The 143,247-nt window shown below is 38.8% G+C and overlaps 3 protein-coding genes across 6 annotated transcripts in view; 2 read left to right on the forward strand and 1 right to left on the reverse strand.

Moving 5' to 3' along the window:
• Positions 1 to 57,311: 57,311 nt before the first annotated feature.
• On the forward strand, positions 57,312 to 81,556 carry n4bp1 (nedd4 binding protein 1). The gene is made up of 7 exons (XM_079825389.1): positions 57,312 to 57,876; positions 63,748 to 65,279; positions 75,375 to 75,505; positions 75,623 to 75,719; positions 79,265 to 79,372; positions 79,932 to 80,033; positions 80,116 to 81,556. Exons 1-7 carry the CDS (start codon positions 57,568 to 57,570, stop codon positions 80,420 to 80,422), a joined length of 2,586 nt encoding a protein of 861 aa, XP_079681515.1. The 5' UTR covers positions 57,312 to 57,567; the 3' UTR covers positions 80,423 to 81,556.
• A 4,613-nt stretch (positions 81,557 to 86,169) lies between these two features.
• On the forward strand, positions 86,170 to 121,409 carry siah1 (siah E3 ubiquitin protein ligase 1). Of its 4 annotated transcripts, none has more exons than XM_079825732.1 (4): positions 86,345 to 86,505; positions 110,097 to 110,153; positions 113,862 to 114,107; positions 119,239 to 121,409. In XM_079825732.1, exons 3-4 carry the CDS (start codon positions 113,906 to 113,908, stop codon positions 120,087 to 120,089), a joined length of 1,053 nt encoding a protein of 350 aa, XP_079681858.1. In that variant the 5' UTR covers positions 86,345 to 86,505; positions 110,097 to 110,153; positions 113,862 to 113,905; the 3' UTR covers positions 120,090 to 121,409. The 4 variants fall into 4 exon arrangements, with proteins under 4 accessions (XP_079681860.1, XP_079681858.1, XP_079681859.1 ...); XM_079825731.1 differs by lacking the exon at positions 86,345 to 86,505 and adding an exon at positions 106,096 to 106,858; XM_079825734.1 differs by lacking the exon at positions 113,862 to 114,107 and having other exon boundaries at positions 86,170 to 86,505.
• Positions 121,410 to 123,387: 1,978 nt separating this feature from the next.
• Positions 123,388 to 143,247, reverse strand: part of lonp2 (lon peptidase 2, peroxisomal) — a 30,297-nt gene continuing 10,437 nt past the window's right edge. The window contains exons 8-15 of the mRNA XM_079825192.1: positions 140,960 to 141,101; positions 137,440 to 137,590; positions 137,117 to 137,243; positions 135,788 to 135,915; positions 131,163 to 131,281; positions 125,487 to 125,694; positions 124,762 to 124,946; positions 123,388 to 124,680 (exon numbers count right to left, since the gene is read on the reverse strand). Coding sequence (XP_079681318.1) covers positions 124,459 to 124,680; positions 124,762 to 124,946; positions 125,487 to 125,694; positions 131,163 to 131,281; positions 135,788 to 135,915; positions 137,117 to 137,243; positions 137,440 to 137,590; positions 140,960 to 141,101 — 1,282 coding nt within the window. The 3' untranslated portion in view covers positions 123,388 to 124,458. The remainder of the gene's footprint in view (positions 124,681 to 124,761; positions 124,947 to 125,486; positions 125,695 to 131,162; positions 131,282 to 135,787; positions 135,916 to 137,116; positions 137,244 to 137,439; positions 137,591 to 140,959; positions 141,102 to 143,247) is intronic.

The following is a 143,247-nucleotide window of genomic DNA, read 5'->3' on the forward strand; positions in this document are numbered from 1 at the left end:
AAAATCAACAATGTCGCCAAAGATGTGTGTTTTTGGTTGTCATGGCAAGACAATCATGTTTTTCAGGAGCAGCAACGGAGTTGTGCTAATGTTTGTTTGTTCCCTGAATTTTGGCGACGATAATTTATAAACAAGGTACAGTTCGAACCCGGATTTGTAGCTCGTCTAATGCTGAAAGATGGAGCGATCCCAGCAATTAAGGTTCACGGTTGTGTGTTGGTAGCAGGCGGTGAATAAAAATGCTTCAAATGTCTTTGTGTTGTTTGCTATCGATTCCATTGTTTTTCTATGTAAACATGCATAGCTCAACGCAATAGCTGCGCGCGCTCGTCCTTCTTTAGCTCCACCCGAACGATACGCCCCCAGCCGCTCTGCTTTTTCCGGAAAGACTCGGTACAGCGTATCTTTCTTTTATAAATATAATAAAACTAAAGACTTTTCGGAGAAATGAAAGATGTAATACTACTCTATAGGTACTCAAGATTGACATGAGATTGACTGAAAATGAGTGTTTCACCCCCCCTTTAACGATCTGTCCCTCATGGACAACGTGACTCCGCCACGTTTGTTTTTCTGCTACTAACCGACTAATAAAATGTTTGGTCTACTAAGCCTCTTCAAGTCGTCGATTAACGATTAGTCGAATATGAGAGGATAGCCCTGTTTAAAACAATCGAATAAAGAGGGGTGTTAAATTGCAGAGCTTGTGTAAACATCCACGTCACTATGATCAGATGATTTCTTACTGTTTTCTCATTGCTGTTATTTTTGTTGTGTGTTTATTTTATTGAAAGGAAAGCGCAGAGTACATATTTACATATTCATCCAAACACCGCTGTCAGCAGCATCAGGATGTTAGCTAACAGTATTTGGCCTAACGTTTTTCGCACTTCTTTCGCCAAAGCGAACATTTTCATTGGTTGCTGTTGTGACACTCGTGAACAGCACTGAACAAGTGGCCAGTACAACTTGAATATTGTTAACTTCGGTAGAACACAGGAATTGTAATTGGCTGCTTTTTCTGCAGAAAGCTGATCTCTAGTGATGTAGAATTTTTTTTTTTATCGATCATTTGTTGGTAAATAGTGAGAGACCTGGCGAAGAGCCTTTTGTCAAAGAGCCAGGTGTGGCTCGTGAGCCAAAGTGTATTAGCCTATGTATGTCACATTTATTGTTTGTTGATTAATGTTGCTTATTTGAGGAACATTGGATTACATTGCTGTCTCTAAAAAGACTGAAAGGTTTTATTAACTCTTTCGCCGCCATTAGACAGAAATTTTCGTCATTTGTGAAAACGCTTCCCTGCCATTGACGGAATTTTCCAGCTTTCCGTGTTTTCACTGTTATATGGTAGGGGGCGCTATTAAACATTTTCTGAAAGAGTACTGAATCTCCTAATAAAAACATGCGAAGAAGCAGCAGAAACAAACAATATCATAAGGAAGCAGATGCATATGTAAAATTACGCGATCATCAACATTAAACAGCATATAAATCAAAACGGTTACTGAATGACCCAGGACGAGGACTGACGCTGTTAGGGATGTTGATGGACTCGATCTACTCCATCTATGTTTGGTTCATCATTCTGAATCCGATCTGGATGTAGTCCAGGGCCGAATCCGAAATCGCCCCCATACTCTCAAATAGGGCATTATCTAAGGGGACAGCCATTTGTAGTGGTGTCTGAAACCATAGTGGATGTTATTGAGTGCACTCATTCAATCACACATTGCACTGCAATAACGAGTGACCAGCCGATGTACACACAACGGCTGTCCGAATTCACTCACTCGTTTTCATTCACTCCTTCAAGTGAACTGTATTCGTGAACTAACGTAGGGAATAGTGAATGAAGGTTTTTCGGATTCAGCCTATGACAAAAACACAGCATTTTCTCTGCCTTTTGCTCAAAATGTTGCTTTTTTATTAAACTTACCCGCATTCAAGTGTTGATTAAAAAAAAAGAATGCTTGAAGCTAGAATAAACGGTTGTTTTATTGTTGTTCTTTAAAAGCAGAGGGTCTGTTCTTTCTTTTGATATATTGCATGTCCAGATATTCATACAACAAAATATTCTGGGGGCTATGCAATTTTTGTGAAAATGATCAAAAACGCTGGAAACACACCTTTTGCAAGAATAATATAAAATATATTTTTAATTGAAAATATCTCATCATATGACAATAGAGTTGCCCTCCCCCCAAATATTTATTCCGTAAAAGTTGAAAAATAATTATTAATGTAACTGTTAAGGAACTGTTTTGTTCTTAATTACTCCCATCCCTACTGAACAGGCACTGTTTTTGATGGATAGTTCCTGCTGGGTAAGTGTAAAATGCAATGTTTCTGTTGGTTTTCAGGTGTCAGTGGTGTACTCGTAGGGCTGGACAGAGAAAGGTCAGCGCCTCCCTGTGTCCCCTACGTCCTGTCTGCTTGCTGACAGTGAGGGCACGGCCCATTCTGACCCCTGGCTCTCGCTCCCCTGAGGTAGCTAACTTCATTTCTGCACAATTGAGTTAGAGCCCAGATTATCCCTGCATATTCAGCAGCCCTCCCTGTTTCATCTTCCACCTACACAAAACAAAAGTGAACACACACACACACACACTATTTCAGATACATATTCATGTTTACCAACCTTGAAACAATGCCGTATACACAGTTTTTTTATGTAGACAATATTTGGGACAGATCTTACATTTATACTACGTATTTGACATGACAGCTGTCAAATGTACAGATTTTCCATGTGTTTTTAATAAATCAGCTTTACCAGAGTTGTGCAATGCACCATAAATCACTTATTGTCTTGATGCAGACAATTTTACTGGATCTCTCCCGTCTTTCGCCCTCCGTCGTCGTTTTGTGTGTGCGCAGGGAGCGCAATGCCTCGTCTTGCCTTGACTCTTATGAAAGCTTTATTGGATTCCACCATCCCCGAAGGGAAAACGCTTTAAATGTCTTTGCAATTATACCTCTAATAACAGTGCTGTGCACTTGGGCCAAGCCAACGATAAGGAACTGCAAGTTAGTCAGTCAATAGAGGGGCTATTAATCTCTGTCACCTGCCTGTCAAGATGAGTCGGCAACAACAGAGGCGTCTCTTGACCTATGTATGTGTCCTGGCACCGTTGAGGAACTCAGTCAGAGCATCAGTCTTTATCAGAGAGGGTGGTGTTTGTCTATGGACCAGAGGAAAGAAATTTATACGCTCTCACGGGACTTGCTTTAGGCTGAAGCCTTCAGAGAGTGAGATGAGGAGAGATGGTCGTGAATGCAGAAGATTATTAGTCCCCACCGTTTGTAATTTGCTTTGGCCTTATATGCTCACCGGCGTGACATCTTTTCTCAACATCGCTCCCATATTGTTAAGACGTGCCCTGAAGCAGTTATTCACTATATAATATGCAAATTAGGATATCCATTTTCTACAACAATTTTTAAAGAATGTGGCATCATATACTCAGCATCATGTAATTCCAAACCTGTATGACTGCATTTCTTCTGTGAAACACAAAAGGAGATGTTTTGAAGAATATTTTTTATTTTATTTATTTGTGGTGAACTGACCTAAATGTATCACTAGACTATGGAAATCTGGGCTGTCACCATTGAAATACAAAACTGCAAATTACTTGTGAAGAAATATTTTTACATCAAGATAACTGATATTTAAGTTTATTGGCTTTTAGTATGAATATGTTTGTCTGTAACTATTAATCTGTAAACTAGTGTGCTCCAAACAATGTCAAAATCACATTTAGAAGATTAGAGCATTCAAAACTTACAGTCTCTCACTTTACCAATAGGGATCAATGATTTTGATGACATCACGCTGCACTTCAGCATCTCATCAGATTTTTTTGTCCAATCAAATGCTCTCTAGAATCTAAAGCGTCCCGCCCCCATTATAAATAGACGCTGAAGCTGCAGCTGAAATGTTCTCACATTTACTATTTTCTACATAGTGAATGGCACATAGTGCACTATATAGGGGATAGAGAACGATTCGGACAGTGTAAATATGCTTTCCATTGGGGTGGATGAAGTCTGGTTTCACGCGAACTGGAACAGTCTGCTCTGGTCCAAAGACATGTTTTTGGACACGAGTTTGTGCAGACCAGAAAATGTATCGGAGTGCTATCATTTTAAAGCGTTATGGAGGAGATTAGGAGGAAACTGCGGCTTTACAGAGTTCAATGGCTCTGGCCGAGCTGTGATATAAACAAACCCCTATTGGCTATTTTAAAAAGAAAACCTTCTTACAGTTGACTGCCTCCATCCAATCAACAACCATTAGATAGAACCAAGTCCCTGCAATACATTTTGTTCTATTTCACTCATTTCATTTCACTCATAATACTGAAGAAATGATCTGTCGCTACTTCCATTTAATCACGACTATAAGAGCAAACTTGTTTGTGTTTTGAACAATATTTTCACGTATTAGGCTAGCTTTAACTAATTTGTAATAAATAAGATATCTAATCTAGTGTATATATGAATTATTAATTGAAAAACGTAACAATCTGACGCTGTTTTTATTGCATACACATATTCAAACCTGTGTCAAGTATTGACCTCAACTATGGGGCCCTGTTTACACCTGGCATTAAGATGTGTTTTGGTCGATCGGATCACAAGTAGATGAAGGAGACACGACACGTTCCCTTTTACACCTGATGTTTTAATCCGTCTCCTTTGCCCACTTTCAACCACTTCTGTCCTGATTTCTGCAGATCTTTCATTGTAATGAACGAAATAAGCTTGCGTAGTTTACATATGAACACAAAAGTGTGTGTTAGAAATCAGGAATTTTGAGAGAACATTGTGCTTGGTACATTTTTGTCTTCAAACCAAACTAATGTCTTAAAGCGACAAAGTTTAAATCATGTATGGCTAGCGCGTTTCCCATAATGTTTACACATTAAGTCAGTAAGCGGAAAGTTTAGTGGCTGTTTAGTGAACTAGTGAACAACACATTGAACCACACAAGCGTTTACACCACGAGAGTAATCCGGTCGAATGCGGTTTTGACCTTTTTAGCCCCCGTTTACATCTGTATTAAACAAAATGCATCTTACTACCATGTGTAAACAGGGCCTAAGACTACTTTCATACTGTCAGTCCAAATCCAATGATTTATCTTAGGGCTGCACAATATATCGAAATATTGCAAATGTACATATCGCAATATGCATATCGCAAGGGCACGCAATATCTGAATGATTTTAATATGCTATTTCAACATTGTGAAAATTGTACGTTTTATGTCGACGCATATATCAGAGAATAGACTGGGCACACGACTGTTACTTATGACTTGCTTGACGTTAAAAAGAGTTATTAAACACAATAACTTGCTAAAAACAACTCATTGCAGTCTCACGCTGTCTGACACACACACCGAAACGTGCGGCACAAGTCTTTCTTTTTTCCGTGTCTTGTTACATATTCAAACTGTCAAATACACACATAGTTGTGTCAAAATGGCTGTCTTGACGAGTATTCATGTAAACACAGTCGGTTATGCTTTAAGTGAACAATATCATTTGGGGAAAGAAACCGAATGTGTGTCAATAGGATAAGTGCATTAGGTCTTAAAGTGACAGCCTGCTAATACACTAAACCTGCCGTTGTCTGTCAAACAACAAAAGAACAAGAGAAAATCACTCAGTGCTCTTGACTGAATTACCTTTGTAGCTTTATTATGTATCAGTGTATATTTAATTAATGTGAAGACTACTGTTTTTAGTTCTTATTTTTAATAACAAAGATAAATTAAAATAACAAAAATAATTGTCCACCCCTAGTTCAGGTGCTTTTGTTTACCTGGATGTTCTTGATGTTCCTAATGTTTTAGGTTGATGTAACTATATATTACCAAGTTAAAGAGTTTTTGGTATTTAAAGAGCACCTATCATGGCATTTAAAATGTTCCAAATATTGTTTTAGAAGTCCCCAACAACAGTTTTGCATGCATGCAATGACAAAAAAGACTTTAGTTTTCTTATAATATGCATTTATTTTTACCTGTTTTGACAGCGATTCTCAAATGATTCCTTTAGTGATTCACTTTTCAAAACCCCGCCTTTACGTGACGCTAATCTGCGGTGATTGGTCCGATGACCCAGTCAGTTGTGATTGGTATAGTCTGTGCAGATATTTTCGGAAACGGAACGCCCATCAAAGTCTTATAGTGACAGTAATTTGTTAATATGTGTCAGGAGTTATGAATATGAAAACCGCGTCGGTACTGTTTGATTGTAATATGAGCCTCAGCTGATCTCATTCATAAAAAAACTCCTCTATTCTCCTCACGAAGACTCGCGACAAATCAACATCCCTCAGGGCTTTTAGTTCAAAAGTGTGCAGATGAGGAGACATATTGATAGATTCTCATATGTCTGTGTCAAATTTCTAAACAGAGGAGTATTTTTTTATTCAATACTTCCTCAAAATGCGCAGATATAGCCTAATCATGAGCGATTGAGTCTCTTATGTGTTGTTTTCAATTCATACTGGCAGCCGGAGGGCGCTCTGTGCACATGTAGTCTATGTACAGACAGACGAAGAAGATAGGCTACCATGTGCCATAATAGAAGTCCATAATAAAAGCTTCCTGAGATCGCGAAACATACATTTGACGACTAATAAACACTCAATCGCGACGATGTATAGTTTGTCTTCAAGCCACTTAGTCTTCAAATGCTCATCCTTGGGCAGATGAAAAAAGTTTGCTTTTGAGTCACACTTCAGAACACAGGGTCTCGTCGCCATGATGTTTTCTAGTTTTCACTGGCGTCTTGGAGCGCAATAAGTGGGCGTATCGTATTCAAATAACTTGACAAGTTGACGTCATCTAGTCAGAGAAAAAGCTTCGGTCTTCTAACGATTCTTAAAAATGACTCAGAGTCGACTCTTACTTTTGAAAGAAAATAACTATATATACGGTGCACTGTCATATTTCAAACTATGCAGGATGTTTTTGTTCACTTAGATCTATGTTACACACTACATGAAAGGTAAATTTCAAAATTCCATGATAGGTGCTCTTTAAATATTGGCATTACATTAGTTTGTTTACATTTATGTTAAATTTTATTGTCAGATTTGTGACATAAATTTTTGCTAAAACACTGCTGGTCACTTTCAGAAGTTGTAGCGATGCTTTCTTTTCCCAGAAAGGATGTGAAACTCATAAATAGTATCATTCTCAGTCTAAATGTTTTTTTTAAATATATATAATTTGAATAGATTTTACACACTTAAAGCAGTATCGTATTGCATATCGAATATCACATTATTTAACAAGGATATTGCATGGGTCATTCTTATATTCGGTGCCATTTCAGCTTGGTAACTTTCTATTAAAAAATTAAAACATTTCTATGATTTTATAATTTTATCTGAAGAATGGCTTGTTACACTACAGTAAAAATATATTGGTTCAGCTCAGGATATTATTGTTTAATAATTTTGACCAAATGGACTTCACACATGCAAAGGCCAAATGTCCACCCTGTTACCGGACATTCTCATCTCAATTAATACATGTTTTAAATGCATAATTATTGTAATATTTACATATTCTAAGAGCAAAAATGTCCCTCACTCTACCCTGCAAATGTTTTAACAAAGTGTTCATAAACAAGCATTATTTTGAGAAAAGTTGTTTTTTTTAAGGCACAATGGTAATTTCAACATGTATTTTAATTCTAAAATAAATACTTAATTGGAATTTTGTCCCCATCTTAAATAATTTAATTTTGCCATTTAATTTTCTACAAGTAACCACAAAGATATGCATAACATTAGGTAACAGAGTGGATAGAGGGGGAACAGGGTGGACAGGAGATAAAAGAGTGGAAATCACGGCACTGAACAGGACATCGCACCACAAATCAACTAATTTACCCCTTTTTTATTCCTTATTTTTAATTAATTAATCCTGGGTACATATTATTGTGTTCTATGGTAAAGAGGGATTCAATTTTTAAGATGAGCCTTTGAATACAATTATTAGCCCATTTTTACTCAAAATATACCACATTATGTCATGGGGACTCAAATGGCACCGAATGCTAGGAATGACCTGCATATCCAGGGCTCTACGCTAACATTTTTCTTGAGGAGCACTTGTGCTCCTAATTTAAAAAAATTAGGAGCACAGTCCAAAATATAGGAGCACTTTCTGATCAATAACACGTATTCCAATTATAACTTTCCCAGGATAATCTTTGTCCCTTTAAATTAATGTCCAGGGGCATTTTTACCATTATAAGAGCAATGTTTTCTAATCTAATTAAATGTATGCATCATCTTTTGGCAATTTCTTCAATTAAAATAGAAATTTTGTTTTTAAAATGTTAATTTAAACAATAAATTCAGTTAGAGCAATAAGACACAACCAGACTGTTACCAATCAAATTAAATCAGCATCAAAAGATCAATCTTTGGACTGTAGAAGTGCCACAGCAGCTCTATCTGAAGTGCTGTTTAGACACATTTACATAGATTTAATGCAGCTCATGGGTGAATAATGTTGTATGAATGTTTTAAATATAACTTTTTGAATTTAGAAATAGGCTATGTACAAGTTAAACTGAAACTTAGTTAAAAGCTTTATATTTTAAATAAAAAGTCATGCAAAGTATAAATGAAAATAAAACCGCCAGTAGGTGGCGTCAAGTCTTATGTGCGAGTCGTTCATTCAATCGTTCAAACGCAGATTCATTCGAATCAAACCGCTTGGAGTTGCGCAACAGGTCTGGTGTAGTTTCCCGAAATAGACAGTATTGTGCCTAACACGTTGTTAATTAATATCAACTTGTCTATTGGACTTTAGTACAAGATCAGTATCACATTTGCAATCATGCCAATACTCGGAGCAATAGCAGTCCGTAACTTTTGGCGCACTGGCGCTAATAAACAGAACTGCACGCGTCTCGCGGAAGAACACTGCAGCCGGATCTACTTCTCTCTGTTTGTGTCTATGGCGAGTCACACAAGGACTGTGCTCCTCCGCAGCGCTGCGACCCAAACTGGAATTGAATAGTCAGAATATAAACACTTATTATATGTGTACCGTAGTGATTCAGGTTAAGATAAAAACACGGTTTGGTAAATGGATTCATGATGTACTCACTCATATGCATCTAGTCATTTGTATGGACTGCAGCTGATACAGATTAAATCAAGCACTCATACAGGGGCGTTTTAAAATGATTTTTTATTAATTCATTTTTGCCCCAAGCCCCTGTTAATTTCCGACCTGGTTTATGATAATCCAAATGTAGTATTTCTAGTTAATTTTGGTTGCAAAGAAACATCAACCCGAGGCGTCTGGTAAACGCGCATGGCTGCGTTACACACGTTTCACCTGGTAAACAATCTGTGAAGTGTAGTCCGTCGCACACGTTTTTTGCTCATGCTCTGCTGACAAAAGGCATGAAAAGCAGTTGATTGCAGCACGAAACGCAACAGTTGCTCAGTCAGTCAGTGTTGATGCACTTTGGCAGTTGTATTTTTTATTCCGATTGTATTATACATCTATTCATGAGAATCGATCGGGTCACTCGCACCGGTGCGCCTAAATATTTTTTCACAGTCGCACGCAGTCATTTTCAGGCCCAAATTGGGCGCTATGTAGAGCCCTGATATCGCATTTTTCTCATATCGCACAGCCCTAATTTATCTGGTCTAAAATTATCTGGCCTCTTTTATGAAATACGAGCAGATTGAATTTTTGTGTAAATCGTTTGTAAAGCCATTCTGACCAATTTTCGGATTCACGAAAATTTTGGAATTTTGGAAATGTTAGTTGGTACGAAAGAAATTGACACCTGCTCCAAAGAACAAAGCACAAAGAACGTTTGTGTAAAACAATTGAACGTTCTGTGTTCTAATTTAGACAAACATAATAATAATGTACCATAATAATATTTCACAATATTTTTTTTTTTAACTGTTCAACTTTAATAATAGTAATTAGTAAAAGTAATAAGAAGTGCTCGTCACTGTCACTTTTTACCCAGCCGTCCAATCACAGTGGAGGAGTGGCGGGAAAAATACTACACTGACCCTCCTACTTGTACAATGACTGAACAACAATGGAGAAGTTAATATTAATACTGGATTTTTATATTCAGTAATAGTCTAGTTCGATACTAGCGACACATTACTGACATGGATATTCTGTATTATGTAACCAAAGTATCTCAGCTGGAAAAACGCAGAGCGTGCAAAGCTCGTTCAAGCGCCACCAGCTGGCCATTTTCACACAAGATAATTGAATATTTATTGCTAGGCATATGGCCAGTTGGTCTCTTTAGAATGTATGCAATACACTGGAGCCAAACCTGAGAAGGAAGTCCAGAAGATTCCACAGCGTTCCTGGACATGTATTTTGTGTAGTTGTAACGGGGCGGGGATTATGCTAATTATGAATGTCCAAGTGCGCCCTATTTTCGAATGTTTGGAATTCATTAATATACACACGTTTAATTACCGAATCCGTGGAATGCGAAGCGTTTGCGAATCCGGAGGAGAGTTTTTGCCAAAGTCCATTTTACGCGCAAATTACTCTGAATGAGTAAGAGTATTTACGAAAGTTTCATGAATAAGGCCCATTGACTGTCCACATTGTGTATCACATCTTTTCAGATGTCTGTCCATGCCGCTCTTTCGTTTTCCGGAATATCTGCATTGTTTTCTATGGCAATGATGTTGCGTAGGTAGGTAGGCCTATACAAGGCCCGGCCTATACCTATGCGAGAGGTCCCGGGTTCAAATCCCGGGCGAGCCCTTACCTTTGGGGGCAGTCATGGCCTAATGGTTAGAGAGTCGGACTCGTAACCCGAAGGTTGCGGGTTCGAGTCTCTGGTCCGGCAGGAATTGTCGGTGGGGGGAGTGAATAACTCCTCCACCCTCAATACCACGAATGAGGCTGCCCACTGCTCTGTGTGTGTGTGTTCACTACTGTGTGTGTGCACTTGGATGGGTTAAATGCAGAGCATAAATTCCAAGTATGGGTCACCATACTTGGCCACACGTCACTTTACTCACTCACTCACACCAGAAACAACAACCACGACATAGGAGTTTACAATACAGATGTTGTCTTATTTACAACATGACAATGTGTTGGACATGCTGGACTATTGCGTTTTCTGAGGTAGCGGCAGAAACGTAGGAGGCTGGTATGCGTGGGTTTATTCTGTGCTGTCATCTCCGGCATTTTCAAAGCATGTCTCCGTAATATTGTCATTTTCTGCTCATCCAGCTCTTTGCAACAACACAACCTTGTTTCTGCAGCAACTTTCAGCAATTTTCCTATAACAACGTCTGACTTTTACGTGGCGTGAGAAAGTCACATAAACCACATGAAATCCTATAAGAGCACTCAGACTGAAACGGATTTCCAGAAATATAAGAATGTAGCTCGAAACGGAATTCCTGTTCACACTTTCTAAATCTGATTGGATTTCAATTGAATATGCAGAAAAATCGGACAGTCTGAACAAGGCTTGAGTGACACCAAAGAACTATTTCTCACAGTCTCATAATTGAATGCATTGTGGCAAGTTTAAATATGTATCAGATATTTTTTTTCCTTCCTCCTCCCATCTTCTTCTGTCCATTCCTCTGATGGGCTCCTACTTTCTTGTTGCCATTTCTCATTCCTGGATCAAACACTCATCATGGCCAACTCTTGTTCTTTCCCCTCTCCCATCTTTCTGTGACCTTCCTTGCCTTCTCTCACTGTTTGATGAGGGGAAAGAGATTTGAAATTGCCCCCCGCTGCCTCGGTTCTCTTAAATGTCCGGGTCACGCAGGCTCCAAAAGACACTTCCTAAGCCATATAGGAGAAAGAACTGAAGGAAAAACAAAATGGAAGCAATCGAAAAGAGAGAGAGGGGGCGGGAAAGCATGGTGTTGATGATTGCTGCCGCAGTTTACATAATGAAATATGTGACCTGGAAGGTCTCTATGTATGGAAATCCTTTTGAGATATTTGTTGTGATCTTTACAGATTTTATAAAGGTCACCTGGTGTTGTGAGAGCAAGCTGAAAGGGAGCTCGCTGTGTTAGTGCTGATCATAATGCCAGGGCACACTGTGACCCCTGAAAACAAACAGACTGTTGAAATGTAAGATACAGGATGAAAGTGAGAGAGATACAGAGAGAAGTGAAAAATTCAGCAGGTACGCCAAAGAGGAAGCACTGCAAGGTATAACACAGCGTTCCATCCAAGACATTCCACCTTTCTCCATTCATTTTTAATATGCCATATATCTCTGCTACACTGGAACATGACATCTACCCTGAAGTGTGGGAGACTTTCATCAGGGATTCTGTGTGTGTGTCTGTCTTGGTAATAGAAATGGATATAGAGGTCTGTGAGCAGCAATACCTTTTGAATGTGTATTTATGTCGGTGAGGGTAAAGATTTGCATGTGCGTATCGAATGAAAGATTAAGAACGAAAGCATAGTGCTTTAAGACAGGATGTAAGATGTCTTGCTCGCACACACACTTAACACACCCCTTCCATCATCTGTGCTGTAAAAGTTAAATGCCTTGGGCCGTCCCTGCTCGACTCTAAACGCTGTTGAACGCCATTGTTTGACTGCCGCTGTAAAAACAGAGTGCCTCACTCGTTCTTCCACTTATCACTTCATCCCTCCATCTCATCCCTCCACTCGATACCTCGTAAATCTGCTCTCTTCGTGCGTTTGCTCCCCTTCCACTTCATAAATATCCTTATCATATTCATTTATTCCTCCATATTCTGTATCAATGGGAGCTTTACAGCTTTATTTTCTTTCTTCCTTTTCTATATGCACTTTTATCCTTTTTTTACCCCGTGATTATTTATTTTTTGTCTTTCCATACCTTAACCCCTCTCATTTATTTTTTCCTGTTTTATTTATTTTGCAGCGAGTGCTTTATCACATTTGGGAATGCAAGCTTAAAGAGATGTGAATTTATGTAAATGTATGGCTGAAAAATGAGTATTCACCTTCTCGCAAAGTACAAAGAACAGCATTGACTCTGTATAATATTTTCCCGTTGTTATGAATCAGCAGAATAATTAAGAATGATTTGTGGACTGAGCAAAACTTTTTTCTTTTCTAGTGGTTAAATAAATCGTAAGACTTCACCTAGACCCCAGCAGTCTGGCTGATTAGACTCCTGTGTAATTTCGCCCAGTTGCGGTTTGTAATCATACCACAGGTAGTTGCCAGCACTTATTTGCACAATTGCCACTTCTGAAAATTAGTCCGTACAACTATGTTTTTCTCTATAAGACTGTGCCTGCATATCAAGAAAATATGCATTTATTTATGTTTGTAAGGGTCATTGTGGAATGTTACATGCCTATTTATACACGTTTTCTGGAAAATATTAAAAACTTTAAAATATATAGGCCTGTATATATTAATATGAAAATACTTGACAGTGAAATGAGTGTCGTTGCCTCCCTGAAGGACCTTCTGTCACGTTACAGTGCTGACAGTGATGATGCAGACTGCAGTACACTACCCAACAGAGGTCAGAGGTCATGCAAGAGGGGTCACTGTGATTGACAGATGGATATGTCTCTGCAGCACAGGTCAGGATGCATAGTGTGGCATTACAGCGGGTCAAATGATGCAGCACTTGGCTGACACAGCAGGTATGATTTTTACTTACTCTGTGATGCTCTTGTCCAACCCGCTGCTGAATAACATAAGCTGTATTCCCTGAACAGGGTCCTGAGCAGAGGATATCTGTAGAAGTTTACAACAAAAAATATATATATGTATGACGCGTGCCTTTACATGCACATGAACTTGAATGACATCCCATTCTTAAGCCATAGGGTTTAATATGGAGTTGGCCCACCCTTTGCAGCTATAACAGCTTCAACTCTTCTGGGAAGGCTTTCCTCAAGGTTTAGGAGTGTGTTTATGGGAATTCTTCTTGAAGCGCATTTGTGAGGTCAGGCACTGATGTTGGAATGAGAAGGCCTGGCTCAGTCTTCGCTCTAATTCATCCCAAAGGTGTTCTATTGGATTGAGGTCAGGACTCTGTGCAGGCCAGTCAAGTTCCTCCACACCAAACTCGCTCATCCATGTCTTTATGGACCTTGCTTTGTGCACTGGGGGGCAGTCATGTTGGAACAGGAAGGGGCCATCCCCAAACTGTTCCCACAAAGTTGGGAGCATGAAATTGTCCAAAATGTCTTAGTATGCTGAAGCATTAAGAGTTATTTTCACTGGAACTAAGGGGCCAGCCCCAGCCCCTGGAAAAAAAACACACACGCTATAATCCTCCCTCCACCTAACTTTACACTTGGCACAATGCAGTCAGGCAAGTCCCATTCTCCTGGCAACCGCCAAACCCAGACTCGTCCATCGGATTGCCAGACAGAGAAGAGTGATTCGTCGCTCCAGAGAACACGTCTCCACTGCTCTAGAGTCCAGTGGCGGCATGCTTTACACCACTCTGTTTTCGGTACTGATTAAGACACTTTAAGACACAAAGCCACTTGTCACCAACAGTACGTACTGTCTCTCATAGACTCTAGTACTCTGAGGAGTGTTCATTCCACTTATGCATTTAATTCTATACTTTGAGTCAGCAGGGACACGAGAGGACAGAGTGATGCCTGCCACACCAATCTTTTCAATATTCATCAACAGCTTGGCAGTGCTTTTAACTGTATCTGCATATTCACGTGGAATTGTGGGAGATGTTGTCCTCTGGGGCTCGGACGGGGTGCCGCATCTGCTTTGCTCTTGAGAAGTCATTGAGCGAGTCGAAGAGGAGTCCAGGCAGATGGAATCTTCTTTGCGTTATCTTAAACTGCTCAGCTCCACAGCATTAAGCATCCTCTCTGTTTAATGAGCGTCTGCACAGCGAGGAGAAACGCGTCGACGCTCTCCTCGCCTGTCATTAACGTGCCGACAGAGGGGACACGGGACGGGCTGAAATGGAGAAATAATAGGCAATTTAGCGATGCGTGGAGAGAAGAGGGGGATGAGAGGGAGGGCGGGGTCATCCCTCGTTCTGTTTTTAGGGGATCCTTTCCTGTCATCCCTGCAGAGCCGCGGGCGGATAATGAGGAGTCGGCTGCTGCATAAATAGGCTTAAAATAGAAAGAAGGAATAAATAACTTTAATAGAACAGAATCGGTGATGGGAGGAGAGGGACGAGGTAGGCGGCCCTTGTTCTCTGTCCATCTCACCACAAGCCCTGTCCTGCCTCTGTCCTTTTTTCCAATCTCATCCATAGAAGGACAACCACTGGACAAGGCACTGACTGAATATTCAAAAAAAGTTTGGTTTGGTTATATATGTGGTCTTTCTTGACTTGCTATGTAAAGTTCACACTAGGGGCTCAGTAACTAGTTAGTAGATGTGTCTTAATTTGGTTTCACCATTTGTTCTTAAATTAAGTTGCGATAGAAGTATTTTCTTCTCTATTGTGATGTGTGTGTATATACGAGTGAAACGGCTTATCATGCAAGAAAAAATGTAGGACAGGACTTGATTTTGTCCATCAAGAGCTGATTGGATGGTTGTGGTTTGCTATTGTGATGTCATGTGAGTGACAGGTTGTCCCTCCCTCGCGCCAGTAAACGCATCATCAGAGAATAGAAGAGATGTCGCTGCAAGAGGGAAAGGGAAGTTATTTTGATTAAAGATTACAAGGGCACATTCATTTACTATATTTTTGATTAAATAAATCCATCCTTTTGTGCCTTTTTTAAAAAAAAAATTGTGCCTTTTTTTAAAAAATAATTTTGTGTACAGATAAATCATTTAGAATAAATACTGTAATATTCCATAAAAAAATAAGAATTGTCGCTTTTGATTTCATGGTGACTTAGGTAACGGGTCATAAGATCTCTGTAAATAAAGGTGTATTTACCTTTATGATTCAAGCATCTCTTGCATTCACTGAAATTCAACACATAAACTAAAAAGGCTATTTCCATGTGTAAAGAGAAAAAAATTAAATAGTGTACCTGTCAAAAGTTTGGAAACATTAAAAAGTTGTATTGTTTTTGAAAAAAAAGGCACAAAAGGATGGATTTATTTAATCAAAAATATAGTAAAATTAAAAAAATTAAATATTTTTTTTCTATTTTAATACATTTAAAAATGTAATTTATTCCTTTGAGGGCAAAGCTAAATTTCTAGCATCATTACTCCAGTCTTCAGTGTCACATGATCCTTCAGAAATCATTCTAATATGTTGATTTGCTGCTTAAGAAAAAAAATTGTATTATTATTATCAATGTTAAAAACTTTGATAATAAAAAGCTTAATATTTTTTGTGGAAACCACGATACCATTCAAACATTTGTGGTAAGATAAAAAAAGGATGCTCTTTTGATCAAAGATGCATTAAATTGATAAAAGATGCTTTAATAAATTTAATAAATACATTTAATGCATCCAAATAAATGCTGTTCATTGAACTTTCTATTCATCAAAGAATCCTTAAAAAGGTATAACTTTTCAACAGTGATAATAATAATAAGAATTAGTATACACTCAAAACAAATGGTGCTATTTGGCACACTGTAAAAAAATCAGGTCTCCAATTGAAAGTTTCTAGTGACCGATCACATCTAAATTTTTTAGGTGGCCAAATTGAATTAATGTGAATTAAATTGCATCAATTCACAGAAATTCAATTTGGCAAACTGAAAAATTTAGATGTGATCGGTCACTAGAAAATTTTCAATTGGAGACCTGATTTTTTTTTACAGTGCACTAAAAGTGGTTATTTGGCCTGTAATCATAGGGGAACCACTTTAAGCGCTGTATATCACCAAATCAGCGGTTCTTTGGGATGACTGAGGTGCTGTATAGCACCGCTACCATATACAGAACCTGTTAATATATGGTGCTTTATAGCATCAAAAGTGGTTTCCCTATGTTAACGAGCCAATAACCACTTTTTTTACCATTTTTTTAGAGTGTAAGTAATCAGAATGATTTCTGAAGGATCACGTGACAGTAATTAAGTAATGACTGCTGAAAATTCAGCTTTGCCAACACATGAATAAATTACATTTTAAAATATATTCAAATAGAAAACAGTTCTTTTAATTTGTAATAAAATCGAGCAATATTAACAATATTTAGCAATAAAAAATTATATTTAAAATGAATGCTGTGTTTTAAACGTTCTAAAGAATCCTGAAAATGTATCATGGTTTTCACCAAAATATTAAGCAGCACAACTGTTTTCAACATATTTTTCTTGAACACTAAATCAGGATATTAGAATGATTTCTGAAGGATCATGTGACACTGAAGACCGGAGTAAATTTAGCTTTGCCATCACTGGAATAAATTACATTTTAAAATATATATGAAAATGGAAGACAGTTATTTTAATTTGTAATATTTCACAATTTTACTGTTTGATTGTATTTTTAATAAAATAATCCTGCCTTGGTGAGATTTTCTTTCAAAAACATTACAAAATCTTACTGACTCAAATAGTGGCGTACAATTTTTTTTAATTATTTAATTTTTTTCCAGAGAAGAGAGAAAGAGCTGACATTGTTGGAGGCTCCATCTGGCCCCTGGTGAAAGGAAATCAGAAGAAAAGTGACTGCCGGTTAACAGCTGTATGTCTGTTTCTAAATTTGAAAGATTCTTAGTAAAAAGCTCTGTTAAAATGTGTGAACGTACTCTTAACAGCCAACACCTATCTTTTCCAGGTGTTTGAACTCAAACAATAACTGGCTCTTGATTGTGTTGTCTGAGATGCGATGAGATGTGATAATGAATATGTTTGACAGGTGGGAACGGCAAGATGGTGGGAGTTTGAAACAGTCTAAACTTAAATACATTTTCAGAGATAGAAGTTTTGTTTTAGCTCTCCTCACCTGTGGCTTAGCCTCGTCTGAACTGTTACCTCGCGAGAACGTCAGACAATTAGTAACTTGTGTTTATGTGTGCGATATAAATCAACAGGCTACGGTGCACAGCTGTGAGAGAAGGATAACTGGGTTTTATTTCCAACTTGGTGACTCTGATGTGTGGCAGTGGAAGGGAGGGTAAGAGGAAATCGGTGTAATTATTCTCCGCGTGCAAGGCAGCCAGCTGGGGACCCCTTCAACAACATAGGCTAATTTATATCTGCATGGCACTTTCCCGGTTTCTGACAGAGGCCTTCTCTGCTCTCCAGGCTCTCCTGTCCGTACTTCAGGGAGTCCTAGTGCAGCTAGCACACTGCTTATAAACTCCCTCCAATCTCTCGCTACTCTGCGGCACTGCTCTGTGAAGGAGCAAGTCATTATGGGAACAGGCGGAAGGCGCAGATTGAGTGAGTCACTCTTGGTTCAAATGAACTATTGCCGCATGAGACGGAAGTTTTTAATCATTGACTTTTAAATGAGAGGTTACACTGGGTTTTTTGGTTTGGCATAGGCCGATTTTTTTGCTTTTCAGTACTTCAGAAATCATTCAGCTATTCAACTGTTCATTTCATGAGACATAAACTTGAACTCTGTTTTAAAACGGATGCATTAGCACATAGCATCAGCATTATCTTTTGATACACTCTTGAAAATAAATGTCCCAAAAGGTATTTTTGTAGCGATGCCATTTCAGTGAACAGTTCTTAGCGTAAAGAACAATTTAATAATCTAAAGAACATTTTCCACTGTAAAGAACCTTTTGGTTCAATGGCTGAATTAATAGAATTATATTTTTGCAGTAAAATCGAGTCGATTGTATATTTTTGCATTAAAGCCAAACTTTTCACCTCTTGAAGCTTATTCAAAACAATTTTGCTGAGCTTTTATTATGCCGCAGACTCCGCTTCATGGAGCGCTGTTTTATCATATTAGATACATTTGAGTGTGTTGAAAGTTATGTTATAATGCCACTGTGCGTTCGCTCGGCGGCTACTATGAGACACTTGTTGCACACTGCAGTAAGCTAGATCGATATTAAGCATGGTAAAACATGGTACTCGCAGTAAATCAAGAAAATTAGATTTAAACAATAAGACTAATAAGAGTGTTGAGCTATATAACAATGATTCGTTTTCTGTCGATGAATTAATCCAAACAGTTGCTCACCTGTCTAATAAAACACACAATCTTTGATGTTTCCATGGTTTCTATAAAATAAAAACGGAAATCGAGGGTAACGCGGGCGGGTATGATGTCATTGATAGGCGACGCATGTCCTGGTTAAAATTGCTTATTTCTCTGGATTTACACATTCTTGGAAACATTTGGGATAATGTAAGTACACAGGTCAACAAAATATATAACATTGTTCTAGTGGTTTTTGGATATTTAAATTTTGTTGTGCCTTTAAATTAGCCTGGCTCCGCCCTCCTACGTACTTCCGCACAGTTTTCATTTTCCTTCAGCACTCCGTCTGGGACTGCGGTATATTCTTAGGTTTTCCCCGAACAAATTTTAACCGGTCCAATCAGCGAAGAGAGGGTGTGGCTGAGAACGATGACGTTGATGTCGTGCGCTAGTTTGAGTTGTAGTTCAGTAATGGCAGCGGAGAAAGATGCGAGCGACGCCATCCATTACGTTGTGGCACCGCTGCCGAATATCCAGAAGTTAAAGCCGGAGCAAGAACAATCTTTGCTGAGTTTTGTTGGTGGCCAAGATGTTGTGGCCCTCCTCCCCACAGGGTTTGATTTTCCAGCTCGCTCCATTAGTGGTGAAGGAGTTGGCTGAAGCCCTATTCGGATGGTAATTGTTTCTCGTGGGGTCGTAAGGTATTGTCATCATTTACAGTGGTGACCGTCTCCCACCACAAAGGTTGTGTGTAATTTAATTGCTGTCCGAATCCACATCTCTGAGTTTTTTTAGAATATATCACTTCAAAAATCACTGTTTATAGCCTTTTTGGCCACTGCAGAGCACTGTACGGTTGCGCTTCGCTGTAATTTGGATGCATTTCTAGACTTGTATTTCTTAGTATTTACAAGAGCAATATATTTCATCACGCTCAAAAAATAAAAAGAAGAAAAGCACGTAAACATTTGAATTTGGCCGTTATTTACGGGCAGCATGTATTCTTATCATACCAAGCATTTGACATTTTATTTACAGAATACGGACCCCGATCACAAAACTCTCCCCTCCACTGTGAATAAATCACAATCCGAATGCACAAGTTTTAGGTTTTATCACTGAGGTGGCTTGCACAATTTGCATTGTTATTTTTCGGACTTCCATGTGAGAAACAGAGGCGAACGGCGCATGACATACGTCACAACCAAACGTTAGTGATTGGTTATGGCAGATCCAGAGTGGCTCTGGGCAGATCCAAAAGTTTTAAACTTCAGCAGAGTACCCGCCTTCAAGGAAGTAAACGCTTGTCAATGGAGAGTTGCCAGACTCACTGTACAAATGAAATGTACGAGAGTCTGGTAAGACCAGGCTACCTTTAAATCACCATGAAGTCAAAATTGACAAAAAAAAATTCTTACGGAAGATTGCAGCTTTTGTTATTAATTATTTATCTGTGCACATCATTATTTAAAAAAATAAAATGTACCATTGAAATCTTTCATCAAAATAACTTCCCCTCCCTCTTGCAACATCATCTGTTCTCTGATGATGCGTTTACCGGTGTGAGGGCAGGCTAATGCTAATCTGTCACTCACATGAGATTGACCAATAGCAAACCACAACGGTGCAATGATCAAATCAATTCCCAATGGACAAAATCAAGTTCCACCCAATATTTCTTCTTTTTTCGAGAAGCCATTTCACTTGGATATGTCACAACAGGGAAGAAAAAATTATTGCAAATTGTGTTTCATGCCGACTTTAATGCGTTTTGCCAAATAATTATATCGTAACATGTAGCTGCGAGTTGTAAAATGTTATTATATTCTACTATTGTAAGTTCAAAATGGCATGAGTATAAAGTACGGATGTGAACATGCTGAGAATATTGTCGTCTCTATGTGGATTCTGAGCACGGTTTCATATTTTCTTTCCATGTGTATAGCAGCTGTTGATTTGATCTTCCCTTTCAGCAGCTAATTAGAGTCTTTTAGTTCCTGTGAGAAAAGGTCACTTTCTCCCTCTGCACAGATGCATTAACAAGCCAAGTATTAATACACTCACCTCCATGTACAGGTCAGACTGGAGCAGACAGCTCCTTCAGTTTAAAACAGCCTTTTCCCTCCGGCCTCTCCCCCCAATTTAACTCTCAATTAAACCGTCTTTACGCTTTTGAAGTTACAAAATGGTGGTGTGTGTGTGTGTGTGTGTGTGTGTGTGTGTGTGTGTGTATAAGAGTGGAATTGTACATTTGTGTCCTTCAGACGCTATTTACACCTGTCTTTTTGACCAATTTTGATGGATTTTTTTCTCTGATTTCACAACTTAATACATCACTCACTAAGTCACTGCTTTATGTCACTGGTGACAACACACACACATGCACACAAAAAAATGTAAAAGAAAGTCTTCCTTCAGATCTCATTGCGTCTTTGTCCTCCATCAGAACTCGCTACTTTCTCCACTCCTGACAGCTCAATTACAATCCTGAGCAACAGTGAAACTGCTTAACCAGCCTACCACTGTCCTAAACACACACACACTCACAGTTCACATAACATTCACATGTTATCTTCTCTGTTCATTCAGTTCATGCAAGCACCCACACAATTACGCAAAGGGCTGTGCTATAAGGTTGTTGTTTTTCGACTGCTCTGGCTCATGCTGTTTTCGTCTTCCCAGCAGTATTGATTTGTCTTTTGTTTGTCTGTAGCAAGTACCTATTCTTGTCACAGAGACACTTAGGTGAACATCCCTTTAATTGCTTGCCATCTATTCTGAAATAAACACTGCCCCAGGGTCCTGTCGCCTTTGCATGGTGAGATTTAGTATGAACAGTGTGTATGTGAAGTTTTAGCTCAAAATACCCCACAGATCATGTTTTATAGCCTGTTAAAAGTGCCACTTTTTGGGGTAAGCAAAAACAACGTTTTTGTGTATGTCCCTTTAAATGCAACTGAGCTGGTTCCCCTGCCTGTTCCTTCAAGAAGAGGGCGGAGCTTCAAACGCTCGTACAACAATAACAACAGAACATGTCAGAAACTATCTGTGTTCAGTTCGAACTTCGAACCGGACTCGGACAATAATGCCTACAGAGCCCAACATTGTCCGTCTGCAATACCGGAGGCTGCACTTTCAGGACCGCATTTCTAGGACCGCATTTCTAGGACCCTATTTTTTTGTGACAGCGCCACCTACCGAATCGGAGAACCACAATCCCAGGAACGCATTTCTAGGACCATAGTTTTGGAGATCCGAAACAAGTGCCACCAAGGCAGTATTTTAACCACGCATTTCTAGGACCCTAGTTTTGGAGATCCGAAACAAGTGCCGCCAAGGCAGTATTTTAACCCTTTTATTCGTTTTTTTTTTTTTAAAGGTTTATTACACCCAAATACTGCTTTCTTTATTGCAATTAAATCTGGTTTCTAGGAATGTTGAGTAATTATTGGGTCCAAGTTGCATAATTTAATAACTCATCAAGTAAAATAAACAAGGAATGGTATAGCCTTTTCAGTCACTCACATTTTCAAGTACAGAGGGAATAAACAAGGATGACTCTGGGGGTCGATTTAAGATTGTGTATATTTTATAAAATAATATATTGCAACAGTTGAATTTGAACACACACAAAAACAAATTTGTTCATGACGTGAACCACATAGGAAGAACTTCATGGACAACGTCTTCACTGACTCCTAAGAGAGAGAAAGATAGAGAAGTTAATGAAATGAGGAACATTGAGTTGTTTAATTTCAAATTTAAATGTTTCAAATCTTAATCACCACAGAGCACACATATTATATACAATACAAAATTATATCAATCTTCATACCAAATAATGTTCATTAGCCTACTGTTATTGCATACTGTTCAAAGATTAGCGAATAGAGAAAGATGCAAGAAATCTGAATAGAAATAACATGTTATTTCTACAATAATATGACTTTTCCTGTCCCTTAAATATTTAAAGCACACATTGTGATGAATGCAGCAGCACTACCTACCAACTGGATGCTCTGCCTTCTTTTCAACAAATTCATTTTATATAAATAAATAGACATAAATTAGGGCTATGTCTTGGACTTGACTAATTAATTCATCTTTTGTCATACTTCTGCCTGCCCTGAGCTGTGTCCTTGAAAGCACTTCATAGAGTACAGTACACAATACATGACACAATCTAACACATGGTATTTTAACAGTCAATTATTATGATGGCCTCTGTTATCCCTGACTATAAAACGTCATATGTCTCAATCAGCATTATAAAACCATGCCAAAAAGTGTTATGCCAATATTGTGTGGTAACGTTAAACATGCTGACTGTGAGCACGTGACAGCTAAAACATTACGATTATTTTAATTTACTTAAAATGAAGAAAAAAACAATGAGTAACTAACAAGCTTTCACAATGAACGTAATACAGTTGTCTTAAGACACAATTGTGCTGTCACTAAGTCAACACAAGCTTTCATGAAAGTTTAGTTAAATGAACATGCTAACAATTCATTTACAGCACCATGTAATATCCGTATGATAGCTATTAGGGGTGTAACGATTCGTTTTAACAACGATTCGATTCGTATCACGATTTGAGGTTGTCGATACGATTCAAGGACGATATTGGTTCATTTAGAACGATACGATCCGAAACGATTCAGTGACTTGAAATCGATTCAGTAACTTTTTAGCCAAAAATTGTGTGACTGAAATAAATATCTGGAGACTGGTCAGTGCAGGTGAAGTTTCCTAGATTCCTGTTGTTTCTTGTAAGGGAATCCGGTATATCAATTAATTATGGATATAAACAAACAAGTAAACAACAATTAATGGCAAATGCATTCAAATTTTATTTGAATAAAGTGCAACCAACAGTTTAGGTTGAATTAAAAGGAAGTTAACCTTTTCTGCTCTCAATTTCAATTTTCAATACATTTTCAATAAAAGCACAGTAAGTGCAACCAACATTTCAACAGTAGGTTAACCTGCTACTTCTGCTTTTGTTTTCCAACATAAAAATATTACAATATTAGTATAAAAAATAAAGTGCAACTAACTACTCTTCAGGTTTAATTAATAGTAGGTTTACCTGCTATTTTTGCTGTTGTTTTACAACATTAAAATAATACAAATACAATATTAATATCAAAAATAAAGTGCAACTAACTTCTCTTCAGGTTTAATTAACTGGCTGAACCTGCTACTACTCTCAGTTTAATAAACAAACAATATTTAACAAAGATAAAATGTAACCAACTACTCTTCAATGACTCTATAGATTTCTTTTTAAAAAATATCAACATGATCTGACCGCAGAACACTTCTCTGTGCGTTCACTATGTCGCCAGCAGTACAAAAACTCGCTCTGCTGGCACACTGGTGTCAGGAATTCACAGGTAACATTTAGCAAGGGTTGAAAGTACAGGTAAAACGTTACTAACTTAGCTCTTTCTCCTGGTGGCTTGATAATTTCTCGCTCGTTGGCTTCTTCTCTGTCATCCGCCATGCTATGTTTTGTTTTCTTAGCGCTGCTGCTGGTGCGTGCGTTGCGATGATGTCACAGATAGGTAGACTTAATCGAGTAACGTTTAACGGCTTTATCATTAAAATTGCTAAGAAAAAATATCCATATAAAGTCTGACGTGCTTAAATCCAATGCGTTATTTCCCATGATCGATACAATCGATTGATTACCTTTTAAAACGATGTTAGATCGATATATGTCGTCCGGAAGGCCATCTTGCCGAGCACAGATCGATATAGTTAGATCATAGGAAAATAAATCGATACATCGATGTAGTAGATGAATCGTTACACCCCTAATAGCTATGCATTCAAGACTATTTAGCAAATCATGATCACTGCGGCTACGTTAACTTTCCAATGAAATGCATCACAATTGTTTTTAATGTTAAAATAAAAACTGATTCACATGTGATACTCACACTCTGATCGTCATCCATCTTTGCTGGTCCTCTAGTTCGCTAGGTGGCGTTGTCAATAAAAACCTAGGGTCCTAGAAATGCGGTCCTAGGACTGCATTCCTCAAAATGCAGCCTCCGGTTGTGCAGGCAGATGCTACTCACAGAGCCAGAGAAAATATGCTGCATGGAGATAGAACAGGTATAGGTTAGTTTAATTAACTTCTTTAAGATCTCGCTTTTATCCACTATTAATACAAGCATGTTGTAGCGGACCCTGTCCGAATATTGGCCAAAACTTTACTGATGAGTTTTATGAAGTTTATTGTTCAGCACACAAAAGATGAAGTGTTTGTTTTAACTCCAGAAAATCACTGTAGCTGAATAAAACTGTACAAGAAGTGCGCATTAAAGGTCCCATGAAATTTCACTTCATGAGGTTTTTAACATTCATATGAGTTCCCCTGTATATGGTCCCCAAGTGGCTATAAATTTCGATAGTGTAAACGAAGCCCTGGGTGTCCTGCTGGGTGTCCTCTTGGGTGTCCTGAGAAAATGAGAGCTCAGACGAGCCAATCTGGAATCTTCCCTGTATGCCGTCATACAGGGAACGGTTACCGCCCCTTCCTCTGGTTTGCCAGCCCAGAGAATTTGGAGAAAATGGATTCAGTTTATTTTAGTCGCTATGTCAGCACAGGCTTTACAAACAGACTTTTACTATATGTATTCGACAGCACGAACAGTGAGTACCAGTGTTCATTAATGCCTGATCTGTGATCAGTGATTTCTGATGTGTAGCTTTATTCAAGTTCACACAGACTTTTTTTCTAAATCATTTATTACTGTTCATGCATCAGTGAATCAAGCCAGTGACTAAACGATCAACTTCACGTCGTTTCTGCATGAAACAAATCTGTTATTTAAATTTTGATTAGACGCTAGATTAGCTATCAAAGAACATTCTCTTTATAATGTTCAAAGCTGTCAATCACACGTCGCGAGTGTATCTGCACACTTGCCCAAACTGCCATTATAACGAATGACGCTGTTATGCTGCACAACGAAGCTCTTACTGTATTCATGTCGATGTTGTGTTTGCTGTTAGTTGTGGTGAAAGCATTTTGTGAGAAAACGCGTTGCAATGTACAATATAACTTCCTCTGCAATCTTTCTCCAGCTCTCCGTCTCTCTGGTCCACGAGTACCCAGTCCGTCTCTCTCTGGCAGTGCTTGCAGACCTCGCTTAACCACGCCCCCTCCACCACATAATCTAATACTCATTTCAAATGCAAAGATGTCAGCCAATCACAAGAGTGGGCGTTTACACTGCAGTCTCACAGCATGATATCAGGATAGACATTTTATGATGTAAAAATCATACTAACAATATAAGTACACCACAGGAAACATTATAAAATAATTTTAAAAATCCATGCCATGGGACCTTTAGTATTATCCATAAACCCTCTCTCTCCCTTGCATTATCATCAGCATACACAGCTAATTACATAAAAACAATCCTCACAACTAACAGTAAACAAATATATACAGTCCATATGCATTTAGGGGGTGCTTAGTAAACTGGTTAAACTTTATATCCGTAAAACAACAATTATAAAGTGCGCGTTAACCCTTTCATTACTGCCGTGACCAGTATCGCTCATCACTATTCGCTTCAGCAAATAGTCGGATCACAAATAGTTGGTACTGATCCATCCTTGAGCTTTAACTTTTTAGCAAAACCTGCCTTGAATTGTCCCTCATTCAGGCAATGCACCTACATAGCTTACAAGACATTGTTGTTGCTATAGCTGCTCGAGCGTGGAGAAAATGGCGGACAGTGACAACTGGCTGAGGGAGGAAACTATGCTAATACGGAACAGTCTGTCAGCACCGTGGGTGGAAACGTGCAGATTAAGGGGCGGTAATATTATACTAGATCCCCTTCCTATGTCAGAAGGGGAGAGAAATCTGAGAGGCTCGTTTTTTCACATGCTTGTAGAAAAAGGCTTAACAAAACAAAGTTACTGGGTTGTCCTTTTTCACGTTTTCTGGGTTTTTAGATGCACCGGGGACCTGGATATAGCACTTAAACACTGAAAAAGTCTGATTTTCATGATATGTCCCCTTTAAGTTTATACAATATATGCATTGGTTACTTAATTACTAGTTCTAAATACATTATATGTGTGAGTGAAAGTATAGACAATACATTAGAGTTACTTTTCAGTGACTTTAGGTGGTGACCTCACACTCATAGAAAAATGTTAATCTTGGTTCTTTACAGGACCCTGGTGTTCTTGACTCCATTGTACAGAACCCCATATGCCAAAAAAAGTTCTATATAAGGCAAAATATCTTCAATGATTGCATATTTTAATGTTTAATGGTTATTTCAAGGGTTTCTCGTAATAAAGTATGTTTACGAGCTGTTTAATTCATAGATGCCGTTTTATTACTCAACAGGTTAGTAAGGTATATTATTGAAAAGATAAATTGCCATATGTAGCTCTCAAACAGAGTTTATTTGAAAAGTTTATATATTGTAAAGGGTTGTTTCATCATGGTGCTTGTAGTGCTGTGCTGCAATTTACAGCGACCTGACGCTTCTTTGTCAACGCCGAAATGAATCTGCAGTAGTCAGTTGGTACAAGTAAGAGCTTTGTAAGTTGTTTACATTCATTAGTTTTGTAATGTTATGTGCTTTGAGACATAAGGTAATTTAACGCCATCTCTCATCTTGTGACACTGTGCTGTGTGCATTCATGTGTTTTGGAGGAGGTGTGGCTTTGGAGACGCTCTGAAAGAAGGGTGGGATCTTATGCGTTTTACAGCTAGCTTGCTATTGCTAGCCTCTCCGAAAGTTAGAGTGACATGTGAAGGCCAAGTATGGTAACCCATACTCGGAATTTGACCTCTGCATTTAACCCATCCAAGTTAGTGCACACACATTAGGAGTAGTGAGTAGTGAACACATACACACTGCAAACCGTGGACACACACACCCGGAGCAGTTGGCAGCCATTTATGCTGTGGCGCCTGGGGGTTAGGTGCCTTGCTCAAGGGCACCTGTCATTTCCTGCCGGTATTGAGAATTGAATCTGCAACCTTCCAGTCTGACTGTCTAACCATTAGGCCACGACTGAAATTACCTACCCTACCATTATTAAGTCTAATAATGAATGTTTTATGAGCAGTAGGATAATCACTCTCTCTCTTTCTCTCTCTCTTTTTTTAGTTATGAGAGAGAACCATATTCATCTGCGCAGTCACGAAGAGCCAAAGCACAACCAAAACAATGTTTTTCCGCAAAATTCATGCAAAATTCTAACTTTTTTGGGGGCTGACTAAAATGTAAGTTGCTCAGTTTTAACTTTTTACTAGGGCTGGGCAAATTAACGCGTTAACGCGGGCGATTAATTTTTTTAGCTTAACGCATTAAAAATATTTAACGTAAATAACGCAGCATCCGTTTTTTATATCCATTGTTGCCTAGCATTACATGATAACGCTCCTATTCATGTAAATGCTTCCAAGCGCGACAAGACACAAGAGAACGCGCTGTATGTCAATGTCCTGTCTGTGTGGCTGCGTCTCATGTCAGCTAATCGTTGGACACTCTGACCAGTGTTGCCAACTCTGCGGTTTTCCCGCGGAATTGGGCTACTTCAACGCTGTTGACGCAGATTGAAGCGACCCCAATTATGTGATATTTTTCCCCGGTAATGCGAATTTTAGCAGGCAATCCTGCAAAAAAGACACATATTTTACCCCCCAAATTCGATTTTTACCGGAGGCTAGTTATGAGTAGCAATTGGGCAGGATTTGTTGTGAAAACCTGGCAACCCTGACTCTGACACACACACTCGACGCACAGACAGACTCACGCCAGTCTCCTGCTCACATCGAGTTCTCTTTTGCTCTTGAACAAACAATAACAACAACACAGAGAATTTTGAGGAGTCTTAAATTAGTTAAATAACGTCTTAAATGAACTTAAAGAGTTGTGAGGAAATGAGATTCGCGGGACAGCGCGTGAGATCCGCGTCATGTTCGTCAGAGGCCGTTCTTGAAGTGACAGGAGCACTGATGATGCCTGTCATTAATGTTCATCAAAGAACAACGGGAACAGAAAATTGTAGCTTTAATGATGATTAATCTATATTTCATGTATTATTTATGCAGTTAAAAAAGGTGTTTGAAAACTATAAAATTTCTCTATGTCTAACAGGGAAGGCCACAGGTAAAAATAACATTTATTATAATGGGTTTATGTAAAGATTGTTTTAAGTTCACTTAAATTAAAAGTAGTTTTTTTAAAGCCTAATAAATGTTGAAATTGGTAGCTTTCAGTAAAACTGTAATATAACGGCATTAATGTTTCATAGAGACTTTAATATCAATGATACTGGCCTTCATTCATAAAAAGATGCCATTACAACACATATTTAAAATATATTGTCTTTAAATTGTTTCTACATTAATTTGGAGAGTAACTGAAATTATTACAATATCAAAATATTCAAAGCTTAAAATATTAAAAACTTTCGATTAATCGCGATTAATTACAGAAAAAAATATGATTAATTCGTTAAAAAAAATTAATCGATTCCCAGCACTACTTTTTACATTTATGCAAACTATATGTTATATTAATAACAAACAAATAAATATTTAAAACGGAGAGGGTTTTTACTTGCCCATGCTGTTCACTGGTGAAAAAGTCACTCTCTATATATTGAATATATCCTGTATAATATATTTCCTCATGTGGAAAAGGATTATTGAATATTTCCTTGTGTTTCCTCACGTGGAAAAAGATTTGCTGGCATTGCTGTTATTATTTCATTCTCACCAGCACCAGGATCTTTACACCTTTTGTAAGAGTTTTAGATGGAGTGAATCAGGTGGAATGACATCAGCGGCAAAGTAAATCCGAACCATTTGAGCTGCAGCGAGGAAAATCTTTAAAACAAACATGGTAACTGCCAACAGACAGAGAGAGTGATTGAATGAGAATGATGGAAAAGAGGTATGAAAAGAGATAAAGAGTGAGGGGTGGATCAAAAGAAAGACATGGATGAGAAATTAAATGAGATGAAAGGATCTGCTCTGAGGTGTAACAAAGAGAACAGTTGGACATTTTTGAGAGAGTTTGATCCCGTTTGCCGACATCTGGTGTTTCAATAATATATGTTTAATATTTAAAAGCTGTAAATATCATTCTAGACGTCTGAGGGAAGCATAAAGTGAGATTCATTGTACAGAAGAACCTGTTTCTCTACAAGCACATTGAAAAACTTCATTTGAAAAGACTGCATAATTTGCCATCCCTCCATCCCACAGCCTCCTCCACCCGATGCAGGTGCAAGCGGCATATTTCTCTCATCTGAGTCTTTCTCTTTAGTTGATTTCTGAAGAAAGCCTTGTTATACATGTTATTCCTTAAACGGTGGTATTAGAGCACACACACACACTAATACAGCAACCGAATAATTCAAACTTCGGATATCCTTGATGTATCAATCTCTTGGGGGCTTGAGAATATGCATTATATAATAGCCCTGCTGCCTTCCCCCAAATCTCCCTAGGTGCCTGGTTGTGGGTAACATCATTAATGTAGGAGCTGATGGAACAGATAAATGAAGTGGTTAATCTCTGTCAGGTTATTGTTGTACCCCCCACATAGCCTGCCACCTCCTCAAAACCAGCACACCCATGCATAAATGCTGAATATTCTAATTTTACTCTCAGTGCTGAGGACTTACGATAGGTTATGTAGAGGCATTATTGTTTTCTTTTTATCAGAGCCACATAGAACCAGGAAGCAGTTATTATATTCAACTAAACAATAAGCAAAATTATAAAAAAAAATCTGCTAGTTGCCAATAGGGCTTTTTTCAAAAGAATTCTTAATAAATGTTTGAACTTACACCGATCAGGCATAACATTATGAGGTGAAGTGAATAACGCTGATTATCTAAGAATTTTTGAGCAAGTTTGACAAGGTCCAAATTGTGACGGCTAGATAACTGGGTCAGAGCATCTCCAAAACGGCAGCTCCTGTGTGGTGTTTAGTATCTGCAGTGGTCAGTATCTATCAAAAGTGGTCCAAGGAAGAATCAGTGGTGAACCGGCGACAGGGTCATGGAAGGCTCATTGATGCACGTTGGGAGCAAAGGCTGGCCCACGTGGTCCGATCAAACAGACGAGCTACTGTAGCTCAAATTGCTCAAGAAGTTAATGCTGGTTCTGATAGAAAGGTATTAGAATACACAGTGCATCACAGTTTTTTGGCATATGAGGCTGCATAGCTGCAGACCAGTCAGGGTGCCCATGCTGACCCCTGTCCACTGCCGAAAGTGCCAACAGTGGGCACCTGAGCATCAGAACTGGACCGTGGAGCAATGGAAGAAGGTGGCCTGGTCTGATGAATCACATCAGCGGAGGTAGTGTGATGCTTTGGGCAAAGTTCTGATGGGAAACCTTGGGTCATGCCACCCATGTGGATGTTACTTTGACCCGTACCACTTACCTAAGCATTGTTGCAGACCATGTACACCATTTCATGGCAACAGTATTCCCTGGTGGCTGTGGCCTCTTTCAGCAGGATAATGCGCCCTGCCACAAAGCAAAAATGGTTCAGGAATGGTTTGAGGTTGACTGGCCTCCAAATTCCCCAGATCTCAATCCAATCGAGCATCTGTGGGATGTGCTGAACAAACAGGTCCGATCCATGGAGGCCCCACCCCGCAACTTACAGGACTTAAAGTATCTGCTGCTGACATCTTGGTGCCAGATACCACAGCACACCTTCAGGGGTCCATGCCTCGATGGGTCAGGCCTGTTTTGGCAGCAAAAGGGGGACCAACACAATATTAGGAATATATCATTTTAGGTTATAATGTTATGATTGGTGTACACGCTAAAAAAAAAAGGTTCCATATGGCACCAAAAATGGCTCTTGGCTCGTAATCATAGGGGAATCTTTTTTTAGTGCTATATAGCTATATAACATATTTTGGTGCTTCAGTGGTTCTTCAGTGGTTCTTCAGAGGTGCTATGTAGCACCTTAGTCGAAGAACCACTGAAGCATCAAAATTGGTGCTATATAGCACTTAAAAAGGTTGCCCTATGATTACGAGCCAAGAACCATTTTGGTGCCATATAGAACCTTTTTCTATATGTTCAGCTGCCTTTTATAAACTTTTGGTGATAGCTCTTTCACCATATGAAATCAGCATGACCTTACCATCACTGAAACTGTTTCTCCATGTTGAATTCCACAGGGCACAATATAACCTCAATAGCCTCATATTATTGCAAGCTTCCATTAAGTGTTAATAGGTGGTCAATAATCAGTCAGTTAAGTTAACTGCGCGTGGATGTGCAAGCGTATTTGTTTTCATAGATTATTAATTTCCATCAGTACAGAATTGCACACCTGTGTGCCATAAATATCTCTCTCACACACACTTTGTTCACCCAGGTAAGAATGATCTGTGCACCCCTGTTTATCCCTGAGCGCTCAAAGCTGAGAGAGGTCTATTTTTGTTGATTGCTGGGGGGAGAAAGCAGACTGTGTCCAGCCAATCAAAGCCCTCCACGCTTTCTGCCCGCCATGTTGAGGAGTTAAATGTCATGAATTCTTAATGCTTAATGAGCCCATCAACCCTTGAGTAAAAGTCCTCTGTAGTGCTTCTGCTAATTGGCTCCAGTGACTGCTCTCCCATGCTGAGCTGGACCCTGAGAAGAGGAGGAAATAACAGAAGGAAAAACAGGCGAGAGGGTCTGTTTTGGGAAGGGGTTCTGACTCTGAGATGAGTGGGTCGGTTAGGTCGAGTGGTCTGGAACGACTGTTCATGGTTTGAGTGACACAAATACGCGTGCAAATTCCCCTACCACTCTACTGCTCTTATCAGCTTACAGAGTATGGCACTTAAAGGTAGGCTAGGCAATGTTTTTCATAAACACTTTTTGTTATACTTCACATCCTGAAAGCAATTAATAATAGAAGTGGACTAAATATTTAAAAAATGTACATGTATCTTCTGACGTTTGTCGAGTCATTACATTTGGTCCGAATGCAACAAGACGTCAGTCACTGAGCATCGCAAACAAACAGCAGCCGCCTTTTACAGTTCCTCCCGAACCAAAACAACAAGCTTGTGCTGCATTCACACCATAACTTCCATAATTAAGAGATGGCAACCTGTGAGGTTCTACTTTTTTGACGTTCTACGGTTCTTGTCTTTAGACTGGGATTTACGTGTTTCTTTGGCAACACTATCAATGCCAAAACGAATTTGCAGCAATCAGGTGGTACAAGTCAGTGCTCTCTAATACGTTTAGGTTCATTATTGTAATGTTGTGTGCTTTGAGACTTGAGGTAATTTAACACTGTCCCAAGACGCTTTACAGACTCTACTCTGACTGTGGACGATTGTGTATTTTGGAGGAGCTCTAAAGGAAGGGTAGGATTTCAAAGCGAGCTTGCTATTGCTAGCCTCTCCGAAATAGCCAACTCTGCCTTTAATTGGGGGATGTTGTTATTTTGCCTTGTATTGGAGAGTATTGAGTATCTTTTTTATTTTACTGATACAGAATGATGCAGATGCATTCATACTTCTGTGGAACGTAAAAGACTATTTTCAAGAATATTCCTTTACTTTTATTGTAAAAATATGGACAAAAATGACAATCAATCTGTCTTGCCAACACTACAGAAAGATGAACATGCTTGATTAGGGGAGAGTGGGGCATGACCTAACACTTTTTGACTTTCTCAGTTTGTGTAAATCCACTTGAGGTTCAAAGTATTTACGTCTAGTACAATTATGTTTTTGTTTTTTTTGTTTCATACTTTTTTCTTCATTTACCCCGAAAGAATGGAAGTGAAATGTGGGGCATGTTCTAACTTGAAGGGCACATTGTAACATAACCATATGACCAGTGTTGGGAAAGTTACTTTGGAAAATAATTCATTACAATACTGCGTTACTCCCTTAAAAAGTAACTAATTGAGTTACTAAAAAAATGAATAATTAAAAAAAACTAATTGAGTTACTTTTTAAGAAAAGTAATGCGTTACATTACTTTTGCGTTACTTTTTCTGGGCTGGGCTTGTTTTTTTGAGTTTTTTTTATAACAAAAAAGTAATATTTTTGTGCAAATGTAAAGATCTCTTCGCACCAAAATTGAAATAATAAAGCCCAATTTATACTTCTGCGTCGAGTGTACGCCGTAGCTACGTCGTAGGCTGTGTGTTGCACACGTAACCTATGAAGTACCCTGACGCGCACCTCTCCAAAAATGTAACAACGCGTCAATTCTACGTGGACCGCAAGCACTGTGATTGGTCTGCCAGAACCCCTCCCTCAGGTCAATAAATAAAAAATCTGCGATAGGAATGTGTGTGTCTGTGTGTGTCCGGAAATGGGATGATAGTTTCATCCATACATCTGCTAACACAATATGTTGTCAATAAATACATAGATCCACTGTGATTGTGTGTGAGCTCTTGATGGTCTAGTGGAAGAATTTTTGTTGAGCGTGCCAGTGGTTCTGGGTTCTAATCCACCATTACATATTTTATTTATTTTCTCATTAAAACCAAAAATGTTAATCAGTGATTGTATATCAAGAACAGGGACACATTAGGGTGCATTTCGTGAATAAAGTCTCCGTAACAGCAATCGATTGAATCGCTTGTTTGTGCACAAGACACCGATACTGAAAAAAGCGGCCATGACTAGAGATGTTTAATTTGTATTAGATACAACAACTAAAGCTGCAAGCACGGTCGCTGCTACTCCGACAATGTACACAACAAGCTGCTTCTTCTTAGGCTTTTCTTGATACTGTGGGTTACACCATCAACATGCCCGTGGGACACTGCCTTCTAGCGGTCTGCATGTGTAATTGCACATTGACGTGGACAAAAACGCAGAAGTATAAATGAAAACCAACGCGTAACTTGAGGCGTAGAGGATACGGCGTAGGTCCGACGCAGAAGTATAAATCAATAAAGCAATAAAAATGTGAATCCACGCTGGTACAGTAGAGGGCGCAGCTCAAACTAACTTTTCAGCTGTGCTGCCATTCTGGACAATGGAAGAATAGGACGCAGGAGAAAAAAGTTTAATACTTCACCAAAAAAAAAAAAAAAGTAATTTTTGCTCATGGTTTAACTGATTCATCGAAAGTTAGCAGCAAAACATTGGTCAATAAAGGTAGATTAAATGCATACAAATATTTGTTATATTTAAAGGGGTGATGAAATGAGAAATCAGCTTTCCCTTGAGCTTTTGATATATAAAAAGTCATGGTTATATGAGAATATCCTGTAAGTTTCAGAGCTGAAAACTTCCTTGTTAGTCAAAGAAAAGCTTTTATTGACACCAGGCCCAGCAAACGCTCGATCTCAGAATGTGCCAGGCTATGACGTCAGCATTTAGTGAAGCACCGTCTCAAAAGAAGAAGAACAACGCCTGATTCTGTAGCCCCGCCCACCGACTCATGCCACTAACATAACACAGGCCTACATGGAGCTAAACCGGATAGAATTTTTAAACACACCGCACAAGCTTCATTCGGATTCCTATATTTTGAATGCATGCATGAACTTTATTTTTAATGAATATCCAGCGGGGAAGACATTGCATGTCTGTTCTTTAATTTCACCGGATTCGTTTGTAAAAAAGAGACTGGATTTGCAGACAGGATGAGATTAACCACACTCATGTGAGTAAAAAAAAATTTTTTAATATGTGATAGTATTGCATTGTTGATTATGTGTACGTGTCTAACTGAACATACCTTAGCACGCTGTCACAGGCTGAAGAATCCTTTATTTGTGGTGTTGTTGGTTCATTGCGAATTGGGATCAGACTCAGACATGTATGGGCTAGGGCTCTGAAAACGCCCTACGTCCCGGGGCTATGTGTTTTCCAGACGGACTACCAAAACGTAAGCCCGGCCTGCCAAATGCTATCTTAAATAGTGAAATAACATTAATTTATTGATGTGCGTTCACTCTCTTGACTTGATATTTGAAGGAAAAATACAATCGTGGAAGTTTTGATCATGCAGTCTGCACCGTACTTGGCGTGTGTGTGTGATTCATGGTCTGCGCTTATATACACCGATTGGCCAGGCCAAGTAATACAAAAAAACATTCCAATCAATCGCGGGTGGATGAGAGATAAATCATTGTGTTTGTTTGATAAATATATTTTGCGAGCCCTGTGGGATGAATAATTTCGTTTGCCGTTTCTCAAAGGTTTTGAAAAAAAATCCTTGTGTAGCCTACTCACAGGGGAGCTGAAGCTCATTAAATATGCAAAACTGTTATCCAATCCTAGCCGTGGGCATTTACTTCCAAGTCTTCAGTGCAGCACGCCCATAGAAACCCAGTGTTTCTTGAGAGAGCCTCAAAACCAGGGCAGAAAATAGCCTATTACTTATTCATTATAATGTTTATGAATGTAAAAACCACGTGAACATCATAAGTTGACCTCAGACAACAGTATAAAAAAATTAAAAAGCCAGTTCATGACCCCTTTCATTTTTTATTAGTGGATGTTTGCATAGTATTCTGATTTTGCATTTGACTAATTCGATTCATTTTGAGAAATACTGAATCTTTATTGTGCAAGTGAGATGAATAAATGCTCACATTTAGTCTAGATAGAACTACAATAACAATCATGTTTACACACAACACCTCGACAGGAGAGCTATCAGTCAAATAAATGTGAAAAAGTAACTCGGATATTTTGTTGTAAATTTAAAAGTAATGCGTTACTTTACCAGTTACTTGAAAAAGTAATCTGATTACATAACAAGTTACATGTAATGCGTTACCCCCCAGCATATGACATCTAACAATGTTATCTGTCTCTGAAAAAAATATACAAAACAAACTAAAATATTTTGTCAATAAAATACAATTATTAACTTTTTTATATAAAATAATGGCATTTTTTAATAATAATAAAAAAACACATTTTTGAGTTTGACACCAACACCGCAAAACACAGCGATACAGCTCAAAACATAATAATAATTAATCATTTCTTAACATTGACTATCAGTCTTTATTCTACAGTAGAATTCATAAAAATTGTAATTATATCGCTAACATAACAGAATATAGCATAGTTCTAATAGAGGCACATTGTAACGCAGTGTTACAACATGCTCCACCTGCGCAACTGGGATTTTAAACCCGGCTAGTGTCTTCTGTTGTTAGATCAGCATTAAAGAACCATCGAAACGGCTAAATAACAGATTGGAAATTAAAATAATAGCAGATTTGTCGCATTTTATATAGTCAAGTCAAGTCAACTTTATTTATATAGCGCTTTTAACAATGTAGATTGTTTCAAAGCAGCTTTACAGTGTTAAACAGGAAAATAATGCAGCATAATTTTATTCAGCTGTATAGCCATTCTGGAAAAATTTCAAGTATCATACAGTGACAGTGTGGGCTTTAGATCAATAATTTGATCAGTAATTTAGTTTAAATGGTTAATTTAGTTTATTATTTAGATGTATTTCGATGTTTAGTTGAAAAATTTAGTGTCCCCAACTGAGCACGCCAAGCCAGAGGCAACAGTGGCAAGGAAACCAAAACCCCATTAGGTGACCTAATGGAGAAAAATAAACCTTGGGAGAAACCAGGCTCAGTCGGGGTGCCAGTTCTCCTCTGGCCAATTAACAAACAGCGTATTATTATTATTATTCTGGCAGTTTTACAGCTCGGAGGTCATAATAGATCAGAATATTCGAGGGACCGGGGGCAACATGCTGGAGACGGGTTTATTGAGGATGATGTTGATTAAATAATTATTAAAGTGCAATATTCGAATGATCGGAGGCAACACGCTGGAGACGGGTTTATTGAGATGCCGTGTCGATGAGGCAGTTTCAGGGGGAGTCTAATCACGGTCTCCCAGACACTTCGGGGTCCTGTGTTGGTCTTCTCTGGGCGCAGGTCCACCATCTGATCTGGATACGGCCCGGATCCAGCTGACTGCAGTAAACCTCGGGATAAAACAGAGAGACTAACATTAGCGTAGATGCCATTCTTCTGATGATGTAACGAGTACATCAGGTGTTATGGGAAGTGTTCCCGGTTCCGGCTGACCTAGTTAATGCAGCCTAACAATCATTTCATTGAAAAAGTGTTTTATGTGTATGCCACAGTAAAGAGATGTGTTTTTAGTCTAGATTTAAACTGACAGAGTGTGTCTGCTTCCCGAACAATGTTAGGAAGACTGTTCCAGAGTTTAGGTGCTAAATAGGAAAACGATCGACCGCCTGCAGTTGATTTGGATATTCTCGGTATGATCAACTGGCCAGAATTTTGAGACCGCAGTAGACGTGATGGAGTATAATATGTTAAGAGCTCGCTCAAGTATTGGGGAGCTAAACCATTTAGTGCTTTGTAAGTAATAAGTAAGATTTTAAAATTTATGCGATGTTTAATAGGCAGCCAGTGCAGTGTTGACAGAACTGGGCTAATATGGTCATACTTCCTGGTTCTAGTAAGAACTCGAGCTGCTGCGTTTTGGACCAGCTGGAGTTTATTTATTAAGCGAGCAGGGCAACCACCCAGTAGAGCATTACAATAATCTAACCTTGAGGTCATGAACGCATGAACTAACTGTTCAGCATTTTGCATTGAGAGCATGTGCCGTAATTTAGATATATTTTTAAGATGGTAGAAAGCAGTTTTATAGATGCTAGAAACGTGGCTTTCAAACGAAAGATTGGTATCAAAGAGCACACCCAGGTTCCTCACTGACGACGAGGACTTGACAGAACAGCCATCAAGTGTTAGACAGTATTCTAGGTTACTACTTGTGGAGCTTTTTTGTCCAATAATTAAAAATTCTGTTTTTTCTGAATTGAGTTGCAGGAAATTACCAGTCATCCAATGTTTTATATCAGCTATGCATTCCGTTAATCTTGTGAATTGGTAAGTTTCTTTAGGGCGTGAAGAAATATAGAGCTGAGTATCGTCAGCATAACAATGAAAACTAACGCCATGCTTCCTAATGATATCTCCCAGTGGTAGCATGTACAGGGTGAAGAGTAGCGGTCCTAGCACTGAGCCTTGCGGTACTCCATACTGAACTTGCGATCGGTGTGACATATCTTCATTTACTACTACAAACTGATAACGGTCGCATAGGTATGATTTAAACCATATAAACACTAAAAACATGATGGAAAAATACATTTCAGTAAGAAATGTACTTTTGCTATGGTTAAATAAATGTTCAGTGATATCTTCCAAAGATTTTGCCTCATTTTTTTCCTCTATACAGTGTTGAGATGGCAAGATGACTAGTAAACTAGTTTTAAGTTTTGTCATTCTGGCATGTGTGGAAAACTTTAAACCATGTGTGTTACCTTTCACCCCTATTCTATCAGAAGAAAAACAGCAATGCAGTGAAAAATAGCTTGTTAAACTAAAAGCTATCGTTTTGATAACCTAGAGCTGTAGGCTACGTCGCTGCGTTTACAGCAGTTCATCGCCAATACTGTTTTTTTCAGTAAGCAATCGCTCTCTCAGTGCTTAACTCAAAGCCTGTCATGTGAAGTGGTATGATATCCATAAATGAACATGCTTTAGTTCCGTTTGGTAATTCATTTTCATTTATTCCGTCCACCTGCGGTTCACAGAGGGGTGTCACTCTGGAGCAGCGTCAGCTTTAAAAATGCCATCTACAATATGAAAAGCTGCTGGGTGGGGTTAACATATCAGACGGCCGAAAACAAGTGGATAAATGTGAAATACAATGAGCGGGTGGGAGTTTGGAGAAGAGGGATGGAGTGAAAAATAAAAAGGGGAGGGTGGGGTGGCGTGTTAGAATAGGTAACATGAGGACTTTTACTTCTCATTCCGGCGACTCCCCTGCACGCTCATTGACAAGTGCGCACCGTCGCCGCCTCCCCTGCCGTCCGTGGCCAGCTTCCCCTAACCACTGCAATTGGCGTGAGCAGCGAGCAGGCACACACCGTCCTCCCCTCCCCTCCCTCACCTGTGAGCGCTGTGCCATTCCCAGCAACGCTACCAATTACCTTCCAGCTCAGCTGCCAGATCTAAATCTGTGGCTGAGGAGAACAGGCATGTCTGCTGATTCAGCCCCTGCAGAGCCTTTACTCCCTGAGCACAGGATGCAGAGTGGGCCGCCACTGGTGGATGTCTGACTCCCTCAAGAGTGAGGATACCGTCCCAAAGCCTAACCTTCCCACGTCACTCTAACACTCCTTCTAACACTTTGCTACTCCGTGAATATCGATCGGATCGAGATAATCATGTTGTGGCGGCTAGATTCACAGTTTTACCTAATATTTTATTGCTCCGTGCAGCTTCATTCTCAACTGTTTTTGGTTGAGGTATGTTGCTATATTTGCTTTATTCCCATGTTAGAACAGTGTAAAGATGTTGTGTTTGGGGGCTAATGTAGAGCCACACCTCATCAGGTGAAATCGAGGTGTAAGAATGTTTATCCCGCTTCGCTTTCTGCGATCTGCATTAGTGTGCTGCAATTCATTTTTCACCTAAATGTCTTTGATAAAGTTTAACAGACCCTCACATAAGTTCAGCTCATTTTGGGGTGTTCTGAAGATCTTATAACGACTTCTTAGTTATTCATAAAGCACATTTGAAAACAACAAATGTGCTGTACAATCAAGAAAATGCAATAAATACAAAATTAAATTAAAATATGGTAACATTATACAACATACACATTAAATCCCTTTACATTTCAACATCAAAGGCAATGAAAAAAATGTATTTAACCTAGAGTTCAATAAGTACACAGATGATCTCACAAAGCTTGATCTAATTTTTAAAAAATGTCAGCAAAAGATGTGAGATTTCTACAATATAACTTGTGGGTCACAAGAAAAAACAAAACAAAATGCTAAATGTTAATAATAAAATGCAACTAATAATTATGCATAGTTGTTTAGAAAAGCAAAATAAATAGCCTTGTCAACTTTTAAAAGGAGGAGACAACATTTGCGATGTGTTTTGTTACTGATGCAGTATTTTAGCTTAAACTTATCTGTCACTTGTTAATATGGATAAACCTAATGCAATATTTTCAGAGAGATTGTTCAGTCTTTTAGGCTGGTATCAGATCTACTGTTATTACATTTACAAAATGTTTCGTTTTCCTACTCGGCCTGTCGTGTTAAAAATGAAAATTAGCCCATAATTTACTCACCCTCAAGTCACCCTAGTTGTATATGACTTTCTTCTTTCAGACGAATAAAATCTGAGTTGTATTACAAAAGTCCAGGCTAATCCAAGCATTAGAATTGGATTAATAGTTGCTCTGTTTTTGAAGTCCATTAAAAGTGCATCTGCCCATCAAATAACATGCTCCAAGCGGCTCTGGGGTGTTAATAAAGGCCTTCTGAAGCAAATCTATGCGTTTGTGTAAGAAAAATATTCATATTTATACCTTTATCAAGTAAACTTTCGACCGACCGCCTTCCCTGTTCAATTTATGGAAAAATTGTTGAAAGTTCCCCTGCCGATCGAAAGACTAACGCGACCAGGTCCGCTCGTCATGACGTCACGTACGCATCTTGAGTTTCACTTTCAACATTCAACACTTTTCCATGGAATGCGGTCGGCCGAAAGTTTACTTGATAAAGTTATAAATATGAATATTTTTCTTACACAAACAATTCGCTTCAGAAGGCCTTATTAAAACCGCGGAGCCACGTTGAGCACGTTATTTGATGGACAGATGCACTTTTTATGGACTTCAAAAACAGAGCAACTATGAATCATTGTTCTAATGCTTGGATTAGCCTGGACTTTTGTAATATAACTCAGATTTTATTCGTCTGAAAGAAGAATGTCATAAACACCGATGACTTGGGGGATGAGTAAATTATGGGCTAATTTTCATTTTTGGGTGAACTATCCCTTTAATACATTTCCATACTGGAGAACCCATTGGGCCTAATGAATGTAAATTTGGTACCGTGTTGGGTCGCCACTCGATGTCCATTGTAAAATCTGAGTTTGAAGCAAGACCAACTGAAGCAAAAGTAGTTGAAGCAGAACCAGTGTGAGTGTGATATGAATGTCAAATGAAACAAAAAAACATGTAGCTCCACTGCAATTGGTACTTATAGTTTCACTCCAATAAGCGTTTACCAGGCATAGTGTGACAATTTACTTTTTATCAACAGGCATCCATGTTGGAGGAACCAACCTAGTACAATTTCTCTAGAATCTTATGAGCCTGTTCTTGTACGGGATGCCGAGGACCGCCTGAAAGACCCTATTTGTCTCGCTAATCTTACTCGAAATAACATTTGCATTCAGCCAGCTGCCTGTAATAAAGGCTGGCAGTTATGAGGCCTCATTCCATGCATTACCATTAATCACAATTAAATAGAGCTTAGTGCTTGTCACATGAATATTTACAGTTTGGCCGGGGCCATCTCGCACTGTAAATTCATAAATCATTTGGCCAGATTATGGAATTTATGGCTGTTTTATTATTCATGATCTGCCTTTTATGTGGTGTTATATTTATTTCCCTCTCCACCGGACGGGCACGTTGAGCTGGGTTTAGTGGGCTGTCCATCACACCTGTCACACACACATCTGGGCTGCCAAAGTCACAACACACTTCTCTGGTCACTCTCTTGTTTTAACTCTTGTACGTCAGTTTTCTGTACACCACTGCATGTCGGAGAAACAAATTCGATTTTTCTGCCATAGAATGTGAGCGTGTGAGTGTGTTTGGCCGCCTCCTAAAATAATCTTATCAGTCTACTGCTGTTTCATGTTCTCGAGAGCTCCCTTCGGAGGTCGGGCCCAAAATGCTTGGAGGATTCACACAGCTCCAGTTGGACATGTGACATGGCATCACTTCCCCACTAGCTTTCCCTTTATATTCAACAAAAAGCAGCAGGTGGCTTTGCCATGTATTCCTATAAGAGAGACTGTGAAGTCACCACCCACCTCCTTCTTTTCTCACTCACAATGGGACTGAGAAAGGAAGTGGAAGATCACAATAAAAGATTCTGAGGGAAAAGAGTGAAAACTGCTAATTGAAAACCACTAATTTTTGTCTGCTCTCATTTTTTATACTCACCTTTATTCTTGGAGTAGCTGACATACTTTACCTGTTAACTGCCAATCCCCTTTTTGAGCATATGAGAAACTGAAATAATTGTAATACACGAATGCTTTGGAATACAGACCAATGGTTGGACTCTTTTTAAAGAAGACAGATTATTGAAAGTGTAAAAAAGTTATACAAGTTTAAAGCTGTAGTCCATAACTTTTTTTTGTTACATGATACAAAATCATTTGGAGCAAGTATAACCAGCCAGTGTCTTGTTACATTAGCCCAATTCATAACGGTAAGCTTGTAATAATGTGTGTGATTGTAGTGGTACTGGTGGATTTCCATGGGTTAGGTCATTACGTCACGTCTGTATACATAAAGGAGGAGTCCGGATAGTAGTGTATCGCATGTGAGGATGCTGCAGGTGGCGGATCATTTATAGCCTTTATAATTAAATGTATCATTTTGATGGCGGATTGTAGTCGAGAAAGTTCCAAAAGACAATCACCAGTGACAACTGGAGATTCACCCATAGTCAAAAGCAAAAAAGCACGGTTTGATGTGATGTGAGCTAAGCGATCATTAGATTTAAACCGTTGGTAGCGCAAATTATTGTAATGGTTTTTTTTTCCTCAGCTGGTGAGAACAAAAGTGGCAGACATGTTATGTACTAGATGAAAATTTGCTGGGAAAATTCTTATTTTGGTCATACTTCCAAGATAGTAGAGTCTTCCAAGTAGAGTCTGTGATTCCTAAGTACAGTATCCACACCAGTTTGGTGAATGAATGAACAGCCACACATACTCCTCAAAACATTAGATTCATCCGCGCCGATGCACAACTACGGTGGCCCAGTAGTGCACAACACAACGCAATATAAAAAGCAAAACATAAGATCACAATACAACGAAAACAAGCCACAACACAATGAAAAAGCCACAACACAACGAAATCAAGCCACAACACAACGGAAATGCTCTAGAGCTTAGATCGGGCTCAAAAAATCAAGCCCGAGCCTGTGCATGTTGTGTCCGAGCCCGGCCCGGCACATTAACTGTAATTATGAGTCCGAGCCCGATTTAAACCCGACCATTTTTTAATACATGGGCGTTCTGAAAATAAGCCTGTAATGAGCGAAGCGGACGAGTGTGACGCTCAGCTCAATAATCCGCTCTATGCAGGCGCGCGCTCATGAACCGTTCACTGGTAAAACAACTCTAGCTCAGACTTGACATGCATCTGTACTGTACCCTACAATAGGCCTACTTGTTGTAGCCTTTAAACAATGTATTTTGTTTAATATTTATGTTTAAATATTATAATGTTATTTTTAAATTTCATCTGATTATGAAAAGTGCAAAGATGCGAGTGGGTCAGAAATGATTTCGGTGGTTATTATATTTTGTTTAATATTAAGTTTTGTTTTGTATGAAGCCCTTCTTTAAAATGAATTTCGTTTTGTATAAATTGTATCTTAATTTTCGTCAGCCAATTGCTTGGTTTTAATAAATAACAAGCAAATAGAGTAATAGCAGATTATAAGGGTGAAATGAAGTCGCACGAGCGATCACATGCATTGCACATGAGCTGGAGTTTGTTTCATAAATAAACGAAACTCAGAAGGCTATTTGCCTCAGACATGAGAAATATGTGTATAGAAAGCTTGAAATGTCTACTTTTCTTTAACTTCTAGTTAAGAAAAGAAATAGACTAGTTAAGCAATGCGCAGTGTTAACGTGAGCAGCTCATGATTGGCGTCTCGGAGTGAATGCTGCGCTTCATCATTGCGTGTGCTGTGAGTTTAACAAGCATTTTTAGACTAATCCTGACTTGTGCAACTTTGTACACATTTGTTTCTTAGTTGTAGTATTACTTTGCTAAAAAAATATATTATTTCTGATTATGGCATAGCTTTCTGCCCACCCAATTAGGCTAATAAAGTAATGATTACAAAAAACACAAACGATCAAGGGCCCGGTCCCAGGATAGTGCCAGGAAATCTCAGTCGGTTCGGGCCAAGTTCGGGCTCGGGCTCGGGTTCAGGCTCGGGCAGGCAATCTAAACTCTAAAATGCTCCCAACCACTCGTGGGCACTCGGAGCGCGGTAAAGTTGCCATTGTTCTAAAGAATTGGCAATCTTACAAAGATATCAATACCACAATTAGTTTTAACAGTATGTAGGCTAACCATTGTTTATCGACATGAAATATTAATTCAAAATCACCTACATGCATTATAGCTGCATATTTATGCTCGAGAATGCTTTGACCAGATACCATGACGCCTAAGGGAACATCTACCAATTCCATCAAGTGGTTGAAACGTATAATTCGTATTAATTAAAATTACTTTTAACATTTAAAAACAGACATGTTAAAATTCCACAGCTTGATTGTATTGGTAAAACTGACTTAGTAATGCACAACACAACATTGGAATTTGAACATTTAAAAACTAAATTTAATTCATACAAATTATAGGTTTCAACTTGGTGGAATTGGCAGACGTTCTCTTAGCGCCGTGGCGGCGGATCAAAGCATTCTCGAGTATAAATATGCAGCTATATTGCACGTAGGTGATTTTGAATTGATATTTCATGTCGATATACAATTGCACACTTAAAACTTGTAGTGTTTAAATATTTGTAAGACTGGCGAATCTATAGAACAATGCAAGGAAAACTAACTTTACAGCACTCCGAGAGGCCCCTAGTGATCGGGAGCATTTCCGTTGTGTTGTGGATTTTTCGTTGTGTTGTGGCTTTTTCGTTGTGTTGTGCCTTTATTTCGTTGTGTTGTGGCTTGATTCCGTTATGTTGTGGCTTTATTTCTTTGTGTTGTGGCTTTTTCGTTGTGTTGTGGCTTAATTTCGTTGTGTTGTGGATTTATTTCGTTGTGTTGTGAACTTATGTATGCTTTTTATATTGCGTTGTGTTGTGCACTACTGGGCCACCGTACACAACCCACATAAAGATGATAATTCCGCAAATAACTGCAATTGTATGTTTTCAAACAGAGATGGCGACAAAGAGGCAAAACTTACGGACTGCAGCTTTAAGTCTAACCAAGTTGTGTTGATATCACAAACATTAAGGTTCCTGTGCTGAGATTTTCTTTCAGGCCTATATCAAAATCAGCCTCCAGGTGACACCCACACTCTACTGAGATGTTTTTTTTTTTTTTTTTTTTGCATTCTGTCACAATATCACTTCTATCCAGGGTTGCCAGGTCTGTGCAGCAAAACTAGCCCACTGGCCAATCAAAAATAGCCCTGGGTGATTCTCTCTGTCGAGGGTTGGATCAGTGGGAAAACCGCAGACTTGGAAACACTGCTTCTAGCCATGTGGCCAAATACAGAACCTTGAGTCTCAGACCTTTCCAACAATATGTATTTTGTTAGAAAAAGATTTAATTCTAAAATAACACAGTCAAATCTAAAACCTGAAAGGAGCCTGCTAAAAATGTTTTAGAATACCGCTTCTGTGGTATGGCAATGTGCAGTTTCAAAACGGTTTTCACAGGATGAATGATACTTACTTTATGATGGTTTCTAAAATCTGTCATATAGGGGGAAAAGGCAATAAATGCTACCGGGACAGGTTAAGACAGAGATTTGCCTGAGTTTGATTCCCGTGATTAACAGCTGATTCAGCCGTTGACCTGTGCTGTGCACAGCTGTGGCCTGAGCCCAGCCAATCAGAGCTTAAGTGGACCATGTGTTCAGGGTCAAGACAGACCGGGCCCAGCGGCCGAGAGGCCACCAGCTGCCTTTAGCTTGAGAGCCAGCCAGAGAGACAGCCTGCACTGTGTCCTTAATGAATGCCCTATAGCAGGTAACGCCTAGCTTACAATAGTCAATTTACAATCTTGCTGAACAAATCGTTCGCTTTTTCTTCATTATAAATTACTGTTTCGTTTTCTGTATGCAAATGAGGAAAATTTTGGAAAGAAGATTTGGCAAATGCATTAGTCCTGTTTTGTTATTGTGTACGCACAGATGTGATTCATAATGTGCATAAGAAGGGGTATGAGAGGAGTATGAGTGTGTTTGTGTTCAGGAACCAACTGACTGGCAAAAAACATAGCAGCATTAAGTAATATTTAGCACACAAACTGATCTGTGCCTTCTTCTTGAGTAGTAGTTTTGCCAATATTTCAGCTTTTGTGTATGTGGAGGAAAGACAGCATGGTATCGCAGATATTACAGTCACTTCCATCTCCCATTGGATGGACACACTTTCCTTTTCCTGTACTGTTTAACACTACATCTCTTCTCGGTGAACTTTAATAAAAACTGTATTCCCCTGATCTGTGCGTCTGGACTCCAAATAATGAAACATATCGATCTGTGAATTGCATCTCGCTCAATACACACATTGCAGCTGGAAGGGAATCAAGCCAGACGTGGTCCAAAATGCAGGTGGAGAGACAGAGAGAGAGAGAGTGCACCATCTAGTGGTTTTAAAACAAACACTCATGACAAATAATAAGTACAAAAATACGCATTGACCCTTCAAAAAGACTGTGAAGTTGGATAGATCTTGTTGTTGTTGTTGTTGGTAATTCAGCAAGCAGTAGCGCTTCTTCCTCCCGCCAGTTCGGTTTTCTTTTGGAATCCATGGTGGCTGATTATATCATAAAATCTAGGCTATATATAGGCAGGTCAGTTAACAGCCTACCAGTTTAAAAATGTTAATTAAGACATGGTGGAAGACGTGTTTATCTTTCATTTCAAATGTGTATATTATAATTTATTGTCTTGAAAATTCTTAATAGTCAAATGTGTGTTGAATGTAAACTCCTCTTAGGAATTTCACCATTCAATGTGAATTTATCTGAGAATATTCTTAAATAAGGAAATCTATTCAGTTCATGCCTATGACATCATCCAAAATCCCGTTTGTGGCACAGCAAAGTGCCGTGAAGCAACTTTAAGACTGACACTTAAGATTTAGTCCTACACTTCACTTAAAGTATGATTTAAGATGCTTGATAACTAACTTTTAAGTGCAGCTTTGAGCCAAGAATTTTTTTAAGTCAATTCTTAGCAGTGTTCTTGTGAGTAATTCTCAAATGCTTGATAAATACGGGCCCTGATCTCTGGCATCAACAAGGCATTTCCACCCATAGAACTGCCACTAACTGAAGATTTTTTCTTTTTTGGTCCATTCTCTTTAACCTTATGGTTGTGCTTGAAAGTCCCACTCGATCAATAGTTTCCTATAATACTCAGACCAGCCCGCCTGGCACCAACAACCATGCCGTGTTCACTTAAGTTTGAACTTCAGCAGATTGTATTGACCATGTCTACATGCCTAATTACATTGATTTTCTGCCATTTCTTTGGTTGATTAGATATTTGTGTTAACGTACAGTTGAACAGGTGTACCTAATAAAGTGGCTGGTGAGAGTATAATGAACATTATGCCACAAATGCTGATAAAGGTTCATTTGTATTTAATATTAATTTAATGCTTATGTTCCAAAATGGATGTGATGCTGGTCTAACTCTAATATGTGTCAGGTTTCATTTCGATTTTCTTTTAAGATTTATACAGAATTTTACTTTGCTGATAAAAAATGTATAGTTGAAATGTACCTTTATAGATATACATCATATGTGATTATTAAAAAGATGGAAAGAAAAGTGAAAGACAGGAGGAGGAGTCCCAGACAGCAACACAGTGTCGGCACAGATCGGGCCCACATCTGGTACCTGGATCTGGGCTGGCATGTTGCTGTCTGGGACTCCTCCTCCTGTCTTTCACTTTTCTTTCCATGACGAGTGCAGTGTTGGGGAGTAACTAGTTGCATTTAACGGCATTACGTAATTTAATTACAAGATCAGTGTAACTGGATACTGAGAAAAAATGTGTAATTAAATTACAGTTACTTATGAAAATGTTAATGATTACTAAGGGGGTTTCATCTGAATATTTTCTGTAAAAATGTAGGATGTGTTGAAAAATATTAATTTGTTGCTTTGCCTGTTTTTGATATGCACAATGCTTCCTGCCATTTAAAGGCCATTCAGTAAAGCGATGCTATTCTGATGCTTTTGATTGGCTCTCTTGTTTGAATTTGCACCACATCTTCCAATTATATCAATCCACATTGCCACTGAAAGCTTTAGGCTACAACTTGGCTGCGTCCGAAAACCTAGGCAGCTGACTCATTACCTCACTGCCTTATCAGACAATGACTTTTGTGCATGAAGGCACCTCACGTAACAAATTTTGGACAGACTTCTTAGGCAGTCTAACCGTTTAATGATCTATTGAAAAATAGAGAGAGCTTTGGTTAGAACTAAACAAATATTTAATTACTACATTAGTAATGTCTCGCTAGAAATTACATCAGAAGTGGAAAATGTTGCAATCTTTTTTCCTTAGCTAAACTGTCACAGAATGGAAAGCAGAGGATTGTGGGATATCAAAGGCCATCTATCAGATGAAGGTATCTCAGGAGACAGGAAGTGAAGCTAACATTAGATTCGGACGTGCTTTGATGCCTTCCTACCTTGAAATGTGTCCTCCGAAGGCAGCATTTTCCAGGTTTCGGACGCAGCCTGAGAAGTGCCGCCATGGCGAGTGATAAAAATGTGTTCCAGAGCTGGAAATTTTAAAATCATTTCATCCAGAAATCAGAAAAGGGAGCAAGTATAACCGTTCAGTGCAAAATATGTTTGCCAACTATTAAAATGCTATTGACATCGAAGGTTTCAATGTCGAACCTGAGGAAGTATCTGCAGTCATGCCATAAATAAAGTAGGAAAGGCATTGCTATACTCCCGCCTGCTACACCATACTAATGTGTATTCAAGACGTAGTTTAGCTCATGCTTGGTAGTAGTTTATTTAACAATGTTAATCTCCATTCATAACAAATTAGCTAGTCTGCTAGCTTGCTAAAGACATCTTTACCGCAGGGTTACCAACTCTCAAGCATTTGACATGAGACAAACGCTTGCAGGCTCTGTCTCGCGGTCTCACTCTGCCCAAGTAAATCTCACACCAAATTGCCAAACCTGCTTTTGATGTGAAACAGTATAAGCTTTTACATTTTTTAAAGTTTTAATATGAAATCCAAACAATAAATACCGTTTTGGCACACTTAATGTGGCATAATAGTTAAAGTCCTCATGAAATCAAAATCTATCTTATTTACTTTGTTAGCACACATTACTGGTCTCAGGGTGAACAATTAATCCGTGCAAGTTAATACACAGAAAAAAATTGTTTGCCGTGGTAATTTTTTATCAAAATCTGAAAAGTAACTTCCGGTCTGGAATGGCGTTCCCTTTCCGATGACGGCAGTTTGACGGTTTGTCAAGCGGCAACCTCCCGCAGTTTCTCTTGAAGCCAATACGGAAGTGACTTAAACTGCAATTCATTGACTGGCCGCTAGGGACAGGCTCCAGAAGGGAGCAGAATCTCATTGAGCTCCATGTTAAAATGCCCAACTTTACAGCAGATTAAAACATGTTTACAGCCTGGTACAAATTGTGGTTTTGGTCTATATATATAATTTTGTCCTTCATGACAACTGTGAGGGGGGTGATTTTTTTTTTATAACACATTCGTTTACATAATATAAAGCCTTAAAGTTCTGCATATTTAAGGGCGTGGCCACTTTGAGTGACAGGTGGATTGCCGTTTGTCTGCTGTCTGTTAGTCATCACGTCACCTCAGCTCCGCCCACGTCCCCGCCTTTTGCCCATTTTCTGTTATCCGAGAGTGATGTGCGGTGACACACTGCCAAGATGGCAACAGCCAGCTCGACCCTACTTTATGCTTTAAAACTGCTCTCCAGTACCCTATGTGTGACGTCACGGACGCTATGTCCATATTTTCTTACAGTCTATGGTTTGAATATCCTTAACCACTCCCCTCCATCCGTTAGTCTGCTATGAGCGAGAGATGGAGAGGAGGAGCGCTGAAGTAAAACCCTGCTCTCTAAACCTGTTCACTGGGACTTTAAAACCATGCCGTTGAGTTTTAACGCGCAGTCACGTGGTTCATGTAGCTCTCAATAGTTCCACACAAACCAGCGCTGCGTCAAAACATTTGAATGGCTTAAGCGGATAGACAACAGCTTCACTATACAGGAATTTGCAGCTATTTTTGGTACAGCATAGTGTGCATTGATTATTACGTCAACCACATTTACAGTATCATTTTATTATGGATAGTGATGGAGAGAAAACATTGTTTTTTAATGTTATTAATTTTAATGTTTTTCCTGTATTTAGCCCTCAGGTATTCTATACTCATTGGTGGACAAATGTGACCATACACCTTAACTATTTTTCAAATTAAATAAATGTTCTATATTTTAGTTCAATAATATATATTGAATATTTTGAGGAGATCTTTTGGTACAAAATACTATTTGTGCAAAATCATGGTCCATTAATGACCACTTAAAAAAAAAAAAAAAAAAAAAAAAAAAAAATATATATATATATATATATATATATATATATATATATATATATATATATATATATATATATATATATATATATATATATATATATATATATATATATATATATATATATATATATATATATATATATATATATATATATATATATATATATATGGTGAATTCAGGGTGATTGGGACACTTTTTGCCATTGAGATGACTTGGAAAAAGTGTCCCAATCACTCTGAATTCACCCTATATATATATATATATATATATATATATATATATATATATATATATATATATATATATATATATATATATATATATATATATTATGCCATTACCCCCTATAGGTGCTTGTATGGCTCTTTAATAAATAAATATACATGTAGGCCTATTTAGTCTAGTTGCTCAAAAAAGTATTGCAGATCATAACTGCTTACTTATTTTTAGGTTTCGCATTTGAATGCATATTTAGACATGATCAAACACTAGATTTCTTTAAATTTTAAATTTTAAAACATTAAAAACTTACATCCTAATATTTTTAATGATACTTATATAAGCACACACAAGTCAATATTAATGAATACGAGCAAATATAATTTAACCCAAGAAAAGTTTAAAATTGTGCTAAAAAGGCAAATTTATTTTTCCTTATATGTACAATAGTCTTTATACATGAATTGATACTGATCAAGATCAAAATCGATATTTGTGCCAATCATCAAATGTAATCAGTTACATTACTTTAATAAAGTAATTGAAATAGTTTACACTACTAATTACACTACTAATTACATTTTAAATAGGGTAATCTGTAACCCATTTCCAGTGATGGGAATAACGGCGTTACAGATAAACGGCGTTACTAACGGAATTATTTTTTTCAGTAACGAGTAATCAAACGAATTACTGTTCCTCCCGTTACAACGCCGTTAGCGTTACTGAGGGAAAAAAAGCGGCGTTAGTCGCGTTACTATAATTGAGCTCACTGAAGCGCTTTTCATCCGAACAGGCTCTCTGTCAGTCGGACCTGCAACGTGTGTGTGTGTGTGTGTGCGCGCGCGCACCAGCCATGCGTGTTGGGGGTGGGTGCGGTGGTGCACATAACTGATGATGATTGGTGGGTGGGAGACAAGGTTGAAGTTGATAGGTTGAGTTCACACCTATTTTTTTTCACGGTCTATGGTTCTCACACACACACACACACACACACACCAATGACGCACACACATATGCACATTCAGCGATGGTCCAACGACTTCAAAGGTAGCTTTCGCAAACTGGAAGTATAAGCGCTAATTTTCCCTCGTTGAGGTGAAAGGTAAGAATATTTATGTAACATGCAACTTATGCCCAGGAGGAAAGAGTCTCTCCACGCCGGTGGCAAGTGATTCTGAAGCGCCTCACATCATCATATGCCACAAAATTAGTGGCTAAAAACCCAGGTGATAACGTGAGCTCCACTACCAAAGGAAAGTATAATACTGATAATATTTACACAATATTTACACTATAGTAGGCCTACTGATAATATTTACAATAATGCATTGAATTTGATTGGTGTCTCTTACATTGTCCCACAGCAACATTACAATAGTGTACATTAATGTACAATGTTTTATAATAATAATTTATTCTATTTAGTGTCCAATTCATTCATTTAACATATCTAATATTGGGGGCATCCAAGTTATTTGACATATTTTAACGTTTGAAAGAAAAAAAAAAAAAAGTAACGCAGTAATTACTTTCCCTGGTAATTAGTTACTTTTATAATGATGTAACTCAGTTACTAACTCAGTTACTATTTGTAAGAAGTAACTAGTAACTATAACTAATTACTTTTTTAAAGTAACGTGCCCAACACTGCCCATTTCCAAAGTAACCTTCGCAACATTGCATGTGTGGGTGTGCTCACACGAGCTCACATAACTGCATGTGTGTCTGAATGTGAGCACTCTTTTGTGCTGTCTGAATATTTGTCATCTCTCGTCTCTAGAGAGAGTGCTCTGCCATGGCCCTCAGTGGATAACAGACTGTTGTTGTGAATTGGCTGTATAGCTACTGCCTCTGCTTGTGTAGCAAACTCATGGCCTTGCACTCTTACAACAGTCTACTTTTATTCTAGTTCCTCTTCAGCCCCTCCCTCCTCTGCACAGATGCAGTGCCCACACACTCTCTGTCCTTGAGAGCTTGAAAGGAAAAAGTACTTCTTTTGATGCACAAGTTTTAGTTGTACCCTGAAACTCAGGTGTTCAAGTTTTATGCCAGTTCTGTGGATGAGTGTGCTGTCATTTATGTAAATGCAGAGATTAAGTAAATGTAGGTGGGATCACACAGTAACTTTCAAGATTTCACTCAAATGTTTTATTTAGATATTAAATATTGCAATTTTGAGTTACTGGCAACTGACAAAAAGTCACAAACAACAATGGACCCCAGTGATTTTTATTATATGGACAAAAGAACTGATATATACCGGTCATATTTCTTCAGTGGAAAATAAATTACGTTTTTTGAGGAAAACATTTCAGGATTTCTCTCCACACAATGGACTTCAACGGCAACCAAAATGTTGAAGGTCCAAATCAATGCAGTTTCAAAGCGCTTCAAAGGGCTTCGGAGGCTCTGCACAATCCCAGCTGAGGAATAGGGTCTTATCTAGCGAAACCATCACTTTTTTTTTTTTAAGTACATTTATATACTTTTTAATCTAAATTGCCCATCTTGCGCTGCTCCGCGACGTGCCAGGGATTACATGATCACGTTGGAAAGGTCACGCTAGTCGGAGACAGAAGTACCGCCCCCGTGTTTACACAGCATTTGTGCAAAGACTAATACAAATGTCCTTTAGCAAAAAAAGTTTAAACAACGATGTCTGACGTTTTTGAAGTTGGAGATGGAGTTTTTTTTTTGTAAAGGGCGTTTGTATTCGTCTTCGCACATTCACTTGGGGTGATACTTCCACTTACGTCTAGTGTGACCTTTCTGCCATGCTTGCAAATGGCCGATGGTTTCGCTAGATAAGAGCCTATTCCTCAGCTGGGATTGTGCAGAGCCACTGAAGCCCTTTGAAACGGCATTGATTTGGACCTTCAACAATTTGGTTGCCATTGAGGTCCATTGTGTGGAATGTTTTCCTCATAAACTTAATTTCTTTTCGACTGAAGAAAGAAAGACACGAACATCTTGGATGAGATGGGGGTGAGTAAATTATCAGGAAATTTTCATTTTAAAGTGATCGAATCCTTTAACACGCATGGATTGCAAATCGGAAGTCACCGACCAACAGTCAACAGCTCAGACGATTCGCAGCACCACAACGGTAACTTAAACTCAAAGAAATCAATATTAATACCAGCGGGTACCGTACACCATAAACTAGATTGTGTGCACTCCAACCAGCCAATGATGTACCACCACTCAAAATAAATATCTAAATGAGAAGTAGTGTCCGAGTCTTATTATCAAATAAACATGAAATGAATACAGAAATCATTAAGTGGGAAAACCGAAATACTATATGTATGTGTGTGTGTGTGTGTGTGCAACATTACCGCTCACTGATGTGTGGCTGCATCGTGGGCCATCACAGTAAGAATTTGAGCGAGTTCGACAAGGACCAAATAGTGATGGCTAGACGACTGGATCAGAGCATCTCCAAAACTGCAGCTGTTGTTCCCGGTCTGCAGTGGTCAGTATCTATCAAATGTGGTCGTAGGAAGGAACAGTGGTGAACCGGCGACAGGGTCATGGGCGACCAAGGCTCATTGATGCACGTGGGGAGCAAAGGCTGGCCCTTGTGGTCCGTGAGAAGAAGAAAAAAATGACAACATTTATAATTATGACAAAAAGTCAAAATAATGACACTTTTCAATCTCATAATTTTGACATTTTATCTCATAATTGTGACTTGTGTCATATTTATGACTATCTCGCAATTATGATTTACTATCTGACAATACTTTTATGTCACGCTTTTGGTTAAAAATATCACACTACATCCTAATTATGACAAATACATTTTTGTCATAATTGACTTATTTTGACTTTTTTATGTCATAAGTATGACTTTAATATAATTTTAGATTTATATGTGATTTAGTATCTCATATGTTTATGTAATACTTATGATTTATCAAAGCATGTTTTTTGGATGGCTTCTATATGAGTATATAATTTTGTGTGAACTAACCCTTTAATAATTAGTAAGCATTTGTTTAGCATTGATTCTACTGGACTTTCTATCAGACAGGATGTTTAAACAGATGTGAGCAGTAACTCATAGGGTCTGGTCCACCTTTCTAACATCCAGTAGGCCTCTTCAAGGTCATGTGTTTTCTATCCACTGACACACTGTCTACAAAAACATAATATTTGCAGCATATCAACATTTCCCAGGAATGAAGAGAGATTAGAATAAGGGCCCAGAACATCACTTCATCTTCTCAAGGCCACAAGCCCATCAGGTCTTTTGAGGGATGAAGATATTGCAGCTGCTTGTTATGAGAAGCAAGGAAAAGCAGGGAGGCAAAGAACAACTAATGAAACACAGGTGTTAAGTATTTGCTAAAGGCAAAAATCATATACTACAGTAACGAAAAATATTTTTGAATCACATAAGTTGGTAGTTAATGAATTTTTAATTATGATAAATAAGACTGTGGATGGAATAATTATAAGGGTGAACTCATTTTTTCAGTTCTCTTATTTAATGATAAAATAATTATTGAATTACTATTTTATTATTTAATTAGGAAATTAAATATATGCGTATATGCATGTATGTATATTTGTATATATATACACAAATCGGGCTCCAAATAATGGAAAGGGAACTATTTTTATCACATGCATAATGTAATAACAAATCTATAAACTATATTTATAAATAGCGTGTGTGTGTGTACACATACAATTTGATATATGGGTAGTTGACAAATAAGCAGTAAAAAAAAAAAAAAATCGTAAAAAAACACCACTTTTGAAGAAAAAAATTTATATTGTTATGTAGTGTGAGGTCTGATATTTGAGGAAAATATAAGGGGCTATGGGGTGACACAGCAACCATTAAGAATAGAGAGGTGTCACACCAAAGGACAACAAAACTTCCAAAAAAAGTTAAATATTTGAACAATTCTGAGACAAAATCTTACCATGTGCACATGTCATGGGCTTCACAGGAACATGACCTTGAATGGGGTCCTGCAAATGATTAAACTTGTCAGTGGAATTGCCCAATTTAAAATCAGGATATGGTGTCACCGGAGGACATGGTTTTCAATGACAAAATGTATCAAGTTCCTACACTTTTAGAAATATATGGATGGATAAAAAATATTATTGTAATTTACTAAAATGCACTTGTAAAATTATGCCTTGAGGTATTTATTAACATTTTTATGCTTTTCTTTTTACTTTATTTGTATATATTGTTAGAATTTATAATTATAGAATGTATATGTATCTATAATTTATTGAACCATGCTTGAGATAGTAACACCATAGGACAATTTTGAGATTTGGCTCAAAAATAAAAATCTAAAGACAAAGCCGTTTTTATATGAATAGGTCCATGTAAGACAAAGAAATGTTTAACCACTTACTGCATTTTAAATGATGAAAATGCCATGTCAACAACACATATACAATAAAAAAAGCTTAATTCATACAGTTCTACAGTAGCCTAGTAACAATAACTCTAGGATGGTATTTTTGCATAAACTATGGTTACAACATTCAACAGACTCTTATCTGCAATCAGAGCAATGACATATCAGCAACGTCGTCGTCTGCTGATGACGTGCGCGGGGTTTTCCGGGTGCGACGGCTTGAGATGTTAGGCTAGCAGGCTAACCGAGAGTAACGTCAAAACACAGTTACTACAGCGCTGTTGACAAACGTCAAGAGGCAGCGAGTGGAAAGCTAACATGAAAGGGGTAAATGATTCGTTTTACAAATAGTGGTTTTGAAAGTGAAGTCGCCGTGGTCAACATAGATTGATATAGCTGAAAATAAAATGTCAACAACGCGGCCTCTCCTCGGGATGAAGCGAATCACCGAGGTAAGCTGCATTGAGCCGCCGGGAGGCAGGCAGTCCCCGACCGCCATTAGAACGCAGTCAGAGCCGCTCACCGTAGACGAGTTCACGGTACACGAGGACAAGCAAGCCGAGCTCAGATGCAGCAAACCGAAGGTCGAACAAGTTTTCCAAGTGACATTCACGATTATTGGGCTCTTGGATCACACTGGAGCCCACGGAAGTAAGACTTCCAGACAGATCTGGCTCCAGCTGAAGGGGAAAAAGGAGGATGTGTTTAAAGCGAAGGTAAATTAAGTGAAGATGTTTATAGTATACTTTTTTGCTGCTTGTTTGTATGTCTTTTTTTGACTGTCAAAAGGGAAATTGATTATCTTAAACTTGTTTTGAGGCAAAGTTGCAACGGAATAGCTGGAGGAAGCTGATGGCAGACTGAACTCAGCTGCGTCTGACAACAACATGTTGGTTTTTATTTTAAATTTAAACCACGACTAATGGTATCTCTTGTGTGCCCCCTTAAATATTATTTGTCTATATTGAACCTACTTAAATAATGTTAATTTTCAGACAACTTGGCATGTAAATAAAGTTATACAACAGTTCAAAGAGGACTGATATTCAGTCTATTAAGTTCAGTCTTTTAGTCTTTACATTGCTTGGTGAGACGCAATGCTTGATTCTTTGGCTTTACTGAATCCATTTTTCCTTTGCGGAGATGATAAACCATGACTAGTTGGCCAGTTTTTGTCTGAAACATAATTTAATTGATATTATTGACTTTATAGCTCTGATGTATAAAAGTAATATCACATTCACAATCATGAAGTATCATTGATTGAACATCAGCAAGACTGTGATTCATACCTGTGAATCACACGGGCCAAATCCCAGCTGTGTTGATTCAACAGCACCATTGTAAGTGAAAATGCTTGAATAACTCATCACAGTTGTACTTGATTATGTAATTTGGATTTAACTGTCGCCAAACCACATAGATCCAAAATGACCAATGCAAATGGATCAGTGTATTTCATAATGTCTTAGCAGACAGAAAACTATTTAATAAGCTTTCACATACATTTATAGATGATCCAATCCTGTAAAATTTTCACACAGATTTTTCCCGTTAATGTAGTGTCAAAAAAAAAAGAGTTAGCAAGACAGCAACGAAAGACGTGTTTTTCACTGAGCCCATGTGGCGTCATCACCTAGTTCTGACATGCCATTGTTTGCAATTCTAGTCCGATCTAACAAGGAAATTATAACCACCAGTGCCAGTAAACCTGGAATATCCTTATTGTAAAGCCATGAAACGGAAACCACTCAGTGGATTTGTGTTTCACCACCATGTCCACTTCCTCTTTGTATAAACATTTTGATTTATATGTAATACTTTTTCTCAGGTGTAAATATAATAACAGCCGACCACAAAACTTAAATCACATTCACATGCAAAAAAGCTCTTGTCTCCACATATCAGTGACTTTTGAATATCTCTTCCTGTTTGAATTAAAACCCGGTATCTGCTTCTCATCCAAACTGTGTCATGAATGTTCTCATGGGTCTTTGACAGATCTGTTTGCTTAGTCAGGACAAGATGGGAGGCCCCCAGTGTATTTCACTTTCGGTTTTAGTTACTACTAAGTGTAGTGGCTTTTAACCTAGTGTCATTACTGGTACTGTAAGATGAGTATTTCTTTTACCGTAACTTGCTCACTCAGATCAAAGAAACAAAAAGTTCAGCAGAGATGTGGCAGAATGGTCCACCCCAAGGGGTTCCTGTGTTGTTGTTTTTTCTTCTTTCAACTTATGCTCTTCAACTGGTAGTTATATGCTACACAGGCCCACTTACTTCCCACTTACTGAAAGCCACACAATCATGTCAATATGATGACTATTAAGTTAAGAAATACCAAAGAAGCCCAGATATACTCATTATTTGAACCACATTAGTGCCTTAATATAGCACTTTTAGGGCTGCATGATTTGGGGAAATATCTGATTGCATTTTTTTTCAGATAAAAATTGCACTTATTTGTGATTTATATATCAAATGACTTTAAAGTAGTAGTAATAATAATACTAAAAATCAATATATGAAAAACAGTTACTATGGCTATTCAGTGTTTCCCCTAGGTTTACAGCTTTTTTTGGGGGGGGGGGGGGTGTTACGGATACATGGTGTTGCCATAGACAATAAATTAATTAATTTGGTAAATAAATATAAACAACATTTATTTATACATCACACAACTATTTACAACACAACAGAGGTTGGCTTTGCTTGAGTTGTTGCTCTGGATTTTGTTGCTTTTAAGAAAAAAAAACTAATTTTTGCCTTTTTAGGTTCGTCACCTTCTCCATTGCATTTTTACATTTTTACCATTAAAGTTACTACACGCAAATCCGTGTCTTTTTTTTGTTGTTGTTTTTTTGGGGGGGAATATATTTCAGGGCTCAATGCTAAGGATTTTTTTTCGGGGGTTCAAATTTTTACTTGCCCTGTCAGAATTTTCACTGACCCCACCACAAAAAAAAACGACAAATAAAATAAAATAGGCCTAGTATTGTTTTTGAGCCATATAAGCTTAATAAATAAGGTTATGACTCTAAAAACTAATATCCTAACTCATATATTTTTTTTATATTGTTAAAGACCATCAGTAATAAAATAAGAACAAATAATCAAATTATGAGCAAATGCACAAATAAATACAGCAGAACAAACATATACAAATTAAATAAACTGTTATTTTCATGTAGGTCTAAACTAGATTGTCAGGTACAAAAATAGTAATCAAATGTAAAATATCACTGCATAGTCTGCATAAAATGATATGCCACTGCATATAAATACAGATTAACCCTTATTAAAAGTTATTCAGTCAAGAGCAGTGAGTGATTTTTTTTTTTTTGTCTTTTGATATCTCAATATTTATATAGCCAATGACGATATTTTCCGGCTTTCCATGTGTGTTCAAGGTTATACGGTAGGGGGCACTGTAGCGCATTTCCTGCACGAGAACAGAACATAGTTGCCAAGTCCGCGTATAACACGCGACTTTGGGCTTCTTTTTTTGCAAGTCGCGTTAAGAAATCACGAGTCGCGGGTTGCGGTTTTTTGGGCTTATTTAAAAAATGTGGTTGCTTGTTAGGAAAATATAATAAGCAACTTCGTTTCTTTACATTTATGGTCGCTGTTTTGTCCAATACATTGACTGACACTGTCTTCTCACAGCTAATAGGCATTCAGTGCAACGATACAAGTGCTGTAATAATCCGTCCTCAAATATCCCGCTTCCTTCTCCCCTTCATTGAAGAAAAATTCAATGCAATTTGCAATTTGATGATTTTTGTAAAATCACATCTGTTTTTGCTTTTCACACTCTGAGAGGTTTCAGTTTCATATGTTGCTCATTTATTGATAAAAAAAATAATTAATTAAATAATATAATAATATTGGGCTTGTTTTGGGCTTGTTTTTGAAGCTGCGGTTGCTTATTTGTCTCGCGAGAGTTGGCAACACTGGAACAGAATCTCCTGATCAAAACAGCCGAAGAAGAAGGAACGTGCGCTATCATAAGCAGATGCATTATGTAAAATAACGCGATCATCACCATTAAACAGCATATAAATCACAACTGCCTAATGTTATTGAATGAAATGTCAACCCAGGACGAGTTATAGGACTGTCAAGCTTTGGGGTGTTGATGGACTCGATCTACAACATCTGTTTTGTTCATCGTTCGGACGTAACGTTAGTCTTTTACAAAAACGTGATTTTTTTCAGCTTTATGCTCAAAATGTTGCTTTTTCATGAAACTTGCAACATTCAAGTGTTGATTAAAAAAATAATATATGAAGCTGGAATAAAACAGTGGGTCTGTTCTTTCTTTTGATATATTGCATGTTTAGATATTCTGTGGACCATTAAAACTTGTGAAAATAAGCATAAATGCTGGCGGTGACTGGCAAATTTCATGTTTACGTTCATTTAAAAGACCTAACCGACTATGTTTACGATGATACTAAACAAGACAGTCATTTTGATATAATTTTGTGTGAATATTCGCGCGCTGTGAGACGCGTGGCCGTGCGTGTGTGTGTGTGTGTTGTTGCCCTTCGCGAGTATCAAACTGAGAGACACTTTCTCGTCTATGAGCGCTTGAATATTTAAATTGCCAAGGCTTAAAAATGCGCAAATGATCAGTTTCCGTGAAGATGCAGCTCTGGGAGTGTCTTTCACGCTGGCACTTATTGTCGACCGTTATGACAAATATTTTTTGTCATTCATTCAGGGGGGGCGGGGGGTCGTTTTGGGAGGGCGGGGCGCCCCCCCAAAACAATGGTAGGGGAAACACTGCTATTTCATTGAAAAATTAAAATTATGAACTTATTTTACAATTCAACAGTACTAATATTTGTCTTAATCTCTTATTTTTCTAACGTTAAACCATTTAACTTTTATTGGTGGAAAACCACAGGAGGAAAGTTTCACGTTTGTTGGCAAGGTTTATAGGTGCATATCATTAAAAATATGCTGAAATAATTGGCAGGTAATGTGTGCAGTATCACCGCACTTGAGAGATGGAGATCGCGTGAAGCAGCACTGAAAACACTATATATATATATATATATATATATATATATATATATATATATATATATATATATATATATATATATATATATATATATATATATATATATATATATATATATATATATATATATATATATATATATATATATATATATATATATATATATATATATATATATATATATATATATATATATATATATATATATATATATATATATATATATATATATATATATTTTTTTTTTTTTTTTTTTTTAAGCCTTTGAGATTTGATAATCACACTAAAATTTATAATAATATTTTAGCATTATTCACATATGCTCAGTTTTGGCACGTTGTGGTATGCAAAACAGTAGATCTGTGTTTTAGCCAGTAACAGTCTAAATTTGGGTGCAGTGTCATGCTTGGATATGTATTCACACTTTCTTCAATATGATAATCATGGTTGGGTTGGGTAACCTTTTTTCAGTACTTTAGGGATACATCAATAACTCTAAAGAACTGTAAGTCATTTATAGAAATGTCATTAACATTATGCCAGAGCTGCCTTGCTCTCTGTCTGCCATTGTCTGTAATATAAAACCAGTAAAAAGTAGGCTACTAGCTACTTAATTAATTGAATTCATAAAAACAACCATATTTTTTTTTTCTTTTTAATTCAATTTCTATGAAAAGATTTCCCACAAATTCTGTGTTGTGTGTTTTCTGGTAATCAAATGAAGCCATAAAACATTGTTATCTTTTAACTTAATTAAACAAACTTTTTTTGTCAAACAAAGTGCTGCTCAACTGAGCTTTATACTGTTAAAATTAAAACATGAAAGATCATTTTTTATTTATTACTTAAAAAATAAAGTTTTGATAATTTATTACTATTATATTATATTAGTGTTAGTATTAGTATTACACTGAGACGCATCTAAATTCTACTGTACAACAGTAATATATTTGTCAAGTTAAACCAAACTTTTATTTTGACGGGTTGCCGTGAATACCTTTGAGTTTCTGTGTGTTTATGACATGACGGTAGTTTTTCTCAAATGAAACTGTAAAATGCTGATGAAGTGACTCTCAGAGCACCTCTGGATATGACGGTCATGGATTCATGACCTCGTGTGTGTGTGTGAGGTAAATTAAGCTGCGTCAGCGCCATTCATTCACATTAATTCGTATTTATATAGTCTTTTTGCTGTTTAATATTCACAGACACTAGTCTATATCACCAGATGTGTTCTCAGGTACCGAAATTTGGTACCGATTGATTAAATGTGAATCTGTACTCGGTAATCTGACGTAACCAAACCCTAATGATAATGGACATGTGGAATCTCCCTAGAATGATGATGTAGTTCTTGGTCATTTGGTCCCTCAAGGCAAATCATATGTGCATACTGGTTTAAAGTAAAGAAACCAGTTTGACTGGTTTTGCTTCTGAGAGTATTAATTCTAGAGCATTATGCTTGTGTTATGTCACCCTACTGCTTGTAGAAGTGAAGTTTGAATCTTTTGCAATGTATGTGTTGTAATCCTGTTTTGCTGGGATTGTTTTGCAGGAGTATGTGAAAGGCCTGTGTGACCCAGAACTTCAAAAAGAAGAATGGTACCCAGTGGACATGCACTGCATTTTCGCTGGGGCTCGTGGACTCTTTTTGGACCGGCTGCTTAGAGACACAAGTGCAGAGGTCCAAGTTCTGGAGCCGGGCCGTCTGAAGTTGAGCGGGTCCGCGGAGGCCGTTGTCATGGCTCAAAGTCGCGTTCAACAGTTTGTTGCACTCTTTCAGGAGAAGCGAAGCTTGCCAGCTGACAGGGAACCCTTGGTTAAACGCAATTTTAAGACTTTTGTGGAGGACAGGGCTGATAAATATGCCATGGAGCTGCTGTTGCTGCCCAGTGCCCTCAAAGAGGAACTTTTGGGCTTGGCTCAAAGCCCCACGCAGCCTATAGTTATCATAGACCTTGAGCAGGACCGCTCTCAGACCAACACACCCGTAACTGATCTCTCCAACCGTATCCTGGACGCCACTTTTGAGGACAAAACCTTAGGTCCTGTGACCACTCCTGACATTATGCCTGGTCTCAACGGACGTTGCAACAAGCGGCGGTCCTCAGAAAGCGAGCAGAGGGACACTAAGCGGCAATACTCGCTGGAAAGGAGAGAAGAGGAGCAGTGGGAAGAACGGCAGCGAGAACCGAGCCAAAATTGTGCTGTTATGCCTGCAAAGGGGACACTGGCTGCTAGTGAAGCGTCAAATGAAAGTGAGGCGGTGAGTCCTGAGACTAACCTACGCTGTCTTGTAAACTTCTTCCGAACCATGGGCTACCAGCAGGAGGTGGTGGAACGGGTGGTACGGGAGACGGGGCAGACGGAGGACACATTTTTACTGCTGGAACGAATTGTGGAGGAGACCCAGAAGACCCAGAGCACACAAGGAGCCCAGAGCACCTCTTGCACATCCAACATAAACATAAACATAAACGCCTCCTCTACATTGACTTCCACCAGGCTCAAAGAGAAGGAACGGGTGCAGATGCGAGCTCTCGCAGAGATCAAGTGCAATGAAAACATTAGACCTCCTAGTACTAATGGCATTGGTCAGAAGAACCAGACAAGCTGCATACCAATGGCCTCGGCCACTCTTAAAAGAAACAATGGTGCACAGAACGACATATGTGAAGTGATCATCATCGATGACGATGATAACAACGACTTCACAGAGATAGAGAGGAAGCCCAGAATGGCTGCACTTGATTTGAAGTCAGAGTCCCGGTTTGATTACTTACCCCGCGGTAGCTCTCAAACAATGGTTCCTGTGCGGATGGAAAGTGTGACCAATCTCCGCAGCTCCTCTCAAGGCCCTCCTATCCGGACCACCGACACACGACCAGGTTGCTCTTACCAGACGCTCCCTGGAAGGGCACCTTTACCTCGCCCTGAGGCGCACAGCACCTCTAAACCTGCACCTCTCACCGGCATGTCTCGTTTTCAGCAGTCCCTGAGAACCCCCTACCGACTAGTCCTACAGAACGAACCCGGCTGCCCAGATCTGCGACACATCATCATCGATGGCAGCAATGTGGCAATGGCGTAAGTCTTTATCAAATTTTATAATTTCAATTTTTTGATGTAGGTCAGTGGTATTCAAATGGCGGACGCAGTCCGGTTCCAGACACTGATTTGGTTCCATCCGCACTGTGGGACATAATTACACCATTTTAACGTTTCTAAAAGTAAGCAGTAGAGCCCGACCGATAAAGGATTTTTAAGGCCGATACCGATACAAATATTTGGTGATTTAAAAATCTGATATTCCGATATATCGGGCGATATTATTTATATATATATATATATATATATATATATATATATATATATAACAGAAATGCGTAAAAGAACTTTCCCTTACATTTCCCTTACAGTTATTTGTAGTTATTCATGAATCTCTAAAATAATATGATAATGCAGTTTAAAAATAAACTTGTTTGTTTTATTGTCACAACAGAACAGAGGAACATACAAATATATTCAAATTCTGATAAATAAAATTTACTAAAAATACAAACTTAAGATGTGAAACTTAAAGTCATTTGGATGAAAACACCATAACAAAAACAAAACAAAAAATCAAATATACCAGTATTAATAGACGTGGTAAGCTTCATAAATATAACTTTGGGAAAGACTGGAAGTTCAGTTAAGTTCTGATAAATAACAACAGCAAAATATATAGTATATAAGCCATTATGTGACTCGTTAATACTGCAACGCACTTTCGTTCACTCGTGTGCCTAACTTACAATGTAGGGACTGGAACTACAAATATACTTATATAAATACTGTAATCATTACTTTATTTAGGCAGAAAAGTTTGTTGTGATTCCCAAGCGCATTAATGTTAGCGGTCTTTCACTAATAGCCATGGCATTAGCTAGCTTTGTGGTTAGCTAAAGTCTATGATGAGACATAATTTAGAAATGGACAACGTCATACTGCTAAATATTGTAAAACATACCTTTTCAAGATAAGGGGCAGGGGAGAGATGATACGTCTCATGCTGTCAAACTGTCACGCTATAACTTACTAGCTAATTCCGTTTCCCTCTTGGCTTAACGTTACATGTAACAGCAAAACTGGACTTGGCAGTCACGAATTTTGTCATGCTTATTTGAGTTAAGAGAACTGATGGGGTTGTTCTTTTAAATGTTATTCAAGCAATGTACATGTCTCGTGCCAGCTTACAATGCACTTCACGGATGATCTCATTTGTGTTGTGAAATGTGAATGTTCACGACCGGCAGCATGACTCATCTGGATCAGCCAGAGCCAGCACTTTGTAGAGTGCCATCTGGTGGACAAACTATGAAACGCCAACACTCATAATGTGGTTGAGCGGTGTTTCGTCCGTTTTTTTTATTTTTTTGTATATATATTCATTTATCGGCCATCATAAATGCCGATACCGATAGTTTGGAAAATGCCTAATATCGGCCCGCCGATATATCGGTCGGGCTCTAGTAAGCAGCGCATCAAGACAACAGATGTTCACACCACAAGCGTTCAGGGTTGTTTACGACTGATCTTTCGGCGCTACATACTCCAAACGCGGCTTATTCAAGCCCTTTCCGCTTTGTGTTGCTTCTCCCTCCTGCTAAAGCACCACATTAAGAGTTGCAGCAAAAAACTTACTTTTGCAAAAACACTGCAGAAAACGATGCAGCAAATACAATTATTTTTTATCTGACATACAGATGACTCTGACCGTTTAACTAAGTCAGGTTTGTGACAAGTTAATGTGTGGCGCCTTTTAGATGTTTTTTTCCCCCCATACATTTAGCATTATTAATCAGCATATTAAAAGCATTTCATAACAAACAATGGAAAATGATTTTGAGATGGCTAGGGAAGAAAAAAAACTTTGAAATTACTAGTTAACTTTTTGTGCTCATGATGAGAGTTTTGATTATAAGAGTGAGTATGTTGTTTGTTTTTAGTAGTTTATTACGTTGAGCAAAATATAAAGATGATCCATACTTTTCTTAAGAGGTAAACGCTGCACCACTATTATGTTTTCTCAGTCCCAAGGCCTTCTATGTGCCATGCATGTAGGTGTCTAAATGTGTAAAATAATAATAATAATAGCCTGATAAAAAATGTATATCCAGTTGGAAGAAATAAATATTGATAAAAATTCATAGACATAACTGCTTTGGGTCTCAAGGCCCAAGATTCTCATCTTTGATGAGTATTTTGAGCATTTAGGATTTTTCCTTTTTATAAAGTACTACGGCTGCCTTGATGGAAATGTACAACTGTTCCAAAAAATTGTTGTCCGGACCTCCTCTGGAAAGGAAATATAGAGACCGTACCTCTTGGAACTTTATTGAATACCCCTGATGTAGGTGAAAGAATATTTCAACCAATAATAATTCTGTGTGCGTTTAAGCAGGGCTCGACATTAACGCTTGTCCGGGACAAGTGGAATTTTACTTGCCCAACCGGACAAGTAGCCTGATTAAAAGTAAATTACACAAAAAAAAATATCTAGGGAATCACCAAAATGCAAGAATGATTCTGCATTCGTTTAGTGTAAGTGGTGATTCGATAGTGGATAATAATATATAATAGGCGTGATAAACGAGAAAAAATTAAATGATTCTGTACGCAATTGTATAGTCCTTCAACCAATCAGACCACAAGAGGCGTGATCAACGCGGCAACGACCCAACGCTTCTCTATCCGTCATCGTGTTAAACCCGCCAATAGCGCCAGGTGGATAAGCCAGTCTGTGATTGCTTCCCGCAAAAGTGTAACAGAAGCAGTAGAAATGAATGTACAGGTTTCCAGACTGAGTTGCAGGGCGAAATCAAATCGCCGGCAGATCTGGCTGGGTCTACCCAGTCTAATCCATTGTAGGAGTTAGCGTTAAAAATTTACTGAGTTACTGTCAATCTCGAAAAATTACCAAAAAGCACCATAAATATAGCCTAAGCAATTTTTATGTGCTATATTCCCTGTCTTCTGAAAGCACACACGTTTAATTGAGGGAAAGACCTGTTCTTTGTACAGTGCTATTGTATGCCTTGTTGAAGACTTGGAATACAGCATTGTATGGACAACTTTTGGTGCTTTTTTTTTTTTTTTTTTTTTTTTGGAACTTGACAGATCCCGGTCACTGCTGCTTTCATTGTTTGGAAAGGAACAGTGTGAACATTCTTTAAAATTTATCCTGTTGTGTTCCTTGGGAGAATGAAAATCATGAGAGTGAGTAAATGACAGAATCTAAGGTGACCTTACTTAACTTAAGACTTACTCAAACTACATGATGCATTCAGTATTTCAAGTTCAGCATAGGGATGGGTCGCGATTTTCGAATATTCGATTAGTTATTTAATTATAGAATATCGAATAGTATGTGCGATTATCGTCCAAAAAAAATCCCCATGTTGTCGGTGCTGATGTGGTGCTGACGCGTTCATGTAACCAGAGGCGCTACCAATAACGCTCCTAAAAGCTGCCAGTCCGCTCTCAGGGTGTTTTATACTGGACACGTTTGCTGCGGTCCGAGTCTGATTGTTCCCTCCGCCTCCGCAGTGTTGGTCTGGTTTCACACTCAACTTGAACCCTGGTGCGCTTGCGTTCATCTTACGTCATCACAGACGTGCACGGGAGTGATAGAAAACAGAACGCGGGTCAATATGGGCTTTTTTCAATTAATTTGGTGCTATTATGTGCAGCTGAGTAAACGACACTTGGGTTTACCGTATGTGTGTCGCTTGAATGCGGCTTTGCTGCTTGCAAACAGACTCTTTTGAGGAGACGGTGAATTGCCATTAATTTGCTGCCCTGATTGCAACCTATGCGCGAATACACTGCAGGCTCGCTCTCGCGATCGTATCCATGGTAAATCATCAACACTATCATCTCTTACGTGTATGTTATTGAACTAATGACATTGTAATCGGCTAAAACGCATGAGCTGGTTACTTTCTTCCAGAACAAGTGCGCACCCGTTTGCACATTCACGTGAATCGTGGCACAGCTCCGAGAGCAACCGAACTCCGGTTGTGTGTTCTCGGGTTTCGGTACCTCAGTGCACACCAAGCTCTGTAGGTAAGCTTTCACATTAGCAATTTTTCATGCTAACCGTGCCCCATTCCGAACAAAAATGCCAGAGTTAAAGCTACACTATGTAACTTTTCCGTCCACTAGAGGTTGCCTGTTCAAAACAAAGGCGTAGTTTGATGACGCCACGTTTGAGCGCAGAATCTCGGGACATGTGGTCTTCACCTCACAGCCGGTGGGAAACAGTCAGGATAGGACTCGGGCAGAAATCATGTTCATGGATGCGATTATTAACATTACTGTAGTCTGAAGCAGAGCAGGAGCGAGTGTTGTGGAGCTGAGCAAGGCCGCAGGAGCGATTGAAGAGCGGGACTGTTATTATGGCATAGTCGCTGGCGGGACTTTTATTATGACACGGTTGCCGGCGGCACTTCCTCTTCTCCAGTGCTGAGTGTGAGGTAACGCAGCTCTGTTTATCGTATTAGATATATCTGAGTGTGTTGAAAAGGAAGTTATGACGTTCGCTCGGCGGCTGCTATGACACTTGTTCACAATGCAGTGAGAGTAAAGTGTTTCACTGAATAAAACCGGAGACCGAGGGTGACGCAGATATGACGCAATCGACAGGCGACTCCCTCACACGCATAGCTCACACGTCCCGGCTCCTTGGTTAAAATAGCAATTTTCTCACGATTTACAAATAGTTGAAAACATTTGGGATATTCTAAGTACTCAACTGAACAAAATATATAACACTGGCCTAGTGGTTTCTGGATGTTTTACTGCAAAAATCCTACATATTTCACCTTTAAAACGCCCCGAGACAACAGAAGAATAACACATCGTCTCACGCGCACGCTGTAGACTTGTGGCATTTATCAGGTAACTTGTGGCGATGTCACATTACAGTCATATGTTTCAGCATGTTACAATAAATATATGGCTTGAGTTGATATAGCCTATTCCCTAATGAATTAAACAGTTTGTTATCCTACAGATTGAGAGCGTGAATGGTCTCTCTCCCTCTCTCTCTGTTTATACGCGTGTAGCCTTTACATGCGTCCATGCGGGGGAGGAGTTGCGATTTTCGAATAAAAATCGAATAATTCCCAGCGATCGTCGAATATAATTTTTGCTTGAAATGCCCATCCCTATTAGGGCTGTGCAATTAATCGAATTTCGATTTCGATTTCGATTTTGCCTCCCAACGATCACCAAAATAGTACAATCGAGAAAAAACGATTATTTTGCCTTGCGTTCTGAATGAAACGCGCATGCGCTCATCCGCCCCTCCCGAATTAAGCCACAATCTCTCTCACCCAGTTCGTGAGTCTCGTGTGCATATCATCCGCTGGAATTTAAAAACTCGGCGCGAGTAAAGATGGCAGAAGGAGGGCAGTTACAGCAGCGTTTGGTGAGCAAAAAAGGCAAAACCAACTCCGTTGTCTGGGAACAGTTTGGCTTCGAGGAATCAGACGACGATCAAAAACATGCTAAGATTTGCTACATGGCAGTGGCTGCAACGCAAGGGAACACCGCGAATTTGTTTAACCACTTGAAAATTAAACAGAGTGACCTATGACAATCAAATAAAGAAACAAAAACTGACGAGAGCAGGGGTGCCGTGTAAACGTCCTTTTTTCCCCTCATATTTTTCAAATAATTCTCTCTTTGTAAACTTTGTTCAATGCATGCGAGTGCTGCCGTATGTTTGAATATGACCAGTCGTTTTCACCGTCGTCACCCGGGTTTAGTGCCAGAAGACGCGAATGAGAAGCCGCGCGCGCTGTGAGGAAATGTATCTGTATCTGATAATGTATCATCCGAGAGCGCGCACACGTCTCTCAGCGCGCAAATATTGAGTTCTCTTTCAAGTCTTGCTCTTGAACAGACAAACTCACACAAAACGTATGTCAACATGTCCATCTTGATGAGTATCCTAGCAGACATAGTCTGTATATGCCTTAAGTGAACTTTATACAGTCGAAAAAGACGACGCATATCCGATCCGGATTGAATAGCTTTTGTAAGTTTAATAGGATTCATCTTTAATTTATGCACTCAAATATGCAATGTTATTTTACACTTGAGACATTTCTGTACCTGAAAACTAATGTTAGACGTACCTGAAAAGCATATCTAGCCGAACCATATTGTTTATCTTATTTATTTTAATAGTTCAAAAAGTACAACAAATGTTACAATTTCAATTGAATTGTTGAAAGGTGTATTTTTAATAAATACAACACATTCCCAAAGTCATGTGAAATAATCGTGTTACATAATCGTGATTTCAAAATTGACCAAAATAATCGTGATTATGATTTTTTCCATAATCGAGCAGCCCTAATCCCTATGAAACCATTTTAAAGAACAGATGTAATTGCTATTTTTGGAGACAATTTGAGGGAGTGTGAGAAAATGTTGTGTTGTTGAATGTGTGAGTAGCCATAAAGGTTAAAGTAAGTCACTTCCAGTAAGGTCTGTGAGTGTTTATGAACTCTAGTCTGTAAATGTTTGTGTTTGACAACCTAAAACCAGGTGCAACCCCCTTGTTTCCTTTCTGTCTTTCTCACCCACACCCCCTTCCTCCCTCCCACCTAAACGGCAACCTCTTAGTGGGTCTCTCCCATTGTCAGCCCCTTATTTTGCCCTTTAAGTGGCTTACCGGAGGTGACTGTGCTTCTTTGAAATACTAGTGTGGAAACTGAGGTGTTATACAGGGGTGAAGAGAGGAAAAATCTCTTTTTAGACCCTACTGGTGAAGTCTAACTGAGGATAGAAATCGTGGGATAAGGTGTTAGGTGGGAGTTTTTATAACTCGAGACCTATACTTTACAAAAGATGTGGGCATATACTAGAAAGATGTGAAACATGCATTGGAGTATTATTGTGTTTTGAAGAAATGTTCCCACTCAAGTCATAGCAAGAAACAAAAGGTGTATGTGTAACTAATTACGGCATATTATCCATGCAGAGCACAGAACAGTCACTCTATCACATGTTCAGCCAGTCTTGAAGACGACAGCTCACACAGGGTTTCTCATGGCTGATTTGTATGCTTGCATGATATTTGAGATCTGAATCCTCAGGTGAAGTCTTGTTGCTATAGCAGCCCAAATATGCAGTTACCAAGAACCGCTGCCACAGCAGGTCAGGAAGGATCTCAATATCTTGCAGTTGAAGATGAACCGTCGTTGTGAAGGAGAGGTCAAAGGTCATGGGCTGAAACTGGTGCAACGTATTTACAGTTCCTGATATTGCTGTAATGATGTTGCTCTGCTTTGGCATGTATCCAGGATTTTGTTATAGTTTCATTTCTCACATCTCTGTTTTCTCAGGTGGTATGGTTGTTTTGGGAGGAAATGTTCCTCACACCTATGTAGAGTAGGGATGTGCAAGACTATTCGACTAGTCGATTAAACGATGCTGCTGCTAGTTGACTTGGAAAAACTGGTCGTTTACTTTTTTGCACATTTAAAGTTATGCTAAAGGGTTACTTCAGCGATTTAGCATTAAGCTTTGTATCATTAGAAACCCGGTAGTATATTCGAATGATCGTGCTTCCCCCCTCATATCCCCCTGAGACGAGAGATTTATATATTTTATGTCTGGAAAAAAGCCTCATCATATTTGATGTAGCACTGAATCATTCATTCAAGAGATTCATTCAAACTACTAACTAACACACTAAATGCACTTAGTCAGGCAATGCTGATGTTGTTAACATTAACAATTTGAGAACAAAGTATAACAATAGTAATAATATGCACAGTTTGATGTGATGTGCGCTAAGCGATCGTTAGATTTATCCACCGTTGGTTAGGGATGTGACTAGACACTTATCTCGCAAGAACGAAACGAGACGCGACAAGATTTTTACATAGTATTTTTAAGAAACCTCAATGATGAAATGCATGACTAGAAAAATAGTTTGCAGGTGCATTTGAAATGTTTTAACACATCATCTTGTAATGAATGTCATTTCAGTTCTACTTTCTGAGTATGAATTATCATATGCATTATAAGACAAGGACTGTAAAGGTTTTGCCAAAAACTCAACTGACTGGCTTCTTTCCTGTATGATTGTCTCTTCAGACCTTAGAACTGCACATGAGCTTCTTTTGACCTCCTAACTGAACTCCTCTCCTTCCCACAAATTGATCAGATATTAAGTGCAAACAATAACCATAATCAAAGTACTCAATATTCAAAGTGCAAATGGAAACAATTTTTCTTCAAGCATGATACAGAGCTAAAAGATGGTTACAACAAGCTTTTATATTGGGAGATACAAGTGCCTCAGGGAGCCGCTTTCAAACAGCGGTAACGTATTGAAATCGCGCTTGAATGCGCGCTCCAGTTTATTTTTCACTTTGGCGATTGTGCATACTCTGTGAATCGGGAGCGGTGGTGCTGAACGCACATTTTAAAATTTAAGTCTGATGCTTCTGCTGCACAACGAATCCTCCGCCATGGTCCAGTCCACTAACATGTAACACACACTCGTACACATGCTCAATGCGAGAGCTTCACTAACACGTAACACACACTCATAACATACGCTCAATGTCTTCTCATCACGTGATCAGTGGCAGTGCTGCGCACTAGGTAAACTCGAACAGCTCATGTTGGATGAGCTGATGGAATTGAAGCGACTGTTATCCACTTGAAATAAATAGTTTTTATTTCTATGAAAAGCAGTGGAGACGTAATGTAAACATAGCGTTGGCATATTCCATCCTAACTTCGCCCTCACACTCCGTCATGACCAGGACAATATGGCACGAGACAGCTTTTCACCTCAACGAGAAATCTCGTTACAGTTTAGTCTCGCGAGATCTCGTGGCACGGTAGTTGGTACCACGATTTATTGTAATGCCTTTTTTTCTCAGTAGGTCAGAACAAAAGTGGCAGACATGTTACTTGTTCAGATGACAAACCACACCCCTCTAGCCCCCCCCCCCCTTCTTTTGGTACGTTCTGCAGTCTATGCCAGTGTAAACACTGTGTCAGTCTGTACCTTACTGACACAATCTAGAGACGTTTCGGACAAAGGACTACCAATTGTTGGCGTCTCTTACCTGTGTTTTCAGCCAGGTCAGAGTCTACAGTCAGTGAGTGGATAAGATCTTCAAGGATGAGTAGAGGTGAACCACATGGGTTTTTTATTTGGTGTTTTTGTCAGAAATACAAGGGAGAAATGAAAGGTTTTTTTGCATATTAGCAATTTACATTTCCAGACTGGGAAAGTTATCTGACTCTTTACGTCAACGGTCGTTGATTTAGTAACATTTCCTGTTTAAAATAACTTTCTCTCGTAGAGGGAACTTCCCTGTGACCCCTCTTTGGTTCATTTGTGTGTCTGTGTGTACGCGGCTGCACATCTGTATGTGTGTGTGATTCTGTCAGCGTTCTGAATAGATGGAGATGTGCGTCTATTTTGCACCCTTTTGCGTCAGTTGCATCTTGCCGAGGTAAAAGGAAGTAAAAGGTTGACCACTGTTCTCGAATGCATTTACATATGAACTTATCTCTCTATCAGTGGTAGATGCATTGTGAAATTGAATGCAGAGCTGTTTCCTGATCGAGCAAATTGATATTCAAGAGGGAACTTTGGTCTTTGGTTATTTAATCAGCCTTCTAGGTGAATTTAGCATGTTTGAATGTGCTTGTACTACACTGGTTACTTGCTGCATTTGGGACTTATTGCATACTGCCTACTATTTAAAAATTCTGTATGCAGAATGCAATGATAAATCTTTCAAACATCAGTTACATTGTTTTCAAATTACCTCACTACATTGTGTTTAATTTAGCAACTGTCATCCATTTGTCATCTTAGTAATGTAATGTAGCATTTTAATTGCAATTCTGTCAAGTATGAATTTAGAATGAGATTAAAAACATAAGTTGTGATTGATATTTGTGGATGCACATCCATAAGTGAAGAGCAAAGTGGAAAGTGTTGCACTGTGGACTACATTTCGGCATAAGCAATAGGTCATCCAAATGTTCACACATTGTACAATATATGTGTAGATCCTGAATGCTGCTAATTTAATAGTATGCTATTCCAAACTTATCATGACATTTGCCCTCTCTATTTTCTCTCACCAGACATGGACTCCATCGGATCTTTTCTTGTCGTGGGATTGCCATCGCTGTAGAGGCCTTTTGGCGTAGAGGGCACAGAGAAATCACTGTCTTTGTTCCTCAGTGGAGACAGAAGAAAGACCCCAACATCACTGGTAGGAGCTCAGCTTTCTCCTTTCATTAGACCAGCAAAAGATCTGTTTTTATTCATTTACCATACATATGATTTTATCTCCACTCAAAAATTGGATGCATTGTCCTTATTATTACAGAACAACACTTTCTGATCCAGCTGGAGAACCTGCGGCTCCTTTCTTTTACCCCGTCTAGAGAAGTGTGTGGACAGAGAATTTCCTCCCATGATGACAGGTACAAGATCCAGCTGCTCCTCAACACATTATCAGACAAAATAGTATTTAGCTTGTGCATAGGCGTAATTTGCAGGTGGGACCCCACTACTTTTTCCCAGGGTTGATATCGTCCCCACCACTTTTTGAAACATCTTGCTGCACGGATGAACCTACCTAGTACAAACAAAACAATTTCCAGTTAACTAGCAGAGCATCATTTCGTTTGTATGTTAAATAAGAGGCGATTTGGCGCTCGTTGTTGCTGTCATCAGTAGCACAGATTTCTCTTGTGGCTCGCTTCACACGGACAAACTCTTTAATCTATTGCTTAACGCCGTTGTAGAGACTTTCTATTTGCTCCGGTGAAATCACAAAACAAAATGCACAAAAAACTGTTCCTGCTCTTGATATACAGTGGTGGCCAAAATTATTAGAACACTTGGCATCTGGGAGTCGTCTTATTTGGCCTGGATTTTTTTTCCAAGAGGACAATGACCCGAAACATTCTTCTAACTATTGCCAGAACTGCCTGCGATGGAAGGAATCTGCTGGAACATTGAAAATGATGGACTGGCCCCCTCAAAGTCCGGAGGGGGCCCCTCAATCCCATCGAGCACATTTGGGGCGAGTTGGAAAATAAACTGGACAGATCTATTATACATTCAAAGGAAAGCCTTTGGCTTCAGTTGCAGAAGGCATGGGATAACATTAGTGTTGAAGTTCTAAGAGTTAATATATTGACACTATGCCAGAGAGATGTGCTGCCAGAGAGATGTGCTGCTGTAATTGCTGCCTAAGGTGGACATACCAAATATTAAAGTTAAAAGTGGATAAAAACAGTACGACTCACTTCATTAGAGCAACCATTTGCATGTTTCATGAACATTATGAAATGAAATCATGTTTTGGAGGCAAAAGAGGTCAATATGTTCAGATCTGTCAGGTGTTCTAATCATTTTGGCCACCACTGTACAACCACTGATGATATTCGGTTTTAATGAGAAAAAAAAATGAGGACAGATTAGAACCGAGAACCTCTGACACGATTAGCAAAGGACCATTAGGGAACTTGACCACTAGGCTATTAGGAAATACAAGCAAAGTTTGCGAATCTATGCTTTTATTCACGTGAAAAATCTTGGCACTAACGAAATACTGTTTAAATGCAAGAATTAAAGGGTTAGTTCACCCAAAAACCTCCGTTCATCTTCGGAACAGAAATTAAGATATTTTAGTTGAAATCTGATGGCTCTCAACAATGGTTCCATCATGAAGCTTCCCTTGATGGTTCACTCTCAAGACCCTTAAAAGGTACTAAAGACGTCGTTACAAAGTCCATCTCACTACAGTGGTTCTACAATAACTTTATAAATCGGCGAGAATAGTTTTTGTGCGCAAAACCCTAATTAACGACTTACATAGTGATGACGATTTCAAAACAAAAACTATTCTCGCCGATTTATAAAGTTATTTTAGAACCACTGTAGTGAGATGGACTTTGTAACGACGTCTTTAGTACCTTTTAAGGGTCTGAGAGTGAACCGTGCCATTGTGCCAATGGAGGCCTTTCAGAGCCATCAGATTTCAACTAAAATATCTTCATTCTGTTCCGAAGATGAACGGAGGTCTGACGGGTGTCGAACGACATGAGGGTAAGTGATTAATGACAGAATTTTCATTTTTGGGTGAACTAACCCTTTAAAGGTGCACTGTGTAAATTTTAGCAGCATCTAGTAGTGAGGTTGTGAATTGCAATTGCATCCGCTCACCCCTGCCTTTCGAAGCACATAGAGAAGCTACGGCTAACCGACACAGGACAAAGATGTTGTCGTCTGAGACAGCAGGGAGTAGCTAGCGCTCTATAGAGCCGTTTGTTCGTTTAGGGCTACTGTAGAAACATGGTGGTGCAAAATGGACTGTAAGGGGACTTGCGGTGTATGTAGATTGAAACGGCTCATTCTAAGGTAATAAAAACATAATGGTTCATTATATAAGGTCTTTATACACCGCTGAAAACATAGTTATGTATATTATATTGCATTTCTGTTAATATATCCTCATAAATACTAGCCTGACAAGCCAGACCCACATCAAGATCCGAGGGGCGGGATAAACGGTTGTCTTTCAAACTCCCTCTGCACACAATAGGATAGCGCTACAACCAACCAGAGAAACGAAGAAGGTGAAGCGGATCTAGTTGATAGATTAAACTTTTACCGTATTCGGTTGGCAAAACTCAGAAAACATCTTCCTTTCTTAAGAATGACTTCAGTGCCGTTCTTTGTGCTTTTCTCAAAGAAAAGCTTAACTCCAAGTCTTCCAGAGTCGTGGCCAAAGCCGATTCGAAAGACCGCTGTTCGCCAGCTTCTTTGTTTGTAAGTAGCACGTGGAACTGCCGCAACTCTGCCGTCATTATGTTAAGACACTATACACGATGTGATTGGCCTGACCAGAGTTTGGTTTTTCCCGCTCGCAAGCCAACGGAGAGTTGCTAGACGACCCTGGCTGCAAATTACATTTGCTGCTGCTAGGGTGCGTCTAGATTTCTAGGCTACATAAATACTACACACTGCACCTTTTAAACATGAGTTCTATATCGATAAATGAAACCCAATGAACTATTGAAATTGATTTCTGGACATCTTAATATAATTTTTTTCTGCAATTGTTTTTGTACATATTTTACATCTGATATAACATTGTATTAGGACTTTTTAAAACAAAGTTACGCCACTGAGCTTGTGGATTAGATTAATTTGCATATAGATGTTCAAAGATGTTTCAGGAAATCACACAAATGTACTCGGTCTGTAAAAAAAACTGTGTACACACAGTCACAGAAATAGTGATGGGACATCAAAAAGTGTATAGAAATAGCAAAAAATAAGTTAGTGTAAAAATATGTGCACTACATACCGGTATTGTCTCTTGTATCACAAGAGACAATACTTACAATACTTACAATATTTACAGACAGACAGGTGTCATTTACACCGATTAGGCATAACATTATGACATGGTGAATAACACTGGTTATCTCATCATCACAGCACCTGTTAGTGGGTGGGGTATAGCAGGAAAAATGGGCAAGCATAAGGGTTTGAGCGAGTTTGACAAAGGGCCAAATTGTGATGGCTAGACGACTGGGTCAGACTGTGGTCCAAGGAAGGAACCGTGGTGAACCGGCGACAGGGTCATGGGTCGGCCAAGGCACATTGATGCATGTGGGGAGTGAAGGCTGGCCCATGTGGTCTGATCAAGCAGATGAGCTACTGTAGTATTTGTGTGTTTTGGCAGCAAAAGGAGGGGACCAACACAATATTAGTCATAATGTTACGCCTGATCGGTATATTTTCCTATTTTCTAGCACTGTTAAATGCCATTAATGTTTCTGGAAGCCTATATGAATAATAAAAACAGGTTTTGTATGCTCAATGTATGGTTATTTCAGGAGTAAGTGGGTAGGATTGGAAGACCTTTGTGCATACCCATACTTTCTATACAATTTATATAGGCTCCAGGTTCTTTCTCTTAGCCCTGCTTGATCTATGACCGTCTTCACAGGTTCCTGCTTCATCTGGCTGAGAAGACAGGAGGGGTCATTGTCACCAATGACAACCTGAGGGACTTTGTGAGCCAGTCAGAAGCATGGATGAGGATTATTCAGGAGAGGTAAGAAGATATTTACAACAAGATTTCTAGAAGACCATCTTTTCTTAGTTCCTAATGTTAATAACATGCATTACCGTTCCAAAATTTGGTGTCAGTATATACAGCTCTGGAAACATTGATAAATCAATGTTAAGTGGTCTCTTAATTTTTTCCAGAGCTGTATATTTAATTTTTTTTTTTTTTTTTTTTTTTTAAGAAATAATACTTTTATTCATAATGGACATATTAAATTGATCTAAACTCACAGTGAAAACATGTTTAAAAAAATTAAGTAGCATAATTGTCTTTAACATTGTTTAAAATAAGAAATTTTCCAACATATTAGAATGATTTCTGAAGGATCATGTGGAGTAATGATGCTGAAAATTCAGCTTTGCATCGCAGGAATAAATTACATTTCACAATAAACTTGTTTTTGCTGAGCATAACTTATTTTCTAAAACAAAAAAATCTCACCAATCCGAAACTTTTGAATGGTAGTGTACATGGATGCACCTTTAGTCTGCTCAGTTACTGTTTAGCTTGCTTAGATTTACAGCTCTCTTTATGGATTTTTCAGACTCTTGCAGTTCACCTTTGTAGAAGATCACTTTATGATCCCAGATGACCCACTTGGGAAGCATGGACCTCACCTAAACGAGTTTCTACTTAAAGACAATCGGTGAGTTTAAAAACACTCTAGTGGTTATCACACATTTGCTGTCTTGTCGTTAACGCCTCATAATTTTTCTGTCCTCTCACAGTGGTAGTCCCTTAATGCCCCCCCTGAGGACAGACCTTCGGGCAACCCCGTCAGTTTACGGCCCGGCAGCACAGACCACAGCACATCCCTCTTCCCCTTCCCACTGGCCACACTCCGGCCCTCCAGACTGGCACCTTCCTCGACCGTCCCCTTCTCCACCCCCGCAGCGATCACCCTCAGAAACCACAGAGCTCAAAAGAAAGCTGTACGACATTTTTCCTGACCAAAAGCAACGTATTGACCGTATCCTCAGTGACAACCCATACATGAGGGACCTGAATGCACTGTCGGGCCTCTTGCTGGGCTGACGCACACTTAAACACATTTACAGTTTTCACTTTTGTGCATGGAGGTCACAGGGCTTTTTTAAAATTATTATTAAGGAATACCATGATGGAAAAGCACTGCTACAGGCTTTTTTTTCAAGGTTTGTTCGAGGGACTCTGTTCCGTCAACTAATTTAGATAAAGATATGACCGCAAGCACAATAAACCTAAGTTATAAATCGTATAAGCGCGAGCTTTAAATATACGAGAATGTACAGTCAGTGCATAAATTTGATGTAAATATTCATGAAGAATTTTCTTCCTGTAATTATCTATTCAGAAATCTCTAATCTAAAAGGTGTTCGGGCTACACAGTTGTTTTGAACTGGCTCTGCTAAAATTACTGCTGAAGGACAAATGTTGATTTGCTTTTTTTGATATGATTGTGCTTTCTGTATCTTCTGTTTTGTAAATATTGACATTATTGAGCCAAATGAGTACTAGTTTCCAGTCACTCAAAGTGCCCTACTGAAGTGCCCTATCATCTGCTTACAGGATAGAATTGCTCATTTCCTGTTCACTAATTTTAGTTTCTGTTAACTTCGGAGATGGTGACAAAGTGGTATATTGTTTGTAGGAATCCCTGGAGACCCCCTGTATGACCCAGGAGACTGTGAAACAGTTAAGTGGCTAAAAAAAAAAAAAGTTTCCAGATTGCTCAGTGGCCTGACATGCCCCTTTCTCTGCCTGTTGTGCAAGTCACCGTCTTGTAGCAAACATGAAACCAGAGCCATCACCGATTTAAACCTTTGTCCCAGTTACGAACAACAGAGGGCGCTGTGGGATTACCAGCTCTTACAAACCTCATTATGTAATGAAGACTGAGGGCAAGAACAAAATGCAATGCACAGTTGAAAAACATCGTTTTCTTTTGACCATCTTATTTCCACTGAAGTGAAAATATAGTTCAGTATTTTCACTCGTTGTTAAAACATCACTGAAATATGTTTTGTGAATTGGTTTTCAATTTTGGGAATGAAAATGCAGACGTTAAAACCACGGAAGCGTCACAGACTCGGCAGGCACTGTGGGTATCTCACAGTATGGCTGCTGAATACCTTTTTTGCTTTTTCTGGAAGGCAGTGTTAATAAAGGCCAATTATATGTTTATCAAGACGTCTATAGTCTGTCTTTTTGCATATTAAAGTATTAAATATTTTAGCATGAGCATTTCAAATGGGTATTTAAAACACTTTTGGATTGCTTAGGTTTTTCTGCATAATATCCTCTATGACGGTAGGGGGCGACATCAGAGTTTTTAAAGACTGAGCTTATACAAATGCATAGCAGTCAGTCCTTGCGAAACATGTACAGTATGAACAGTGACGCTATCAAATGCCTTTGCCTTTACACGGGTAATATATCTTAAACCAACATTTTTGAATATACTCCAAATACCCCATTTAAAGTACAGACACGGTTACTTTCAAAACAGATGAATGACAGCAGCAAGTCTTAGGAAGCTAGTTTTTGGCAGCGTTACAATAGGGGTGTCCCTGTCCTTCCTTTGTGACCTTACATGCGTCTCAGGTTCTTTAAGGTTGCACAAGATGAGCAAACTGAAACCTACCTCGTTATGCAAATCTTGACGCCTTTAAGTGAATTTGACTGGTCAATTACAGGCTGTTACAGTGTTTGGGAAAGAATGTTTCTTTTTGTAAAAGACACCGAAAAAGTTGTGAAAGCATCAGTGCTATGCAGATGCTTTCTATCTGCATCTATTTGAATGGTTCTTATGTCTGTCATAAGTTTTAAGCATACAAAGATTAGCCACTGTTTAGTAATGAGTGAAAAGTGTTTTGAAGAAAATGGGGGCTCGATTAGGGAAGCCTCGACAGCAATTCCCAGACCTAAACCGTTCTGTTTACCATCTGTTCCCACTCTGTCCCTTTTTCAGCTGAACATAGCGAGAAAAAACTTTAATTGTGCAGTCATGGGTGGGTGGTTTAAATACCATCAACATTCCAGAAAAGCTCCGCATTCTCGGGAACACAGAATTTCTCTTCCCCAATATTGCTTGCTTCCCTATACCTACTAATATTTCCACCGTCTCCGTTAATCTTTAGTTGGACTGTGTGCTTACATAACTTGTCAAAGTAATCCCCACCAGCCCTCCCCCACTGTCCTGAACCCACTGGTTTAAGATAAACCAGCAACGATGGGAGCAGCGTCTGCTGGGATTACCAGTGAGGAAGTTATATAGCCCTTTAATCTTTAACCGTAAACATGCCAGATCTGTATTCCACATAAAAGAAACGATTGACTGAACAGAAGATCAGAAGAGATCAGCTAGTCATTCATAAGTCGCACAAGTATGCATGGAAACATTTGGTTCTGATAGCCTTCATTGAATAGAGGCATTGTTAACACAGATTATCATTAGTAGGCTAAGCCTGAAGCGAGTTGAGGAATGTGGATAATATTAGTTCCAGAGACATCATAGTTTAGATAGTTTGTGGTCATGGACTGTATCCAAAATGTGCAAACAGAAGCTGCAAATATAACAAATTGTGTTTTTCAAAAGGGGTAAAATACCTTTTTAATTAATAAAATTAATATAAACAATTTTTAAGGTAACATTTTTCAAAATTCACGGTTTTGCTTGAGTTCAGTCGTGATTATTTAATTCTATTGATTGCTCTCAAATGTGTGTTTGTTTTATTTTTTTATTAACTGTTACATATTAAAAAATAAGACTACATTTTCCATCAAATTGAACTGAATAGCCCTTAAATAATTTTCATAATTTGGAATTAAAGGGGTGGTTCCGTGGTTTTTTTCTAGGCTTGGTTGTGTTTATGGGGCGCAGTATAACATGTCTTAATACTTCTTTTTTTTTTTTTTTTTTTAAACTTCATATTTTTCATATATTTTACCTTTATTCCACACACCGCTGTCTCCACTGTCCTTTGAACGGCTCGTTTACTTCCTGCTTCTGTGAAGCCCATCCCTCCGAAAAACGCAATGGTCTTAGTTTGGTTAGGTGGCCAAATGTAGTTTGTAGTTCTGCAACAGCTCTCTCTCTTTCGTAATGACTGCGAAGTGGCCTCTTCCACTTTGTTGCGTGTTCGCGGGGGCAGTGTTCCCAGCAACCCGGGAAGAAGCTTGTTGTAGTCCAAACCGGCCGTTTTTGTAGGCAATAAACTGCCATAACTTTAAAAGGCAATATCTCTGTTTGCATTGAACTTTCAGCGCTGTAACTTTGCAGATACTGTTTATGCTCAAACAGCAACATTACACACTAACTAAAGTTTAAAAAGTGAAATCGCATGCAACCACCCTTTTTAAGAAATGTAGGTCTGGTTTCACAGACAGTGTTTAGATTAAGCCAGGATTAGGCTTTAGTACAATTAGGACATTTAAGTAGCTTTTATAAATGTGCCCTAGAAAAAAAAAAAAAAAAACTACTGGTGTGCATCTTGAGACAAAACAATGACATTGACATATTTTAGTTAGTACAAGCTTTCAAACAGCTCAAACATGAATTTTAGTCTGGGACTAGATTTAAGCATCTGTGGAACCAGGGTTTAAAGTATAGAACAATCAGTAATGGATCTTTATACATGAAAATATCTGCTTTTATATTTTGGAAAGAGGATCCTTGCAATTATATCATCATATTTAGGGGTACAGTATGTCACACACAATAATGTAATGTGTAGAAGGACTGGCTATATTCAGGAGTTTGCTGACAAGGCAGTTTCAAGCAGTGATTTATGAGAGCAGGACTCTGTGATTTTAACACACTGGACTGCACTAAGCGAGAGAGGAAAAACAGGCCAACTAAATACTGGTTTGAATCATCAGTGTGTGGCACACTGGTTGCTCCCGTGGCTGAGGGAGGGGCCACTCCTATTCCTCCATCTGCTGCAGAGCTGTAAACAATGATGTCATTTCCTCTCAGTGGCTGAGTTGGCGATTTTGGAAACTTAGAAGAGCCCAGGGCTAATTTAGAGTAAGAGTGCTACTGTCCCATTTTAGAGTGCCTTATTTAGGTTGCAGCTATAAGCATGTTCAAATATGCATGAGATGTATCCAACAAATGACTCACAATTAGTCATTATTAATATACAACTACAGGTGTAGGTTTATATTTATCGACACATTTCCATAGGTGTGTCTAGTCTAGTCAGGATGCCACGTTTGTATTAGTAATAAATTTTGGCTCTACTGGCAGACAGGCGTGTTTTTTTCCATTCTAAGCACATTATACACTCACCTTTCAACACCTGTTTTACACAATTCAGGTAAATACAGTGGTTATATATTACTGATGACTGCTAATGTGTTTCAGGTAATGTCTGGCAGAGCATGAAAAAATATTGTTTCCCTACCGTCTGTAACTATGGACCACAAATATGGAATACATACAAGTTAAAATTGCATTATTATATCTACATATTAGATATAAATATGTTTAAATTAAGTCTTTATATTATATTAATAATATGGGGTGAATTCAGATAAATTGTACTAGTTTTTAACATTGAGGTTACTGTAGCGCTCCATTTTATAGCTGAATTTACCCAATATATAAATGACAGTTTAACTGCAGTGGTGAGTTTTATTAAAGAAATTTGCTTTAGTGTGCAGTGAAGATGGGCACATTTTTCCATGTCTCATTGATGAACCAAACAGCAGCTGTTAATTGCACTAAACCACTGTCTGTTCATGAGAAGTGACACGTAGAACACATTATTGTGATAATAGGACACCTTGCAGTACCTAATGACAGGTAAAGGTATCTCTGTTCATTCTAGACGGGGAACTCTCAGGAGTCCTCCATCAATAAATAATTTAAGAACCTTTAAGAAGACAGACAGTAAAAAATAGACAGGCTTGGGAAAAGGAACTATTTGCTTAATTACAGCACGTCACAGACTATTTAAATCACTGACTCGCCTTAATAACACAAGTTATTGTTACCATTATGTAGTAGGCTAATCCATAGAAATCCTGTACAGTTCATTGCACATCATAAACCATTACCACAGTCTCTTCTCTCAAGTAGTCAAATGTCTTTTTCTGTCGAAGGGACAAACAATGGTCCCCTTTTGTATATATATATATATATATATATATATATATATATATATATATATATATATATATATATATATATATATATATATATATATATATATATATATATATATATATATAAACATATTTTCAGAACAGACATGAACTAGCGAACCGGTCGGATCAGATCTTTCGGACAAGTCCGACTCGCAATGATTCAGTTTTGGGTGAACTACCCAAAACAGCCTATGAAAACAGCTCACCGAAACCGAGAAACGTCTCTTTCGAACCAATCCGTCTCGTAGCTGATAAACGATCATTCAAACCGACTGATGGGGCTAATATTACGTTAAAACATGCTGGAAATACGTACTGGTGATCGTTTTATTAACATAAGCCATTAAAGCCAACCAAACAGGGTTGTTTTTAACTCTTAATGAATATTATTTTATCAAAACATCCAGGCTTTTCATTCGAGAGGCATGAAATGTAGCATTTTGCAATTTAAATGCAAATTATATGACGTTATCTTGCTGAATCGTGGTCGCAACAACGATAACGTACATTAATATACATTAAGAAAACGTAATGTAAAAAAGATTTATGTGTGTGGTTTATTAATTTATTTTATTACTTTTATTTTATTTTACACTGTACCACGTGTTGCTTAAGAATTGTTGAAACGGTTTTCTGAACCGGTTCTTTAAGATGAACTGTTCGAAAGAACCGATTCGCAGAAATGAGACGGACATCCCTTCCCATCACCAGTCTGTTGTTGACCCAACGTTGTTCTCCTTCCCGCGTTCATGTGGCTGTAGCGCGCTCACGTGGACTTGTAGCGCCGCTCCCGTGAAAAAATATATTTCAACAGCTTCAGTCAGTGCGCGACACCGAGACTGCCGGGCGACAGCAGCGTCTCCTTTTAACGAATGTGGAAACACAAACATCCAAACGATTAACGGACGAGGACCTAACGAAGGCCGACGTGTAGTGGATTATTTTTTTAGTGGTTCCGTTTGGCAGCAGAAGGATATTTTCCAGCGGTAAGTGCAGTGTTTAAGTCCCTCACTCGAGGATAATGGCTCTGTTGTTGATTTTAGCGAGCGAGCTAGCTAGCTTAAAAAGCGGCTAGCCGACCATGCTATCAACCCTTTTACTGTGTTCCTCATCAATGCACATTTTATTTGACCTATTTTTCTGGTAACACATTAAGATTCCTGGTGTGGTCCGTAGCCAGTTCTAAAATGTGTTTTTTATTCTCTTAAACGCTGAGATTTGGTCCATGTAGCCATTATTAGCCCGGCGTTGCTAGCTCTCTATGCTTGTGCTAAGGGAGAAACTGTTAATGTGATGAAATGAAATATAATATAACCATCGGAGTTCTTTCCAATGATTAAAATCGGATGCATGCATGCAGACATGTTGTTTTTTTAATATATTTTTATTTTATTTCTAAGCTTGAGGCCTGGTTAATTGATATTGAATCACACTGGACAATTTCAAAGCGTAAGGGAGATGGCTTGGCTGACATGTACTGTATTATTCTCTACAAAAGGAGCCTGACATTATATACACATGTACACAAAGACCGGGTTAGTATGTGATGTAGGAACCATTTTATCACCGTTATGGTCAGTATAACCTGTAATGATGATGATTTAGAAAGATAACATGCATAAAGCTAGCCGTCAACCAACACATGGTGTTGAGTCTCTACACGACTCTTTCAAACTTAAGATGTTACAGAAAAATCATCAGATGTGCGTGTGCATGTGATTACTTTGTGACCTAAAGAAGCTTAATGTCAATGAATGCCCGTGTCTCTGCTACACACGCGATTTATTTTAAGCTTCCGCGCTCACAGACGCCTTGAACTTGGCATCTGGATCATCACTCCGTTTTGTTTGCAGAGCGACTGCGATTTGCCATGGAGATGTTTTGCTTGCATCTTTGTCGGTTGCATTGAGCTGTACTGTTTTCGTTGTTCTTTATCCTTAAGGATCCATTTAAGCACCTCCCCTATCGATTACAGTAATTGAGGTTAAGTTGCAGTTGGTTGAAGCAATAGCGAGATAGGAGAGGGTCAAATCCCTTCTGTAACTAACCTTATTCGACTGTCTTTAGAAAGGTAAGGTTGTTATAAACACTGAAGAGGTACTGTAGGAATATTTTACAGTATAAAATAAACATTTTAAGAGAAGCTTCAGGCTACTTGTTTAAAGGAACACGCCACTATTTTTGAAAATAGGCTCATTTTCCAACTCCCCTAGAGTTAAAGGTGCCCTAGAATCAAAAATTGAATTAACCTTGCCATAGTTAAATAACAGGAGTTCAGTACATGTAAATCACATACAGTGAGTCTCAAACACCATTGCCTCCTCCTTCATATGTAAATCTCGTTTGTGAAAAACACCACAGAGAAATAGGCAAATATCAACGTAACACCGAGAATGATGCAATCGTCGGGATCATTAAAGGTCCCGTTTTTTGTGTTTTTTTGAAGCTTTGATTGTGTTTACAGTAGGGATGGCTCGATACCACAATTTTGTGTGGTACCGATATTAAATCGATACCACACAGGGTCTGAATTTTGATGCGGGTATTGTGCATAATTTTGCTCACTCTCGCAAGTTTTGGGTTTATGAAGCGGGAAATTACCGCAAATGTTTATTATTAAATTAATCAACAAAGATTGTCACATCAATCAGTCATTTGGAAACTTTTTTGTAAGTAATTTCAGCATTACTGCGCGTCTCCATTGCTTCTGGCTTGAAAAGACATCGCACCTGCACTATAAAAGCAATCTGCGCACTCAGATTCAACACTTTCGCTTCCGTTGCGGGACAACTGACGGAAATCACTGCCCACGTCTTTTTAAACCTCGCCAATTTGAACATGCAAGCGATTTTATAGCATTTCGTAATACATATGGGATGAGAGCTCTTTGAGAGAGAGTTTTCTTTGCGCTCATGCCAACAACAAACACACACACACACACACACAAGCCTAAAGAGCTCGCGCATTCCAAATTAAGTTGTTTTTCCTCAGTCAAATACACACAAAATTATGTCAAAATGTTAATCTTTAGTGAGTAGTTACATAAACACAGTTGGTTATGTCTTTCGCGGATGTAAATAGTGCAATAGTATGCGTGCAAATATTATGAGGTCTAAACGTCACTGGTTGAAACGAATGCTGGAGATTTCTTTATATTTAAACGATACGCTCTTATGTATGTGCGTTAATCAGTGTTAAAAGAAAAATGTCTAAATTAGATCGTTAGAATTATGCACTCACCTGTCGATCTCTTAATGTCTTACAAGTCAGGAATTAAGTAGCAGATGCTTGGCAAGGTTTGATGGTTCTTCAGCAGTTTTATAAGCAAAGTAATTCCAAATTTCACGTCTACTCGTCTTTATTAATGAGTTTTGTGCGTGTTGAGTGAGATTCAACTGCTGTATTCATCTTGTTCTGTTGCCACATTTGCCGGTTTCGTGTCAGTTTGGGTAGCGCGCTGCCACCTAGCGGTGAACTTCGGAACAGCAGCATATACCGAAATGAGCAAAATCATGATATCGTACCGTTTGAAATAAAATATATACCGGTATTTTTGCAGTACCGGTATACCGCGCATCCCTAGTTTACAGTGTGCAATATAACATGTGTTCATGTTTCATGTGTAAAAAAAACACAGTATTTTTCACACAATTTACTTATCTGTATACTGCTGTTTTCACTGTCCTCAAAACGGCCTGAGAATTTCCTCGTTCAAATCAAGTCCCTCCTTCAGAAATACGTAACGAGTTCTGATTGTGCCAGCGGTTCCTGTGTTGTGATTTGACAGCAGCTTAGCGCACGTTGCCCGAACCGAACGCAACACTTCCTCTTCTCCACGAGGGAGCAACAAGACCACGCCCCCTTTTTCGCGTATTCTTGTGGGCGGAGGTTAGTCGACAAACTGTTCTACTGACGTCATTAAAGCAGGAAGTACCAGGATGTAGTCCTAACCAGCCGTTCGCTGTAGGCTTTTAAAGGGAACTTCTGTTAAATAAAATATCTCGCTTGGCATTGAACTTTGAGCTTTATAATTTTACAGGTATTATTTATGCTCTAACAGCAACATTACACACTAACTAAAGTTTGAAAAATGGGATCACGAAGAACAGGACCTTTAATGTGTATGCCCCCAACATTTGCATATGCAAGCACATGTTCACTTTCAGGTGAAACTGCGCAGCCGTATCATCTCTGCAGGTAAACAAGCGTCACGCGAGGATCGCGAACATGGCAGATCATGGAAACAAATGTTATGTTCCAGGCTGTGCAGGGGACGTTTCATACTCTTCCCACAGATAAAACATGTCAACAGGCATGGTTGATGTTTATTTATAATCGGATACCGCAACAATTTAATTCAAAGTTGTTAGTTTGCTCAGCCCATTTCACCATGGACAGTTTTTCAAACCTTGGACAATATCAAGCAGGCTTTGCTCAGCGTCCGACACTGAAGAAAGGGGCAATTCCAACCATATACCTGCAAGCAGTAAGTGATTTTATCCACTTCTTGACAGTCTAAACAATTTCTGATTTTATCCACTTCTTGACAGTCTAAACAATTTCTGATTAAATTGAAAGTTTCTTAGAGAGACAACATTAACGATAATATCCCCGTTGTTGTCTAGATCCAACGCAAGATGCTAGTACAGTAACAATAGGATAATCCAAGTAGCTTACATAACTAAATAGTATGTCTAATGACAAAGGTTAATATTATTTCATGCCAGTGTTGTCATAAATTACAAAATACAACCGTAGACACGTAACGTACTACGTTAGTTTAGTTGCTTACACATAGCTCACTCGATCCTTCTAGATAGCGTCACCTTCTCCACCATTTAAGTTGAAACGATAGTAATTTGATAAGGCTTCTAGTCAATTTGTTCATTTATATATATTTATATATTTTTACAATGCTAAAAAAGTTGTGACTGCTGATGTGTATATTTAATGCTATATGCTAGTTATCGTTTAGGTTGAAGTTCTGGTATGGACATAATGATTTTTCAGGTTCCTAAATAAAATAAAGACTTAACTTACCATTCAGAAGCGTTCATTTCCAATCTCAAAACATGTTGTTGTTCCACAAAATCTGCATCTCCGTCAGAAACAGGCTCAAACATATAAGGTTGAATGCCTAATCTCTCCATCGTCATGACGGTCAGTATAGATGTGCCTGCTATCATTGAGCCGCGCAGTGAAACAGCCAATCAGAGTAGAACTCTGCATTAATATTCATGACCCTTCCAAATAAGGTAAAAACAGACCATTTCATCCTGGGGAAGATTTCTAGAGTTGTAAATGGACCTGTAAAACCGTATCTGGACAATTATTGACCTTAAATAAGCCATATACCCTCTATGTAGATACCAGAGAAAAATTATAAATGTTGTTTCAAATCATTCTAGGGCACCTTTAAACAGTTGAGTTTTACCGTTTTCGAATCCATTCAGCCGATCTCCGGGTCTGATGGTAGCACTTTTAGCATAGCTTAGCATAGATAATTGAATATGATTAGACCGTTAGCATCTTGCTCAAAAATCACCAAAGAGTTTTGATATTTTTCCTATTTAAAACGTTACTCTTCTATAGTTACATCGTGTACTTAGGCCGACGGAAAATTAAAATGAGATTTTCTTGGCCGATATGGCAAGGAACTATACTCTCATTCCAGCGTAATAATCAAAGAACTTTGCTGCCGTACCATGGGTGCAGCGGCGCAATGATTTTACACAGCGCCTGAAATTAGGCTAACCTCCGTCAACATAACCAACGTGACAACCTGCTTGCACAGAGTGTGTGCTGGAGACTATTTTCAGGTGCTGCGTAATATCATTGCGCCGCTGAACCGATGGTACGGCAGCAAAGTTCTTTTATTACGCAGGAATGAGAGTATAGTTCCTAGTAGGGCTGTAATCAACCAAAGAAAATCTTGGTCGACTGAAGTCCTGAAATTTTCGACTAAAAATCGACTAAAAATGACGTTAGGAAAAAAAAAGGTTAAATTAATTAGCTGCGCACTGTGCGCAGTACTTGGTAGCCTTGTTGTCTGCATAAATGAATTATAAATAAACATATAAAACTAGTAGGCTATTTGCAGTATATTAAATCGTTTTTGAGCTGATTATTTTGGACTGAAGTGAGTCTGACACACGAGTCAGCTCTGACAGCATCACGTGCACCTGCGCAATATCATAGCCTATGATTTCCCAAAATATAGTACTATTGTCAACTCGATATCATCACAAGAACTTTTGAGGAATATGCAACATAATTTAGACAATTGTTTTTGTCATATGTATTATAATAACTGACAGACAGTATAATTTCAGCCGCTCTGTGCAGCTCAAACGTTAGGAGCTCAGCTTCGCGGCTGAGACACGAATAGACTATTAACTTAAAGCTTTTACTCTTTAACACAAAAGGCACGTCCACTTTAATAAAAAAGGAATATTTATTAAACAAGCCAGATCAAGAGCAGAAAAAACGCTCTCACAATTAAATAAATAATATAAGTTACAGAAAACTAGCCTTCTTCAATCTGTCTCTCTTCTCCAGTGGGTTGGGCTAATCCAAAAGTGGAAACAATGGGGGTGTTCTGAAGGCAGACTGTTACCTGTGAAACAGGGCTGCTCTGAAAACACCCCCATTAGCAATTAGTGCTTTCCACCTGATCAAATGAACGCGGCGCGGCAAAACTGATGAAATGAACGCGGCAAAACGGACAGTACAGATCCACTTTTGCGGCACGACTGAAGCGTGGTGTTGTGACGCTTCCCCTCATGTGTATGTTGATGGGCGTTCCTCAAGTTTACCGCTATGGGTGTGCGTTTGAGCCAGCGGGGAATGAAAAACAAAGGACCGGCGAGAGACTTCTGTTCGCCAGTTGGTTGGGCCAATCCAAAAGAAGTGAAAACAATGGGGGTGTTCTGAAGACAGACTGTTACCTGTGAAACAGGGGTGCTCTGAAAACACCCCCATTAGCAATTAGTGCTTTCCACCTGATGAAATGAACGCGGCGCAGCAAAACAGATGAAATGAACGCAGCAAAAACTAATGAAATGAACGCTGGAAGAAATCGACCAATATCAATTTTGGTCGAGCCAGAACGTATCGACCAATAATCGACTAATCGACTGGGAGATTACAGCCCTAGTTCCTAGCCATATCGACTATTCTTCCGTCGGTCTTGGTACATGATGTAACTAAAGAAGAGTCTAGTTAAATAGGAAAAATATCTTTTTTTATATATATATATATATATGAGCAAGATGCTAACGGTCTAATCAGGTTCAATGATCTATGCTAAGCTATGCTAAAAGTGCTACCACCAGACCCGGAGATCGGCTGAATGGATTTGAAAATGGTAAAACACAACTGTTTAACTCTAGGAGAGTTGGAAAATAGTGGCTTGTTCCTTTAAAGTACTGTAGATAAACCTTCATGTTTCTGAGAGATCTTATTTGCACATTAACATATCTATTGTATTGATTGATTGCTTGTTCAGGGCTGCGTTTATTAAAAACTTAAATAGATGCTAGCTTTGCTCACAATGCTTTTGAGAAACGCAGAAACCATGAGGTTAAAAATGTAAAAACCCTTCTGCCTTGGCTTTGGGACGCATTAGATTTGTGTTTCTGTGTGACCAGGTGCTTGGAAATGCAATCATCCACTTTCATTCTCCTCACACAATCTCAGCAGTGAACTAGAGCTCATGTTATGGAGTGTTCATCACAAAGTTATTGATTATTTCTGTAGAGATTTGTGCGCTTCAGTGAGATCTTCAGAAGGCCATGGTCACTTTTTTTTTTTAATTATTTTGGGCAGTTTCTAATGCCTTCATTTAAAATACTGTGTTGACTTGCAAGACATTTGTTTGTGTTAAATAGCATTTTTGGGTGTTATTCTTTAGAGACCATGCCCCCTTCCACCAGTGTCTTTTAACATTTATTGGAGTCTCCAATGAAACCCAAAAAAGCAGCAAAGATTAAATATTGTTTGGACTAAATCAACATGGCTCTGTATTGTGAAAATGGATATTTGCAGAATAATTTGTGTTGATACATTTGGATCATTTCAGTCAGTGACTGGAGTTATTTCATTGTGACTCTTGTGTTTTCAACCTGTCTTTATGGGGCAGCTGCACTACCCCCAAGCCCTTCAAGAAATGAAATTTGTCTTTTAGAGTTATACTACACAGCTTCTGGGTAATGGTGAGGTAACCTGACCCAGGTTAGAATAGCTGAAACAGGAGTATAGAACAGGGATCGACCGTTTCACACTCTCTATCCCATTGCATATCTCTTCCACCTCTTATACTTGCTTACACACATCACTGTTCTCTTTACCCCCTTGTGCCACCAATATGTCTACTGAATAATTACTACAGCATAGGCACTGTCAGGCACCGATCCTGTGGGTGCTCGGAGGCTCGGGCACCCATGGAAATGGCCGAACACCCACAGAAAAACACAAGATATTCTCCATTCATTTTAACTAGGTCTGGGTGATATGGCCAAAAGAATGTATCGATCGTAACAAAATGTAAATCTGTGCCTATGCACTACAGAATCATAATTCTGGTTGACCACATGTCTGAGTGTAGCAGACAAGGACCCTGATTGTTTACATTGTGTATGAGCTTGTGTACATGCATGGAGGTGGGTGGATTCAGTCTTCACACTAGAGCTGCAACTAACGATTATTTTTTCTGTCGACTAATCTAACGATTATTTTTTCGATTAGTCGACTAATCTAACGATTATTTTTCCAGATTAATCTTATTATTCTTTTTTACTGATTATTGTATTTAAAAGAGGGTAGTGAATTTGAATATTATTTTAACATGAAATCAATGAATGATGACAATATTAATTGTATTTCAGGAAGGGTAGTGTACATAGTATGCCATTTTATAATGAAATATATGAACAAAAGAAGCTTTTTAAACATAATATATAATGATACTATTCATCATAAAATGTATACAGAGTAGGCCTAATTAGGAAAAGTTGTTTACTATAGTAGTTGAGTATGATTTACTTATTGATTTGTGTCAATAGTAAACGAAAATGCACTTGTATTTATCTGCAAAAGGTTCACATACAGGAGCTTCCAGCATAGTGTTAATGTATAACTAGTCGTCTATTTTGAAGATACATGTGCATAAACAACGACTAAAGCTGCCAGAAGTTTTTGCCCAAACTTCAAAGACACATTTAAATTATTAAAGCTAGAGGCATATCTTAACTTTAATGTTACTTTAATCATGTAAACTACCTATATACAACAAGTTATTATGCATATGTGTTTGGGACAGAGCGGAACCAGGTCGCATTAACAGCAGATATATGCAGCCCATAATAAATAAAAGCACGAGACGTACTGGGGTCGGAGAAGAACCCAGGAAAATGTGACCGTCTGTTGCAATACACGCGCCACGGTTCAGCTGCGCGAGAGAACTCTGGCAGCAAGGTTGCCAGGTTTACACAACAAACCCCACCCATTCATTACTCAAAACTAGCCCAAAACAAGCCCAATCGCGTTTCGGGGAGGTTCTCTGGTAAACATCGCGTTCGGGGGGTTAAATATGTGTGTTTTTTTGCTTCAACCCGCGGACATGAGACACAGCCCGCGGCAACAGTGTAGAAGTAGCCCAATTCCGCGGAAAAAAGCGGACTTGGCAACACTGACTGGCAGTGTGAAAGCTCCCGCTCTCCACGCGCACAGCTTCTGCTCTGCCACCGCGCGCAGTGTGAAACCGGCGTTACAGAGCGAACAAAGCACAGTTTTATTCGGCTTCTGTTTAAAGTACTCCCACACTTTTGAATGTCGCGGTCTGGCTTTATATGATAAATGATCATTTTCACTATGCCCGGGAGCAGAAGCTGCCATTATTCTAGATCTTCTGTTCCATTCTAGAACGTAAATAATGTGCCGCCGACGCGTCGACGCATTTTAACGCACGTTGTTGCAGCCCTACTTCACACTGTCTCTCTTAAAGTTTTTTCTCAAAGCCAACAGTCTATTTTCACTTTTGTAGATTATTATGTTTTGGATTGATGTTGCAGTTGCTTCTAATAATTGCAGGGCTCGACAATATGGACTGCCCAATGTTCCCGGGGCCAGTGCAAATGACGCTCGGGACAGTTGACGGAACTGTCTCTTGCCTGGTTGGGCCAGTGCTGCATCTTCACACAAGTTTATCGTTTGCACATGTTTTTAAGCCTTTAAGCCATATTCAAGTGCAAGAAGATGTGAAAGTGAACTCAATACTGTACTCGCTGGGTGATAATTTTTCTGGCTGTGCGCTTCGGATGTGTTGCGCACACAATGAGTACCAAATTGGGTTTTGTCTTTTTGCGCTTAAATGGACCTTTTACTTTTCACAACGCTTTACTGGAGGCGCCAGCGTGATCACTTTCACGCTGCATTTTTGCTGTGATCACAGCATTTTTATTTTTGGACATGCGCATAAGTAATTCATCATTCCAAACTGTAAAGGGTGTACTGTACCTTTATTTGTGTATACTCACAATTCGGGGTGCACCGAAATTTCGGCCGCCGAAAATGGCATTATCGGTTTCGGGTCGAAATAATAAAAACAGCCCAAAACGTAAACCGATAATGAATGTCACCCGCCCCTCCCATCCGTGCGCAAGCGCTTAGGTTTCACTCACGGTCGAGCTGTTATCACGCTACGTGTCTGCCGATCAAAGATTAAGCATGTCAGCTGTATGAGAACAAATAGAGACGTATCTAGCTGAACTACCCATTGCCAGAAGCGACAATCCCCTTGACTACTGACGCGCGAACGAAGGCCGCTTTCCATTGCTTGCGCAGATTGCACACAGGTATTTATCTGCCCCAAGCAGTGTTGCCAAGTCCGCGGTTTTCCCGCGGGATGTTTTTCCATGTCTGCGGGTTGAAGCGACCCCAATTATGTGATATTTAGACCCAGGAATGTGAATTTTAGCAGGCAACCCTGCCAAAAAAACATCTTTTACCCCCCAAATGCCATTTTTCCCGGAGAACAGTGACAGACAGTGAGAGACTATTCAGTGCAGCATCTCATGTTCTTAATGAGAACCATTCTGTGATTTTGTGTGCAGTTATTCAGATAATTGTGGATCTTTTTTTGCACAACTGTTAAAAAACTATTTTATTTGATGGAACATAAAACTTAATATTATATTAGGCCTATTTGGTATTATTATTTATATTTATTATTAAAAATATTTTAGGTTTTATGTAACTTAATACAATTTTGATTATTCTATTGGTTCCTGATTTTTTTTCATTTCAGAACCATTCAATTCAAGCGCTATATTTATATATATATATATATTATATTATATAAAGTATACGTTTTTTTAAAAGCCATTTTCGGCTTCAGTTTCCCAGGCCCAGAATTTTCATTTCGGTGCATCACTACTCACAATAACAAAACTTTGTGCTTTGGAAAATAATGAAAACAAACAGGATGAACTTTCTGCCATCTCGCTGTCTCCATGAACTGGAGCGCATCACATAAATAAACTGAAACACAGCATATACTAGGTTACTTGCTTCACAGACATGAGATATATCTTTAGAAAGCTTGAAATGTCTACTTTTAAACTAACCAATTCAAATTGAAAACAAAAACTCTGATTATGTAATCTGTTTGAAAGGTGCATTTCTCTCTATTCATCAACTTAATCTTTGCAGCCAACACTGACTCAGAAAACACTAGTTATTACCAGTAATAAACAAATAATAATTATATTAATTCATAAATCATTACTTTTGCTTGCTTTGCTGCAAGCTTTAGGTGTGCGCTTGAGTGCAGAATAGGCATATATTCGCCCCCCAGTATATATTTAAGTAATTAAATTAATGTAAGCGTGCGATTGGTTGACTAATGGCTAGGGCTGTACGATTAATCGGAAAATAACCGAAACCGACATTCAGAACCTCTAACCGACGTATTTTTCCCATGCCGGTTATTTCGGTTTTCACGTGACTCCGCCCCGTCAGTCACATCAAGTGCAGTTTGCAGGCACACAGAGAGATGCAGGAGCAGTTATCGGTGTTTATAGATGCTCAGATTCACTATAGTAACTGCATGTTTTACACAGTTTATACAGGTCAGTTAATCGCCGTTCTTATAGCCTATACGCGCTGCCACCGACACACACACACACACAGACGGCGCGCGCAAGCCACGAAGCCAGATCGCTTTCGTGCTCATAAAGTTTGTCAAGGAAATGCGTTTAAAGGCTTGCCAGTTTCAACATTTAAAGCGATTGTGCACTATTCAAAAACAACAATACGTATCCGTTCAGTGCTCAGCGTTTTTCTGTGTGACACAGAGAGCCGAGCCGTGTCGCGTCTCTGACAACGCGTGCGCCCGCCCTGAAGGCAGACCTCTTTCACCTGCGTCCTCACAAAGCTTTGTCATTTGTATGTGTTTTAAGCCCTGCCAGTTTGAACATTAAAGCGAGTTTAGACCATCAGATGTGTGTTATGTTGAACTAATGCCTGATATATTGTGACACACGAACACTAAGTACAAACCACAGCTTCATAATGAATAGAGACGCTAGGAGTAATTCACACACACAATCACTCTCTCATTAATGCATTCAAATAAATGTAATGTAGACCTACTGTGTTCCTTTATCTGTATCTGATGTACAACAAACAGAAATCTGCCCCATAGACAATAACTGCTGAAAGAGAACCGTTTCCTTCAAGTGTTTTAAAATCACAAAGAAATGCAATTTTTCATAAATAAATAAAAAATTCACCTTTTAATAGTCGAAAAAAAAAGCAAAATAATCGTTCATTAATCGTAATCGAGGTAAAATGTTCAATTAATCAAGGTTTTTATTTTTGATCAAATCGTTACAGCCCTACTAATGGCTCAAATGAACGACTAGTCGGTTTTACCACAGTAACATACATTTGTGGCCTTTGAAACTCTTGCTTGGTCATAGATTAGGTGTTATGAGTGTATTAGTGCTAATACAGTATGACTGAGCATGATAGCTCCTGAATTTTGATGCTAAACAAAGACTCAAACCCTCTTGTATAAGTGTAAATGTCAACACAATTACACAAAATGCCTCATTGTTTGTCCAGTGTGCCCACAGCTATTTAATGGTTATAGCTGCTAGTTACATTAGCAGCTCCTGCCCAGAGCTCTTGCTGTATATAGAGTTACAGGATAAAGCTCTAATGGACTCTGTCCATTGAGAAGATATCGTAGAGATGAGCAAGAGATAATGGATGGGATAGAATCACTAATGAAGTGTGCATGTTACGCTTCATTTCCCCTGTTTGTATTCAGGTGTAGCTTCTGTGTCACTTTTGAAGTGAGTGGCCCAATTGGAGATGAGCATAGGGGTGGGTGACACACTGGAGATAACGGTATATGTGCATGCTGTCTGAGAGGCGATTTCTGAGCGCACACCTGAAATGTGCGCACGCTGAGCTGCTGTTCATACAGTACTGAACTGGGTTCTTTTTGCCGCCTTATTGGGCTTGAAAGGTCAAATACACAGTAATTTATGTAATAAGTAGGGCTGTCAATCGCGATTAATCGCATGATTGTCATGAGTTAACTAACGCATTTTATCCGTTCTAAATGTTTTTAATACTCTAATCAACATGGGTATGGACAAATAGGCATGCTTTATGTTTATTATTAGTGAAACCATACTCAGAGCATGAAGACTAGACATGTATCAAAGGTCATAGATGTTTTTCAAATAACTTGTTCATGTCTCTTAAGCCTAAGCTTAATTTCAGAATAAGCAGTGATTTCCCTCAATTTAAGAATATAAACACAGGGCGTTTTTACACTGGCAGTTTAGTTAAGAACGGGGCACAGTTCGTATGAAATTGGGAATGTGATGCTGTCATGCGGACCTGGGAGCGCACCAGGGCACCACACCCGAGACTACCTGGAGGAGGTGCTCTGAGTTCGGTTGCACTCGAACTGTGCCGCGATTCACGTGAACAGTATGAGAAACACAGACTCGGGAGCATGCTTGTTCAGAAAAGTAACCTGCGCGTTCGTTTTAGCCGATTGTAATGTATAGTTCAATAAAACAAATAAGTGGTGATTGTGTTAATGATTCACCTCGGATATGAGCGAGAGCGAGCTTGCAGTGTATTCGCGCATCGTGCATGCAGTCTCCTCAGAGTCCCTTTGCAAGCAATTAACAGAAAGGAACCCTTTATCCAATATATTGACCTGCGTTCTGTTTTCTATCATGTCTTGTGGAAGTTTGTGATAATGTAAGACGCACGACTGGGTAAGTTGGGTACGATATGAAATTGTATTGGTACTTTGACAGCACTCTAATAAGAGCAGTGCTTAATGTGCGTCGATGTGTGACAGCAGGAGTGAGGACGTGTGTGTGACCGTTCACTAAACAATGGTAGCAGAACAGTCAAATATACCGTTTACGCACAGCTCAGGAAAAAGAAACCAACAGAAAAGTGCGGCGCGGCCGGAAAGTGCTGGTGCGCGCTGCTGCCTTTCACTCAGACAGATCGCGTTGCCAGTTTCGCGGATTATTGGATTATGGTTTGAATGGTAAAAAATATGTAAAAATGCACGTCCTGGCGAGTATTCGGGTAAATGCAGTCGGATATGTCTTTAGGGAAGATATACAGAGTTGAATGAGAAATCGGGTGTTACAATGATTTTGGTCCGTGCAGCTCTTAAAGGGCTGGACCTAATATTCTGTGTGAAGCAGGGCAGGACAGGAACATGCTGGCCAAGTGAGTTTTTCTAGGGTTTTTTTTAACCCTGAAACAATGATAAAACAATGAATAGTAAGTTCTGTCATTTTATTCAATTACTTTTACAGTTTTTTGTCATGGTATCGATTCAGTATCGGTATTGAGGTATTTTAGTTATAATTTTGGTATCGTGACAACTAGGGATGCAACAATACAGTTAGTCCACGTTTCAATACATACCTCGGTTTTTAACGACGGTTTTCGGTTCTGTTCGGTTCTGATGGCTTGTCACATCAATTTTTTGTTATTCAATTCTTAGGCGACAGGAACAGCAAGAGGTTAAGGAGAAAAAAGACTATTTTTTTATTGCAATACTCTTTCTTTATTTTACTTAAAATAATTGAAAAACCTACCTTAAACTTAACTTTACTTAAAAAAAACCATGTATTCCTAGTGTATAGTATAATATAAAATAAATATATATGTATATAAAGATTTACACTGGCAGCTCAGAGCTGTACAACAGCATTTAAGTATGGAATTGAATGAATGAATGTAAAAATAAAACACTACATAGACTTCACTATAAAATATAACCTACATTGATTCTTATTAAAGCTATACTGTATTAAAGTTTTTCAGTCAAGAACAGTGAGTGATTTTCTGTCTTTTGTTGTTGTATTAACATTAAAGGGATAGTTCATTCAAAAATGAAAATTCTGTCATCGAGAAATGAATACAGGTTTGAAACAATATTAGAGTGAGTAAATAATGACATCATTTTAGAGGTGAACTGTCCCTTTAAGGACCGCGTGTTCACTACTGCTGCTGTCAATTTAAGACGTGCATCTAATATACAGACACACGCGATTTTACTTTCACTTTAGACATAACCGACTGTGTTTATGTTAACCTTGTGTGTATTTGACAGTATTAGCGCAGTAAGATGACTACTTAGTCCAGTAATCACGTGTTTGACAGGCTTTTAGTGCGCGCGCTCGGAAAAGCGCGTGTTAAAACCGCGCACGCGAATGAAACTGGCAAGGCTTTAAAACGCATGCAAATAATGAACTTTCGTGATTGTGAATAACTATAGTGTTCCGTGTGTATAACTCTACCACTAACGTGTGATGTGAATGTATGTCGCGTTGTTCAGTATTGGGATGGAGGCAAATGATAGAATTTGTAGAAAAATAATTAATTAAATGCAAAACCGCGTATTGAACCGTGAATGCCGTACCGAACGGTTCAATATTATATTGAGAATTGTGGCATCCCTAGTGACAACACTATTCTATATAAAAGTATTAGCTAATATACTCTTTTTTTTGTTATGTTGGTTTACAAATTTGTACCTTGTTACATTTTTACTCTTTTAGTTTTACATTTTGTCAAGGACTTGTTTACATTTATACTTTTTTTTATAGTACACTACTGAAGGCCAACGGTGCAAGTTAAATTAAATGTTTTTAAGTAAAATTGTTGAAAATTATTGCGATAAATTAGTCGATAGATTAATCAATCTAAAAATAGTCGTTAGTGGCAGCCCTAGTGCCGTTAAAATGAATTTGCATTAGCGCGTTCATTTTGACAGCTCTAGTAATAAGTAGGGATGCACCGATACCACTTTTTTTCAGACCAAGTACAAGTACTTACATTTGGGGACTTGCCGATACCGAGTACTGATACGAGTACTTAATAATACCATTACAGTTCTTCTAACAATGTTACAGTCAGAAAGTGAAAAACATCTGATTAAAATAAAACAAAGTAAATACACATTGATGCTGTTACTGGCATTTTAACATTCAACTTGGTGTTTTCCTAAACAAACATGGCACTGCTGCCCATTTCACATAAATGTAACCTTTAATATTCAGTGGATTCCAGTATTTTTTTTTTTTTATTTTTTTTTTTTTACAAAGGCTATGTTTAAATTACTGTCGTGTTAATGTTATATCTTGAAATGAATATATTATTTTGAAAAGTGTATATCTGCAGCAAAACAAAATCATTTAATTTTACCTCAGGTTTTGCATGCATTGGTTTTCTCTGCCGCTCGCGGAGGCTTCAGATAAATCTCCAATTGGGTAAAGGAGGGATTTTGAAAGCTTAAACAAAACTTTTCCATTTTCTTCCATGTCATGTCAAACTACTATAACAATTAAGCTTGCTTAGGCTTGTTATACTACCGGGGTTAGGCTAGTCATTGCGCACATCCCTACTAAACAGCCTTTCACTTTCAGCACTCACTACCGAGAGGTATCTGCCTCATGAGCGGTTAAGCTTGGTTTATACTCGGCGCGTCCGCACTAGCGCTCAGGTGCATGCAGCAAAAATGACGGCATACTATGTAGGCTTGCTACGATAGTCGGTGTTGCCGGTGTTACCAGTGTCAAGACTCAACACCGGTTACATCACTTGCCCACCGTGGCACCGCCCACCGTCTTTTTGATTTTTTTTTTTTATAGCCTAGTAATAAAATAATTTAGTTCAGTTAGAGAACAGACAATACAAATAAAAACTGAACGTATCTGCTTAATAAAGCAGGATCCGACCGTGAGTCTCGCCAGCGGCAGGAGTCATTCATCAGATTTAAGAGTGAGGAGCTGACTGAGATGATCGCGGAAGATTTGGTTTCAAAGCTAAACGTAAAAGCGCCTATTTAAGGGAGTTTGTCATTTGTTTTGTTGTTGTGTTTTTCATTAAAAATAATAGGCTAATGAACCCACAATTCAAGCAACCCGCCACCGAATTGGCGCTAATTCAAAACCGAAAGTAAAATGTGCACGGCCGCACAGAGCGCGCATTGTTTACTTTCGCCTGGCTCCGCATTGCGAGCCTCCGCGCTACGCTGACTGCGCACATTTATTTTTGCCGCGCGCACCCTCGCCCTCGTGCGGGCGCGTCGAGTATAAACGAGGCTTTACGGACGAACTGTTATTCATTCATGGCAAGCATCTCAATCATAGACTGATCAATGCTTGATCAGTGCCCTGACTACTGAACTAGGGAACTGATTGAGACGCACCCATGGCCTCACAGAGCGCGCATTTACAGACGAGCTGTCATTCACGGTGTGTGAATACGCAACACTGGCGCGTTTTCAGTTCAGAGCGGTCGTGTGCATGTTACTTTCGGTTAGATAGAATTAGTGATTTAAAAGCCTCCGCCGGTGATACTGGTATTACCTGTGTTGTCACACATCAATTAACCAGTGGGAAAATTTCTTCACCGTCACATCCCTAATACTATGGCAGTCGTGCGCTTTGAGAGCGTGAGACTCCTTTGCACTTGGCGCCCTGGTGTGCGGGTGTGCACAGCGAATTATGTAACTTTCCGTGCGGCCCCACATCCGAAGATGCGTTGCCATAATGGTATCGGGTGCGGTTGTATTGGGGTAGTTTTACGAGTACGAGTACTTGACAACATTATCGGACCGACACCCGAGTACTGGTATCGGTGCATCCCTAGTAATAAGTGATCATAAAAAGTTAGAGAGTTATAAGAGAGAGCATGTGTTGTCAGTATATTAGATCCGTGGATTCGGTCCTAAAGTGACCGCAGTATACATTTGTTTAATTTTTCCTTGTGTTAGTCATGCTAGAAATTTGTGATGAGAATTATGGAATTTCTGTGGTATCAATTTTTTATAATTTGTTAAGAGCAAAAATAACTCTTGTGATTTATATTGTTATCGTAAAGTAAAATTCCTTGTATTATGTAAGACTTTGGTCATATCGTCCCACCCCTAGATGTGAGAAGGTAGTCGTAATAATGCGTAATATATTAATAAAATAGGCTGTGGAAGATGAAACCTTTTTGACTTTGAGGACCTTCTGCCAGAGATAATTTAAATTCTGCTTATTGTATGCCTTTTGTTTTATCAGTGGTATTAATATTCACACCACTTATGTGCGAAATAAGTCAGTGGATGTCCTGCTGTCAGTGCATGTGTTTACAATGGTCTTGGAGTGTGTAAAGGCCATCTGTTTAGACAGAAATAGTAAGGGCAAAAGCTGTGTCTCATGCAAAACAACTGTATTGGTGATTGTGGGTTTCACACGAGTGATATTTTTTGTTGTTGTTTTTTAAATCCTATATTATTTTCCACTGGTAACCTGTTTTGCATCCCAGCTATAGTGGAGAGGAGCACTAGTGTTTACTCTACCCGGAGCACAGTGACCTGCATGGAAATATCATGTCTGAGTCTTCATTTAGATGGAAATACTGAGCAGAATCTCTGCCCTGCCTTAAGCCCTTTTGTTTACAAGTGCTTGTCCTGCGTTGATTGCAGATTTGTACCATTAACAAAACATCCTGCTGTCAGCATATGATCTGGGCCCATGGGGGCAGTGTGGAGCACATGGTGCGTTTGTTTCCAGAGATTAACTATAATAGTCTTGTCAAGGGAGCATATGAGTCCTTTATATTTATTGTCATCAGGCTGGAGATTTGGGTGTACGGTTTGCGTTATTTAATTTAATTTACTTTTAATCACCCTGGCTGGATCTGTTATTTTACTCAAATACATAAGATGCAGATCATAGTCACTGACTTCTGACAGTATTTAAAACGTGTCATTGAGATGCCTACACACTTTTTGTGACCTGTTTTCCGTTTCTGAATTCAAATGAATACTTTGTGTAATTGCAATGAAGAAAAAACTTCCTGTAAATTATAAATAAACATTTGTTTATTCAATTGAATGAATATTGCATTACTTTTGTATTCATTCTTGATTTAATACTGATTAGTTGATGAATTTATAACCAACATGCAAGAAGCCATTTTTGTTGTTGTGAAAAGATGTTGAACATTTTTCCAATTTTATCATGTAAGAGTTTTGTGTGTTGTTTTTGTGCCGATAGACATGTGCCCATGTATCCGCATAGACAAGTTGGTGAGAAACTACAAAAGGCACCTTTACCACAGAGTAGGATGCCTGCAGGTGTTTCAGTCACACTGTACGTGAGGCAGGACTGGGCAAAACCCATTTTACATACGTGACCCCTCGCATCTGCCCTTTCAAATGCTAATGTAGCGACACTGAAACAAAAGATTTGGCAAATGCTCTTTGATAATTTCAAGGGCTTCAAAGTCATCATCGAATTTAACAGCTCTATGATTAACAGATGTTTTTATGTAAATAGGAAAAGACCATCTGAATAACCTGAAGATGAACCCCATTTGTTGTGACTATAATGGCAAGCATTTTAATAAGAGGTCTCATGAGCACAGTGCTGTGGAATTTAATGTTTTGATTGTAGTGCTATCACTAGTTAAATCTACAGGGCATGCTTTGATGAAGGCGAGGGACCAAAGGTCACACAAGATGGTCAAAGCCCTGTAGTGTCACACTGAAACTCTGATTTGGAGCCAATGTCTGGGCTATAATGTCAGGTTCAAGAGCAGAAAGGTCAGATTGTTTTAATCAGCCTCATTCTAAGCATTTGGGCATGTGCTGGGGTATTTTGGGTGGTGGTGAGAGGCGATACTTAGTGGTGTATGATGTGGCTCTACACTCTTGTGCTTCTTTATAGCAGTTAAGACTGGCGATATTGGATTTGTTGTAATGTTCCCCTCTCTATCTCTCTCTGTTCAAAGACATTAAAGTGCCCATAAAGCTGCATTTCAATGCATTCGTGGTTTTGTTAGTGCCGTTTATGAGCGGCGTGTGTAATTGTGGAGTGTCGTGTTTAAGTCACCGGCTGTCGTAGAGGTGCCATGCTGTAAAGTCTCTTTGTCTGGTTGACATGAATAAAGGCAGCGGCAGGAGGAGGAGCTGTGTAATCTGACACGGCTGGGCCCATGAACCGGTCCCACTTCTCGTCCTCAGAGAGAGAGAGGGAGAGCGAGAGCATGCTGACTTCAGGCTTACATTTGACTCCTCAACCCACAGGCAACAGTGGTGACGGTGCAGGCGGGACTCTCCTTTCTGCGGTCATTCTGAGAGTCCGCTCCTCTGTGCAACAGCATGTTTCTTCACTTGGAGAGCTGAAGGGGTACTCCGAAAGTCCTGGGAGTGGTCTTTCTTAAATGAGTCCTGGAATGTGCTTTTAGAGGGGGGAGTTTTTAGTTTTTTCCTCTCTTCCTTGGGATTGTTGCTTTAAGTCTCCTTCCAGGCGCTGGAAACTGGATCTACTTGTGTAACATTCCTAGATTACAGCAAATCTTTTTTTTCTTTCCCGCTTTACCAACTTTTTGTGCTCATCCTGGGCTCTTCTTTACTGAAGATAAAGTCTTTTAAAAAGGAAAACTCCTGCTCTCCTCTGGAATTACGCGAGTGTGTTGGTGTTTGGGACTCATCCCTTCCTCCTTTGGAGGGGTTGGGGGTGGGGATACCTTACAGTGGCCCTAGGCGACCTGTTGGAGCTGTGTTTCTATGCGGTGCCGCTATATTAAGGCTATAGGAAAACAAGAGCGAAACGGGAAAGGAGGGACCCTGTCTTATGGGACCTTTTGTTTTTATGTAAAGAGCATGATGAAGAATCGATCTGCTCCCCATGTCTGCTACGGTTAGACTACAGCCTGTGTACTCATGGAAGGGAGTGCTCAAGCTCTTCTCTTGCATAGCGGCCCGGACTGCTAGTAAACCTAAAGGTAACAGAAACATGCTTTCATTGTTTACTACCACCAGTTACTCACCAGTGAAAGCTAGGCCATTTCATTTATCTCTCATTCACTGTGTTAAAGTTAGCCAAAAACTTTTTTTTGTCCATAGAATGAAAGTCAGCGGAGTTTAAAACAACATTGTGTTTTTTGATCCATACATTGAAAATCAATGGGAGGTTTTGACATAAACCTTGTTTTCTTTGGGCTTCTGGTTACATTCCTATGCTTTCTACTGTAGATGAAGGAAAAGTTGTCTGTTTTGAGAGACAACACATTTTCTTTTCTCTGTTATGAAATGCTGAGAACCCTTCCATCCTTGATTTTTTTTGTTTTCTTTGTCCATGTGTGTGATTGTGGTCAAGTCATAGTTTGAGTCTATGGCATGGAAGCTTAACTTCAGCGGAGCTGTCATCAGACCAACTGTGTGCATTGTTCCAGCGGCTTGTACTCAGCTGGGCTTTTCTGTTCACTCTATTAGTTTTGGGCTGGTGTGGAGGGTTAAACACTAAAGGGGGACGGTACAGTGAGGGCAGGCTGTGACTTGTCTGCCTGCTCAGGGAACTATGACTCACAGACTGGAGGATCATGTTTCTGTGGCTTATACATAGGTAGTCGACATGACATGATTTCATTGTCTGTTGATAAGTTAAATATTTTAGAAATAGAAATGCATAAATAATGCTAAAGAATAAAATTCTCAATTTCATTATGCAATTTTGAGACGCAAGGAAAGCCGCTTAGTAATTGAATGGCTAGAATTTCATTAAATTGATGAAATGCATTTAGTTTTTGAAAATCAGATAAAATAAAATAAAAGACGATTATATTTATTGGATCTCCATGATTACACTTTTCTAAATGTTATTTATATATATTTATATTATTTATATATATATACATATATATATATATAATTTTTTTTTATTTTTTTTTTATTTTTTTTTATACCAAAGCTTTAAATAATTTTTCATTTATTTGTCACGTTCCATTTAAATGAAATGTTGATTATAACAGGTGACTAGTTACAGCATGTCTTGCAATAATCCCCTACAAGAACATGTATTTATCTTTACATCTCACATTTAGGTTATTTTTATTTTTTTCTCAGTCCAAATCTTTTTGCGGGTGACTAAATGACTGCATTAGTTTTCTGTATGGCATGGAATTGGTCCTGAGATTTAGGCTGGTCACTATATGACTTGTGAAAGGATTCATAACCATATCATGATGTTCTCATATCAGCTGAGTCAATTACAAATGTTGATATCAAAACAAAATTGAGTTTTCAGCTTTTAAGTCCCCGTCCCTTGGCATTTGGTCATGCTGATCCATGCTATTGACCATCTGCCAGATTTGGACTTCTACATACTAATCTGCTGAATAATTTCACCAGATACTTTAATGCATATTGATCGACCTTCCGTTTTGAATGGCTTCTGATGAAATATTGAAGTGTGGCCTAATGTAGAGAAATCAATGTGGAGCCCAACCTGTATTGTGCCTCTGCATTAGTCCTGCCCACTGTGAACATCTGCTTTAACAGGCTTCACATTACAAACATTTTATTTTTCACATTTTATTTTTTGCCTCACTGGAGGAACTCTATTGTCTACTTTTTTCACATTAAAAAAAGATAATGTTTAAAGTTGTATTTAGGTCTGGGTGATATGGAGACATTATTATATATATTTTTTTTAATGAATGGAGTGTGAGTGTGAGTGTGAGTGTGAGTGTGAGTGTGAGTGTGAGTGTGAGTGTGAGTGTGAGTGTGAGTGTGAGTGTGAGTGCTGTCCAATGTTGTCCTACAAACAGTGTTAATATTGAAGGCTATGAAAACAAATATATGATTAAATACAGTCAAACCAAAAAATATTCAGACACCAGATATTTTTTACTAGTGGGTTGAGGACACTATAGTTAATTTATGTAAGTGAGGGTAGCAAAATAAAGTAAACTGTGACACATTTTACCCAAAAATTATTCATATAGTGGACTACCAATAAAAGTAATACAATTTGGGACCAAAATTATTCAGACACTTCGACCTGACCATGTTTTGCTTTAGTTTTAATGCAACCTTTTACACCACAGACCGAACAAAATTAAGCATTGCTTGGTGATTGGTTGACCTAAATTGGTATTGACAGCTGATTGGTTGATTGTAATCCACGACATGCCTTTCTATCAAAGTTATCTGACATTATCAAGAAGAATTTGTTCTGAGTTCTTGTCATTTTATAACCATTTTCTAAACTATAGTGAATAAACTGTGATTAATTAATTGTGAATACATTTTGGTTTGACTGTACATACCATGTAGGCTATGCTAGGTGCAAAAAAGGGTTAAAACAAACAAAATAATTGTTAAATTACCCTACATTTAATTACCCCATTACAATAGTCAATTTACTGTTACTGTATAATAAAAATACTTATCTGTAGGTTTAAAATTCTACATATGGCACATTAGTGTCCAAAACGACAAATATTTTGGCAAAATGTAGCTATATTTTAGTCAAACGCTCGTTCACTGAAGACTCACTTGCAGAAGGCTTGTCTACTCCTGACAGCAAAATGGAAATATTTGCATGACTTCAACATTTACAGATGGAGAATATACCTGTGAAATGTAAGTTATGCACAGAGGAAAACGCAATAAACAGCACATACCTGTCAGAGCATCTGAGGGGGCAAGCTGTGCTGAACTATACGTGTTAAATACATCTTACAAGTTATTTTGAATAATATAGATGGGTGTGTCTGTTTCTCTCAACATCACGGTATGAAGAAATATCTGTTCTACTTGTTTTGTACCTGTATTGTTCCCGGTTTCATTGACATTTGTTATCATATTGTATTGTACAGTTGATATAGAATAAACAAAGGTGTTGGTGTTTAGAAAGTCCTTCCGGTCTAAGAAGGATGCTTTATTGATAAGAAGGATTTGCAACACTTTAGTTGTTTAGTTGGCGTGGGAGCTTAATGACACTTAAACAATATGGAAACCCTTTTTTTGTTACACAATGAGCAAGCTAACTTGCTTTGCTGCACTGACTGGTGGTGAGACTTGGTTTTCACCTGTCTTTATTCTTTATTTGAAAAGAGAGAGAGGAAAAAAAAAATTCAGTTATAAAAGAAAGCAGTTGGAAAACATGTATAGATAGATGATGTAGACTGGTGTCATTGTCTGTTACAGAACTAACAAAACCTCTCTCTCTTTTTCCAGAGGTCCACACATTTCAAGGAAAAAAGAAAGACGTACTTGGGAATCATATGGACGAAGGCAAGTATTCAGTTTTATGTTCTCACTGCATGTTCTGAAAATACAATAACAGAACTCGCACTGTTTGGGTATTCCAAGCAGAATCCTCTGCCAATGTGCAGTCCTTTGGAAATGTAGGTTCGTTGAAACTTGCAACATGGTTGAGTATTTCTTGGCTGTGATGCTTCAATGCATGTTCAGCTGATGTTTAGTTCAGCTTGAGTGTGGATGTGGAAAACTTCATAGTGGAGAGAATGGAGAAATGTCTGAGGAAAGCTAAATGATAAGGGTTTGTGCCTGTATTCACTCCCAGTCTCCATCTGGAATTGCTGGACAGATCTGTGCCATCAAGCTCCCATTTCCTCTGAGCCCTTTACCGCAGGCAGAACCTTTAGACATTGCAGAGTGACCCATCTCTACCAAAACGATCCCTTCTGGACCACATCATGCTACCATCTTCTAGGCCTCCTAGGCATCTCCTATCTCTTCATCCACCATAGCCGTGAATACTGAACCTCTTGTCTGCCTTCCATCAATTCTAGAATTACTTCTTCCAGAGAACTGTGTTCCAGACTGTGTTCGTTTACAAATGAAGCTAAACCAAAAGCAGTTCATTTTATTGGAATGTATCCCAGAATATATCCCACAAACCCCTTCTGCAATCATACATGTGTACTGTACAAGCTTGTTTCCACAGCGCATGTAAGCCTCATAGAGAAGGTGAAGGAGCTAGTCAAAGTTTAATTGTAAATCTTAATAGCCCATAAAGCTTTTATTATCCATTTTGAGTACTGACTTTAGATCTCAGAAATAAAACTAATTCCCATTACAGAATGTTGCAGAGCACTAACCACATTACAGAGACTGCAGCAAGCCTAAATCCAATGGTAACACCTACTGAGTGAACAAAGCTCTTGACCGCACATCTAGATGGAGCCTGGCATCAGACCGCATCATTACTGTACCTGATAAAACTGCAAGACCGGGTTTAATAACTTGAATTTGCTATCCTTTTTATGTATTGAAGCACACTGCGCTACCATTCATTTGTGCAGCTGCAAATGCACATTATGCATCTTGCTTTACAATGTGCTGCATTGCTAGACATTTATATTTAAGTGTTTAATTAATGTTTGCAGCAGAGGTTTGTCACACAAATGCCATTCTATGTCATTGAAAATGACTCTCTTTGAGGTAACATCTTGCAATATTTTAGCTGGCAAATAATCATGTTGGCATTTTTGGACCAATTTCATAGTGGCATTTAAATAACATTTCTAAACATAGTTTTGCATCTTATTTCTAAGTTCTACATATGAATCTTAAATGTTTTACTAGTGTTTATTTTGTGAGAATGAACTTACAATTGTAAGCTTTATTAAAATATTTTAGGCTAGAGGTCTCCCTTTATAACTTTCATCTATGCAAAATTTTGAAGGTGAGATGCACAATTCATCTAATATGCATTTACAGCTTCACAGACAGCTGGTGGTGCAAATGCAAAAATGGGTTAGCAAATCCAAGCTGTAGGCCACTGAACTCTTATGGTGTTGTATCATGTACAGTAATACCGTGATCTGATGCCAGACTCCATGGAGATGCTTTGTTCACTCAGTAGGTCTTAGTATTGGGTTGGCTTGAACTTTGGCCCAGAATATTCTTTAGTCAAAGGTAACAAACATATTTGGACGCAGGTATGCAAATGCAGGTGCAAATTCTTGGCCAAAGCATTGCAAGCGTGTAGGGCCATTGTACATAATGCAGGTTTTTAGGTGGTAATTGTCTGTGCTATTAAACCAGATCTGTTTTTAAGTAGCTAGCTATAAACATAGTGTTGACCTTATGTAGCTTTTTGTTCACATACTTGCTTGGTTTATTTTGGTCCTTAGACTTGTCCAACTGCCTTGCTTGGACTCAGCACAGCACAAATGCTGATGTTACCCTCAGCATTAATGCTGATGTTTTTGCTGAGGCTCCATTAATCTGATATATTGAGTTTACCTGGCTTCACTGTCTACCTGAGACACAAAATAACAGTCTAGGATATTGCAGCATTTTTAAACTTCAGCTTGTGCAGCGTAGGCCAGTTGCATTGCCTTTTGTTCTTCCTAACTCCCTTAGAAGACCTGACAACGAGTCTGCTCTAACCACTTCCTCTGGGGTTACAGGATTTCCTGTTATATGTGATGGACTGCAAACTTTCCACTGACATAGCAGCTCGGCACTGCTGGAGAAAAGAGACACCACTGTTCTTTTGATTCCCAGACGAAGAACTTTACAAATAGAAAATTCAGCAATGCCACAAGGGCTCTTACCACACTTTGCTTTCTTCCAAAGTTTTAAACACATCCTTAGTGAAGTCAACTTTTTTTTTTTTTTTTACCCAAGTCTACTATTTATGCGTCATATAATTTTTCTACAGAGTGCTTTCTAAAATGTGTAGGGAGCCTACTCTTGGAACAGTGGACTAAAAAGAGAAGCAAATTGCAAACCATCACGGTTTACATTATAGTTTGCCTAAAAACCCATACTGGACAAAGCCTTTTTTAACATTGCTTTGATTTAGTGATTAATTGATGTAGGGATGCACGATATTTGATTTATGCCGATATTTTTCAACTCCTTTTGGTCGATACCGATATACGTTTATTTTTTCCCTTTGTTTTCCCACCATTTTGAGAGAACTTTGTTTCAGATTTCTGAGGTCTCCTAAAAGGATGCTTGTTAAAGATAAATAATGTTAATAAAGTTCTTTTTATAAAAGAGTATATTAAAAGCTCTGAAAATAACAATAATAAAGTCAGTAATTTTGCACCCCAGACAGATGCAGTTATAGCCTAAATATGTAATTTGTGTATTTAATGTTTGTGCTCATGAAGTTGGGGTGGCATGACATCAGTTGATGCTGTCTTTAGCTTCAAATAAAAATTCTACAATTTTAGAGCTCCATGGATTATTATTTTTCAACCATTTCATAAAATGTTATTACAGATTAATAAACTATATACAAGTATTTAATTTACATGCTTGTGATTTTATAACATCATTACTGCTTTATTTATTCAGAAAAAGAAGCAACTTAGTTATTTGTTTATTCTACTTTTCATTTTATTACTATAACAACAGCGCCCCCACTAAATAAATGTATATATATATTTTAACATTTTTCCGGGAACTAGGACCTGGAGGAGGCCTCTGCTGCGGTGGAGGCTGTACGCGCATTCACAAATTCAAGGCAGCATTTAAAAACTGTCAATATAAATCCCCATACATGCATTGTTTTTGCTAATTTTCACTTCAAGAAGGACCATACTGCTGACATGATCTTATCGCTAAATCACTCCTTGCATACGCAAGTTATTGCAGGCGTATATCAACAAGTTATCATATCGGCAAAATTTCTTCACATCGGCAGATATACTCTTGCTCATTACTTTGAAGGTTATTTAAGATAAGACTAGTCATGATATGGATGGACATGATGTTTAAACACGCTGCTTTGGAATGCTTCTCTTTCCCCAATGATGGATTGATATTTAGCGTTGGCAGAAGTAGGATATTTTGCTTGCCAACCACAACTTACAAAAGTCAATGTCTATAAATAATCCCTTCTCACAAATCAAGCACTATCTCTCAAACTGTAACTCTACAACTTGACAGGACCTATATTATTCCTTTCCCTTCAATTTCAATTAATTTACACTTTTTTCCCCCCTTTTTTTCTCTTAGTGAGGCACATGCATCACTTCAGCTGTTGTTAAAACCTCAGCTTAATGGACCAGTACTGTTGTAACAGTAGTGTACGACAGCCATCAGCTGCTCCGTTTCGTGGTGGGAGGTTGGCTTACTGTCTCTTCGGCTTAACTTCAAGCAGACAGACTGTCTTTGCTTCTCTCATTGTATTGGGGACATGTTCTCTGGATATGAACACACACACACCTCAACAAAAGCCAAGTCTGTCCAGTCATTTTCCTGGTGGGTCAATGTCCTGCAATGTTTACAGGGTTCGTGTGGTCATGAAAAACCTGGAAAAGTCATGGAATTTTAAAATGGCAATTTCCAGGCCTGGAAAAGTTCTGGAAAAATAAATTGGAAAGTTTTGGAGAAGTCGTGGAAATTTGTTTCAAAATATTTATGTAATAGAATATATGTTTAACTGATACTATTGGTCAAACAAACTTTGAAACTTCGTGAAAATATTTTGTTCCTTCGATGCACCCGACTGCCTCATTCTGTCAGATTTCCTTTTGTGCGTTGAGCATCACCAACCACAGTACCAATCACACGCATTTCTGTCGAGCGTGATGTCAGAAGCGTTCAGATTAGTCATCGCTGAAAAGAAGAGTTTTGTTCAGTGTGCGTGCTCTCTGGCAGAATTCTGACTCAAACTGGCAAATTCTCCCGTCATTTAATGCAAGTGCATTCTGGGAGTTGTTGTCTTTCATCCACATGAGACAAATACATTTTCTGTCTTTTCTCAGTCTAGAAGGCACCAAATTCAAAAATAATTTCGCATTTCTACTACATAAATGACCCAGTTTAAATACACATTCATCTTCCCAGCGCTGAAGTACCCATTAAGTATTGGTTAAGTATTTGACAAACAACACGTGTAATCATTAAATCTTCTTAATAAATAAAATGCTCCTGGAAATCAATTACAAGGAGCCCCTAAATGGAAAAGTTAATTTCTGACCCTGGCATGGGGGAACGTCTGGCAGTTGCAGTTTGTATAGGTGTAAATTGCAGAAATGAAAAAATAAACTCAACTGTTTTGGGGAATTCAAATAGGGATGTTATCTTGTCATTGATTGATGGTTTTCCAATGAGATGAATGGTAATTCAAGGAGGTAAAACTGTTTTAAAATCTTCTTAGTTACCCAATTTTTTGTTCCAAAAGTTTGTCCCTGCACTGCCACCTTGTAAAGTTACTGTCGGTGTTACTGGACACATTTTTATTGACTTATTTATCATTGTTGCCTCTCATTGATGTGTGTTAATCCATTGCTAGGGACAGTATTTGATCGAACCGTCTTACTGGTGTGTCAGTGCTTATTTGGTATTAAACCACATAGCTTGTTGGTAATTAGTTAAGAGATGCTGGGATTTGACATTAGAACATGGATTTTTATTATTTTTACATTTCATAGAAGGTTAGGTCATGAATATTTCCCTAGAAGTCATGAAAAAGTCATGGAAATTTATGGTAGAACTGTGAACGAACCCTGTGTTTAGCTTCAACCTGCCCCAATACACCTGCCTGAAGTTTCTACTAATCCTGAAGACTCTGATTAGCTGGTTCAGATGTGTTTAATTGAGGTTAGAGTTAAACTCTGCAGAACAATAGTCCTCCGGGAACAGGATTGGACACACCTGAAATAAATTGACAGGTCACCGTTTTTTTTTTTTCATGTGCAGAGTTGTGTAGAGAACATGCATTGTCGGCTCATCTGGGATTTGACCCCACACACCTCCTGTACTCAAGCGAGTATCATGGGCTCATTTATACATGGTTATTTCCAAGTAGGAAAGTGTTCCTGTTGTAGCAACACCAAGATTTGCTTTGGATATAAACATCTGTCAAATGATATTGTAAAACATGTTCCTGTATCATTTATTGTTGTTCTAGGACCTAAGGTTAACCCGTCTCCCAAAATCTGAGACTTCTGGTTGGTTGATGGAGATGTTCCAAGACTAAAGGATGTTGATCCAGGAACATGTGTAAATCATGTTAAGAACACACATGGTTTGCAATGATACTCTTGGAAACAAGTTTATCTGTTTGTTGGCATTTCTAATCCCTTGGTCTTTGACTAAATGCTTAGAAAGGCATTGAGGACGTGGTGTTAACTGTTGTGCTTGGACTAATTTTGGCCTTGGTTGTTATACTTGGAGAGCTGCTTGGTGAGGGGGCTAAAAATACTTGGCTTTATCAGAGCAGATGTGTTTACTAGCAGATTCTAAGCCACCTACATACACGCACAGCTCGCCGTCTATCCACACCCCCTCCCTCCTTTTTGGCACTGTCCTTATTCCCCTACATGAGACGATTTACTATGCTCTGATCCCGCCACACTGCTCCTTTGTTCTTTAGTCTCTTTATTCCTCACTTAATTGATGTCCATGTTAAATCTGCGATCAGTCTTTTTCATTTGCTCCCCGTTGCTGATTTACAGTTGCCCTTGCACTTCCTATTAACTGATGTGTAGATGTAGGATATATATAGTGGTAGGGTGTTACAGCTGGGTCACGCCATTCCTTTTGTCATGAATTAGGAAAGAATCCATCCTAAGTCCTATACTCCTCTCCACAGGTCGTCCCATACACTTCTCACTGCAGCTTGTTGCCATAGGAACACTCTTGCTGCAGACATGCGCTCTGGCCGTCTGAGTCCACTCTCCATGTCTGGCTTTTAAAAAAAAGGGCGAGGCGTGAAGATCTGTGCATTTTACTCATGCCAGAAATAGCTGCCCCGAGTCTTCCCCAGAGGCCCTTGTCTGACTTATCGGTGGCACTAGACGGCTATATCTCTGAACCACTCGGGGAGAGCAGGCATTGCCTGGCTCACAGAACGGTTTCATCGCTCTATTTGGAGTTCATACTGGTTAAATCAGCAGAAACGTGTACATTTTACCCTGAGGCTGCAGTCTAAAATGTCTACTTTATGTTCAGGAAGCAGAAGTGCTCAGATCAGTGCATCAGATGCCAGCTGATGTCTGCGGTCATGCATAATGCAGTTGCTTAGCTGGTCGTGGATGTTCCCTGTAAATTAGGGCTGGACCAGAATATTCGAATATTCGTTCGATGGGTTGGTATTCGATTTTCAAATTTGTGATTCGAATATTCGTTGTTGTTGTTTTTTTCGTGAACACCTGGCATCCCGCTCAAAACGGCTCTCATTTGCGCTTGCATATGTTTACACTATAAAATCACTATAAAATACAATACTTTTTTTCAATTATCTTATAGCCAAGCCATTTTAATAGCCTCGTTATACTTAATAAATATATTTGCTTCTTCTTAGTGTTCAGTGCACCAGAGCGCACAACTGCACAAGCTTATGTGGCAGAAGCCGTGTCTGAGCTTGCATTTTGGGTTAAACTGCGTTCGTTTTACATTGTGGAAAATAGAATAATATAATCAAAATGTATTATCCTTTTTATACGTTAGGGATGTGACGGTGAAAAAATGTTCCCTCAGCGTTTCCCTCAATGCTGTGCTTGTGCGCTGAGCTGCTGAACGCATGCAGCCCTGCGCCGCGTTTACTTTCGGTTTGCCAATTCAGGGGCGGGTTGCTTGAATTGTGGGTTCATTAGCTATTATTCTATAATGAAAAACATAGCAACAAAACAGTACAATGACAAACTCCCTTAAGTAGGCGCTTTTACATCGCTTTAAAAACAAATATTCTGCGATCATCTTGTAATTTAGCTCCTCGCTCTCGTGTAGAATATTATCTGACTGCTGCTGCTGATGTGCTGAGACGGCCGTTAATTTGGCTCGAGTGGCACGTTCAGTTTTTTAATTGTAGTTAGTCTTAGACCCTAGCCTGGCCGTGTCCTACAGCTTACCAAAACTATCGGCCCGAGTCCCGTGATTTTTTTATTTTTTATTTTATTTTTTTATCCTCCCTATGAGGCCTACACGTCGTTGCAGCCATTAAAATAGTTCAGTTTTGTTTTTAATGTCAAAGTTATATTTTGTTTCGTTTCTTTATTAAGTTCATTTAGAAAAATGTTTAAAGCATTTTTTTGTTTGTTAAATTAAAGTTTTAGTTGTTTTAAAGTAATGACCAAGCGGACAGCAGCTGACAGTGAGTTAACCGCATGTTGGATCAATTTAGCCTCTCAAATCAACACTGGACTTGTCTTACTTGTAATGAAATCCATAGATATAAAACACTTCAAGCATCACAATGTTGGTTTAAACATTTAGCCTACTATCACCACCACCACAGTAAAAAGGCATTTTTGACAAGCTGAGGCTGATGCTGCTCGCAACGGCACAAATGAAACAAATAAAATGAAGTGACGTGTTTTTTTAATTAATAAATTTTTTATTTAATTTGTTTTTTTATTTTAGTGCCATATAGAACCTTTTTTTTTGAGTAAACATTCCTCCCTATTACACATTGTTGCAGCCATTAAAATAGTTCAGTTTTGTTTTTAATGTCAAAGTAGTTATATTTCGTTTTGTTTCTTTATTAAGTTAATTTAGACAAATGTTTAAAGCATTTTTTTGATTGTTAAATTAAAGTTTTCTTTTTTTTTAAGTAACGACCAAGCGGACTGAGTGAGTTAACAACACATGTTTGATCCATTTATCCTCTTAAATCAACACTTAACTTGTCTTGCTTATAATACGTTTTTTTTTTTTGAGGAAACGTGTTCAAAAAGAAATAAATAAAAATTGGGCAGGTTGTCTTAACTTACACCTCTCTGCAAAATTAATATAAATATAAAAAGAGCATTGAGTCTCATTAATGAAGATGATTGTGTTTTTGAGCATCTAAGAGGTTCGGCAGTTTGCGTGTTGGCTTGCTTTACTCATTTGCGGCGATACTCTAAACACTGTGAGCCATCTTGACAGTCGTGTTGTCATAGTCTCATGTTGTTTCCACCAGCGCTGCACACCTCATTGTTTCTTTTAATTAATGAATGTCTAAAATATAAAATGAAGGAAAAAGCCTGCGTTTGAGGTATGACGTGAAAATTGGCCCGAAGCCCGGCCCCAGGGGCAGAAATAGGGGCTCTTAGTCTGTTCTATAACTGAACAGAATTATTTTTACTAGCTACTATAATATATCAAAACTGGGACGTAACAGATCTGTGTGTTTTGTATCACTAGTTCATTGCCCGTTCGCGGAGCATAAAAGCCCTGCCCGCGTGAGGCGCGCCGCTTCTCCAGATTCCAGCCTTTATTAGAGAGAAGGATATGTTCAGCTCCTTCCCTCCGAAGCTTCGAATATTCGATGTTGATCACTACCAAAGCTTCGAAGCTCAAAAAATGGTATTCGGACCAGCCCTACTGTAAATGTGTGCTCCTCCATTTCTTTCTGGTTATCTGTTAGCCGTGCTAACTCTCTTCTTTATCTCCTTTTCTTTAGAAATGAGTCGCCAGACTGCCACAGCGCTGCCCACAGGAACCTCTAAGTGTCCCCCTTCTCAGCGCGTCCCAACCTTGTCGGGCACCACCGCGTCCAACAGTGACCTCGCCAGCCTGTTTGAGTGCCCGGTCTGTTTTGACTATGTGCTGCCGCCCATCCTGCAGTGCCAGAGCGGGCATTTGGTTTGTAGCAACTGCCGGCCCAAACTCACCTGCTGCCCCACCTGCAGAGGCCCACTTGGGTCAATCCGCAATTTGGCCATGGAGAAAGTGGCCAACTCGGTCCTTTTCCCTTGCAAGTACGCCTCATCAGGCTGCGAAGTTACCCTACCACATACAGACAAGGCTGAACACGAGGAGCTTTGTGAATTCCGGCCATACTCTTGCCCCTGTCCTGGCGCCTCTTGCAAGTGGCAGGGGTCTCTCGATGCCGTCATGCCTCACTTGCTGCACCAGCACAAGTCCATAACCACGCTACAAGGTGAGGATATTGTCTTCCTGGCCACAGACATCAACTTGCCTGGGGCAGTGGACTGGGTCATGATGCAGTCATGCTTCGGCTTCCATTTTATGCTGGTGCTGGAGAAACAGGAGAAATACGACGGCCACCAGCAGTTCTTTGCCATCGTGCAGCTGATCGGCACACGGAAACAGGCGGAAAACTTCGCCTACCGGTTGGAGTTGAACGGCCACCGGCGGCGGCTCACCTGGGAGGCGACGCCACGTTCCATCCATGAGGGCATTGCCACCGCCATCATGAACAGTGACTGCCTGGTGTTTGACACCTCCATTGCCCAGTTGTTTGCAGAGAACGGCAACCTGGGCATCAATGTCACCATATCCATGTGCTGAGGACTAACAGCCGTGCATACTTGAACACATACACACGCATACAAACATGAAACCAGACATTTCAAAACACCGCAGGATACCTTGAGTTGGGCTTGGGGGTCGGGGGAGTAGCTAACCTAGGGAACTTTTTGCTGTTGTACGTTCCAAGTAGTCATCGAAAAAAAACTGTAATTGGCTGGAGCTTGGCACATCCGACCAGACTTCACTCCTGGGTTCTCAATTTTATGCTACAATATTATATAAATTAAATAATTAATGTATTCTACATTTTTTTGAGAGCAACATCCATTGCCCTCGAAGGTATAGGAAAGCTACGTTTGTGGAATGGACATTTTGCAAATGCGGCATTTGGAACAAGGGTTCGAGGAACAGCACGCAGAGCTGGATGGCGGTTGGGAATATTGATCAAAGTTGCGGTGGGTTTGCTCGAAAGGTGCAACCCTTGGAGCAAGTTTTTTTCATTCTGTTTTTGTTTCCCAAGACGTTTTACATTTCAGTTCCGATAAAACACTAACGTTTATGTTCAAATATTAGGTTTTGTTTTATGTCCCCCCCCCCACCCCCTTTCCCCCCCTCTAGTTTTTCCTACCTTGAGTATGATACAGAAAGATTCTGATAATTGGTGCATGACCACTGGATAAGTTATAACAAGTCCAGATTTCATTTTAGAGGTCTTGTTTGTTTCTGCCTATCATTGCAGTGTTTCTCCTGTTTGTTTGTTTTTGAAGGGATCGTTTCATAACCTGGCACACGCACATCAAGCCAGGTTGTTAAAATAGTCAAGTTTTTTTACTATCAATGCCACACTTTCTTTTTTTTTTATATATACATATATATCAAAAACTCTTAATGGCTAGATTGAAGTTGTACAGTATGTGTGAGATCACAAGTTTTGTTTCCTGAGATGGAAGCCCTCCATTACAAACCGTGGAGTAAACACTGCACTGAATATCAGGCTAGGAACAGGGGCAATTAATACAGTTATTATAATGAGATTATTGTCATAATTATCATTTTGTAATGACTTATAAGAAAATGGAATGAAAAGGCTGTTGTAACCTTGTGGCTAATCTTCAGTGTTTGTAGATAGTGTTGTTCTTCGGAAGACCTCAGTCTTCTTTTTCTCTTTTTGTAAGTCAATATTTTTGTTGCTGTTGTTCTTTGTACGTCTGTATTTCTGTTTTTTGCAAGGATAGGGTGAAGCAAAGCCAAACATCTCTGTGGATACATTGTACTGTTGCTAGTCCTGATCTCTAATTTTATTTGTTTTATTGTTTGTTTTGTTCTATTTTGCCAGTAAATAAATCTATCTTTTTCATACCCATTTTCTCACTCCTCATTCTAAGCTGCAGCTAAAGGTGATAATGGCTTCATTTGGCTCCCCCTCCACCTAGTAAGTCGAGCGAACAATTGCTCTAACAACTAGATTTTGGTCATTTAATACTTTGCATTGTTCATGTTAGCTAGACTGATAATAGGGAACTTGCTTTTTAACCTTAGAAACCTTTCAACTGTCATGGAAGAACAGAAAATGAGCTACAGTATACAAGCAAGACTTAGTCGGCCTGTTACTATAGCTAGCATAACCACAACATCAATGTTGATCAAGTATGGAGCAGAAACAACGATATTCCTCTGACCTTTCCTCTTTTGTAATGTCTCTCAGCCATCTCCCTTTCTACAGTCTTTCTTCAACTCTATCTTGCTCTCCTCCCCTGTTATAAATGGTTACGGCTACAAGTGTGTTGTGGCGCTCGGCCTGCTTCACTGCACCTTTAAGTTTGTTTTTGTTGATATTTAAAACCTTTTTGATTCATTTCAAAGTTGTGATTAATCTACTCTAGTGGTTCATTACTAAAAAGGAGTATTTTGAAATCTAAATGGAGATGGTAAAACAGAACCAAGCCTGCTGACAAACTGGGCAGGTATTGTTGTACTCTATATTTCCTCGTATGGTACTACTAATATCAGAATTAATAACTTGTATTGTGCTCTGGCTTTAGGTGTTTTGGGAATGACATATCCTGGGAGGATTTTCCCTCAATGTTGAATGGTGAAATTGGTCATTTCTGTGTCGCTAATATCATCAAATCCGCAACATTCCTTTGCTTTGGACAAACATAGTCCAACCCCAAACTAATGCCATTGGTTGGCAAATGTTACTGGTCAGGATGCAGCCTTTATTCATTTTGGGGCATTTATAGCTGCGTCTACACGCTTTGTTCTTAAAGCGCAACCTGTTTTAAATCTAAAGTGTGAAAAATAGGGCTTCTCACAAATCTCTACCCTTTATGTGGAACCGACAGACTTGAGTGAAAGTGGTTAGTCGGCATCATGACATTTCCAAACATGCCTTCTGTCTTCAGGCCAGAGCTGTCATGCAGGTATAACAGTCATCGAGAACAAGAACGCATTAACTGTTTATAACCCCTGAAAGCAGGTCAAACGTCAGCTTTGTTTGCAGTATAGCATATCGAGTTATCATTTGCATGACTACAAATACAACAATACATGCTTTAGTTGTCAAGATGAGTCACTTCTACAGCATTTCAGCAGTCCTGGTAGCACGGACAAATAGTGCACTGTTACACTTGTAAATTATAAATGGAAAACTATGAAATTATATTTATTAATCTGGGGCCATAGTCACAAAACGTCTTAAAGGGTTAGTTCACCCAAAAATGAAAATTCTGTCATTAATTACTTGCCCTCATGTCATTCGACACCCGTAAGACCTCCGTTCATCTTCGGAACAGAAATGAAGATATTTTAGTTGAAATCTGATGGCTCTGAAAGGCCTCCATTGGCACAATGCACTTTACACTCTCAAGAGCCTTAAAAGGTACTAAAGACGTCGTTACAAAGTCCATCTCACTACAGTGGTTCTAAAATAACTTTATGAATTGGCGAGAATAGTTTTTGTGCGCAAAAAAACCCTAAATAACGACTTATATAGTGATGATGATTTCAAAACACGGCATCATGAAGCTTCGAAGCGTTATGAATCAGTGAGTCGAATCATGATTCGGATCGCGTGTCAAACCGCCAAACTGCTGAAATTTGGCGATTCAAACTGCTCATTCGACTCACTGATTCATAACGCTTCATGATGCCTTGTTTTAAAATCGTGAAATTCGTGAAACCGAAATCGGGTTTTTTTTGCGCATAAAAACTATTCTCGCCGAACCACTGTAGTGAGATGGACTTTGTAATGACGTCTTTACACTCTCAAGACCCTTAAAAGGTACTAAAGTGCCATTGTGCCAATGGAGGCCTTTCAGCGCCATCAGATTTCAACTAAAATATCTTCATTTCTGTTCCGAAGATGAACGGAGGTCTTACGGGTGTCGAACGACATGAGGGTAAGTAATTCATGACAGAATTTTCATTTTTGGGTGAACTAACCCTTTAAGGCTAAAAGTAGCTCCTAATTGGCCGATTTAGGAGAAACTCTTAAAAATAATCCTAATTTCACAAAGCATTTGTGTTAAAACCAGCTCCTAAATCTGTGAAAAGTTAGGGGTAGTCAAGAGGACTCAAGTCACTAAGACAACAATCCTAATGACTGTTGCTGGCAATCTGCCCAAAGACACTCTACACCATTGATGCAATAGGTAATAGAGCCTTGGGTGCTGAGCTGCTCTTCATAAATTTCCCGATCCTGTCCCCCCTTTCTCTCTTCCACTTCCGGACTCACCGTCCTATCATAATAAAAAGGCAAACAAAAATCTTTGAAAATCAATAAATAGGAAGGAAAATGTTTCATTACATGTGGCAGTTGTTTCATGAGTTCACACTTGCAGAGTAAAATAAGCCTATTTGGCGTGCTGTCTGAATTTAGACCCAGAATACTCCCCATATCCCCGGCTGGGAATAGAAAGCAGCCGAGAGTGAGGAGTCAGGCTGGTGGAGGGATGCAGAAAACTAAGATAAACTAAGCTGCGGAACAAGAGTTTTCAGGCAATTATTTGATGCTAACCTACATTTCAAAGCCCAAATGTATTCCTTTAAGTTGTACTTACTTGGCACCATACAAAGTTCAAATTTTCCAGTCTTCATATGTAAGAACTTCGACATTCATTAGTTTAGTTCATTTAATGAGGATCACTAAATATGTTAATTCACAATTTAAAAAAAAAAGTATAATTATCTACAGTATAAGCAGCTCAAAGTTGTCAGATCAGTTTTAAGGGAACAAAATTATATTCAGTTACGTTGATACAACAACAGTCCTCTATTATTAAATCAATGAATTACAGGAGTCAGAGTAAGCGCTTAAAGCTGATCAGACGACAAACTAAGTACTGAGTTTTCAACTTCCTCTGAGAGAAAAAACGTTTTCTTGAGTTCGTGTCTAGCAACTACAGTCTCAGAGTTTACTAACAACTTGTGGATGATTGACAGCCGAGGGAAACCCGCCATCAAAGGCCGCATTCAGGACCTCATCCAAAGTGCTGGCAAAAACAAAATCCAGGTCAGCTCGCACATGGGCTGGTATCTCCTCCAAATCTTTCTCGTTGCGCTTGGGGATGATAACGCGTTTCAGATTGGCCCGATGAGCTGCCAAGACTTTATCCTTTATACCTCCCACCTGTAGAGAGACCAGATATATCTTGTGAGCTCAGACAATCCACATCTCAGATGACGAACGGTTTGTGAGAGATCTCCTCACCGGCAGAACCAGTCCTCTCAGAGTGATCTCTCCAGTCATGGCCACATCAGAGCGCACCAGACGCCCACTCAACAGTGAGGCCAGACACGTTACTATGGTTACCCCAGCGGAGGGTCCGTCCTTAGTGACGGCACCTGCCGGGAAGTGCAAGTGGATATCGGTACCCTCCAGAGGATCAGCGCTGCCTACATCATCATTCAAACACAAACACTGTGATAAATCAGTCATGCTCAGTCGACTACGAACATATGAAATGTGGTGGAACTAAAAGCTGTCACATAAGAGTCAAGCTCAAATGTCTATAAATGACTACTGTAAGTACAGTACCATACAAACGTTTGGGGTCCGTAATCTCTTATTTGGAAAGAAATCAATCGTTTTATTCAGCAAGGATGGATTAAATTGATTAGAAGTGGCAGTAGTGTAATGTTCTATTCATCAAAGAATCCTTACTATATTTTTACAGTTTCCACAGAAATATTAAGCAGCACTGTTTTCAACATTGATAATCATACATGTTTCTTGAGTAGCAAATCAGCATATTAGAATGATTTCTGAAGGAAAATTCAGCTTTGCCATCACAGGAATAAATTACATTTTAACATATATTCAAATAGAAACGAATTATAATAATATTTCACAATACGAAATCATGTTTTTATTGCACTTTTGATTAAATAAATGCAAGCCAAACTTTTGACCGGTAGTCAATGTCTATCACTTACCATTAGAGAGGAGGTAGGTCTTGGCATTGCTGCGAAGCCAGCTGATCGCTAGATGGGCAGATTCCTTCATGACATCCCCCAGCTGTCCCGTCAGGGTCAACTGACCTTCTCCTTCCATACGACTGGCCTCCACAAACATGATCTCTCCACCCATAGGAGTCCAGGCCAGCCCGATTGCCACACCTGGTAGGGTCAGCCGCTCTGAGACCTACAAACATGTACAGCTCTGGTTACAAACTTAACATGCTTAATAACATGTCAAACAATGTCAAATAAATAAATACAGTACCGGTCAAAAGTTTGGAAATATTAAAGGGAAAGTTCACCTAAAAATGTAAATTCTGTCACCATTTCCTCAACCTCGTGTTGTTTAAAACCTGTGTGAGTTTCTTCCGTTGAACACAAAAGATGATATTTGAAGAATGTCGAAAACCAAACAGTTGATGAACCCCACTGACTTCCATAGTATTTTTTTTCCTATTATGGAAGTCAATGGGGCTCATCAACCGCTAACCCTTTATTTTGTGTTCAGCAGAAGAAAGAAATTCATACAGGTTTGGAACAAATTGAGGGCCAGTACATTTTTTGGGTGAACTATCCCTTTAAGATTTTTTAATGTTTTGAAAGTAGTCTCTTAAATCTCACTAAGGCTCATTTATTTGATCAAAAACACAGTAAAAACAGACAGTAAAGCTGTGAAATATTATTTCAGTTTAAACTAACTGGTTTCTGTTGTAATATATTTTAAAATGTAATTTATTCCTGTGATGTTAAAGGTGCACTATGTAAAATAAATTTAGTTGTCCAAACACCACTAGGCCAGCGTTATATATTTTGTTCAGTTGAGTACTTACAATATCCCAAATGTTTCCAACTATTTGTAAACAGGGTTCTTGTAGGTTTCAGTAAGTCAAATTTAAGACCTTTTTAAGACATTTTAAGACCATAAAGATTGAAATTTAAGACCTATACGACGCAATACCAAAATAATTTAAATCAAAGAATTATTTTTTTTTATCATTTTATTTCAATGAATTCAGTCATTGAAAAAGTATTAATTTAATTTACAGATAAAGCAATGACATTAGTAACCCTCCACAGCCAACAAGGTGCCAAATGCCCAAAACCTTAAGCGCAAAATGAAAATAGGCCAAACAAACTTGCCCTCAAATGAAATAGGTTACAAAACAGCATATTAATAGCCTAATAGAGAACAGGCTACTCCAAACTAGGGATGCACGATTTGGGGAAGATATCTATTTGCGATTATTCTGGTTAAAATTATTATTATTTTTTTTTTTTTTTCAAATGAAAAGTGTATGCATATAACATTTTATATATTAATGTTTATATATTAATGAGACTAATAATAATAATTATATTCGATAAATACAAATATTTAACAAAATTAGAAATATTACTATTACAATAACATTTTAATTATTTAAAAATTAAAATAGAGTATTTAAGAATAAATATAACAATATAATAACATTTATATTTTACAGAAAACTTATTTTACAAAAAAACTGCTGGGTTACCTGTTAATATGCAGACAGCCTATGACCAAAAATCATTAGAAAGGTCTAAAGATTTATTGAAAAAAAAAGAAAAAAAAATCTGTGCTTTTTATCTGTGGTATCAATTTCTTAAAGTCTATGTATTTAATATGAAATATGCGCCTCTTATGCATCTACTGTGGTGGAAAAACTGTACATTGGAGAAAAACATATGGATTGTCATATAAATGTATTTAGAGATAAGTATTATTTTTCATATTTGTTACCCAAACGTTTCATTCATACTGGAAGCCAGAGGGCGCCCTCGAGCTGAAACTCCACATTTGCCTCAGAGAAGTAATCGTTAGCCCTAATGTGAAGCTAAGCTAGCGATGTAGGATAAACAGAAGATAGAAACGCTTTGACTGATGAAACGAAGACAATAAACACGACTGCATCAAGATACGGTGTATTTGAGTTATTCAAGCCTTCACTATTTTCATAATAATAAGGTATGCAGTGCGGATTGAGTGCAGACTTTATCACTGTATACAATAATATAAAACAATGCATGTCTGCTTCATTCTGTCCAACAAAATACAACGTTCCTAAACGTAGATGTATTTTGCGGGCAGGTAATTGCATTTATCACGGGATTTGTAGTTTTATCACCGCGTACGTGTACCAACACCAATATCCCCCAGAAAGAACCACTGTGTAAATCTTGAGAAATTGCTATTTTAACCAAGGAACCGGGACGTGTGAGGGAGTCGCCTGTCAATGATCATATTTTATTTTGCAGAAACGCTTTACTCTCACTGCAGTGTGAACAAGTGTCATAGCAGCCACCGAGCGAACGCACAAAGTAATATCATAACATAATTTTCAACACACTCAGATGTGTCTAATATGATAAACAGAGCTGCGTTACCTCATATTCATGACCGGAAAAGCGTAATGGCATAATAAAAGTCCCGCCGGCAACTATGCCATAATAAAGGTCCCGCTGCTCGTGAGGCTTGTGTTTCGTTCTTCTTATTAACAATCGCTCCTACTTCTGCTTCATACTACAGTAACGTTAATAATCACATCCATGAACATGATTTCCGCCCAAGTCCTATCCCCGATTCTTTTCCACCGGCTGTGAGGTGAAGATCACATGTTCCAAGATTCTGCGCTCAAACTTGGCGTCATCAAACTACGCCTTTGTTTTGAATAGGCGACCTCTAGCGGACGGAAACTTTACATAGTGCACCTTTAAAGCTGAATTTTCAGCATCATTACTCCAGTCTTCAGTGTCACATGATCTTTCAGAATCAATCTAATCTGCTGATTTGGTGCTCGAGAAATATTGTGTTGCTTAATATTTTTGTGAATAGAAAGCTCAAAAGAACAGCATTTATTAAAAATAGAACCTTTTTGTAATATTTATTCATTTCATAAATGTCTTTACTGTCTTTTTTTATCAATTTAATGTGCCTGTGCTAAATTTAAGTATACATTGTTTTCTTTTTTTTTTATCTTACTAACCCCTAAACTTTTGAATAGCAGTGTATCATGATTTCTGAAGGATCATGTGACACTAAAATGGCTGAAGAAAATTTAGCTTTGCATCACAGGAATAAATTAAATTGTAAAATATATTACAACAGAAATCAGTTCATTTAAATTGTAATAATATTTCACCGTATTACTGTTTTTACTGTACGTCAATCAAATAAATGCAGCCTTAGTGAGATTAAGAGACTACTTTCAAAAACATAATAAAAAACCTTGTTGAATTGCACCTCAATGTGTGTTACATCTCTGCACCTACATGGCGAGAAAATGTATACTCTTGTTGTGGTCTATGGAATTTTCTAGAGAATTTATGTTGATTCTTGTTTATTTTGCTGCTGTTACCCTTCAATTGACCCTTGATCTATCAGTTGATGGAAGATTGTATAATGAATGACTGTGTATACGAGACACCTGTACCACGGTTTTGTTATTTTGTTAAGTTTCCAAATTTTTGACCGGTATTACAATTATTATATACATTTACATATCTAATAAACATTTAAACGTAGTTATTTTGTCAGAAATATCTTAAATGTTATGCAGCTTCTTCAGAGCTTCTTGTTACACATCTTACAAATTCCATAGAGCTGATGTAAACTTATGACCACATCTTTAAGTGCAGAAAAGAACAGCAAGCCCTTCTGATATTTATTCCCCGCACATATGATTGAGAATTTGCCTCATTAAAGGCCCGTTCACACCAACAATGTTAACTAAAAAGATAACTATATTAGAGTCCACACCAGCAGATGCTTGTTTGCCGCTTTAAATGCTCGAGCTTGTTACAGCAGGACGGATTCTGATTGGCTGTCGATGTTTTTATCGCTCATCCGCTGGATAATATCGCTCTGAAAGTGATTCCAACGGTATTGTTTCTCTGTGCTGTTATCGTTATAGCTATGGTGTGAACTCTGCTATTCTTTAATACTGAGAACGATTTTTAGAAATATATCATTATCTTTATAGTTATCGCCCTTGGTGTGAACGGGCTAACTAACTGCAGAAAGTTGAATGCTAACACAAGGGCTTGAAGGAGAAAATGTGTGTGATAGTTCAGCAGAACTGAAACAGGCTGACTTTGGCTGTTCTCTGACTGCCTCTGGTCTTTCCCTGTCCCGTCCCCATAGGCATGGCAGGAATGCAGCCTCCATTACTGAGAAGAGAGAGAGCACTTCTCTGAGAAACGCAACAGCACACACTGGGCCGGGGCGCAAACAGTCCGAAATGTTTGTGGACAAATGAAGAATAATATGCGAGTAATTTGAAAGAACAGGCTACTAGATTTGTACATTTTCTGAAGAAAATGGGAGTGGTGCTAGCTTATGCAAAACAGTAATATTGTGAAGTATTAATAAAAAAAATTGTTTTCTATTATAATATATTTAAAAAATTCATTTATTTCTCTGATGGCTTGTCACATGATCCTTCAGAAATCATTCTAATATGCTGATTTGCTGCTTAAGAACTGTTGAACGTCTTCTTATCAGTGTTGGAAACTGTTTTTATGGAAACTGATACATTTTTTGTTGGAGACACTGTAAAATGCTTTTGACTTGTGCTTTCTTATAAAAGAAGGAGAGACCTGAAGTGCTTTTTAGAAACATTTTCTTTCAAAGACACAAAAAGAGGTGCATCCCAATTTGCATACACACGCGGTATGTGAAGGGTGGTGCAGGTTTGACATCACTTTTTAGGTCAAAATGCAAAGTGATTTAGCATTTTTGCACTTCTAGTTCCCTCGTCCCGAAGTCAATGGGGTTTTGTTTAAATGGCTGAAATACAGTCTGTGATGAACACAAGCTCAAGACACTTTCACGTTTCAATCTACGTCATACAAATACATCAGTATTACCCCACTCGTGATTTTATTTAAAGCTGTTACGTGTCTTGAAAAAGGCGTTTGCTAACAAGTGGCTAGATGGGACTACAGAGGCTGTCGAGGAGATTAAATGTCATCACGCCGAGCAAACTCAGTCCGCTTTTACAACCTTAATATGCTCATAATTGTGCTCTTATAAACTATTCTAACTCAGACGGTCTTGGAAAATGTTTTGAGATAAAAACTGAGAGTTCTCAGAAGCTTAGTGAAGGTGAAGTTGAAGTCGAGCGACCGTGGTGTAGTCCGTTTATAGCCTACCTTTAGCTTTTTTTTACTTCTGGCGACTGCATTTAGGCTTCAAAATTCATCAAAGTTGTGTTCATCTGTGATAATTATCTTGTTGGACAAAACGTGCAAGAATCATAAACTTTTGTTGACCACAGAACTTGTTTTTTGCGATAATCCAAATCCTATTGGATTTTTGTCGAGGGAACCAGTGTGATGCTAACTGCCGGTTGGCCTACAAAGTGACGTTGTACATGCACGACTCTATTCTATTATTTTTAAATACCCAGATAATGCACTTAATTAACCAAAAAAATGAAGGGTGGAATGTTGGACACTTCATGCACTCAACTGTCGCAGCTTAATTATGTAGCGGAGAGGGAGGGGCTATCAGACTCTGATGCTGAATGACAATAACTTTGTAAAGTTCATACACTACACAGTAGAGTACATTGTGTATAGTGCCTCATTCAAGACAACTAAGGAGCTTTTTAGCATTCCTTTAATACTAACCTCCATTTCAAAGAGTGGCGGTCCAAGAATATCCTTAAGGGCAATGTGGTCAATAACAATTGGCATCTCTGGAGGTGCCGCTATCCCAGAATCCTCCACCTTGTTCTCTGTATTCTGGTCTGAAAGATATAGACAAAAGGTTTGTCGTCAATTTAAAACTTTAAAACTGGCGTGTCAATGTAACAGAGGTGGTTGATTGACATTTCATGAACTCCATTTAAGCAGAGATAAAAGCATATTCAGAAAAGTGAATTACAAGAGGGAAAAAAAGCGTAAATTTTTTTTTATTGCACCAGAACTTCCATTATCATGTCTATTTGAGGCTTTTCATTAAGAAAGGTGACAGACATTGAGGCCGGAGGGGGGAAAGTGAAAAGAAAACGCGAGAAAGAGAGCTGTCTGAAATAATGGAGAATTATAGGCTGTAGAAAAATGCCACAGGGGTCCAGCTAAGCGGGAGAGCAGGTGCTCATCTTAATTTTTGGGAGGAAACAATAAGGTATTATAGGTTTAATATAATACATAATAAAGAAAGCAGCTTCAGGGTGTATTTACTTGCATAGTATGTTTTTGAGCCTATTCTTCTGAAAGTGAGCGTTATGTATTAGCCCTCGCTTGGCAAGACACATGATTATGTACATGCCCCTTGCTGCCCACAAGTCATGTGACTAGACTCTTAATGACATGCAAAGGAGAATAATGTTCTGAAGAACAAAGAAGGAAAGAGCATATGCCATTCTGAGGAAAGAAATAATTAAAATGTCTTAAGACTTTATTGTGCATGATTGATCAGTGCACATTATTCTAGAAAAAAAAGTTTGCTTTCATAAAAATGAATCACCTTATTTTCTACTAACATAATCCAAGGACAAATAATATTAACCAATAATATCATCGCTCTCTTTTCATGATCTAATCACGTTACGATGATACAATTAAGTCCAAAATTAAGCCCAGCATTATTTTGCACTATATCTTTTCGCTCAGAAATTATTTATTTTACAGAATTTCATGCTGGCATGGAATCAAAATGGATCATATTTATTTTATTATTGCAAGTGACTGGACTTAAATGTGAATGATTAGTCCCTGCATATATCTTTTATAATTTTGTTTCACTCGGAAATCTGTAACAATAATGTAGAAAAGCTGGTCGCAACTTCTGTTTTATGGCAACTTTAGTTCTGCACTTTTTATTCAATAAAAAAACACAAAATATTATTAATTTAATATTCTTTTATATTAATTTATAATAAGGAAATAAGATAGTATATTATAAATCATTTTATTATAATTTTTTTATATTCTGTTTACACATAAGAAAATTAATTGTGCTTTTTTTTTGTTTTATGTTTTAAAAATGATCACACGGAGCGAGATGCTTCATGAGGATAGGCATGTTGGTCACATGCCCAGCCAAAGTCTACTTGCTTTATTTATGCACACTATTATTGGATGGCATTAGTGACTTTAAACTTTTGCTTGATGCTGCCTACAGCCACAGTATATTCCATATCAGTCAGCGCAACAAACAAAAAGTGCACCTTTAAAGAGCATCAGACTCCTGCTCCTTTATGAGAAACCGGCTACCTGATGAACTGATTTCCCTGTAACTTAGGAGGTTAAAGCAGACACTGAACCATAAGAGGGCCGAGATGTACTGAATGTACGGAGAGAGTGGATATAGCAGCGGGAAGCACATGCGACAGCTGTCATGATGTTAAGACTAGGGACAAACACCTGCTACAGCGAGCGGCAGATAGAGCCTGAGAGACTGAATACAAAATAAAGCAAAGCAAAAAAGAACCCCTGACCCTCGTCCCTCTAAATCTCATCTCACACATAGGCCATGCAGGAGAGGATTGAGAAACAGAGTTGGGGTAAATCACAATCTAAACAGAGCGTCAACTGGCTGGGCTATTACTTCTGTTACAGAGGAGCAGCTGCAGCGGGACGTGAAGGGGGGTTCTAAGGCCGTCTGTTAGCACGCTTTACCCTCCTCCACCCCTCAGGGGGCCCGTGCTTAGAGAGATTGATGACCAATATGTGCATGTGTGTGCCGAGGTTCTTATTATGTGTGAGACTAGTTTTTCCTGACTGTACGTTAGATATTTTCTCAGCATGGGTTGCCTACCCACGCGCTTCAGTCTGAACACACATCTAGAGTTAGTGTGTACTTGATTCAGTCTGTGTGGCACAGTAAGGGTATGTGTTATGGATTGTGCTGAAGTCAGCCGTCTGTATGTGGCAGGGAATGCTAAACCATTCCTGAGCTGCTACTGTCGCGGAGCGAAGCACAATACACATACAGAAACGTTTCTTGAATCAAATACATCCTTACAAAGTGTCTTACCAGCTGCGAGACTAGTGGTCTGTCATGAAAGGGATTTTTAACAAATGAGATATGATTGAGATTATATATATATATACAGTTCAAGAAAAAGTATGTGAAGCGCTTGCAGAATCTGTGAAAATGTGAATAATTTTAACAAAATAAGAGAGATCATACAAAATGCATTATTTATTTTTTTAGTGCTGTCCTGAATAAGACATTTTACATAAAACATTTTTTACATATAGTCCACAAGACAAAAAAAATAGCTGAATTTATTAAAATGACCCATTCAAAAGTTAATGAACAATTAATTCTCAATACTGTGTGTCGTTCCCTGGATGATCCACGGCTGTTTTTTTTGTTTTGTGATGGTTGTTCATGAGTCCCTTGTTTGTCCTGAGCAGTTAAACTGCCCAATGTTCTTCAGAAAAATCCTCCAGGTCCTGCACATTCTTCAGTTTTCCAGCATTGTTTGCATATTTGAACCCTCTCCAGCAGTGACTGTACGTTTTGAGATCCATCTTTTCACATTGAGGACAATTGAGGGACTCAAACACGACTATTAAAAAAGGTTAAAACATTCACTGATGCTCCAGAAGGAAACACGATGCATTAAGAGAATGGGGGTGAAAACCTTTGAGCAGGATGAAGATGCTCAAATTTTTCTTATTTTGTTTAAATATACATTTTTTTTTAAGTACTGCCCTTCGGAAACAGAAGATACTTACATGTTTCCCGTAAGACAAATTAAGTGCAATTTACCTTGATCTTCAATACGTTTTCATCATAGACAGTAAAAGAAATGGACACAGCGACTCCATAGACTTCAACAGAGAAAAGTGTCAATTAGAAGCAGTCACTTCATGATGGCTGAGCGTGACGTGAGCAGCCTGTCTGACAGTGGCAAGTCTTCTAGTAGTTGTGCAAAGTGAAATCTGAATCACCGAATCTTGCAGAGACGGAGTGTGTGAGCAGGGGCAACTTTTGGTAAGTATTTTGATGAATTATTTTGTCATTTTGCATAGTATTTATTTATTTTAATGAATTGCCTCATAGACAGTAAAAGATTGCCTGCGAGCTTCTCCTCCTGTCTATACGGGTCTCTATGGTAATTTCTCTACTGTGCGACAGTCACATGGTTAGCTATGATGCAATCGTTAGCCTATTTTTACAAAAACGGCTTCTACGGGGCGATAGTGTAAGATACAAGGTAATGGAGCCTTTTATACATTGTTGCGTTTCTTTAGAAATAAACAATGCACAAATGGAGTCTTTAAACGCCTCAGATGTAAAGTTATTCGCTGTCAAAGTGACGCCAAAATGAATGGGAGTCAATGGAATGCTAACAGCAGGTGATGGCTTGGTTAGCAATGGCTACCCCTATGGAAGATATACGCTTTCCGGGTGCTGGATTACCCCCTTGGTTTTCATCCCCTGGCTCTTAATGCATCGAGTTTCCTTCTGGAGCATCAGTGAATGTTTAGTGTAACAGCCGGCCTGTGGATCATCCAGGGAACGACACACAGTATTGAGAATCAATGGTTCATAAATTTTGAACAGGGTCATTTTAATAAATTCTGCAATTTTTTTGTCTTGTGGACTATATGTAAACATATTTTATGTAAAATATCTTTTTCAGGACAGTATTAAAAAATAATAACATGCATTTTGTATGATAAACCTTATTCACAGCAGCACCATCTTTGATGGGCCATCCTTTTAATGGGAATGAAAGGATGTGAGAGATAGACATACATCTCTTGACTGGGTTGTACTGTTATTTAACGTGTTTTTGGATTGTTCTGCAGTCAAAAAACCCCAGACAGTATGAGCTGTGATCTAGAAGCTTTATACAGCTTTTTACAGCGGATGCCATTGAAAATACGGTAAATCTATTGCTCTGCACTGAATGAGGTCTACAGATTTTCATAGTTACAATGGGTATAAACCAGGCGTAATGCAACATGTTTCCAGCAAGATGTACATTTTCCTGTTCTCAATGAAAGCAAAATACTGACAAAGTGTCATCCTAGCCAATCAGAACACATTTAACATGTAATATGTAGCTATTGTGGTGCAGAATTTTAATTCAATGAAACTTCAGTTGGCAGAGATAGCCATCGGGATGCAACAAAGACAAGAACACACTGGGACGCAGGACTTTATCTTTGCCTAAAGGCTACTACCATCAATCCTGAGTCTACGACTGAAGCAGAGCCTGAGGGAACTGGTGTAATTCCAGCCATAAACTACAATGATGTGTGAGATAAAAAAAAAAACCCACTTTTACCTGCATGCTGCTCATTGGGGGACTCTGCTCTAGAGACCTTACGACCTTCAGCGACCTTCACAGCCACCGCTCGACAGATGGCCCCGATCTTCCTCTCCAAAGAGCGCACGCCTGCCTCCCGTGTGTACCTACAAACACATTCACACACAAATCACGCTGTCATTTACTGCTGGCACTGCTGGGCAGGGGCCATGTATTGATTGCTTTTTAGCAGATAATCATCCCCAAATTAGCAACCTCTAAGGTAATTCATTAGTTTGCTGTGCAAATGTCTCTAATTGACGATCCCTGGTGGACTACAGACTTTTTGAAGAGAAGTTTGGCGGCCTGTCTTGAGATACGCTTTTGAAGGAGAAAGTGAGAAAGCAGAGGATCTAGGTTGCAGGAGGAAACCCAGCTGTGACCTAAACTGGCCCACTGTTCCTCTGTTTCACCTGATAATCTCTCTAAGGCCCCGTTTACACCTGGTATTAAGATGCGTTTGGGTCGATCGGATCACAAGAGGATGACGCTGAATACAAGAGTAAACGGAGTCTAAAACGTTTTGAGCTGGTCCACTTTCGACCACTTCTAGAGGTAGTCGAAAACGCATAGTCGAACAGCCACAAAAGTCTGCCTACTGACTTAACGCATAAACATTATGGGAAGCGCGATAGCCAGGCGGGATTTAAACTTGAAGTTTAGTTTGAGGATGTAAAATGTACCAAGCACAATGTTCTCTCACCACTCCTCATTTCTCACACGCACTCACAGCGTTTGGCATGGTCTACCAGAGCATGTTTTTCCGTCGTCCCCGGGTGCGTTCATAAGTAAACTGCCAAGCTTATTTCTTACATTAGATCGAAGGATCTGAAAAAGCCCATATATTTACCCGCCCATAGACCCTCCCCTCGAAGAAATCAGGACAGAAGTGGTCCAAAGTGGACAAAATAGATTAATTAAATGGGTATGTGTCTTCCCTCGTCTACTTGTGATCCGATCGACCAAAACGCATCTTATGGAGAGGGGGATTCATTTGTTAGTGTGTGTGATTAGTTCTTAATTGACAATGACTGCTCCTGTCTCGACACTTTAATTGTGTCCTTCTGTCCTCCACATAGGTTAAAAGTGCCGTTATCAGCCTGAACCTCTTTAGAACACAAATTGTGTGTGTGTGTGTGTGTGTGTGTGTGTGTGTGTGTGTGTGTGTGTGTGTGTGTGTGTGTGTGTGTGTGTGTGTGTGTGTGTGTGTGTGTGTGTGTGTGTGTGTGTGTGTGTGTGTGTGTGTGTGTGTGTGTGTGTGTGTGTGTGTGTGTGTGTGTGTGTGTGTGTGTGAGTGTGCATGCATACTTGGTGATGATCTCCTGTGTGGTGTCCTGTGGGATCTGGAGCTGTTGCGGGGTCAGCCCATGCTGCTCCAGCTGATGAGGGATCAGGTGCCGATGGGCGATTTCTACCTTCTCCTCCTGAATGTACCCTAATGAGACACATGCTAATATTCAGAACACAAATGACAATAAACTAATCAAGTATTCAACTACAAAAGCATCTGCTCAGCTGTAGGATTGAGTTAATTGTGTTCAAATTAAAATGGTCAGGAATTAATCACTAAAAATGTCACATCGTCAATGCCACGTCCTGCTGTCTTTTTTTGTCTGATATTGAACTCTGACCTGGCACCTGGAGGACCTCCATTCTGTCCAGCAGGGCAGGGGGGATGGTGGCCGTGGTGTTTGCGGTGGCAATGAAGAGCACTTGCGAGAGGTCAAAAGGCACGTTGAGGTAATGGTCGGTGAAGCTGTGGTTCTGCTCCGGGTCCAGAACCTAATAATGACCAGTTTATTTGCACAAAATTAGGCATTAACACAAGTTAGATTTACAAGATAAAGTGTGCAGTTTAACCACACATCAGATAGATCTCATTATCATGAAGTGCTGAAGATTCAATCATGTTTCTCATGATTATGACTGCTCTCTAGACTAAGGAGGTAACCATAGCAACAGGCTGCTCAAACCCCTTCTGTTAGAATCAGCACTGGATGGTACATCGACAAAACAAACAGTCATTATTTATTATTTTATTAGGGATTCATATATCATCATACAGTTCCAAACAAAGTTATAAATATGCTAAACAATAAGCTGTCTTTTGTCAATTGTTTGCTATGGGAGGCAGCAGAGTGTCTATTCCACGCTAAATGTTGCGCTTGGCTTTTTTTGCTAGCTGCCGAAAATGTTAAACATGTTTTTAACCGTTCCATCTACATTTGAAGAGGGATGTCTAATGGGCTTGACATTCACTTTTTTTGCTCATCAGCCACCGTGGCTAGTGGTTTCCCAAAGTTACTAAATGCAGTCCATTTACCATTTACTAGGCACTCAGCATGTTCACAGGCCACAATTTTGACATCGATACCATGGGGAAAACTTCCATATAGAAATCTTTAAAATGATCTCATATTATCTGCTGTCACTTTAAGACCTGACATACGAATCCATTATACTGTTACACACGCGTTTTCTTTCTCAGCTCTGTTTACGTTCACTTAACCACTTCAGCCCTTCTTACCCTCAAGAATATTACTGTGCAGTTTATTTCACCAATCCAACACTTTACAGTAACGTTATTATCAAAAGATTCACAAAGATGGATATTACTCCTTTGAACAAGCAAAGACATGAGTCATATTCCTGTTCGGATCACTACTGCCTTGTGTAGCTACTACTCTCAAACGCTATATTAGCTTGTTCCTTAGGTTGTTTTCTTCAAAATGAGACCATTTTCACATGTCTGTGAGCATGCATGGCCAAACCACACTGTAATATGTCACCGATGTCCAGATCAAAACATGTGATGCACGCAAATACTCTTATTATCCTTAGTTTTGATCGTCTTTTTGATGACGTCATCGCGTATTGCGTCATACGTCTCTATAGATATGTCCATCATGCTTCTAGACCAATCAGAGCCCAAGATCTCCCTTTACAAAGTTGAGGAGGCGGAGCCTTCTTTTCGATTTCCCAGTGGCTATGGACAGTCAATGCAGATGAGGAGGAGTTATTAGATAGTTTGGACAGATTAATCTCAATAACTTTTTTTTTGGAAGGAGATATCAAGAAAATTACCCCCCCCCCCCTCCCCCCTGTTTACTGACACCTAGTGGAATCAACAGAAACTTTCTGAAGGGAAATAGACCAAACAGATAAAAAAAATTAGATTTTCAAATAAATAAATTAAAAAATAAATCAAAATATTACTTTTTATATATGTTGATCATACAATTGTGAATAAATACAATATAATATATGCAATATTCCAGCACTGTGTTAAAATTTAGAGTGTTTTCTGTAAAATGAGACCATTTTTATCAATTTACACCAATGTATGTGGGTAGGGCGCTCTTAAATTCAGATATGCCTAATTCTCTAAATAATTATAAATATGCTGCAGAGCTGACTGTCACTTAGACTCACTGGGTTTACGTGAATACTCGCCAAGAAAAATAAAAATAAAAGGTGCGATACGCACAATCCCACAGCATAATTTAAGCCCTGTAACACCAACAATATTCATCCGGAGCAAATGAAACGAGTGAGTGAGCGGAGGCCGGTTTGTGTGTCAACTCGCTGTCAGAGAGATGAGAGAGCGAGAAAGCACAGCTGGTATCGTGTATCTATTTCTTGGAAAATGAACACTCAAACTGCTAACTCGCAAGCATTTCAACAGGAAGCAGCACAATCAGGGATTTGGTTTGAGGTCAAAAGTTTTTCCAAAGTAGATTTCGCAGCGGGTTCAGTTGGTCACGAGAATTCGTCACGTTAACCAACAGAACGCTGCTTGGTTTGAAAGTAACTTCTGTGTGAGCTGTACTTCATACATCCCTAAACTATGGACAACAGACAATGGATCATTTTGCCCACAAAATTTAGCTAATGTGACAGCACAGCACCTTAAATATTTAATTCAATTACATCACCACGCAAGATGATATTTGACAAAACTGCAAAAAAGATAATAGTAAGTCTAATTGTTTAACACCCATTCACACCAAGAACGATAACAAAGATAGTTTTAAAAATCCTTCTCAATTTAGAGTCCACATCACCACTACTACTATAATTGTACAGTCGAACGATATCTTTGGAATCACTTTCAGAGCGTTTTTTACCAACTGATGAATGAGCCTTTGTGTGAACAGGCCTTTAGTTAAGAAATAACACACCTCTCCAAGATACACCATGAGGTATGACATGAGTTATGTGACAAAGTTTAATACCCAGGGTTAAGGGTTTAAAACAAGATTGCTACAGCTATAAAAAAAAAACTATTTTTAAAATGCTTCCCCAAATAAAGCGTGTATACTCTTAGCCTCAGACAAACTAAATCACAGAGCTTTCTGCTGGGCTTTTTGTCAGGTCATGTCCGCCCTGTGATGAACTTCCCTATCTCCAGATCCTTTCTGGAGCACAATGAAAGGGCTCACATGCTTTACAGTAGGAGATGAACGTCACTCCCTGGATGATTTTCGAGTGGCGATCTTCTGATTACTCGATGCAGACTGCTGATCTCTGGTGAAATTGTAAGATACATTTCTCTCCCTCTGAATAATTGTTAAAGTACGTCATGCCAACAGATAAGAGGATTACAATCAGATATACAGATGTTCAGAGCATGCATGGGCCGATATTTGGATATCTATCTCAGTGGAAACAAACTGGCTCGTGTGCACAAACTGGCTCGTGTGCAATCAAGTGCATGCAAATGGTGATGTGTATGTGATATTGTGTACAGAAAGTACAACAAACTACTACCTGTGGTATGCACTACCCATCTGGGTAATACCATAGTGGAACAGAGCAACCTGCCCTGTCAGAAATATCTGTCGGTTTTGCACTATTCCATCTCCAGTTTTTCAATTTGAAAGCATATCACAGTACATTAAATCCGTCCACTTATATACAGGCCAATTTGAACACCTTTTTAACTTATTTAACCTTAATCATATGTTCTATCTATCCAGCCACCCTTATTTTCATCCATCCCTTCATCAAACCTTCCATCCAGGCAAACTTGTTTTGTCTTTTGCTTTAAGTCTCTGTCATGACAAAACATTTGTTTTAAGATGTCTTTGCAGTGTGAGACTGTGGTCAAGGCAAGTAGCAGTACTGTAACCTACATGTAGTTTCTCTCACCTCCAGCAGGGCGGCGGCAGGATCACCCTGCAGGCTCTTCCCCAGTTTGTCCACCTCGTCCAATAAAAAGACAGGATTGTTTACCCCAACAGTCTTCAGTCCATTTATAATGCGGCCAGGCATGCTACCAACGTACGTGCGTCTGAGGACGGAGACACATGGAGATAAAGTGGGAGTGGGAAGAAAGTAACAAAAGGGAGAGGTAAAAGATGGAGGACAACATGATGAGATGAGTAAAAAAGATCTGTATCAGGGCTCAGGTGTGCAAACTAAAAAGAAAAGATCACAATCTTGCAGCTGTTTTGATACAGTTCTATTCAGGTCGCTGTACTGTTGGTTGTCAGTAGGCGTTCCTGCATCTTGGTATATACTACTGGTGCTGCGTAGCTGAGTGCATCTGATGGGGTCAAAAACATTTCAACTGTAGCATTTCGTCCTACTGAACTACCAAAGAGGCAGGATACGAAGACAGACAGGATGGTGTTGTGTCCTAATTATAGTCATTAGGGTCTGTAAGACTCTCATTAAACTTTATACACCCTACTGTAGTAAACTAATGCAGACTCTTTTAAAGAAATGTGTTGTGAAGAGACAAATGCTGAGTGTGTGGGGAAAGGTAAGAGGACACATTTTCCGTAGGAGGGTGTGAAGTTCGACATTAACCAATCAGAAAACACAGAGGCTCGTCCTGGCCTGCAGGGTGTCATGATGTTATCACCTTCTAGTTTCTATAGTGAGATCAAAGGGAACATCAAAAGAAATCACAGTGCAGGTCAAGGTTTAAAGTTTCTCTCGTCAATGAAGGGTCACTACGTCACGTCTCTTTGGTGGGTTCATCATAGCCTGACACCTCAAGCTGACACATCTGCATCGCCGGATGATTTACATGTTGGTTATTATGACTCACCACTTGATTGCAAAATTGAATGGCTTGAGTTTCAAACGTCTGAAGGATCTTGGATTGGTAATGTAACACCCGGGGTTAATCACAGTGAAGTGAGGGTTGGGTCACAGGGTTTTAGCAATGCTGTGGGAATATAGGCTTTTTTTTTTTACAATAATCTTAAAACTGGTTAATGTTTGTATAGTATACACAACCGTTTAAATTTTTTTTTTTGCAAGAAATGAATACTTTTATTCAGCAAGGATGCATTAAATTGATCCAGTGACAGTGAAGACTTTTACATTGTTACAAAAAAAGTCTGTTAAATAAATACTGTACTATTCATCAAAGAATCCTAAAAAAATGTATCAACCTTTACACAAACATATTAAAGGAACACGCCGTTTTTTTGGGACTTTAGCTTATTCACCATGTCCCCCAGAGTTAGATAAGTCCATACATACCATTCTCATCTCCGTGCGTGCCATAACTCTGACGCACACACCGTTAGCCTAGCTTAGCACAAAGACTGGAGGTAAACGGCTCCAGCTAGCCTACTGCTCAATAAGTGACAAAATAACGCCAACATTATCCTATTTACATGTTTTGATGTGTATAGTTACATTGTGTACTAAGACCAACGGAAAATGAAAAGTTGCAATTTTCTAGACTGATATGACTAGGAACTATACTCTCATTCCTGCGTAATAATCAAGGAACTTTGTGCCGTACCATGGGTGCAGCGGCGCAGTGATATTATGCAGTGCCTGAAAATTGTCCCCAGCACGCTCTCTGTGCAAGCAGGTTGTCACGTTGGTTATGTTGATGGAAGTTAGTCTATTTTCAGGCGCTGCGTAATATCATTGCACCGCTGCACCCATGGTACGACAGCAAAGTTCCATGATTATTACGGAGTTGGCAGAGTGTATTTGGCACAGAAATACTCTGTCTTATGTCCAACACGTTTTTGGAAATTTTGGCCATGTTTAGCATGAGAATCCAACTCTTTAACAGTGTAAATAAGTCAGAATGCATGAAATAGCATTAGAACCCCTCTTTAAGCCTTGTCTGTGAAACCGGGGGAAAATTATTTAGGAGCATCAAAACAGCATACTAGAATGATTTCCGAAGGATCATGTTACACTAAAGATTGGAGTAATAGCTGCTGAAAATTCAGGTTTGCCATCACAGGATTACAGTTGTTCAAAAAAAAAAAAAAAAAAAAAATTACATTTTTTTTTCTGTATTTTTTTATCAAATACATGCAGCCTTGGTGATACTTCTTTTCAAAGACATCTTAAAAAATCGTACCAACCTCAAACTTTTACATGGCAGTGTATATTCTCATGCAGGCAGACTTTTGACTATCAGCATGAAGTCTGGCCCACACAGCTTATTCTGGCCA

Source organism: Gobio gobio (assembly GCF_949357685.1).
Source record: "Gobio gobio genome assembly, chromosome: 9".
Lineage (NCBI taxonomy): Eukaryota > Metazoa > Chordata > Actinopteri > Cypriniformes > Gobionidae > Gobio > Gobio gobio.

Excerpts from the sequence above, each read along its gene's own strand:
- n4bp1 (XM_079825389.1), top strand. The coding sequence starts at position 57,568 with ATGTCAACAACGCGGCCTCTCCTCGGGATGAAGCGAATCACCGAGGTA. Across the intron at positions 75,720-79,264 it reads ATTTCCTCCCATGATGACAG|GTTCCTGCTTCATCTGGCTG; the intron begins GTACAAGATCCA and ends CCGTCTTCACAG. Across the intron at positions 79,373-79,931 it reads ATGAGGATTATTCAGGAGAG|ACTCTTGCAGTTCACCTTTG; the intron begins GTAAGAAGATAT and ends TGGATTTTTCAG.
- siah1 (XM_079825732.1), top strand. The coding sequence starts at position 113,906 with ATGGACCAGTACTGTTGTAACAGTAGTGTACGACAGCCATCAGCTGCT. Across the intron at positions 114,108-119,238 it reads TCTGTCCAGTCATTTTCCTG|AAATGAGTCGCCAGACTGCC; the intron begins GTGGGTCAATGT and ends CCTTTTCTTTAG.